General features: G+C 46.5%; 6 protein-coding genes and 1 long non-coding RNA gene across 25 annotated transcripts in view; 2 read left to right on the top strand and 5 right to left on the bottom strand.

Annotated features, from left to right (window-relative positions):
* Window positions 1-14,977, bottom strand: part of PRUNE1 (prune exopolyphosphatase 1) — a 31,032-nt gene extending 16,055 nt beyond the window's left edge. For 2 of the 5 annotated variants that reach the window (XM_025391333.1, XM_025391343.1), the window contains exons 1-3: window positions 14,109-14,977; window positions 4,138-4,230; window positions 3,382-3,584 (exon numbers count right to left, since the gene is read on the bottom strand). In XM_025391333.1, the coding sequence (XP_025247118.1) occupies window positions 3,382-3,584; window positions 4,138-4,230; window positions 14,109-14,147 (335 nt within the window). In that variant the 5' untranslated portion in view covers window positions 14,148-14,977. The remainder of the gene's footprint in view (window positions 1-3,381; window positions 3,585-4,137; window positions 4,231-14,108) is intronic. The other 3 variants (XM_025391370.1, XM_025391360.1, XM_025391352.1) reach the window with 3 other exon arrangements.
* MINDY1 (MINDY lysine 48 deubiquitinase 1) lies at window positions 14,402-26,237 on the top strand. Of its 6 annotated transcripts, XM_025391285.1 has the most exons (11): window positions 14,402-14,532; window positions 15,993-16,479; window positions 19,798-20,581; window positions 21,280-21,337; window positions 21,729-21,793; window positions 22,415-22,573; window positions 23,063-23,165; window positions 23,511-23,653; window positions 24,724-24,915; window positions 25,218-25,367; window positions 25,624-26,149. In XM_025391285.1, exons 3-11 carry the CDS (start codon window positions 20,138-20,140, stop codon window positions 25,702-25,704), a joined length of 1,395 nt encoding a protein of 464 aa, XP_025247070.1. In that variant the 5' UTR covers window positions 14,402-14,532; window positions 15,993-16,479; window positions 19,798-20,137; the 3' UTR covers window positions 25,705-26,149. The 6 variants fall into 6 exon arrangements, with proteins under 6 accessions (XP_025247070.1, XP_025247103.1, XP_025247092.1 ...); XM_025391318.1 differs by lacking the exon at window positions 14,402-14,532 and having other exon boundaries at window positions 15,799-16,479; window positions 20,435-20,581; window positions 25,624-26,237; XM_025391307.1 differs by lacking the exon at window positions 14,402-14,532 and having other exon boundaries at window positions 15,799-16,479; window positions 20,423-20,581; window positions 25,624-26,237.
* Window positions 26,238-27,356: 1,119 nt separating this feature from the next.
* Window positions 27,357-42,132, bottom strand: ANXA9 (annexin A9). Its single transcript, XM_025391394.1, has 14 exons — window positions 41,776-42,132; window positions 41,562-41,667; window positions 40,955-41,048; window positions 40,701-40,797; window positions 40,085-40,179; window positions 39,760-39,873; window positions 39,480-39,570; window positions 37,706-37,785; window positions 37,460-37,519; window positions 35,579-35,663; window positions 35,348-35,443; window positions 35,193-35,251; window positions 28,301-28,423; window positions 27,357-27,734 (listed from the first exon to the last, which is right to left on the bottom strand). The coding sequence occupies exons 3-14, from the start codon at window positions 41,027-41,029 to the stop codon at window positions 27,672-27,674; spliced, it is 1,038 nt and encodes a 345-aa protein (XP_025247179.1). The 5' UTR covers window positions 41,030-41,048; window positions 41,562-41,667; window positions 41,776-42,132; the 3' UTR covers window positions 27,357-27,671.
* Window positions 42,133-49,208: 7,076 nt separating this feature from the next.
* On the top strand, window positions 49,209-59,023 carry CERS2 (ceramide synthase 2). 4 transcript variants are annotated; one of them, XM_025378761.1, is made up of 12 exons: window positions 49,209-49,588; window positions 55,121-55,294; window positions 55,700-55,817; window positions 56,011-56,129; window positions 56,334-56,391; window positions 56,495-56,545; window positions 56,725-56,817; window positions 57,002-57,130; window positions 57,341-57,447; window positions 57,579-57,732; window positions 57,921-58,078; window positions 58,445-59,021. In XM_025378761.1, exons 2-11 carry the CDS (start codon window positions 55,122-55,124, stop codon window positions 58,059-58,061), a joined length of 1,143 nt encoding a protein of 380 aa, XP_025234546.1. In that variant the 5' UTR covers window positions 49,209-49,588; window position 55,121; the 3' UTR covers window positions 58,062-58,078; window positions 58,445-59,021. The 4 variants fall into 4 exon arrangements, with proteins under 4 accessions (XP_025234546.1, XP_025234538.1, XP_025234554.1 ...); XM_025378753.1 differs by having other exon boundaries at window positions 57,921-59,023; XM_025378769.1 differs by having other exon boundaries at window positions 55,081-55,294; window positions 57,921-59,023.
* A 445-nt stretch (window positions 59,024-59,468) lies between these two features.
* Window positions 59,469-100,365, bottom strand: SETDB1 (SET domain bifurcated 1). 7 transcript variants are annotated; one of them, XM_025378640.1, is made up of 22 exons: window positions 100,266-100,365; window positions 98,637-98,907; window positions 96,463-96,614; window positions 85,157-85,191; window positions 83,683-83,782; window positions 82,739-82,864; window positions 82,374-82,575; window positions 81,432-81,505; window positions 80,317-80,507; window positions 78,084-78,210; window positions 75,461-75,617; window positions 75,213-75,371; window positions 73,647-74,279; window positions 73,253-73,369; window positions 65,425-65,594; window positions 63,296-63,924; window positions 62,009-62,037; window positions 61,445-61,577; window positions 61,029-61,194; window positions 60,462-60,673; window positions 60,124-60,212; window positions 59,469-59,959 (listed from the first exon to the last, which is right to left on the bottom strand). In XM_025378640.1, exons 2-22 carry the CDS (start codon window positions 98,894-98,896, stop codon window positions 59,842-59,844), a joined length of 3,879 nt encoding a protein of 1,292 aa, XP_025234425.1. In that variant the 5' UTR covers window positions 98,897-98,907; window positions 100,266-100,365; the 3' UTR covers window positions 59,469-59,841. The 7 variants fall into 7 exon arrangements, with proteins under 7 accessions (XP_025234425.1, XP_025234433.1, XP_025234443.1 ...); XM_025378648.1 differs by having other exon boundaries at window positions 75,213-75,368; window positions 100,097-100,275; XM_025378658.1 differs by having other exon boundaries at window positions 59,469-59,956; window positions 75,213-75,368; window positions 100,097-100,275.
* A 9,357-nt stretch (window positions 100,366-109,722) lies between these two features.
* LOC112620390 lies at window positions 109,723-139,479 on the bottom strand. The gene is made up of 2 exons (XR_003118523.1): window positions 139,419-139,479; window positions 109,723-110,001 (listed from the first exon to the last, which is right to left on the bottom strand). It is a non-coding gene; the product is annotated as an uncharacterized LOC112620390 (long non-coding RNA).
* On the bottom strand, window positions 117,428-118,053 carry LOC112620387 (cytochrome c, somatic). Its single transcript, XM_025378888.1, has 2 exons — window positions 117,895-118,053; window positions 117,428-117,586 (listed from the first exon to the last, which is right to left on the bottom strand). The coding sequence occupies exons 1-2, from the start codon at window positions 118,051-118,053 to the stop codon at window positions 117,428-117,430; spliced, it is 318 nt and encodes a 105-aa protein (XP_025234673.1).
* Window positions 139,480-140,023: the final 544 nt, after the last annotated feature.

Genomic DNA, 140,023 nt, shown 5'->3' with positions numbered 1-140,023 from the left:
GGTTGCAGTGAGCCGAGATCGTGCCGTTGCTCTCCAGTCTAGGCAACAGCAAAACTCCGTCTCAAAAAAAAAAGAAAAAAAAGGAAAGTTTATTACTGAATGAATCCATAGATGGATAATGCTCTCTCAGGCTGCCTTCTGTCAGTATCCTGCTATAACCACAATGTGCTCAAGAAAAGAATATTAGCAGGAGCCAAACAGACTTAGGAAAGTCACATACTCGTGTTGCTTTTTTGGTCGTTTTTTTCCAGTAGTAAATTAGGGATGGAATTATTATAAATGTGTACATTTGTTAAATAGACATTATTATTTATAGAATTTAAAAAAAAATTTTTTTTGAGATGGAGTTTCGGCCGGGCGCGGTGGCTCAAGCCTGTAATCCCAGCACTTTGGGAGGCCGAGACGGGCGGATCACAAGGTCAGGAGATCGAGACCATCCTGGCTAACCCGGTGAAACCCCGTCTCTACTAAAAAATACAAAAAACTAGCCGGGCGAGGTGGCGGGCGCCTGTAGTCCCAGCTACTCGGGAGGCTGAGGCAGGAGAATGGCGTGAACCCGGGAGGCGGAGCTTGCAGTGAGCTGAGATCCGGCCACTGCACTCCAGCCTGGGCGGCAGAGCTAGACTCTGTCTCAAAAAAAAAAAAAAAAAAAAAAAAAAAAGAGATGGAGTTTCGTTCTTGCTGCACAGGCTGGAGTGCAATGGCATGATCTTGGCTCACTGCAACCTCTGGCTTCCGGGTTCAAGCAATTCTCCTGCCTTAGCCTCCTGAGTAGCTGGGGCTACAGGCACGCGCCACCACGTCCGGCTAATTTTGAATTTTTAGTACAGACGGGGTTTCTCTATGTTGGTCAGGCTGGTCTTGAACTCCTGACCTCAGGTGATTCTGCCCGCCTCAGGCTCCCAAAGTGCTGGGATTACAGGTGTGAGCCACCACGCCCGGCCTGGCTAATTTTTTTTTTTTTTTTTTGAGACAGAACATTGCTCTGTCGCTCAGGCTGGAGTGCAGTGGTGCGATCTTGGCTCACTGCAACCTCCGCCTCCCAGGTTCAAGCGATTCTCCTGCCTCAGCCTCCCGAGTAGCTGGGACTACAGGCACGAGCCACCAAGCCCAGCTATTTTTTTTTTTAAAGACGGAGTCTCACGTCTCACTCTGTCGCCCAGGCTGGAGTGCAGTGGCACGATCTCGGCTCACTGCAAGCTCCGCCTCCCGTATTCACGCCATTTTCCTGCCTTAGCCTCCGGAGTATTTGGGACTATGGGCGCCCACCACCATGCCTGGCTAATTTTTTGTATTTTTTGTATTTTTTAGTGGAGACGGGACGGGGTTTCACCATGTTAGCCAGATGGTCTTGATCTCCTGACCTCGTGATCCACCCGCCTCAGCCTTCCAAAGTGCTGCGATTACAGGCGTGAGCCACCATGCCTGGCCTGAGATATTTATATATTCTAATAATACATTATTCTAAAATCATGAGTTTATGCAGAAAAACTTTTGCTAACTTTTTGTGTGCTTTTTATTTTTTTTTTAATTTTTTTGTAGAGATAGGATCTCACCATCTTGCCCAAGTTGGTCTTGAACTCCTGGGCTCAAGCAACCCTCCTACTTCATCCTCCCAAAGTGCTGGGTTTACAGGTGTAAGCCACCACACCTGGCCCTTTTGATAACTTAAAAAAAATTTTTTTGGAGACAAAGTCTTGCCCTGTCACTCAGGCTGGAGTACAGTGATGTGATCATAGCTTACTGCAGCCTTGATTCCTGGGCTCAAGTGATCCTACCACCTCCGCCTCCTAAGTAGCTGGGACTATAGGCATGCACTATTGCACCTGGCAAATTTTTTTATTTTTAGTAGAGACAAGGTCACACTATGTTTATGGATTTTTGAATTTATTATTTTTTTTTAGAGAACAGGGTCTCGCTATGTTGGTCAGACAGGTCTCCCTAAATGCTGGGATTGCAGGCGTGAGCCAACATACCAGGCCACTTTTTAAAAATTAAAAATAGGCCAGGCATTGTGGCTCACACCTGTAATCCCGCCACTTTGGGAGGCCAAAGCAGGCGGATCATCTGAGGTCAGGAGTTCCAGGCCAGCCTGGCCAACAGCACAAAACCCCATCTCTAGTAAAAAATACAAAAATTAGCTGGGCATGGTGGCATGCACCTGTAATCCCAGCTACTTCGGAGGCTGAAGCAGGGAGAATAGCTTGAACCCAGGAGGCAGAGGTTGCAGTGAGCCAAGATCACATCACTGCACTTCAGCCTGGGTGACAGAGCGAGACTCCATCTCAAAAAAATAAATTAATTAAAATTAAAATTAAAAATAGAGTTGCAGGCCAGGTGTGGGGGCTCACACCTATAATCCAGCACTTAGGGAGGCAGAGGCAGGAAGATAGCGTGAGCCTAGGAATTTAAGAGCCGCCTGGGCAATATAGCAAAACCCTGTTCTCTAAAAAATTTTAGTAAGTACAAAAACAAATAATAAGTAAAAAAAAAGAAAAAAAATTGCAAACATGTTTCAAAGGTTTCTATTACAATAAATCTGTTCAGAATCTTTTTTTTTTTTTTTTTTTTTGGAGACAGGGTCTCTCTCTGTCTCCCAGGCTGGAGTGGAGTGGTGTGATCTTGGCTCACTGCAGGTTCGACCTCCTGGGCTCAAGTGATTCTCCCACCTCAACCTCTCGAGTAGCCTCCCAAGTAGCTGGGACCATAGGCATGCACCGCCTAATTTTTAAATTTTTTTTGTAAAGACATGCTTTTGCCATGTTGCTCAGGCTGGTCTTGAACTCCTGGAGCTTAATGGATCTGGTTGCCTTGGCCTCCCAAAGTGCTGGGATTACAGGTGTGAGCCATCGCACCCAGCACACAAAATCTTAAATAAAAGATTTAAATGATTTTTGAGTTATCCTTTAGTTTGAACTCAACATGTTCTATTTCTTTTTATTACAGGGTATGTCTTTATGCCATAGACAAACATATAATTGCAGAACTGACAATATTTTGTGTTGTTTTTCTATATCTAATATGACCTATCAATTATGATTAGCCTGTGAGATCCCTGAAAGCAAAAACTCTTTTTTTTTGAGATGCAGTCTTGCTCTGTCGCCCAGGCTGGAGTGCAGTGGCACAATCTTGGCTCACTGCAACCACCACGCCCAGCTAATTGTATTTTTAGTAGAGATGGGGTTTTGCCATGTTGGCCAGGCTGGTCTCCAACTCCTGACCTCAGGTGATCCACCCACCTCGGCCTCCCAAAGTGTTGGGATTACAGGCGTGAGCCACCGCGCCCAGCCAGCAAAAACTCTTTCTTCCTCTCTTTATATCTCACTCATCAGAGCCCAGCATGGTACACGATAGGTAGCAATTTAATTTCCTTGTGCTTACTTGGGTAAGATATGATGGTCGACAAGGATGAGGGTGAGTTGGCCAGCCTGGTGTAATGCATGGAGGTCAATCTCATCCCGAAAAATCAAGATACTCTCTGGAATATGAACCTTCTGAAGAAAGAAGACAATGTCACCTCGCAGAGGTAGCTCAGAACGTTTTATATTTAAAACTGGCACAAAGACTTCCTCGGCCTCAGTTGTCTAGATAGGAAAGTGAAAAGAAGGCATCATCATTTACAATGACAGGAAAAAGTAACAAGACTATTGGGACCAAAAGAGACAGACTTAGGTAAGTTACCACCTTTCTCAAAGCCACAAGTACCCAGTCTATAAAAATGAAAGGATGACTTTTGCCCTCCCTCCTTAGTGATAACATGAAGGTCAACAAGGTAACTCATGGTAAAGACCTAGTTCTAGATGCAATGCTGCAGAGAGGGAATAGTCCTCAAGAACTAACCTGGGCAGAGGAATACACACTAGATCACTGATACCTATAAGGAACTCAGTAATAAACTGTTTGAATATCGCTTTATGGTTTACAAATCCCCCAAAATACATTTACTCACTTTTTTTCTCACAGCAACACTGCAAAATATCATTTTAGATTTTATAGATGGTGGCATGAGACTCAGCAAACTTAAGGGATTTAAATTTACCCAATGCTAAATGCTGGTAAGTGGCAGAGCTGGGTCTTGAATCCAGATCTTTTCATTCTAAGGGACTCAGATTCTAGGTACTACTTTGTTTTACCCACCTTTGCTAGGTAAAAAGCCAGGGCGAGAGCAGACACCACAGAGTCCAAATCACAGGCTTCATTTCCCAGCACAACATGTAGAGGTCGGGACTCCTGGAGAAGAAGGAAAATGGGAAACTAACAAAAGTATCTCTATCCATTTCCACTTACCTTTTTTTTTTTTTTTAACATCTATATATATTTTTGAGACAGGTCTCACTCTGTCGCCCAGGCTAGAATGCAGTAGCGTGATCACAGCTCACTGCAGCCTCAACCTCCTGCTAGACTCAATCGATCCTCCTGCATAGCTGGAACTACAGGAAAGCACCACCATGTCCGGCTAATTTTTTGTATTTTTTGTAGAGATGGGATTTTGCCATGTTGCACAGACTGGTCTCAAATTCCTGGGCTCAAGAGATCCACCCGCCTCAGCCTCCCAAAGTTCTGGGATAACAGGTATGAGCCACTGTGCCTGGCCTCTCCATTTACCTTATACTCATATAGGGCTTCACACACTTCCTCTCATTGATCTTCACAGAGGAGGTAGGTCCTCATTCCATAGATGGCATAAGTGTTTCAGCTAAGCTTATAGCATTCTACATATATCCAGTTTGTAGAAAAGTGTTCTTTCCTCCTATCTCCTTGAATGTTAACTTACAAAGCAGTAAATAAACTTCTGATTTCTTATCTTCTTTGGGCACTCAAATAGTCAAAAAAGGGGATTTGGGGTAGCTGATATATTCAAGGCATGCTCTTGGGCATATCAACCCTGGTTGACTATTTCTTCCCACTTTCATAATAGGGAAAAGAATGCTTACACTTCTTCTTTTTTTTTTTTTTTTTTTTTTTTTTTTTTTTTTTGAGACGGAGTCTCGCGCTGTGTCACCCAGGCTGGAGTGCAGTGGCGCGATCTCGGCTCACTGCAAGCTCCGCCTCCCAGGTTCAGGCCATTCTCCTGCCTCAGCCTCCAAGTAGCTGGGACTATAGGCGCCCGCCACCACGCCCGGCTAGTTTTTTGTATTTTTAGTAGAGACGGGGTTTCACCATGTTAGCCAGGATGGTCTCGATCTCCTGACCTCGTGATCCGCCCGCCTCGGCCTCCCAAAGTGCTGGGATTACAGGCTTGAGCCACCGCGCCCGGCCGAATGCTTACACTTCTTTTTTGAGACAGAGTTTTGCTCATTGCCCAGGCTGAAGCGCAATGGTGCGATCTCGGCTCACTGCAACCTCTGCCTCCCAGGTTCTCCTGCCTCAGCCTCACGAGTAGCTGGGATTACAGGAATGCGCTACCACACCCAGCTAATTTTGTATTTTTAGTAGAGACGGGATTTCTCCATGTTGGTCAGGCTGGTCTCCAACTCCTGACCTCAGGTGATCTGCCCGCCTCAGCCTCCCAAAGTGTTGGGATTACAGGTGTGAGCCAGCGCGCCCGGCCAGATGCTTACACTATTAAATCATGAGAACAGGTGAAGAGGCTTTGAGAATAAAGGTTAAAAGTAAGATTTAGTCCAAGGCCGGGCATGGTGGCTGGCGCCTGTAATCCCAGCACTTTGAGAGGCCGAGGAGGGCGGATCATCTGAGGTTAGGAGTTTGAGACCCGCCTGCCCAATATGATGAAACCCCATCTCTACTAAAAATACAAAAATTAGCCAGGGGTGGTGGTATGCGCCTGTAATCCTAGCTACTCAGGAGAATTGCTTCAACCCGGGAGACGGAGGTTGCAGTGAGCCAAGATCGTGCCTTTTGTACTCCAGCCTGGGCAACAAGAGCGAAACTCCGTCTCAAATAAATAAATAAAATAAAACATACTAAAACTAGAGTGCCCAAAATCAGGGTGACAGGGTCTTGGGTTTTGTTTTGTTTTTAAGCATTTATTGAATGTGCCAGGCATTATTCTCATATTTTTTCATGCATTAATCAATCATTTAATCCTTAACCTGATGAGGCAGGTACTTATGTCATTTCATTCCAGGTATAAGCTTTCTGCTGGGTGGAATGAGACCAGAAAGCCTATGGCCCAGCATAGGGCACAATACTTCTCTCTTACCAGCTTACTTTTTTTTTTTGAGACAGGGTCTTACTTTGTTGCCCAGGCTGGAGGGCAGTGGTGCTATCTTGGCTCACGGCAACCTCTACCTCCTGGGTTCAAGTGATTCTCCTGCACCAGCCTCCTGAGTAGCTGGGACTATAGGCATGCGCCATGATGCCCGGCTTATTTTTGTATTTTTGGTAGAGATGGGGTTTTGCCATGTTGGCCAGGCTGGTCTTGAACTCCTGACCTTCAGTGATCCGCCCACCTTGGCCTCCCAAAGTGTTGGTGTGAGCCACCGTGCCCAGCCCATCAGTTTACTTTTGAACTTCTATCTCAGCCTGGTTTTGAGAGAAGATGGGATGAAACAGACAAAATGAGACACACTAAATATAGCAGGGTTTCTCAACTTCAGCATGACTGGTATTTTGGACTAGATACTTCTTTTTCATTTTTGTAACTTTTACTTTTCGAGGCAGGGTCTCACTCTGTAACCCAGGCTGGAGTGCATGGCACAACCATGGCTCACTGCAGACTCCACCTCCCAGACTCAGGTGATCCTCCCACCTCAGCCTCCTGAGTAGCTGGGACTACAGGCACCTGCCACCACGCCCGACTAATTTTTTTTTTTTTTTTTGAGACAGAGTCTCATTCTGTCGCCCAGACTGTAGTACAGTGGCGTGATCTTGGCTCACTGTAACCTCCACCTCCTGGGTTCAAGAGATTCTCCTGCCTCAGCCTCCTGAGTAGCTGGGATTATAGGCACGTGCTACCATGCTTGGCTAATTTTTGTATTTTTAGTAGAGACGGGGTTTCACCATGTTGGTCAGGCTGGTCTTGAACTCCTGACCTCGTGATCCACCGGCCTCAGACTCCCAAAGTGTTGGGATTACAGGTGTGAGCCACCCACCCAGCCCTTTTTTTTTTTCTTTGAGATGGAGTCTCACTCTGTCGCCCAGGCTGGAGTGCAGTGGCGCAATCTGGGCTCACTGCAACCTCTGCCTCCTGGGTTCAAGTGATTCTCCCCCTTCAGCCTCCCGAGTAGCTGTAGTAGACTACAGGCGTGCGCCACCACATCCAGTTAATTTTTGTATTTTTTTTTTATTTTTTTTTATTATTTTTTATTTTTTATTTTTTTTTGAGACGGAGTCTGTCTCTGCCGCCCAGGCTGGAGTGCAGTGGCCGGATCTCAGCTCACTGCAAGCTCCGCCTCCCGGGTTTACGCCATTCTCCTGCCTCAGCCTCCTGAGTAGCTGGGACTACAGGCACCCGCCACGTCGCCCGGCTAATTTTTTGTATTTTTTTAGTAGAGACGGGGTTTCACCGTGTCAGCCAGGATGATCTCGATCTCCTGACCTTGTGATCCGCCCGTCTCGGCCTCCCAAAGTGCTGGGATTACAGGCTTGAGCCACCACGCCCGGCCTAATTTTTGTATTTTTTAGTAGAGACAGGGTTTCACCATGTTGGCCAGGCTGGTCTTGAACTCAGGTGATCCGCCCACCTCAGCTTCCCCAAGTGTTGGGATTACAAGCGTGAGCCACTGTGCCCAGCCAAATTTTTGCATTTTTTGTAGAGATGGGGTTTTACCATGTTGCCCATGCTGGTCTCGAACTCCTGGGCTCAAGTGACACAGCCACCTCGACCTCCCAAAATGACTGGATTACAGGCATGAGCCACCACGCCCAGCCGGATAATTCTTTTTTTTGTGGAGGCTGTCCTGTGCGTTATAGGATATTTGGCAGGATCCCTAGCCTCTACCCACATGGATGCCAGTAGCACCCTAAGTCGTGACAAACAAAAATGTCTCCAGACTTGCTGAATGTTCCCTGGGGAGCAAAACTGCCCCCAGTTGAGAACTACTGGGTTACAAGAAAGTGAAAATCCATATACTCTGACTTCGTCGGTCAGGGAAGATTTGCTAGACACAAGAGTTTAGCAAAGTGGGAAGGTTCAGAGGAGTAACACATAGCAAAGAACAGTTATCAACTAATGTAACTTTAGGAAAAAAAGGGAATCTAGGGAAACCTAGAATCATCTTCCCTATACAGGCTATCACTCCTTCTCTTCCCCCACTGGAAAGCCACAGCTCAGAAAGGGCAAATTGAGAAGACTTCTGGTGGTATCAATTGCCCCCTCCAGTTACAAGATAGGTTTTTGTTTTTAAACCACCCTCTTCCCCATCTCCTACTCCCATCCCTGGAGAGAAATACAGAAGACAGAGGTTATCTGTCCGGGTTCGGCCCAAAGGGCCCCTAAGGAAGTTTCCCCTGAGGTCCTCCCCATGCCTGTTTCTCTAAGTCTACTTCAAGAGTGTGGAAGCAAAGGCCCATTCACACTGAACAGCACTGGGGTAGGGGCTTTACTTTTTTCCAAAGCAATAAGAGAATTCTACCCAATACCCCAGGTCCCATAGTAACTTCTCTGACTTGTAATTCCTCCTCCTGATACCAGAGACCTCTGTTTCCTGGAGACCAAGAACTGCCCAGATGGCTATGGACCAAAGTGACAGGAAAGCACTTGAGATAAGAGTCTGCAGAAATAACTTGCTCACTGAAGCAGTTAGGGGGAGCGAGTGTTCTCTAGAGAGAAACTATATAAACATGAGGCATATGGCTGTGACTCTGGAGGAAAAATGTAAGAGCAGCGGAGAAAAGGCAGAGCAAGCAGGAGAGATCTACTGCTGGGTCCAAAGAGACGCTGGAGAACCTTTCCACACTCATTTACATCAGTGTTGCTTCACTGCAAGCAGCGGCTGAATCAGGCTTATTTAGATCCTCACCATGAAGAGAACGCTAAGCAGAAAAGCACAAAGTAGGGACCAAATACAACGGCATGGCTCTGAAGTCAGGAGAAACTATCTCCAGAGGAAGGTGAACAATGAACCCCTTGCACTCAGCCAAACCCAGACAGCAACCAGAAGGAATGAATACAAAAGGAATACTTTGGGACTTGCAGCAAATCTTGGAACTGGGGTGACCAAGGGAGGCAGCAGCATTCCTCTCCCCTGTCAACACCCACTGTCACCCCGGCCTGACTGGATTATTCACCACCCGCAAACCATGATGTGCACATTCCCAGCTCTGCCCTTTGCACTATTCGTTCTCTGTTTGAATGCAGAACTACTAATTGAAAAGATCACAGACTTTGGGGTTGAATCCCAGCTCTGCTTTCTTACTTGTTGCAGGACTTTGGACCCTCGAAGCCTCATTTTCCTCATATAAAAATGAGAATAGGCCAGGTGTTGTGGTTCACACCTATAATCCCAGCACTTTGGGAGGTCAAGGTGGGCGGATCACCTCAGGTCAGGGGTTCGAGACCAGCCTGGCAAACATGGTGAAACTAAAACACACAAAAATTAGCCGGACGTGGTGGCAGGTGCCTGTAATCTCAGCTACTCCAGAGGCTGAGGCAGGGAGAATTGCTTGAACCCGGGAAGTGGAGGCTGCAGTGAGCTGAGATCACACCATTGCACTCTAGACTGGGTAACAGTGTGAGACTCCATCTCAAAAAAACAAACAAAAAATGAGAATAATATCGTAACCAATTTCATGACGTTGTTAGGAGGATTAAATGAGATACTACCATAAGTGCCTATGCTATAAATAGTAAAATGTGATCCTTCCCATCTTCTTTCTTTACTTCTCCCCATTGTTCAAGTCTACCTAATGTCTTTCTCTGTGAAGCCTTCCTGAACACCCAGTCCAGAGCAATCCTCTTCCTCTAAACCTCCAGCTTCTAGCACTTGTGGCTCTGAGACAGACCTTAACTTCTATCTTAAGGAGCTCCCTATCTTTTCATGGTCATGTATCCCTGATCCTTAACATGGCTTATGTGATGGGTGACTATATACTTTATTGTTCAAACTGGTACACTTATGAGAATGAAAAGGGGTGCTATTAATGATTACACAGGGGAAAACCAAGACTGCCCTGGGCAAACCGGGTGTGGGGCTGCCCAACTTATAAGACATCATTCTCTTCTTTATTTAGGAAAAAACATGTGTAACCCTTAATTCCAAGCCCATCCTCCACCAGCTGAAAGCACAAGCCAAACAACCTGTTTTCTGACCATCAGAGAAAGAGTCAGGGAAAATACAGCTATACTTAGCAGCATGAGGAAATCTAAGCTGCCAATGGAAGAAATACCATCTGAGGGCCAGAAGTAAATAAATACAAACTTTCTTTTCTTTTCTTTTTTTTTTTTTAAAGACCTACTAGTTGGCCAGGCGCGGTGGCTCACGCCTGTAATCCCAGCACTTTGGGAGGATGAGGCAGGCAGACCATGAAGTCAAGAGATTGAGACCGTCCTGGCCAACATGGTGAAACCCCGTTTCTACTAAAAATACAAAAATTAGCTGGGCATGGTGGCACATGCCTGTAGTCCCAGCTACTCGGGAGGCTGAGGCAGGAAAATCACTTGAACCTGGGAGGCGGAGGTTGCAGAGAGCTTCATGCAACTGCACTCCAGCCTGGCGACAGAGTGAGACTTCGTCTCAAAAAAAAAAAAAATTAAATGAAAATAAATAAATGAATAAACACTCACTAGTTGAAAAGACTCTCTTATCCTGAAATGTTCTTTGTGGCCTCAAGAGGAGGGGGCAGGGAGGGGGTTCTAGGCCTGGCAAAGTAAACCACTTCCCTTCTAAAGCTGAATATGGTATGATAACTACTCTTCAGAATAGTTAATGGGGGAGAAAAATAAACGAGACAGAAAGCCAGAGAGAGACAAACCCTCTCAGCAGAGAAAATAGGAACAATACTGATGCCAGGACTACAAATTTCTTTTTTTTTTTTTGAGACGGAGTCTCGCTCTGTCACCCAGGCTGGAGTGCAGTGGCCGGATCTCGGCTCACTGTAAGCTCCACCTCCGGGGTTCACGCCATTCTCCTGCCTCAGCCTCCCGAGTAGCTGGGACTACAGACGCCCGCCACCTCACCCAGCTGGTTTTTTTTTTTTATTATTCTTTAGTAGAGACGAGGTTTCACCGTGTTAGCCAGGACGGTCTCGAGCTCCTGACCTCGTGATCCGCCCGTCTCGGCCTCCCAAAGTGCTGGGATTACAGGCTTGAGCCACCGCGCCCGGCCACGACTACAAATTTCTAAGGAGAGCCAGCTCCTGATTCCTGCCTCATGCCTGAGAACTGCACACAGTACATTGTCCAAAGGCTCCAGGATGAACACCTAAAATGCAATGCAGCCCCAGCCTGAAGCAAAGATTTCTCCCCCCTAGAAGTGAAAGATGAGTCACCATAAATAGGACATTTGGTTAAATAAGATTTTTTTTTAATGGAACATCCTATTGTCTCTGTGGCAGAGGCTGTAGAAAATTTCTCTGGTATCAAATACTAAAAATACAGTAGCAACGGGAGACTTGGCTGGATTACCAGCTGTCTTTATTCTGTGCAAAGAAGAGCATTCATGATTTTCTGAAAGTTATAATTAAACTGTAGTTTAACAGGAACATTCAAACTTAAGAATGTATCTGTCTAAATCATCTCTCTCTCTTTACACAAGAAACTTAACAGGGTGTCCTCTGGAGAACTGGATGGAGAGGAGAGAAGAAAAACGATCTTTATCTTTTTCATTCCATATCCCTTTGGTATTTAAATTTGTTCATGAAGTACACATTTACTACTTCTATAATTTAAAGCAATCTAGGCTGGATGTGGTGGCTCATGCCTGTAATCCCAGCACTTTGGGAGACCAAGGCAGGCAGATCACTTGAGGTCAGGAGTTCGAGACCAGCCTGGCCAACATGGTGAAACCCTGTCTCTACTAAAAATACAAAAATTATCCAGGCATGGTAGCGCAAGCTTGTAATCCCAGCTACTCAGGAGGCTGAGGCAGAAGAATCGCTTGAATTCAGGAAGTGGAGGTTGCAGTGAGCCGAGATTGCACCACTGTACTCCAGCCTGGGCGACAGTGAGAGTTCATCTCAAAAAAAAAAAAAAAAAATTAAAGCAATCTAAATTGTTGGCATCTACCAGTATGTCTTGCCATCAGTTCACCTGTTAATCTTCCTAGAGTCTAATTTTCTCATTTCTCCAGGCCCTGGAGAGGCTATGTGATGATGAAAGCTCTAAGACACAATCTCAACTTTCACAAGTTCACAAGTTTGAAAGGAAGAGCTAGATCTTGCTCCTTGGGGATGAATGCAGGTAGAGAAAGGTCAGGATTCCAGCAATATTGGAAAAATCAAGTATTTTTCCAGCTTCATATTGCTGTAGAGAATATACTATTAGGGCTGGGTACAGTGGCTCACACCTATAATTCCAGCACTTTGGGAAGCCAAGCCAGAGGGATTGTTTGAGTCCAGGAGTTCGAGACCAGATTGGGCAGCATGGCGAGACCCTGTCTCTACAAAAATACAAAAAATTAGCCCTGCATGGTGGCACTGCCTATAGTCGCAGCTTTTTCGGGAGGCTGAGGTGGGAGGATCACTTGAGCCGGGGGGAGGATCACTTGAGCCGGGGAGGTGATCACACCATTGCACTCCAGCCAGGGCAACAGAGTGAGACCCTGGCTCAAAATAAATAAACAAATACAAAATAAAAATAGAGAACATACTGCTAACCTGGGGGTGGGGGGAGGCTCTGGAGGATATATGTTGGAGAATAGATGCATGCAAAGAAATATTATTTAGTGAGGTTTCAGGTCCAAGGGCACTTTACCACATGGTGGAAGAGACCAGTCATTTGGGTTACTGGGAGGGGGGGGGAATCCAACTGTTTAGCACTTAGAATGGTGCCCCCAAAACTCTACATTAGTCCTGTGGTGGAATCAGACGTAACAAAAAGGGATTGGTTCCAAATGGCCTTATGCATTGAAATAACTCCCCAAATTTGTTTTTCACAAGGAAAATGTCTATGTAATTGGTGTTAAAATGGACCTTCTCCCCAATTCAATATGAAGACAATTCATTTATTCCAGCAGCTGAGTCTGCAGCAGGAATTAAGTGACTTTCAGGATTTGGTAAAGAACAGAATCTATCCCCCAGGGGAATTTGTTGAGTTTCAGATATCTAAAAAGGAAAGCTCAGCAAGCCATCTGTCTAGGTTTCTTCAGGGCAATATAACTCAAAGTAGAGGGGCCGGGTGACCTCCTGGAGTCTGTCTCTGGTTAGCTTTTTGCTGCTAACTGGGGATAACAGCCTAATGCCTCATGACGGCTCAGCATGGCTGGGTGAGTCCAACTGGCTCAGAGAGCACCAAAAATAAGCCACAAAGCATTCAGTAGTCATATTTATGGTTTTGATTCTAAACACACTTTGTGCTTATCCCTTCCAAGTGGAGAGTTTTTATGTAATGTGTGTGCGTTAAGGCCAAAGGAGAAACCTGGAGGCAAAGGAATGCTGGTTGTGGGTCAACAAATATGCCTGATGGATTATGTATGTTTGGTTTAAAAACACTGACTTAAAGTAAAATACCGTGACTACTTCTAACTTAGAAATGAGTTCAGCCCGCCAGACAGAAACCGCCATTCAGAGGAAATAAAGCCGTGAGCACCGGTTCCCTCCACACCCGCGAGGTTCACCTGGAGGCCAGTGGGCCAAGCGAGGCCTTGGGAGCGGAGAACTCAAAGAGGGGCGGGGAGAAAAGAATAAACACACCTCGCGGGGCTCGGCTGGCGGTCGCACAGTCCTGGTCCTTTTGACGGAACTGACCGAGATGACAGCAAGCAGAGGCTCAAATGCAGGATTCAGACCCAAGACTTCTCCCAGCTCTCGGGCGGACCCCAAAGGCGGGGAGCCAAAAACCGGGAGACTAAGCAAGCAGCATTCTCACGCTCCTAAGCTCGCTTCTCGCTCCTCGCTCCTCATGCCCCAAACCTGATCAGGCCCCAACCCCCCTCCCCACAACTCAGTGTTCCCTCCACACGGACCGTCGAGGCTCCCCAGATCCCACGTCTTCGTCCTTCCTGGACCCCGTGCTCCATTCCTTACAGTCACATACAGGGATCGGTTACCTGTAGAGCAGCTCGACAATCCTGCAGGTAGTCCTCCATGATGAAGCCCAAAGTACGCCGTCGCCCCTGGTCGAGGAGAGGTGCCCGTGGTCGAGGAGAGGTTTCCCCGGCGAATGCACCCCGCCCGGGACTCAGGGGCTAGAGGCCAGAGTCAGGAGGCGGGACTCGAACCCGCCACACGGCGAATCGGCCTCCGACCCCGGGAGGAAGTGCGTAACCGGGTGCTCCCGAGCTTGGCGTCGCCCCTCCCCCAGCGGCGGAGGCGGGGCTCTACGCCCAGAGGCTCCTGGGACGTCTTTCCGGAGAGGCCAAGGGGGTGTGGCGTGGGGCGACGTGGGAAACGTAGTCCTGCGGCTCCGCAATGTCCCTAGCTACCGAGGGAAGGAGCGTTTTCTGAGGGATCCGTTGTTTGGTAAACAAATGTGTATGTGTCACAGTAACCCATTATTGTGGCATCTGAACTTTCCCTCTCAGATCAGGCTAAGTATAACATCTTTCCATATATCACACCGAGCATCCGGTTGACATTTTAAATGACACTTGGCAAAACAGATCTTCTTTCCCGAAATTCTGCCTTTTACCAAACTGATTCAATCGCCACCAGTTTTGTGGTTGTTCATGTTAGGAGAACATTAGAATAATCTTTGACCCCTCTTGTTTACCTAACACCTACAGTCTCCTGCCAACTCCTGCTGCTTCTCCCTTTGCAACTCTGTAGCCTGTTTTTTTCCTACAGCCTCCGCAAATATCTTCTCCTTCCTTTCTTGGACGGTTGTAACCTTGACTTTTTGCTCTCTGCCACCCTAATTGTTCCAACTGCTCTTTCAGCCTTTAGAGTTGCTTGAAGTTTCATCCTATGGCGGCCCTGTACATAGAGTTTTAGGGAACCCTTCAGAATGTAGAGTTAGGTTCCAGCCTCCCTTAACTGCCACTTTGCAGCCGCAGGATAGTGCAAGTACTGTAAATAAATGGACACTCATCATCAAAAATTCCCTCATTTATTTATCTATCGCTTTATTTCCTACCATCAGCCTCACACTAGCTTTTCCTGCTTCCCCAGCTGTAAATCGAGAGGAGGTGACTGATGAGAGGCCTGTGGTGGAACCAAGATCCAGAGCACAGGGGTGTTGGATCGCCTGCCTGCTCTGCCAGTTCTTTTTTCTTCTTCCTCTTCTTCTTCAAACGGAGTCTTGCTCTGTCATCAGGCTGGAGTGCAGTGGCAGGATGTTGGCTCACTGCAACCTCTGCCTCCCGGGTTCAAGTGATTCTCTTGCCTCAGCCTCCCGAGTAGCTGGGGCTACAGGTGCGTGCCACCACGCCCTGCTAATTTTTGTATTTTTAGTAGAGATGGGGTTTCACTATGTTGGCCAGGTTGGTCTTAATCTCTTGACCTCGTGATTTGCCCGCCTCAGCTTCCCAAAGTGCTGGGATTACAGGTGTCAGCCATCGCGCCCAGAGCCTGGGGCTTCTTCCACACCCTCTGCACTCTACCAGGTGCACAACCCAACCAGTTTCATTTCTAGACTTAAAAATGATACAGCAAGGACTTGGAAAGGACCTCTATGGAGGGCTCCAGAGGGAAAAGAGCTGGGTTTGTTTGTTTGTTTTTAACATTAACTGAGTAATATATGCAAATATCGTGCCCTTTGGTCCTGCCTCTATGGATCGAGAGCAAAGGACTGCCATACCCAGAGAGACAGCCCAGATCCAACAAGCTGCTTCTGTCCAGCCCTGCTCCTCCCCACTCAGCAAGGGCACTTGCTCTTCCCTATTCTCACCAGAGAGGCACAAGCGCTCCGTCCCTTCCAGAGGCAGGCGGAGGGAAGAGAAAGGGTCTGTTGTTTTTCTCTCCTGTTTCTTGCTCCCTCTCTGCTGATCACAAAGCTGCTGACCAGGTCAGAAAGCCCTGATGGAAATCCACCAGCGCTGGGCAGGCCCCTCCTCCTCCAGGGAGCTTGTCCTTGCCTAATTTTTCTTCGTCCCGATGAGAACAAAAAAGAGAGAGAGAGAAGAAAAGAAAAACCACAAACTTCCTTTGAAAACCAGCTTGTAGTCAGGGCCTGGAGCGCATGCCCTAGACTCGGCGACTCAGGAATCCTGAAGACTCTCTGAGTGACCTGGAGCACCTGGGCTCCGCCCCTGCCTGCCTTCACCCTCTCCAGTGCCCCCAGTACTGGGCGTGAGTCCGGAAGTGGCCACAACCAAGCCTGTACCGTCGCTCGCAAAGCTGTGTAAACCTGTATAAGCTCAGGCGTTGACAGCTGGAAGGCAGCTGGCACTGGCAGACTCCCTCATTGCACCTATCTTCCCCATTGCATTGCCACAGCTGAACCCTTCTTCTCAATCTTGGAACAGCACCCACTTCTTTAAGGTAAAAACTTTATTTTAATCATCCTCTTCACTTCTTCTCCCACCCTTCTCCATTTCCTCTCCAGCTCTGGGGAGCTGACACCTGCTGTCCTTCCACCTTTGGTCTACAAGTCTGGATTGCTTAGAGGAGCTAAGTCAGGAGAGATATGTAAAGGGGATGCTGCTTGGTCCTCCTCCTTTTAATGAAAGCACAAAACCCTCCCCCTCTCCTTATGAGCAAGTAGACAGGGCACTGTGGCCATGGTTGACATATTCTGAGATGAAAATCTAAACTATTGATTGCATGAAGACGTAGGTCAGACTGAGAAAGAGATTGGTGTGGGACAGTAAGGGAATTGTTCCTACGGAGAGGAAGAGTGTCTTCTTGAAGTTACATACCTGTTTTACATGCTTCTTCCAACTTTTGACTCTGTACTGCTATTGATTAGGGAGGAGCCAGGGTTATTTTAATTCCCTCACCCACCACCATAATTCCAGCTGGAGAAGAAGTGTAGGACTTGAGGAGCTGAGAAAGAGGAGGAGGAGAATGAAACTTTGATTTGTCTGACTATCCTCTCTCTCATTCTTTCCTACTCTGAGATACTCCATGCCCTCCCCAGCAGGATTGGACCTCGTAGAGTAGAAACCTTCCATTACATTTCCTGCCCCTGCCTCTTAAGACTTAGCCCATTTAGCTCTGCCCAGTTCCTCTGAGACCCCACTCCCTCAGGTGTTCCTGGGTTCCTTTGGCTCACCTCTCCAGCCAGCTAGCTGCCCAACCCCACTTCATCATTGATCATTTCTGGCACTGGACAGAAAATAAAAAAACTGAGGCCTGCTTTTCTTTTTTCTTTTTTTTTTTTTTTCCTGAGACAGAGTCTAACTCTTGTCACGCAGGCTGGAGTGCAGTGGCACAATCTTGGCTTACTGCCATCTCCACCTCCGGGGTTCAAGCAATTCTCCTGTCTCAGCCTCCTGAGTAGCTGGGAATACAGGCACCCGCCACCACGCCTGGCTAATTTTTGTAGTTTTAGTGGAGACGGGGTTTCACCATGTTAGCCAGGCTGGTCTTGAACTCCTGACCTCAGGTGATCCACCCGCCTTGGCCTCCCAAAGTGCTGGGATACAGGTGTGAGCCACTGTGCCCAGCCGAGGCCTGCTTTTCTTCAAGCTTTTTTACTTTTCCAGGCTCTGGCATCTGCTTTGAGGTTCACCCTAAGTGTCATTTAAGGGGAGAAGAAAAGGAGAGAGAGAAAGAGAGAGAAAACAAGTGTAAGGCCTGCAGGCAGTTTTTGCTACTCTGATTCTAAATTAACAACAAGTAAATGATATGCAGCTAGCATAAACATACGTGAATCAAGAGGATAATCAATTCGAGTGACTAGGCTTATTCTATTTCAGTAACTTTAATGTTCCTCAACCTCATCTCCCAGGCCTTCCCCTAGCCCCAAATTCATGTAGGTTTACAAGAAGGAAGCAGTCTCAGGTTGGGAGGAGGACGGGGAAAAGACAAGATTTCTAACTAGTATAATTTATTTTATTTTGTTTTATTTTATTTTTGAGATGGAGTTTCGCTCTGTCGTCCAGGCTGTAGTGCAGTGTCACAATCTCAGCTCACTGCAACCTCCGCCTCCTGGGTTCAAGCAATTCTCCCACCTAAGCCTCCTGAGCAGCTGGGACACAGGCACGCGCCAACACACCTGGCTAATTTTTGTATTTTCAATACAGAGAGGGTTTCGCCATGTTGGCCAGGATGGTCTCGATCTCCTGATCTCAAGTAATTTGCCCGCCTCAGCCTCCCAAAATGCTGGGATTACAGGTGTGAGCCACCACGCCTGGTCCCTAACTAGTTTAATTTCTCCCTGTTTCTCTCCTTGATAAAGAGTGGGAGGGGAGCAAGGAGATTAAAGGGAGATGTTTTCCAAAGGGCAGGATTTGTGGTTTTTTATTATTTATACCCACAGCATTAGTTAAATGTCTATCTGTACTTGCCTCAGTGTGCCTCTAGTGCTGATAGAGAGCAGGTTAAACAGGTCCAGTGTTCACATCTAAAATGACCTGGATAGGATTGGGTGCGGTGGCTCATGCCTGTAATCCCAGCACTTTGGGAGGCCGAGGTGGGAGGATCACCTGAGGTCGGAAGTTTGAGACCAGCCTGACGAACATGGAGAAAACCCGTCTCTACTAAAAAATACAAAATTAGCCGGACATGGTGGTGCATGCCTGTAATCCCAGCTACTCGGGAGGCTGAGGCAGGAGAATCACTTGCACCCAGGAGGCAGAGGTTGCGGTGAGCTGAGATTGCGCCACTGCACTCCAGCCTGGGCAACAAGAGCAAAACTCCGTCTCAAAAAAATAAAGATAAATAAATAAAACCACTTGGATGGGAATAGACATAAAACTTCAGGTAGGTGAATGTAGAGGGAGTATTGTTAAGTAAATTAATAATCAGCATTTTCATATTTCATAGAAATAGCAGGCAAGAGAGTATCTCTGGGTTTAGGCAGTTTCTGGAAGAAAAAAAAAATGAACTGAGGAAAAGTTGCTGTCTCAACTCTAGCTGTCAAGAGATGCTTACTGGGTCCAGGCACCGTGGCTCATGCCTATAATCCCAGTCCTTTGACAGGCTGAGGAGGGCGGATTACTTGGGGCCCCAGGAGTTGAGACCAGCCTGGGCAACAAAGCAAGACCCTGTCTCAATTTAATTAAAATAAATTTGAATATCTTTATTAATTTTTTTTTTTTTTAAAGAGAAGCTTACTGGAAGAACTTGTGGGGAGTGCTTTTTGTGCCCCTAATCTGAAGTCACTTATTAAAACCAGTCTCTGATTCCAGTCACCCCTTACCTACATTTCCCCTCCCAGCTTACAGGAAACCCCTCCCAAGGCCTTTATACTGTGGTCTCGTATTGCGTATGGTTCGGAAGAGCCCTTTGAGGAGGAAGACTTCCCCTTCCTCACCAGCATTTCGCCTTTAGGGGCATGACGCTGACTCTGTGCCTCCTCCATTCTTCACCCCAAGCACTATGTGACTGTTAATCTTTTTATCCTTGGGTGAGGCAGAGAGAAGGTATCCCTAAAAATACAAGCGGCCTGTGTATGCTTAGTATGTTGTGTGAAGGGGCAGGGTGTGGGGTAGGGCAGAGGAATTATCCCTGTGAGGGAATATGGCTATGAGGCAGTTACTGATGTGATGCCTATTAGAGTAAGCTAAAGATCATCATATTAATAACCATTAGCGTAGATTTAACATTTCTTTCTCCACCTCTTTTCCTTCTTTCTCCTTTGTGCTCTCCCTTTCTCTCTGTCTTTTCTTCCTTCCCTGTCACGATCTGTTTCAGGGAAGCTGACTCCACCCATGTCTTCAATCCCACCAGTCTTCCCTCCGCCCCGTGCCCTCTTGGTCTCATCTGGTCACAGCAAGTTAGAGGTGGAAAGAGCTTAGCACAGGACCCTTCTGTTTACACATATACTGCCCCTAGCCAGGAGTGACTGCACAAACACTAACCAGCCTTCTACACTACATTCCTTTTCCAAGACTTATCTGGGTTAGTTTGCTTTCCAGCCCACTGATTTTCTTCTTATTGAACAGGTCCCTCTTTTGCATCCCAAGCCTGGCTTAGGCAAGTCCCTGAGGTCAGTAAACACCTTCAGTGCCCCTCAGCTGAGTCCCTTTTGACTATGGAACACCATCAGCCTGAGGATCCGACCCCTGGTAAGGCCGGGACTGCAGAAGCAGTCATCCCTGAAAACCATGAGCTTCTGGCAGGCCCACATGAGCACCCTCAGAACGCAGATGCAAGAGATGCTGATGGGGAGGCTGGAGAACGGGGCCAAGCTTTGCTGCGTGGCCAGTGTGGGGACAACCTTGAGTCCCCTCTGCCTGAAGCTAGCTCAGCTCCACTGGGGCCAACCCTTGGGACACTGCCTGAAGTAGAGACAATGAGGGCATGCTCCATGCCCCAGGAGCTTCCTCAGTCCCCCAGGACCCGACAGCCTGAGCCAGATTTCTACTGTGTCAAGTGGATCCCTTGGAAAGGAGAACGGACACCTATCATCACCCAGAGCAGTAATGGCCCTTGCCCTCTCCTTGCCATCATGAATATCCTCTTTCTTCAGTGGAAGGTAAGAGAACACCCAGTTAGGGGTGCAAAAAATATCAGGGAGTACTCTTCCCTGACCTACTTCCTTGATCATCCTGATATTCTCAAACCAGTCAAAACTTTTCAGATTATTCTCCATATTTCTCCAACTTGAGCAAATGAGATAAGATGTTCCTAAAAACAAAGAAAAAGGCCGGGCGCGGTGGCTCAAGCCTGTAATCCCAGCACTTTGGGAGGCCGAGACGGGCGGATCACGAGGTCAGGAGATCAAGACCATCCTGGCTAACACGGTGAAACCCCGTCTCTACTAAAAAATACAAAATCTAGCCGGGCGAGGTGGCGGGAGCCTGTAGTCCCAGCTACTCGGGAGGCTGAGGCAGGAGAATGGCGTAAACCCGGGAGGTGGAGCTTGCAGTGAGCTGAGATCCGGCCACTGCACTCCAGCCTGGGCGACAGAGCGAGACTCTGTCTCAAAAAAAAAAAAAAAAAAAAAAAACAAAGAAAAAAAGAAAAAGAGGAAGATCTGTCCTACCCCTGTATCTCCTACTCCCTAGCAAATGCACATGCCTTGCAAGATTTCACATTCATTCCCTTGTGCCAGTTGCAAGCCTTTTTTCCTACCCCACCCTACTACTGGAGCTCCCCCTTGCCTTTCCATGGGTTCTTCCTTTAGTGCTCTTTGGGGGAAAGCACACACGTGATCACCCCTTCTGCCTCCAGGTGAAGCTCCCCCTGCAGAAGGAAGTGATCACATCGGATGAGCTCATGGCCCATCTTGGTGAGTGACTGGGCCTTAAAGAGGAATTACCCAAAGGGTTCCAGAGCTATCCACTCAGCCAGAAATCCAGACTATTCAGGGATCTCCATTTGGGGGTTCTGGTATGGCAGGGAGGGTAAGGGTCTATGGGGCTTCTCTGCAAGGCTGGATAATGAAAAGCAAAGGTGTCAGGAGTCCTGGGTGGTAACACCAATTCTGCCCTTAGCTTTGTTATCTGACCCTGGGTGGGCCCTTCACCTTTATGAGCCTGTTGCTTCCTTTGAGAAATGAAGAGTCCAGATTAGACTCTAAGTCTTTTCCAGCTCTGAAAATCTGTGTTCTGTGACATTACCCGAGGAAACTTAGCTTTTGAGGCAATTGGTGGGGTAAGCTAAGAGGCCCTGTCTTGTAGGAAACTGCCTCCTGTCCATCAAGCCCCAGGAGAAGTCAGAGGGACTTCGGCTTAATTTCCAGCAGGTAAGGCAGAAGGTCTGCGGGCATAGGGGTCTGCAGGTTTGTAAGGGGACATCTTGAAATACTAAGAGAAGCTTTTGTTGTTCTTCAGAGGTTTCCTTGAACCATGATTTTATTCTGCAGGAGTCAAAGGAGAGTTTATCTTTGTCCTAGAAAATATGTTCATTGGCCGAGTGCTCACACCTGTAATCCCAGCACTTTGAGAGGCCAAAGCGTGAGGATCACTTGAGGCCAGGAGTTCAAGGCCAGCCTGGGCAACATAATAATACCCCTGTCTCTACAAAAAAAAAAAAATATTTTCAAGAATTAGCCAGGTATGGCGGTGCGTGCCTGTAGTCCCAGCTACTCAGGAGGCTGAGGTGGGAGGGTCACTTGAAACCAAGAGTTTGAGGCTGTAGTGAGCTAGGATCACACCACTGCACTCCAGCCTGGATGAAAGAATGAGACTTAAACTCTAAAAGAAAAACAGTGTTCATAGAGAAGGGTTGAGGCAAGGGAGAAATGGAGTGGCTTGTAAGAGAATCGCGAAAGAAAAGCAACAAGGTTAATTTTTAATTTCTGGAGGTGGAAGTGGAGTGGTGGGAGAAAAGGCCAGAATGTCCATCATCTTTTTTCTACCCCCAGAATGTGGATGATGCAATAACAGTGCTGCCTAAACTGGCCACAGGTCTGGATGTCAATGTGCGATTCACAGGCGTCTCTGATTTTGAGTATACACCTGAATGCAGTGTCTTTGACCTACTAGGCATACCTCTGTACCATGGCTGGCTTGTTGATCCACAGGTGAGGGTGGGAGGGCCCACTGGGACCTTATCCAGCTTAAGCTGACATGAGAGAGGCAAATTTTTGTGGGGTAGAGGTTAGGGAGTTAGGGGTTAGAATGGCTTGGGAGGGAAATAGGGTTTGGAGACTGGACCCAGTACAGAAGTCCTTGAATTTTAACCAATTTTGGGGATAACATGCAAATACAAGCAAACTACATGCAAATAGGTCAGTTCTTTAGACATCAAAAATTCAGGAACCAGATGGGTTTGGTGGCACATGCCTGTATTCCCAGCTACTTGGGAGGAGTTCGGGGCCAGTCTGAGCAACATAGCAATCCTATGATGAATGGTTCCTGAAATTTTTTTTTTTTTTTGAGAGACGAAAAAAAAACAGTGTTTAGGAACCATTCATCATAGGGTTGTAGACCTTGTGAGCTTTGTTCATTTCCTTCCTTAAAAAAAAAAATCCCAATTATTTTGGTATCCTACCATCCCACTACTCAAGCAGAGTCCTGAGGCTGTGCGTGCAGTTGGGAAACTGAGTTACAACCAGCTGGTGGAGAAGATCATCACCTGCAAACACTCCAGTGACACCAACCTCGTGACAGAAGGTGACATTCCTCCCCTTCTCATGAATAGTATGTGGAGGGAATGATGGCTACTTAGGCTTATTTTTTATTGTGTGTCATCTCCCACCACATCCCACTAGGTATAAGCTTAACAAGAAGGAGCTTGGGGAATTTCTGTTTAGTTCATTGGGGTATCCCCAGTGCCTGGCATGAGGTAGCTGCTCTATAAGTATTTGTTAAGTGAATGAATACAGCCAGGTTTCAAGAAAGGGACGTCAGAAGGTGGGACTGACCCCCGGGGCTTTTGACAGGGGCTCTCTGGATGGTCCTTCCTGTTGTGGACCTTGAATTCAAGCCAAGTTTCCCTCAACTTGTCCCCTCTGGCAGGCCTGATTGCAGAGCAGTTCCTGGAGACCACCGCGGCCCAGCTGACCTACCACGGACTGTGTGAGCTGACAGCAGCTGCTAAGGAGGATGAACTTAGCGTCTTTTTCCGAAACAACCACTTTAGCACCATGACTAAGCATAAGGTAATGCGGGTTTGAGGGCGGCGGGCTGCGGTGCTGTCATTTCCTGGTGCCTTTTTCTCATGGGTCCAGCTGGGATCAGCTAGATTAAGCCGTGGTAGCAAGTGACCCGTCAAATCCCTGTGGTTTACCACAACAAAGGTTCATTTCCCGCTCCTGGTGCATGTCCACTGTGAACTGGCTATGGTTCTGTCCTATACCATTTTCACTCTGGGACCCAGCTGACAAAAGATCCTTTATCTGGAATATATGCGGGAACACAGAGAGGGGGGCACTGTGCATTCATGCTTAGAGCTTCTGTTTGGAAATGACACATGTCATTTCTGCTCACATCTTCTGGCCAGAGCAAGCCATGAGGGATAAGCCTGCCGTCGATGGTACAGGAAAGTCCGATCCTCCCCTAGGAGGGGGCAGTGGAATTTTTGAACAATGCTGGTCTTCAAAAGTTAGAAACTGCCAAAGTTCTCTAGGATTTGAGCAGCAGAGGGAGGGGTCTCTGGTTCTCAAAGGATTTATCCTAAGAGCCATCAGGCAAGCCCAGAGAACAACGGGAAATGGGGGGAGCAGGGTCTTGTGTGGCATCTCAGCCCCAACGACTGCATGCCATGCTTGGCCAGAATGACCACCGTGCTCACACCCAACTGGACATACACTCAGACATCCCTTTCTTCCCCCCAAGGCCACACATATTTATAAAAGGTCCACATGCTGAGGGGCTGGGTGCGGTGGCTCATGCCTGTAATCCCAGCACTTTGGGAGGCCGAGGAGGGCGGATCACGAGGTCAGGAGGTCGAGACCATCCTCCCTAACATGGTAAAACCCCATCTCTACTAAAAAAATACAAAAAATTAGCCAGGCATGGTAGTGGGTGCCTGTAGTCCCAGCTACTCGGGAGGCTGAGACAGGAGAATGGCGTGAACCCGGGAGGCGGAGCTTGCAGTGAGCAGAGATCACACCACTGCACTCCAGCCTGGGTGATAGAGCGAGACTCTGTCTCCAAAAAAAAAAAAAAAAAAAAAAAACTGCCTCTGTATCACCTGTCCCCGCAGTGAGCTCTGTTCTTTTCTTTGTAGAGTCACTTATACCTACTGGTCACTGACCAGGGCTTTCTACACGAGGAGCAAGTCGTATGGGAGAGCCTGCACAATGTGGATGGAGACAGCTGCTTTTGTGACTCCGACTTTCACCTGAGTCATTCCCTGGGCAAGGGGCCTGGAGCAGAAGGTGGGAGTGGCTCCCCAGAAAAGCAGCTGCAGGTAGACCAGGTGTGTAGGGCACTTAGGAAAAGTGCAGAGAGCACATGTGCTTCAGGGAGCTGTTTGCCATATACATTTTAACCGCTAGAGGCCATGTGAATCCATGCCTCTTTCTCTGGGTTACCTCAGATCGTCTCCTCACTTGGTGTGTATTCTCTGGCACCACAGATAATGCATTTGGCTGTGTGTGCTGCTCCGTAGGGAGAAAGAGCTAGAGAATTTGAGGGATGCGGAAAAACTGATTTGGAAACCTCGCCTGAATAGCCACAGCTCTGGGCCTCAGCCCATTGTACAACTCTTGTTCTCCCCAGGACTACCTGGTTGCTCTGTCCCTGCAGCAGCAGCAGCCACAAGGTGCGCTCACCGACTTGGAGCTGGCCCAGCAGCTTCAGCAAGAGGAGTATCAACAGCAGCAGGCAGTGCAGCCAGTGTGGACGCGGACATGGGCCCTGTCACCGCAGGTGGGCTGCTGCCCGGGCGCCCACACTCCCGGTTTCTACCTCATGCTTTGCCGGGTCCAGAACACCTATTATTCCTGCACTGGTCTCTTCAAGGTTTCTTCTCTCAGGGCCCTTCCCCTGCCTGTCCCTCTCCCCTGGAGTCCCTTCCTATCTTCCTCTCCCTACTCCCTGTCCCAATCCTGACACCCCTCCTTCTAGAATCTCTTCTTGTGCGCTTCCAAGGAAGTTCAGTGACCGATTGTTAAATTCGATACAGGGGAGAGGAGCCACATCTGGACGCCCAGCTGGGGAGCGTCGGCAGAGGCCGAAGCACGAGTCAGACTGCATTCTGCTGTAGCTCTGCCCCAGTGCCAGGCTGGCCTGCCCCTTCCAGAGGCTATGGCTAGTTGGCTTGCTCCCCGGCCTCCATCCCTGAGATGCGCTGGATAACTTATTTATGGACTGTTGGGGATCAGAACAGGCGACAAATGCCAGGGTCAGACTTGGTAATGTCCTTGACCTCACGTGCTGCTGCCTTCTCTGCCTCCCACCCAGGTGGGTTTCTGGTTCTCAACTTCCAGCCCCTGAATAGTCACACGTATATACAGACTAAAGCTCTGGGGTGAGGTCTTTATCTGGAATGCATCTCTCCTGCTTCCCATCCCTGCTGCCTGGATGCTCCTGATCACCTAGGCAGGCCTGTCTCCAGTTGTTTCAGAGCTTAATTTGGGTTTCTATCTCTGTTATTTGTAATGCCTTCATGGGGTTTGGAAATAAAACTTCTGGCCTGGCACGGTGGCTCACGCCTGTAATCTCAACAGTTTGAGAGACTGAGGCGGGCGGATCACCTGAGGTTAGGAGTTTGAGACCAGCCTGCCCAAAAAGGTGAAACCCCATCTCTACTAAAAATACAAAAAATTAGCTCAGCGTGGTGGTGGGTGCCTGTAATCCCAGCTACTTGGGAGGCTGAGGCAGGAGAATCACTTGAACCCGGGAGGCGAAAGTTGTGGTGAGCCAAGATCGCACCACTGCACTCCAGCCTGGGCGACGAGCAAAACTCTGTCTAAAAAAAAAAAAAGAAAAAGGAAAAGAAAAAAACCTTCTTTCCTGAGATCTGTTGCTTGCCTTAGCCTGAAGCAATGGGGTTAAGTATTTGACCCAATTGAAGAATGCAAAAAGCGGGAGGTGGGTCAGAGGCAGGAAGGTGGTTACCTGTCTTGTCTTTTCCCCTCCCCTCCCCTCCCCTCCCCTTCTTTTGAGATGGAGTCTCTGTTGCCCAGGCTGGAGTGCAGTGGTGCAATCTCAGCTCACTGCAACCTCCACTTCCCGGATTCAAGCAATTCTCCTGCCTCAGCCTCCTGAGCAGCTGGGACTACAGGCATGCCCCACTGTGCCCGGCTAATTTTTGTATTTTTAGTAGAGACAGGGTTTTGCTGTGTTGGTCAGGCTGGTCTTGAATTCCTGACCTCAGGTGATCCGCCTGCCTTGGCCTCCCAAAGTGCTGGGATTACATGCGTGAGCCACTGCGCCCAGCTACCTGTCATTTCTAATATAGCCGGCAGGGGGAACCAAAGCCTGACTGGTTTTGTTTCTGTTTTTGTTTTTGTTTTCTATGGGAAATAGTGCTCTCATGGGAGATGGGTTTCCAAATCTCTGGTTGGACACATGCATTTGAGGGTTGTACTCTCCACTAACCCAAGAATTCCCAGCTGGGAAGGGTAGTTTGACCCTCCGCTTGCTTCCCAGTTCATACAGATGGTCCTTTGCTCCCCCTGACCATTTCTCACCTTGTTCTGGTGCCTGTGTCTCAATTATTTTGCCTGAAGTTTCCTGGAGAATGAGGGTGAGGGGAGACATAGAGAGGGTGGGAGTTGATTACTGTAGCTCTAAGGCAAAACAGGATTCCTGCTGAATAGCCAAGTGCACATCAAAGGCACCTCCAACTCCAACGCCTCTTCCAGGTCCATGTCCTGCTCCACCCAAACTTCAATCAGGGAACACAAACAACAGTGAAGTTTGCCAAAAGAATTCAAGTATCAGTGAGATGTTCTGGCCAGGGTACAGGAGGGATGAGTGAGGCAGAAACTATCAAAGAAAACTCATTTCCCTACACCCAAGAAGGAGCTGGATGACCCAGGTACAGATATAATTTTGAGATGAGGAAAATTAAAGGATTTTAAAGAAATAGTTTCAACCTCAAGAAGCTACAGCATGTGGTGCTCAGTGAGGGGTTATCCTACTTGGAGGCCCAGCTGGTCTCCCACGTTCGGCCAAACACGGAAATCTCAGATCCTCGGATGTCATGTGGGGTGGGGCAGGGAAGTCTCACATGTCTTCAGCCCTGCACAAGGCCAGGAGGGCTGACTGGCAATCCCCTTTCACTGCATCCTGCAGACAAGGGAATTCAATGTTAGAAAGATCCACCACTACTATGGCCTAAGTACTCTCTCCCGTCCTTTGGGTTGGTCCATCATAGTTCATCTGGAAGGGAAGGGTCCTTCCTGGAGCTCAGAGTCCTGCGCTGCATTTCTTTTCTTTTCTGGGTTTTCTTTTCTTTTCTTTTCTTTTTAAGACAGAGTCTCGCCCTGTCGCCCAGGGTGGAGTGCAGTGGCACGATCTCGGCTCACCGCAACCTCCACCTTTTGGGTTCAAGTGACTCTCCTGCCTCAGCCTCCTGAGTAGCTGGGATTACAGGTGTGCAGCACTATGCCTGGCTAATTTTTGTATTTTTAGTAGAGACTGGGTTTCACCGTGTTGGTCAGGCTGGTCTCGAACTCATGACCTCGTGATCCGTCCGCCTCAGCCTCCCAAAGTGCTGGGATTACAGGTGTGAGCCACGGCTGACTACTGGGTTTTCTATGGGGCAAGAATATACTCATCTCTGTGCAGGGAGTGAGGGTGGAGGTGAGGAGTGAAGGCCTGGGGCTCCAGGCTAAGAAGTAGCCAAGTTTCACCTGGAGAGAAGAGTAGAGGGACTTCCCAAATTTCTTCTTGAACTCAGCTCTGATACTCAGAAGGTCGGTCTCACATCGAGAGATAAGGATGCGAATCAGGACTTGGTAATTGGGCTCAGTTTCCTAGTAGGGGAAGAAACAGATGGGGGGTGGTTAGTGAGAGTCTCACTGAGAGTAGGGGTTGAATGGCGTGGAGGGTTATTGCAGAAAGTGGAGCCAAGGTGGGAGTCAAGGGATAAGAGTATACATTATACATTATCTTGGGACAAAAGTTATCTTTGTCCATCCTCATGGAAGATGACACAGCAGGAAAGATCAGTCTCTATGGGGGGCAGTTTGAGTATTTATTTCCTTCTACATGTCTTTCCTGCCCCTACCATTAGCTTAGAGCTGTGTACCTCCAGAATTTGATGGTGAGCAGCTCCAAAGATAGGTATCTCAGGGAGGCTAGAAAAGATTTGGTGCATGTAAAGACTGCCAGCATGAAAACCAGGAAAACTGCTTTTAACTTTCAAGTTAGTGAATATCCAAGGAGGATATACTTGCCCTACCCCCAAACTGAGCTGATGGGGCTGTGATAGGGAACAAGGTTGTGTGACTTCTGGTTCTGATTCCAACCCAATAGGGCCATCTCACAGCCCCATCTCTGCATATTAGTGTCTCCAGTTGGACCCTTAGGGTGCAACGTTGCTATCTTCCTCCTGTACATGCAGCAGGCCTGTTTTTTGGCTAAAGAAAGTAATGAAAGGTTCAGTTTGGAAATAACAGGCCAGGCACAGTGGCTTACGCCTGTAATCCCAGCACTTTGGGAGGCCGAGGCGCGTGGATCATCTGAGGTCAGGAGTTCGAGACAAGCCTGACCAAGATGGTGAAACCCCGTCTCTACTAAAAATACAAAAATAAGCAGGAGCTGGGTATGGTGGTGGGCGTCTGTAATCCCAGCTACTTGGGAGGCTGAGGCAGGAGAATTGCTTGAACCCACAAGGCGGAGGTTGCAGTGAGCCAAGATCGCGCCATTGCACTCCAGCCTGGGCAAGAAGAACAAAACTCTGTCTCAAAAAAACAAAAACAAAAACAAAAAAAACCAAAAAAAAAGAAAGAAAAGAGAAATAACAGGCCAGGTATGGTGGCTCATGCCTGTGATCCCAGAACTTTGGGAAGTCAAGGCAAGTAGATCATTTATGGTCAGGAGTTCGAGGCCAGCCTGACCAACATGGTCTCTACTAAAACTACAAAAATTAGCTGGGTGTGGTGGCACCTATAATCCCAGCTACTCAGGAGGGTGAGGTAGGAGAATCGCTTGAACCTGGGAGGCAGAGGTTGTAGTAGAGTAACCACCACTGCACTCCAGCCTGGGACAGACCGAGACTCCGTCTCAAAACCAAAAAAAAAGAAATAACACAGGTACAAGTCACCAAAATCCTGAATTATAATTGATTATACTAAGTAATGTGTTCTTATGAGAGATTTCTAAATAAAAACTTTTAATTGTAAAATTCCTGTTTTTTTTCTGTGCACCAGTGTTGTCATCAATTCCTAATATCCTCATTTTCAGAGTTTCCTGAGTCACTTTACTCACAAGACTCTTCCCAGAACTGCCTACAACACATACTTTGGGCATCCCCACAGATCATAAACTCCTTTGACAAAACAAAAAAAAAATGAAGTAAAACAGGATGCTCCAATTCATTTAGACTCATTACCTAATTGTCAGTGGACCTAATGTCTACTTCATTTTAACTTTCATGCATCATTAGTTTTGTATTGTCGTAAAGATTGCCAATTGCTCCCCAGTATCCATTCTTCTCTCCTTCCAACGCTTGTTACTCTAAAGTTACAGAACTGGGCAAGAGTCACTCATTAGCTGAATACTCTCATTGTTGTACAAGTATTCTTTTTTCTCGCTCTGTCGCCCAGAGTGGAATGCAGTGGCGTGATTTCAGCTCACTGCAACCTCCCCCTCCCGGGTTCAAGCGAGTCTCCTGCCTCAGCCTCCCGAGTAGCTGGGACTACAGCGTGTGCCAAACACCCAGCTAATTTTTTTATTTTTAGTACAGATGGGGTTTCACCAAGTTGGCCAGGCTGATCTCAAACTCCTGACCTCAAGTGATCTGCCCACTTCAGCCTCCGAAAGTGCTGGGATTACAGGTGTGAGCCACCGCACCTGGACTTAAATATAATTTTTTTTTTTAGATGGAGTCTCACTCTGTCACCCAGGCTGGGGTGCAGTGGTACAATCTCAGGTCACTGAAACCTCTGCCTCCCAGGTTCAAGCAATTCTCCTGTCTCAGCCTCCCAAGTAGCTGGGAATGCAGGTGCATGCCACCACACCTAGCTAATTTTTGTATATTTAGTAGAGACGGGGTTTTACCATGTTGGTCAGGCTGGTCTCGAACTCCTGACCTCAGGTGATTCACCTGCCTCGGCCTCCCAAAGTGCTGGGATTACAGGCATGAGCCACCTTGCCTGGCCTAATTATATACCTGGCATTGCATATGGCCCCAGGATCTTCACTGGGAACATTAATTTTTACTACAGATTGGTCGAAATTTGTCCTGAATCAGTTGCTGATTTTCTGAAGGTCGTTTTTCTGATTATTCTTCACAATCTGTGTTTTCATATATCTACATATCTCTCATAAAAGAAAAATACAGTCTGGGCGCGGTGGCTCACGCCTGTAATCCCAGCACTTTGGAATACTGAGGCTGGTGGATCACCTGAGGTCAGGAGTTTGAGACCAGCCTGGCCAACATGGTGAAACCCCGTCTCTACTAAAAATACAAAAATTAGCCAGGTGTGGTGGTGGGCGCCTGTAATCTCAGCTACTCGGCAGGCTGAGGCAGGAGAATTGCTGGAACCCAGGAGGCAGAGGTGGCAGTGAGCCGAGATCATGCCTTGCACTCCAGCCTGGGTGACTGAGCAAGGCTCCCTCTCAAAAAAGAAGAAAAAGAAAAAAAGTTCGCTACCAGCCTGGCTAACATGGTGAAACCCTGTTTCTACTAAAAATAAAAAAATCAGATGGATGTGGTGGCGGGCGACTATAGTCCCAGCTACTTGGGAGGCTGAGGCAGGAGGAGAATTGCTTGAACCCAGGAGGTGAAGATTGCAGTGAGCCGAGATCACCCCACTGCACTCCAGCCTGGTGACAGAGTGAGACTCCATCTCAAAGGAAAAAAAAAAAAAAGAAAAAGAAGAAGTCCGGGCGAAGTGGCTTCACGCCTGTAATCCCAGCACTTTGGGAGGCTGAGGCGTGAGGATCACGAAGTGAGGAGTTAAGGACCATCCTGACCAAGATGGTGAAACCCCGTCTCTACTAAAAACACAAAAATTAGCCAGGCGTGGTGGTGGGCACCTGTGGTCCCAGCTACTCGGGAGGCCGAGGCAGAAGAATCTCTTGAACTTGGGAGGCAGAGGTTGCGGTGACCCGAGATTGCACCACTGCACTCCAGCCTGGGTAACAGAGTGAGACTCGGTCTAAAAAAAAAAAAAAAAAAAAAAGAATAATACAGATGTATCATGATTTTTTCCTTTTTTATTTATTTTTTATTTGTTTATTTATTTATTTATTTGAGATGGAGTCTCGCTCTGTTGCCCAGGCTGGAGTGCAATGGCGCTATCTGGGCTCACTGCAAGCTCTGCCCCCCGGGCTCAGGCCATTCTCCTGCCTCAGCCTCCGGAGTTGCTGGGACTACAGGCACCGGCCACCACGCCCGGCTAATTTTTTTGTATTTTTTAGTAGAGACGGGGTTTCACCTTGTTAGCCAGGATGGTCTCCATCTCCTGACCTCATGATCCACTTGCCTCGGCCTCCCAAAGTGCTCGGATTACAGGTGTGAGCCACTGTGCCCGGCCTGTTTATTTTTTGGAGGCAGGTCTCACTTTTTTACCCAGACTGGAGAGCAGTGGGGTCATCTCGGCTCATGCCAACCTCTGCCTCCCAGGCTCAAGTGATTCTCTTGCCTCAGCCTCCCAAGCAGCTGAGATTACAGGCGCTCACCACTACCACCTGGCTAATTTTTGTATTTTTAGTAGAGATGGGGTTTCACCACGTTGGCCAGGCTGGTCTTGAACTCCTGGCCTCAAATAATCCACCCGCCTCAGCCTACCAAAGTCCTGGGATTACAGGCATGCGCCACAGCGCCTGGCCCGGGTTTTTCCTTTTTAAAAACAAGTCAGAATTAGCCAGATGTGGTGGCACATGCCTGTAATCCCAGCTACTTAGGACACAGAGGCCGGAGAATCACTTGAACCCAGAAGGTGAAGGTTGCCTTGAGCCGAGATCACGCCACTGCACTCCAGCCTAGGCGACAGAGCCAGACTGTCTCCAAAAAAAAAGAAAAAAAAATCAGAAAAATGGGCCTATGTTATTTTCTGACTACTACTTCTTTTTTTTTTTTTTGAGACAGGATCTTGCTCTGTCACCCAGGCTGAAGTGTGGTGGAATAATCACAGCTCACTGTAACTTCTAATTCCTGGGCTCAAGCAATCCTCCCACCACATCCTCCTGAGTAGTTGGGACTAGAGGCAGATGCCACTATGCCTGGCTAATTTTATTTTTGTAGAGACTAGGTCTTGCTATGTCGCTAAGTTGGTCTTGAACTCCCAACCTCAAGCGATCCTCCCACCTTAGCCTCCCAAAGTGCTAGGATTAAAAGCGTGAGCCACCATGCTTGGCCCCGCCAACTACTACTTCTGAGATAAATCTTTCACCTACACTCAAGAGTGTGGGTCTTGTAATCCAAATACACTACAAAACCATCTACTGCTGGGATAGTTTGTATTTATGACAGGAATTTGGACAGATAACTACAACTCTTCAAATGAATCTTATAGGCTTTATTGGGCAAGTATAATAATCTACTGTCAAGATAGAAATCTCTGGATGATAGAACAATTGCTTATATTTACTAACTTTTGGGCAATCATCAACATGGCATGATGGCTTCTCAACCAGTCTACAGAAAGCTATTCCATCTGCCAAAATGATAACTACTTTTTTAGTCTCACTGTGTCACCCAGGCTGGAGTGTAGTGGCATGATCTCAGTTCACTGCAACTTCTGCCTCCCAGGTTCAAGCAATTCTCTTGCCTCAGTCTCCCAAGTAGCTGGGATTACAGGTGCCCGCCACCACGCCTGGCTAATTTTTGTATTTTTAGTAGAGACAGGGTTTCACCATGTTGGCCAGGCTGATCTCGAACTCTTGACCTTGTGATCCACCTGCCTTTGCCTCCCAAAGTGCTGGGATTACAGGTGTGAGCCACCGCACCTGGCAATGATAACTACTTTTATCTCTTCAATTTTTTTTTTTTTTTTTTTTTTGAGACGGAGTCTTGCTCTGTCACCCAGGCAGGAGTGCAGTGGCATGATCTCAGCTCACTGCAAGCTCCGCCTCCCGGATTCACGCCATTCTTCTGCCTCAGCCTCCCGAGTAGCTGGGACTACAGGCGCCCACCACCATGCCCGGCTTATTTTTTTTATTTTTAATAGAGATGGGGTTTCACCGTGTTAGCCAGGATGGTCTCAACCTCCTGACCTCGTGATCCGCCCACCTCGGCCTCCCAAAATGCTGGGATTACAGGCATGAGCCACCGCGCCCAGCCTATCTCTTTGAATTTTATGTTTTCTCTAAGTGAACGTTTTAATTAATTAATTAATTAATTAATATATTTATTTTAAGATGGAGTTTTGCTCTTGTTGCCCAGGCTGGAGTGCAGTGTCGTAATCTCGGCTTACTGTAACCTCTGCTTCCTGGGTTCAAGTGATTCTCCTGCCTCAGCCTCCTGAGTAGCTGGGATTACAGGCACACACTACCACGCCCAGGTAATTTTTGTATTTTTAGTAGAGACAAGGTTTCACCATGTTGGCCAGGCTGGTCTCAAACTGCTGACCTCAAGTGATCCGTCCACTTTGGCCTCCCAAAGTGTTGGGATTATAGGCGTAAGCCACTGCGCCCTTCCTGAACTTTTTATTTATAGATTTTGGAGGACACTTCTACTAATAAGAGACCTAATTCAATCAACAGAATGACTGGATTCTATTGGTGGAACCACTCAAGGCACGGTCAGCAGTTTAAGTATGGATAACATGGGCCAGGCACAGTGGCTCACGCTTGTAATCCTAGCACTTTGGGAGGCCGAGAAGGGTTGATGACCTGAGGTCATGAGTTCGAGACCAGCCTGGCCAACATGGTGAAACCCTGTCTCTACTGAAAATACAAAAATTAGCCAGGCGTGGTGGTGGGCACCTGTAATCCCAGTTACTTGGGAGGCTGAGTTTTTCCTTTTTAAAAACAATTCAGAATTAGCCAGATGTGGTGGCGCACGCCTGTAATCCCAGCTACTTAGGACACAGAGGCCGGAGATGTCTTACATCGTGAAGTATTGTGTAGGGAGACTATATGACTTACTAGCTATGTGACCTTGAGCAAGGTACTTAACTTCTCTGGGCTTCAGTTTTTTCATCTATAAGATATGGATGGATATGGTTGTGAGGATTAATCGAAATGTGTGTGCCCTGCTCAGGATAGGCCGTGGCACACAAACAGCACCCGCAAAATGCCAGCCCTTGTCATTTTTCTTGCTAGTGTTATCACCATCACTCTGGCGACAACTATGCCTGGACAAGGCACTACCTTACAGAGCAGATTCATATCTCTATTTGGCCACCTAGACATTAACAAGGCCAAAATGTTAGTTTCAGGGCCTCAATTAAGTTAGTTCTCACCGCAGCTCATTCTTCCACCCCTGTGTAAGCCCTGGTGCGTAAGCCCTGGGAAGGAGCGCAGCTTGAGGTTTAGATGGTGCATATAGGATGGTTACATTAGCTGCAAGCTGAGACTTCCTCTCTCCTCCCTGGTTTCTGTTCTGGGGAGGGAAAGGAGTGCCCCTCTCACCTGGAGGGCTTGGTGAAGTTTGTCAGCAAAGTACAGCGGTGTGTTCTTGATCACTGAAGCTGGAAACAAAGATGGAAGGATGGAGGTTCACAACTAGGGCCACAATCTCCCATCCCAAGAGAGACTTACTTCACAAATCCTGAGCAGGCCCCTACCTAGGCCGAGCAGAGCCGCCTGGGCATCTCCATGGAAACGGTTCTGGACAGCCTCCTCCAGCTCTTGCCCAGTGCTCCGCTGGTACTGATCAAACACTTGTGTGTGTGGGAGGCAGTTAGAAAGATGGATGGGGGATTAATTATCACTGGAAAGGATGGGCCCTCCCCACACCTTCCACAACCCAAACTCATCATTAGAGCAAGCCAGGGGACAAGAAGGCTTGTGTGTACCTCGGATGAGGTGTTCAGGATTTCGCTGGGTGAGGAGTGGGACCCATGTCTCCTCTGTGCTAGGTCCTTCTGCCCACTGTAGTGCCTGAGAGGGAGGAATGAGTCAGGGAGGAGTGAATCGGGATCATTGGTGGGGCCTAGGGAGCCATGGGTATTATGTTCCAGAATCTATCATCATCATCATGGAAATGGGATTGAGGGTGGAAAAGGATTTTTTTTTGAGATGGAGTCTCATTCTGTCACCCAGGCTGGAGTGCAATGGTATGATCCCAGCTCACCGCAACCTCTGTCTCCCAGGTTCAAGCGATTCTCCAGCCTCAGCCTCCCGAGTAGCTGGAATTATAGGCGCCCACCGTCATTCCTGGCTAATTTTTGTATTTTTAGTAGAGATGGGGTATTGCCATGTTGGCTAGGCTGGTTTCAAACTCCTGACCTCAAGTGATCCTCCTGTCTCGGCCTCCCAAATTGTTGGGATTATAGGCGTGAGCCACCACAACCGGCCAGAAAAAGTTATTTTAGGCCAGGCGCGGTGGCTCAAGCCTGTAATCCCAGCACTTTGGGAGGCCGAGATGGGTGGATCACGAGGTCAGGAGATCAAGACCATCCTGACTAACACGGTGAAACCCCATCTCTACTAAAAAATACAAAAGGCCGGGCGTGGTGGCTCAAGCCTGTAATCCCAGCACTTTGGGAGGCCGAGACGGGCGGATCATGAGGTCAGGAGATCGAGACCATCCTGGCTAACACAGTGAAACCCCGTCTCTACAAAAAAATACAAAAAACTAGCCAGGTGAGGTGGCGGGCGCCTGTAGTCCCAGCTACTCGGGAGGCTGAGGCAGGAGAATGGCGTAAACCCGGGAGGCGGAGCTTGCAGTGAGCTGAGATCCGGCTACTGCACTCCAGCCTGGGCGACAGCACGAGACTCCGTCTCAAAAAAAAAAAAACAAAAAAAAAACAAAAAAAAAAACTAGCCGGGCGAGGTGGTGGGCACCTGTAGTCCCAGCTACTCGGGAGGCTGAGGCAGGAGAATGGCATAAACCCGGGAGGCGGAGCTTGCAGTGAGCTGAGATCCGGCCACTGCACCCCAGCCTGGGCGACAGAGCAAGACTCCGTCTCAAAAAAAAAAAAAAAAAAAAAAATTTATTTTAACCCGTAAACTAGGGGTGTGTGTGTGTGTGTGTGAGAGAGAGAGAGAGACACAGAGAGAGATGGGGTCTCTCTCTGTCACCCAAGGTGGAGTGCAGTGGCATGACCAGGGCTCACCTCAGCCTCAACTTCCCAGGCTCAAGCGATCCTCCCACCTCAGCCTCCTAGCTAGCTGGAACTACAGGTGCAGCTAATTTTTTAAAATATCTTGTGGAGACAGAGTCTCACTATGTTGCCTAGGCTGGTCTTGGACTCCTGGGCTCAAATGATCCTCCTGTTCAGGCTCCCAAAGTGCTGGGATTACAGGTATAAGCCACCATGCTTGGCCTACTAGTTGTTTTTATTTATTTTATGTTTTTTAAGAAAGAAATAGGGCTAAGAGAGGGCTCTGCCCTTATAGCCTCATAGCTCTGTTCACTGATTTGGAAAAATCCTGGTACCCAAGGATTAAATAATCCCCAAAAGGTCTGAGGAGGCTTTGTGTCCCCAAATGCTCATGAGAGAAGAATCTGTCGGTTGATGAGTTCAGGAGTCAGAGGCTAGATGAGTGAAAAGGCTTCAGCTATGACGCTACCTGACACCTCCTGCCCCTACCACATAACTGAGAACTCCCTCTCCAAGGCAAGGATGGGTTTTCAGGACAAATGGACACGTAGGTCATCGGCTCTAAGATATGGTGGAAGAAGGCATCTTACGTGCAAGGCGGCTGTGTACACTCCTAAACCCCTTGCTCACCCGGACATCTTGTTCTGCCAGATTATAGTCAATGATTCCAGAGTAGCTGTCACGGCCCCCCTAGGAGGAGAAACTGTTCTTAGAGGGCTCTTCGAAGGGTACCTTTTTATCTCCAGACCAACAAGCAAAGCCTGGTCTCCCCTAAAGTCCTCTCTTGTCCATTATAGGACAGCAATGCTCCCTGCTCCAGCGTGTCACCTTGCCTGGTGAATGTGACTCCCTTCCTTGCAGGTCAGTCCTCCTCACCTTGACCAGGGCCAGGAGCAGGTCCTGCAAGATGCCATTGGTCTCAGACGTGATGTCATCCACAGCCTCCACCTGGAAATCTGGGGTGGGGTGAGGAGCTCTCTGAATCTTCCTGAGTTTCCCTAGTGTAGGTATCCCCAGGACCTGCCAAATGCCTGACCCGCTATGCCCTGCTAGCTCTGCTAGCCCTGCTAGCCCCTGCTTGGAGTAGCTTGATGGCTGCTAGCTCCCAGGATGTAAGGCACAAGTACCATCATGGCCACTCTAAAAACATCTCTAAGTTGTAAGGCGTGCGGTGGCTTCATCACCAAGCACCAACCTGCTGGGTAGGACGCAATCATTATCAGAGTTGGGGCCAGGCAGTGAAGAAGAGCTAGGGAAATCTGTATTATAACACAAGATGGCTAGGACCTGGCACCCTTGTTGGAGGTAAGGAAAAATGATATGAGAGATGGGCTATGAGGAAGGAAAAGAGCAGGAAAGGGAGAAATGGAAGGAGACGAGAGAAACGGATGCAAGAAGGAAGGAAGGTAGGAGAGGGATTAAGAACATAGGCCACAGCCGGGGCGGTGGCTCATGCCTGTAATCCCAGCACTTTCAGAGGCTGAGGCAGGAGATGGCTTAAGCCCAGAAGTTCGAGACCAGCCTCGACAACACAACGAAACCCCATCTATACAAAAAATACAAAAATTAGCTGGGCATGGTGGTGGCACACCTGTAGTCCCAGCTACTTAGGAGGCTGAGGTGGAAGGATTGATTGAGCCCAGGAAGGTCAAGGCTGCAGTGAGCCATGATCACATCACTGTACAGCCTAGGCTATAGGGCAAGACCTTGTCTCAAAAGAAGAACAAAGGCTGAGATTAGACATCAAAGGAAAATTGGGGAAAGCAAGAAAAAGCGGTGGGAGTAGGGGAAGGGGTGGTAAGATGAGGATGGGAAAAAGCCACAAATTAGTGGGTGAGACATTTGTAGCCAAGCAAGGCCAGCCATCAGGGGCATGAAAGGTGATACCCATGACTCAGAGGGCAGGTTCCCACCTTTCCCTCAGGCTGCAGCACGGCTGGGTTCAGCTTGGAATGTGGTGTGATGGCAGGGACCGGCAAGGGGCTGGGAAGGTGACTCGAGTACCTTTGGGACTGTCACTTTGGAATCTGCCTTGGAGCTCCAGATTAAGATGGTTAATCATTGCTTCTCTCTCTTTGTGTGTGTGTGTGTGTGTGTGTGTGTGTGTGTGAGAGAGAGAGAGAGAGAGAGAAAGAGAGAGAGAGACAGAGAGAGAGAGATGCTCTCACTCCTGTCACCCAGGCTGGCGTGCAGTGCCAGTAGCATGATCTCAGCTCACTGCAGCCTCAAGTTTCCAAGCTCGGGTGATCCTCCCACCTCAACCTCCTGAGTAGCTGGGACCACAGGTGTGCACCACCGTGACCAGCTAGTTTTTTTTGAATTTTTAGCATGGATGGGGTTTTCCTATGTTGCCTGTGACTGGTCTTGAACTCCTGGGCTCAAGCGACAAACCCACCTCCGCTGCCCAAAGTGTTGGGAGGATAGGCATGAATCACCACGCCTGGCCTGCTTCTCTTTTTTTAATGATCACATCTGGCTCTCTCCCCTGCGGAGACTGAGGCACTGGTGGGGGAAAGAGGAAAGACCCCAAGGGAATAGAACTTAGGCAGCCAGGTTGCCAGATAGCTCACCTATGGGGAGTACAGGAGAGGAGCGGACTGTCCTACAGCCCCTTCTCCGGCACCTGGGACCCCTCCCTCCATATTCTTACCGTGTTTGTAGACTGCCAGGCACTCCTGCAGCCGGGGTGGGGTTCGAGTGGCAAGAATTTCAATGGCCACATCCACCGCAGAATCTGAGGCCTACAAGAAATTGGGAGTCTACTCTCAGACTGGCCATGTCATTAGGATGGCAGACAGTGGCAGACATCGGCTGCTTCTCCTTCTAAGGAACAATATGGGACGACGAGAGGGGGACTCTCATCTTGCAAAAGCAAGGCTGACAGCCTTCTCCCTTCCCCAGAGACCCCAGCAAGTCTGCCCTCCTGCTACCTTCAGAGCTGTCCTCAATTCCTGGGCGTCAAACTGGGCTGCGGGCTGCAGCAGAGCCATCACGATCCTCTCCAGGTTGCCGGAAAGGGCTGCCCGTAGGGACTTCAGCAGGTCCTACAAGAAATGGTCCCCACAGCAGAGGCACGGGGGTGAGGGGAAGGGCTCCAGAAGCATGGGGAGGTTTGGGAAGATTTGGCTGGTTTTCATCTCAGGCCCTGTTTAGCCAGGAAGCAGGGGCTGGCCTCAGTGGCTGTTGCTGTCTCTCGAGTCCTCCAGGGGGCTTCTCACCCCAGTCCACTGCTGTGGGAGGTCAGCATGGCCTTACCTGTTGGGTGCGCTCCTGGAAGGCACGTGAGATGAGCTGCCTTTGCTCTCTGCTCCGGTTGGTCAGCACATCCACAATGGCACTGCGGTCCACGCCTGAACCGAGATGAGGGCTGTGCTGTGAGCAGGGTCTTTACATAGTGGGATGCCCCTACTCCAGGAGAGGGCTAGGAAGGAAAGGAGCAGGGGCTGTATCACCCCCACTTCCATTTTATCTCAAAAGAAGTTGCAAATAAATTGTCAAAACAGCATGCAAATCCGACCCAGACCAAGGCAAAGGTGGCCTGGTGTGGTGGTAAAAAAAAATAGGATTTGCAGGGATCGGCTGACCTAGATGAGAATACCACCTCTGTCATTATGAGCTGAGTGACTTTGGGCAAGCCTCTTAATCTCCCTGAGCCCCAGTTTCCTCATCTGGAAAATGGAAATAATAAGCCTTGCCTCACAGGGGTGTTGTGAGAACGGGTTTGACACACCTACTGTGGTGCCTGACATACAAGAATGAAGGCGTTCCACAAACGTTTCTTCAACATCACTAGTTCCTCCTTCCTGGCTCCTCCTTGGTCTACAGATTGGCTCTAAAAGGCAGCCTCAAGTGCGGGGGGAAAGGGGCTCACCTTGGCCAGTAATGGCCCTCAGTAGCCTCTGCACATCCTTGTCCACGCTGAAGTTCAGGAAGGTCCTGAGGGTGCCCAGGGTCCCCCACGCTGCAGTCTGTGGGAGCACGAGGTGGTCGGCAAGGGCCACGGCCAGGCTGCCTACCCCACCTCAGCATAACCTCAGGGCCTGTCCTCCACTTTCCTGCCTCCCATCCTCTCACAGCCCGAGCTGAGATATTAAAAGTGATCTCTGAAATCCCAACAGCCCCTACCTTGCTGGCCAGGCCCAGGTGGCTGAGGATCTCCTGGGTGAGGGACGGTCCCATCTTCCCACCACTCGCAGACATGGTGCTACTGCTGGCTGCCCTGGGGAAGGAAACAGGAGCCCACAGAGCTGAATTTCCTGGCCCTCCAGGGACTCCTTATGACCCCCCAAGACCCTGGAGCCTGGGTTCCAGTCGCCTATTCCTATCCTTGCTGCAGAAAAAAAGATCAACCTGCTTAGGGTTGGAGCCAGAACTGGAGCTGAAATGGTGAGGTAAGAGGGGAGCCCCCACCTTCCCCACCTCTCCCCACTCCTTTAGGAAGTGGGGATTGATGCGGGATGCTCCTGGACCAGGCGCCAACCCTCCCTGATGCCAGGGTCAGCCCCGAGGCTCCTCAGGCCTTGGTCCGGGGTAGATGCCCCCCTTCTGAGGTCTATGGCCCTCCTTCCGGGGCCTGGCTGGGGTCTCCTGGGGCAGTGCAGGGGAGCTGAGGTGAGGTGGCAGGATTAAGCACGCAGAGTGGGAGACAACTCCAAACAGCATCTCCCCCACCTGCAGCCCCAACTGACAAGCAACCCTCAATCCCTCAATTCCCGCCTATACAGCTGCCTACCTGCTCGGCTGCCTCTCACCCTAGGAGCCACAGGTGGGAATCTCTAGGTCAGCAGGTGCAATCTCTTAGCTGATGTGAGCAAGGGTTCTCGCAAGTACATGGATGCCTGGACAGGAGAGGAGGCACTCTCATGTTGGAAAAGGAAAACTCATTTCTCCCTCCCCCAAGCAATCAACAAGTTCTCCCGGCATGGGGCCGAAGGCCCAGTACTTACTCAGAGGTGCAGAGGCGGGGTGGGTGTCGTCCTTGTGGCCTGGTAGCTCGCCTGTGTGAGCACCGGCTCTGGTGTGGCCTGGTAGAGGAAAGGGGGCGGGGATGCAGCCTAGGCTGAACAGCCAGTCAGATGACCTCTCTTAGGGACCAACCCAGCAGTTGTCTGACTCTGGCCCCTCCCAGACTTGGGAGAGGACCGGGCTGTACAGAGTCCCACATGCAGACACCTTCCTGCCCAGCATCTCTTCTCCCAGGAACTGGGCCTCAACCCATGTGAGTGAACTCCACTCAGCCTCTCAGCGGCCCAGCCTCAAACACAGGAGGCTTTATGCACTGCCTCCCCTGTGGGTCCAGGTGGGACCACAGAGGCCTAGTCTCAAAGTCCAGCTTCTGACCTGGCTCTGCCTCTGGCTCCAGCTCCCTGGGGGGCAGGTCAGACAGGCTGCAGGCTGATTTCAAGGCTGATAGGGAAAAACCTGTTGGGGCACATACCAGCAGGGCACCCCAGCCTGCACCCCAGAGGGGGTCCCAGCCCAGAAACTCCCTTGACTGCTGCTTTATTAGAGCCAGCTGGCCTAGGTGGAGAGTGCCCAGGGACTGTTTATATCTGTGGAGAAGGAAGGGCACAAGTATTTGGGGGTGGAAGCTGATGAAGAGTCAAGAGAGAAAAATGCAAAGGGTGTTACCTTCAGAGGGAAGCTCTATGCTCCCAAAAGGCAACAGAGAGATCAGGGAGGCTCCCTCGCCTGGTTTCTTAGACTCCTTCTGTTGCCTTTTGGCAGCCTGGGCCCCGTGGCTGTTTTAGCTGCAGGTGATGCAACCCAGCAGCTGGGCTTGAGGCTGTCCCTGCACAGAGCAGCAGGTGAGCAGCCCTGCGGAGCCCCCGCCCCGCCCCACCATGCAGCAGCTGCTCCAGCCTCACAGCTGGGTCCCTCGAGTCTAAATACAGCCTCTTTCCTGCCTCCCCGGAGAGCCTGGGTAGGGGCAGGGCACTGAAGCTAGAGCCCTGCCTCCACTCCTCTGCCTCTCTCCCAACCCAGGAAGGCCTTCACTGGGATTCCTACATCCCCGAAGGAGGGACCTGCAGTGGCTCCACCACCCTGACGAGATCAGGCCGGAGGACACAGCATGAAGGGATATTTCTGTGGTGGTAATCACTGCTCCTCACTTTTCTCTCCTGTTAAAGTGGAAAACATGCACCTGTGTCAGAACTGGAGAATGAGGGTTCAATACCCGGCTCTGCCACCTATGTTCTGTGAGCTTCGCTAGTCCTTTCAGCTCTCTAAATGGGAGGATTGCCAGAGACGGAGGCTGTGGGACATGCTGGGGCCTCCGAGAACAGCTTTCCTGGGATAATTACATGACGTAATGTGTCCACTAAAGAACTTAAACATGTAACCAAACACCACCTCGTCCCCAAAAACTATTGAACTAATAAAAGTAAATAAATAAATAAATAATGTAATGTGGCCGGGCAATGGTGGCTCACGCCTGTAATCCCAGCACTTTGGGAGGCCGAGGCAGGTGGATCACGAGGTCAGGAGATTGAGACCAGCCTGGCTAACAAAGTGAAACCCCCTCTCTACTAAAAATACAAAAAATTAGCCAGGCATGGTGGCGCGAACCTGTAATCCCAGCTACTCGGGAGGCTGAGGCAGGAGAATCGCTTGAACCTGTGAGGTGGAGTTTGCAGTGAGCTGAGATGGCACCACTGCATTCCAGCCTGGGCGACAGAGCGAGACTCCATCTAAAAAAAAAAAAAGTAGGCCGGGCGCGGTGGCTCACGCCTGTAATCCCAGCACTTTGGGAGGCCGAGGCGGGTGGATCACAAGGTCAGGAGATCGAGACCATGGTGAAACCCCGTCTCTACTAAAAATAGAAAAAATTAGCCGGGCACAGCGGCGGGCGCCTGTAGTCCCAGCTACTCGGGAGGCTGAGGCAGGAGAATGGCATGAACCCGGGAGGCGGAGCTTGCAGTGAGCCGAGATTGCGCCACTGCACTCCAGCCTGGGCAACAGAGCAAGACTCCGTCTCAAAAAAAAAAAAAAAAAAAAAAAAGTAATCTGTGTAATTGCATGTGGCAGAGAAAAGTGCCCTTGTATAGTAGGGGTGTTAGATTAAATAAATAAAAATACAGGACATGCAGCTTAATTAGAATTTCACATAAATGAGGAATCATTTGTCGGTACAAGTATGACCCAAATATTTCATTAAATATACTAACATTTTGGTTTTTTGAGGCACAGTCTCTCTCTGTTGCCCAGGCTGGAGTGCAGTGGCATGATCTTGGCTCACTACAACGTCTGCCTCTCGGGTTCAAGCAATTCTCCTGCCTCCACCTCCTGAGTAGCTGGGATTATAGGCGCCTGCCATCATGCCTGGCTAATTTTTTGTATTTTTAGTAGAGATAGGGTTTCACCATGTTGGCCAGGTTGGTCTCGAACTCCTGACCTCGTGATCCGCCCGCTTTGGCCTCCCCAAGTGCTGGGATTACAGGCGTGAGCCACAGCCTGTAATTATTATTTTTTGTTTATCTGAAATTATAGTTTTAACAGTGTGTCCTGTATTTCACCTGACAACCCCAAAATGGAACTCAGTCTCAGCATGGTGGCTAAAAGCAAAGCTTCTGGAGCCAGACTTCTTAGAGTTGGGATTCTGGTCTTCTGTGTGACCTTGGGCAACTATTCTGTGCTCAGTTTCCTAATCATCAACAAACACATAACAGTGTTTATGTTATAGGTTGTTGTGAGAATTAAATAAATACAGTGCATACAAAGTACTTAGAAGAGTTCTGGGCACAGCGCTGTTAAGTAGACATGTCACAATGTTATCTAATATATAACAATATGTATTGTTATATGGTAACTGTTACTGTTATTATTACTTACCTCCCCAAGAATTCCCATCTTGGCTCGCTTCCGAAACTTTTCTTGCCAATCCCCAAAATGGCCACAAGAGGGCGCCAGCAGCCACTGAGCGTCTCGAGTCCCCTAGTGGCCCCTTGAAGTCTCTGGCTCCAGCCTAACATATCAAGGGGCTGTCTTAGCCCACTTGGGAAGTGCAGCCTCCGGAGGACGCCAGGTTCCTGGGTGGACTTGGTATGCAGGTACCATCAGGGGAAGAGCCTCAGGTAGATACCTACTCAGGGGTGCCGCCGAGGCTGACCTCGGACACATGCAGGAGACTGGGTGACCGCAGTTAGGCAGGGTAAACATGGTACTGCAGCTCCGCAGCTGGGGTCCCCCTGGCCATCGGCTTTCTGTACACTTCAGAGTTTCTTCTGGCTACCTGCCCAGCAGACTTTAGAGGGAACTGAAGGAATCGTGAGGCCTCCTGTTTCCTCACGCCAAACCTCTCCAAGGGACTCCTGGCCAGCCTGCCAGGTTGAACTCTGAATATGAAAGCCAACAGAGGCTCAGTCACATGGCAGAAGCGAAGTCCTTGCCTGTGAGGAGTGTGTGTGTGATGCGTTCACAATCACTGCGCTGAAACCTGCTGCAATCTCATTCCTCTCCCTAGGTTTTGTTTTGTTCAACTTCAGGGCCGGACTGCAGTTGTTTACAGATGTACTGATCACCTTCCATCCCCATGTTGTACATTTTAGAATTGCACAGTTGGAGAAAATCTTAGAGAGGATCTTATCTACCACCTTTTCTTTTCTTTTCTTTTTTTTTTTTTGAGGCGGAGTCTCACTCTGTGGCCCAGGCTGGAGTGTAGTGGTGTGATCTCGGCTCATTGCAACCCCCAACTCCCTGGTTCAAGCAATTCTCCTGCCTCAGCCTCCCGAGTAGCTGGGATTACAGGCATGCACCACCATGCCCAGATAATTTTTGTATTTTTAATAGAGATGGGGTTTCACTATGTTGGCCAGGCTGGTCCCAAATTCCTGACCTCAGGTGATCCACCCACCTTGGCCTCCCAAAGCGCTGGGATTATAGGCATGAGCCCTGTACCCAGCCTTTTATTTATTTATTTTTGAGATGGAGTCGTGCTCTGCTACTCAGGCTGGAGGGCAGTGGCATGATCTCGGCTCACTGCAACAAACCTCCCCCTCCTAGGTTCAAGCAATTCTCCTGCCTCAGCTTCCCAAGTAGCTGGGACTACAGACAGGCATGTGCCACCATGCCTAGCTAAATTTTGCATTTTTAGTAGAGATGAGGTTTCACCATGTTGGGCAGGCTGGTCTTGAACTCCTGACTGCAGGTGATCCACCCACCTCGGCCTCCCAAAGTGTTGGGATTACAGGCGTGAGCCACCGGGCCTGGTCCCTACATTGCTTTTCTGCAAATACTTTCCATTGCCTGATTTCAGAATACATAGAAACTCCTCTTGGCTATTTTACCTCTTGTTAGGAAATGTTTCCTCCCCGAAACTACTGGCCCCTGAATCTCCATTAGGTACTAGCTAGGGTCTGCTTCTTACTCAAATAGGCTTCAGTGTTTACAGTTCCACCTGACCTGAGAAAACCCACCTTCCACATTTGGGATCCATGTATGCTTGCCTATCCACAAAGCCAGGCCAGATATCTCAACTATGGGCTGAAGGCCTGGAGATGGCCTGTCCTCTCCTTGGGACACCTCAGCAGCCCATACAGAGGAAGTGAGTCACTGCAAGGCAGGCGGCACTTGGGGCACTGTGGGCGTGGCCATGCCAGCCTGCGTGCTGGGGGATGGGTTGGAAGGGTGGTGATCACAGTCTCCGGTCCAGCCAAGGCAAGCGTTGTGTGTGCTCCTCAGGCATGTTGACAGAGCTGGTCGCATCATCCCAGTGCTGGCTGAGGCCCAGTTTCCCCTTCTCCATCCACCTTCTCCTTTGTCTCCTGGGGGAGGAATATACCCTCTTATCTTTATTTCTCAGGCCCTGGTTATCCAACTTCGGCCCCAGAACTTCCCCTCCCCACTGCTATCTTAAAAAAAAAAAAAAAAAAAAAGTTAACCAGTCTTCAGTTCTCCTGAGGAAGCATTTAAAAAGTCTGGTGGGGACTACAGGAAAGCTTGGCACTTAGGAAAACCACAAGAGAGGGATTCAGAACTAAAAGAAGGAAGATGAGTAGGACGGAGGTGTGGAGAGTGTTAGAGAGAGACCAGAAGGTGAGCTGCGGCCCAAAGAGCCCTGGAACTGTGCTGGAAAAAAGGTGTGTAGGTAGCAGATAAGGATTCTGGGGAGAGCACTGAAGAAAGGAAGAGGGAACTTTGGAATTAGAAGAATGAAAGGAGGAGAGTTCCAATGGGGTAGAAAGAGACAATTGGGATGCAAGGTGGCTCATGCCTGTAATCCCAGCACTTTGAAAGGCCAAGGAGGGTGGATGGCTTGAGCTCAGGAGTTCACGACTAGCGTGAGTGACATGGTGAAATCTCGTGTCTCTACCAAAAATACAAAAACTAGCCGGGCGTGGTGGTGCCACCTGTGGTCCCTGCTACTTGGGAGGCTGAGGTGGAGGACAGCTTGAGCCTGGAAGGTCGAGGCTGCAGTGACAGAGTGAGACCTCATCTCCAAAGGAAAAAAAAAGAAAGAAAGGAAAGAAAGATACAATGGAAGATATGCTAATAAGGGAGGGAGGAGAAAACGTGGCTGGAGGGGTTGCTGGAAACTGGGAAATCAGGCAGGCCTGGGGCTTAGAAAAGCCTGGAGAAGGCCGGGCGCGGTGGCTCACGCCAGTAATCCCAGCACTTTGGGAGGCCGAGGCGGGCAGATCACAAGGTCAGGAGAACGAGACCACGGTGAAACCCCGTCTCTACTAAAAATACAAAAAATTAGCCGGGCGCGGTGGCCGGCGCCTGTAGTCCCAGCTACTCAGGAGGCTGAGGCAGGAGAATGGCGTGAACCCGGAAGGCGGAGCTTGAAGTGAGCCGAGATCGCGCCACTGCACTCCAACCTGGCGACGGAGCGAGACGCCGTCTCAAAAAAAAAAAAAAAAAAAAAAAGCCTGGAGAAGCCCTCGGAGCTGGTTAGGGACCACCACTCCCATCTTTCCCATGGTGTGCCTGGGCTGCGCATCCCCGTGAAAAGAGAGGCAGAACAAGCGGGTCGGACAGCCTCCTTACCCTACAGAAAGGGCCTGAGATGAGGGATGGGCCCTCCAACAGGATTAGTGGGGGTTGCACTCCTTCCTACCAGGACTTGACCAGATAAACGGGAAACAAGCTAGTGTCAGAGGCTCTGATGGCGACAGCGTAAAAAAGGCAACACTTCATCTAGGTTAGAAATTTGACAAAAGTACCTCTCCATGGAGTAAGCTGCAGCTCTCCCTGTATAGGAGCCCTCAAATACATCTTAGTCATCATTCGTTCCCGTTAGGAGTTAAGACCAGCTTTCTAGGAAAAACATGTTGCATCTTCCAACAGTAATTACTTCCGAAACAATAATTTTACCACACAACTCTAGGGGAAAACTTTTTTTTTTTTTTTAATTTATAAAGGAGATGGGGGGGTCTCACTATATTAATCAGGCTGGTCTTGAACTCCTGACCTCAAGTGATCTGCCTGCTTCGGCCTCCCCAGGTGCTGGGATTACAGGCATGAGCCACCGCGCCAGGCCAAGGGGAGAACACATTTTTTTTTTTTTTTTTTTTCCTGAGACGGAGTCTCGCTCTGTCGCCCAGGCTGGAGTGCAGCAGCGAGATCTCGGCGCACTACAAACTCCACCTCCAGGGTTCAAGCGATTCTCATGCCTCAGCCTCCCGAGTAACTGGGATTACAAGAGCATGCCACCGTGCCCAGCTAAGTTTTGTATTTTTAGTAGAGACGGGGTTTCACCATGTTGGCCAGGCTGGTCTCAAACGCCTGACCTCAGACGATCTGCCCGCCTCAGCCCCCCAAAGTGCTGGGATCACAGGCGTGAGCCACCACGCCCGTCCGGGAAACACTTTTTAACACGAAATCGAATACGGATAAAGGTAGTGTCATTTGAAAACTCAAATACATTTTACAAAACAAAAGTTGGGGTGGCTCTTTGAGACAGGGCCCTCGGGTGTGCGCACATTCGGGTTTGCTCTTCCTTGCCAGCGGGGTGGGTCCCGTAGCACCTGGGTGGAAAGTCCGCAGCTTTTACGGCGGGGTAGGCGAGGGTCGCCCGAGAGGTCGCAGGCTCTGACTGGGTCTGGAGGCTCGGCTGCTTGGGTCTGCCCTGGAGAGGTTTTCAGCTTCGGCGCGAGGCACTTGGGCAGGACCCCCAGGCTGCGCCCTCCTCCGCCCGCGCCCCGTGGGGCTGGAAGTGGGAATGTGCCCACTCCGGCGGGGACCCGGGGCCGCACAGCAGTTGGGGGTGGGTGGGGGTGGGTAGCAGTGAGGGGGCAGGGACGCCGCCGCTCGGAGCCCGGGACCCCGCGGCATCCAGTGCGTCTGTGTCGGTCCCGGTGGGAGACCTCCCACCCCGAAAACAGACCGAAGCGGCCGGAGGAGCCCGCACCCGCCTCCCCACGTCGGGGGCTTCTCTAGCGCACGGTGACGGGCGTGGGCGTGGCTGGAGGCCCGGGAGCGGAGGGCTGGGGTCCCGGCTCCCGCGCCGGGGCGGAGGGGCAGCCGCAGCGCAACGGCCCGCCCCGCCCTCGCCTCGCGTCCACGCCCAGCCTCCCGGCCCCTGGGCTGCTCGCGGCCTTTCTTTCCCGGCTGGGCTCGGGCTCAGCTCGACTGGGCTCGGCGGGCGGCGGCGGCGGCGGCGGGCGGAGGAGGGAGGGCGAGGGCGGGCGCGGGCCGGCGGGCGGGCGGAAGAGGGAGGAGAGGCGCGGGGAGCCAGGCCTCGGGGCCTCGGAGCAGCCACCCGAGCAGACGGATCACACGGAGCAGCGGCCCCGGCCCCGCCGGATCTGCAGCCGAGTGAGTCGGGGCCCCCGCCCGGCGCCCGATCCCCGCGCGGGGGTGGGAAGGGGCTGCGGAAAAATTGGGAGCCCCGGAGGCCGCTTTGTCGCAGGGCGGCGGAGGGGCCGGGCTGGGGAGGCCGCGGGGCCGGGGCGGGGGGCGGCGCTGGCGGGGTCGCTGCGGGCGCTCATGGCGGCGGCCGGGGAGGGCGGGCGCAGCGCCTCAAGGGAGCGGCCGGGGCCGGCGGGCCTGGCGCCGCGGAGTCCGCGGTAGCGCCGCCCCGAGCCGGAGGAGCCCTCCTGGGCAACAGGTAGGGCGGGAGGTGGGGACGCGGGGGCTGCGGGCGACGGGGCCGAGCCGCGGGCGCCCCTTTGTTGGAAGTGGAGGAGCCTGGTGACCATTGGCGCGAGAGCCTCCACCCTGGCAGCGGTCCGCGGGGTTGCCCCGGCCTGGACGCGCCCTGTGGCTCGGGTGGGAGGAGAGGGGAGGGCCCTGCCCCGTTTTCTTCCTACCGGCCCACGGTGCCCACCTCGCAGGCGAGGTCAGAGCTTCCATGTGCTTAACGGGAAACAGGAAGGAGCGGCCCAGAGCGCCTGCCCCGGCCCGGCAGGGCTAAGGCATACCGTTATGAGGTGTGGATGGCTGGCAAGGGAGCTCCTGGTGGAACTGGCTTTCTGGGCCGTAGCTTGTTAATCACCAGAGGCCCGTGGCAAGTGGGTTGACTGCAGGTGTAGAGCATTCATCTTTAGCCTGCAGTTGGAGTTTCTCCCTCCCTAAGCCTGGCTCCTGGCATCAAAACCTGGTTTCAGTCACCTGAGTTGCCAGGCCCAGGTTCAGGGGGTTCTGAGGATCGTGACGAATGCAGTGCTCCCCTGTTCCTGGAGAACTGAGTCCCAGCAGGCCTCCAGCAGGCAGTCACCCCCATATCTGTGCTGGGGCAGGGGTGGGTGGGGGTTGCTGCCCCATACCGGAGTCGGGGTGACTGCACCTGGGTGTGAGTGGCTGCACATGTAAAGGGGCTCCTAAGGGTAAGGACTTGTCTGCAGCCCTGTCCCTGAGGACCTGGCCCTGAGCATACCATGATCTGCACAGTCTGTGTTCCAGAGAGAGATCATTTTCTCCCCTGGTCCCCTACTCCCCTCACTGGGGCCTCTGGCCAGATTTTCCCCTGGGAGGAAGGGCCTCCTTTTCCCCCTGTCACTGTCCACAGGCTGGCTGATCCTTCACTGTGTCCTTCAGCACCGCCCCAGCTGTCTCTTAAACCCACCGGCCTCTCCCTGCCCCTGGGGCCATAGTCTCCTGCAGTGTTTGGGTCTGTGGAGGCCTTTGGTGGGACTTTCCAGACAAGCTGTAGGCCAGATGGGGCTGAGGACTGCTGTTCTGACCGCCTTTCACCCACCTCTTCTTACAATCTGGCTTATTTTGAGGCCCATCCTGCAGCCTGGAGGGATAACACACCATGGCCTGTCAACTTCTAGTTCATGACCTGCTGCTGTTGCCTGAAAAAAGTTTTCAACAAGGAAGAGACTATTCAGGACTTCTTCAGTGGAAGCAGGGAGCCCGTGGGACCTTTGTCACTCCTCCCTTGTCAACAACCCCTTTCTATTTTCCTCAGTTATTCCTCCAAACTGTGAGAGCCAGTCAGACTGACCACATGGAGTCGGGGAGAATTCCTTCCTCTCAGGCCCAAACAGCTGCCCTCTCAGCCCTTTGGATCTACAAACTCCCGTGGGGACCCTCTGCACCTTTCATCCACCTAGAGGGGTCTTGTGGGGATGTCAGTCAGAGTTGGGGCAAAGGTTGGGGCTGGGCAGAGTCCTGCTCAAGTTCCTGTTAATCCAATGCCAGTTAAATCCCTGCTCTTCTGGCCCCTCTCCAGGCTGTGCCTCAGAAAGTGGCATCTGTGCCTCTAAGGCAGGTGTGTGTGAGAGAGCGTAGACAGATACCATGTCTCTTCATGTGTATGGGGGAAGTCTGGGTGGAAAAGTGTTTGTAGATGTGATTTTCTCCACAAGAAGTCAAGTAACTGCCCTGAAGGCCCAGCGGGCCTGGAAAAACATTGTTGTCTCCTTACCCTGTGTAAACTTCACCTTTTCTTGCCCCAGCCTTTTGTTTATGGGGTCTTGCTCGGATCCGTATGCTGGTGCTAAGAGGCCTCCCCAGCACCGCCACAGGGACCCAACTCTTTGGTTCTGTGGGGATGTGTAAGTGAGGCCGGCCAGGCCCCTGCTGCCCTCCCCTCCCCTCATGTTGAGTCAGAGGTCCTGACCCTGCTGAATCTGGGGCCTCCCTGCTGGGGAGATGGGGGTAGTGCCTCTCTGCTAATGGAGGTACAGGACCACCAGGGAGGGCTGTGGTCATGGGAAGCCTGCAACCTCGGTGTAAAAGCCTCCATTAATCTGCATTTCCCAAGTCTTCCACTTTCCCTGCTTGGAGTGGAAGAGGACAGGTGCTATCTCATCTTGGGGATGAGGAAGTTGCACTGCCCAGGTGTCTGCCCTTGACCATGCTCTAGTGCCTACTTTGTCTGCCCCCCTACCCCGGCCCCCCACCCCCACCCCCTGCTTTGCAGGCATGAGACATTCCTGGGCCCCAGGAGTCCAGCAGGGGCTCCACCCTCCCTCTGTGACTCCAGCCTGCCGCCTGACTAGAGAAACATCCCTGCCAGTTTTCACTGACCTGGCTAGGGATGGGATCCAAAGTCTAGGACTGCCGGGGCAACACGGTACCTTTGGCTTTACATTTCCCTGGAGAAGCTGGGCTCCAAGAGACAGCAGTCAGGTGACTGGGTCAGGCTGCTTTCTCGCTTCCAATCAGGCTGAGCAAAAAGTGGAAAGAGGGGGTCACGTGCACACATCAAGGTGTTCCACATTGTCCCGTCTCTGTGCAGTTTCTACTCTTGTCCCTTCTCTATTCAATTTTCTACAACTTTTCTCTAGGAAAAAAGTGTGTGTGTGTTTGTGTGGGGAAAGTTCCGCTGTGGATAATTACATTTAATTTTGTTCAGTTCAGAAGGCTTCCATCTGTTTAATTAAATATTTATTCTGGCTGAGGTGGAGGGGGCAGGGGCAGTGCCTGGAATGTGTGTGTGTGATTTGGGGGAGGAGGAGGGGAGAAGGTGGAGCTGAAGCTCCTTTACTGGCAGTGCTGACTTCTGATTTCATCCGAGAGAGCAGTGACCAGGAGTGGGGACAAGGGGGTAAAAGTCCTTGAGCTGGAATACTGATCCATGACAGGCTGAGGGATTTCGCAAGGGCTTCTGTGGTGGGTGGGGGTGGAGCGGGAGCTGTCAGAGCAGCAGCAGGACCAGCCCAGCCCAGCTGTGGTCTCAGGCTCTTTCTTCAGTCAGTGGCACCAACTAGTCTCTAGGTCACGGTGGATAACAATCTCACCACTCTCTTTTCTTCCTGTCTCTGCTTTCACTTTCTGGGCCAGCCTAAATCCCACTGCCTCACTTCCTTCCCAGGAGGGGAACAAGGGGTGGGGAGCCTGGAAAAGACTGTCCTCGTCATCCTGCTGCAGCTTCTTGCTGAGTCCTAGGATTGCCAGGTGTTGTGCTGGACCCAGCATCCCTGGCTCTTCTGGACCATCTTGCCGCTCCTCTCAGCTCCAAGCAGCTGCTCTTCCCTCGTGAGCCACACACAGACCGTTCCTTCCCTCCTCTGGGTATCCAAGTGGTCACTCCCACCATGTTGTTCCTCTTTCAGTTGGGGGAGAAGGTTTACATAGCGGCTCTTTCCTAGACTGAGGGGGTATGGGTGTTCCCCTGCAGACTAGGATTTTATTTTCTGGATGAGCATTTATACGAAATAGCTCTGACCAGGCACAGTGGCTCATGCCTGTAATCCTAGCACTTTGGGAGGCCAAGGCCGGCAGGTTGCTTGAGCCCAGGAGTTCAAGACCAGCCTGGGCAACATGGCAAAACCGTTTCTACCAAAAAAAAAAATTCAAAAATTAGCCAGATGTGGTGCTTGCTACTCGGTAGTGCGTGCTACTTATAGCCCCAGCCACTCGGGAGACTGAAGCGGGAGGGGAGGATGGCTTGAACCTGGGAGGTGGAGGTTGCAGTGAGCCATTATTGTACCACTGCACTCCAGCTTGGGTGACAGAGGAAGACCCTGTCTCAAAAGAAAATAAAAGAATAGCTCTTAATTCCACCAGATGTATTGGTCTGCTCTCTTGGTTCCCTGCCCTATAATCCCTGACTCTTTGCAGCCCTACCTTCACTTTTCTTTCTGAAGAGTTATACATAGGGTCCTTCTGCCTTATGTGTAGGGACTAGATGGCTTGGCATGGAGTGTCAACCTTGTGTGCAGTTCGATGTCCAGTGATTGTGGAGCTCAGCATCATTTGGGGACATAATTTTGCTTTATCCTGGCTTTATTTATTTATTTATTTTTAAAGACATAGTCTCTGTTACCCAGGCTGGAGTGCAGTGGCGAGATCACGGCTCACTGCAACCTTCACCTCCCAGGCTCAAGTGATCCTCCCACCTCAGCCTCCCAAGTAGCTGGGATTACAGGCATGTGCCACCACACTCAGCTAATTTTTGTACTTCTTGTAGAGATGGGGTTGCACCGTGTTGCCCAGGCTGGTCTCAAACTCCTGAGCTCAAGTGATCAGACTGCCTCGGCCTCCCAAAGTGCTGGGATTACAGGCATGAGCCACTGCCTAGCCTACCCTGTCTCTTCAATTTTTCTTTAGGGACCTGCTACTCAGATGGGTTGTAGGTTGTAGGGAAGAGGAAGAAGGATTTGCCTCAGCCCTGCAGTGTTTTGGGGCACCCCCTGGAAGCTTTCAGCTAAGTTGGCTTGGAGGCTTGAGGAAATGGCCAGAGCATGGGGGGATAAGGGAGGGACTTTACTCAGATTGTTGGCTATAGTTTCTAGGGCCAGGTCCTGCCTGTCTTCCTGGTTGAGATAGAAAAATGACAAGACCCCCAAGGTTCTCCCCCCCTCCCGAAATCAGAGGTTGTAAGGACCTCAAGTTTCTTAATTCCAGGGAATCACATCTGCAGGTTGCTGTAGACGATAAATGTTTTTTGTTGGTTTGTTTTTTTTTTTTTTTTTGAGATGGAGTCTTGCTCTATCACCCAGGCTGGAGTGCAATGGCATGATTTCGGCTCACTGCAACCTCCACCTCCTGGGTTCAAGTGATTCTCCTGCCTCACCCATTCGAGTAGCTGGGACTATAGGCGCCCGCCACCATACCCAGCTAATTTTTTGTATTTTTAGTAGAGATGAGGTTTCGCCATGTTGGCCAGGCTGGTCTGGATCTCCTGACCTCGTAATCTGCCAGTCTCGGCCTCCCAAAGTGCTGGGACCACAGGTGTGAGCCACCACGCCCAGCCTGACAGTAAATGTTAAAACTGGAAAGCCACCATATTACAGATGAGGAAACTGATTTGCCCAAGGCTGCATAGCCAGGATAGGAATCTAGAGTTCGACTCTGCCCCCTTCTCCTTTTGATACACTCTGAAAACTTTCATTCATCTATCTCTTCCCCCATAGCTACTTCCTCTTGATGCCCTCCCCTTTGCCTCTCACTCAGGATGCTCCAGACTTTGTATGATTACTTCTGGTGGGAACGCCTGTGGCTGCCTGTGAACTTGACCTGGGCCGATCTAGAAGACCGAGATGGACGTGTCTATGCCAAAGCCTCAGATCTCTATATCACGCTGCCCCTGGCCTTGCTCTTCCTCATCGTTCGATACTTCTTTGAGCTGTAAGCATGCCAGCGTACCCTCATGCCTTCCCCAGTTGCCAGTTGTAGTTTCTTGGACTTCAAGTTTGTTCCTTGCTATTTAATTAGCCCTAGACCCTGATGTTCTGGCTACTCAGGTTCCTGCCCACTGTGCACCCCCTCCCCTGAAGGCACCATTGTCTTCCTGAAGGCTCAGCACCCCCAGGCCCTTTCCATCAATGGTTATTTGTTCTCACCCTCCACCCGCCACCCGCCTGGCCACTAGTGAACACACAGGCAGCTTTGTCAGCTGTGGGCAGCCCTGGAGGCTAGAGAAAAGGGGGTTGCCAGGAAGCTGGGGAAACTGAGGCCAGGGTAAAGTTGCCTTAGCTTGCAGCCCTTTCCCTTCCCAGCAAGCTAGATACCTTACTTATATCCCTTTCCCAGGTACGTGGCTACACCACTGGCTGCTCTCTTGAACATAAAGGAGAAAACCCGACTGCGGGCACCTCCCAATGCCACCTTGGAACATTTCTACCTGACCAGTGGCAAGCAGCCCAAGCAGGTATGAGCTGCATGCTGCCCTGACTCTGGGAATCACTGGGTTTGGTGGGGAGGGGAGAGGGTTTGAATGTTCGCCCCAGCAGGTGAAGAGATGGGGAAGCAGTGGTGCTGACTGAGCTTGTTACTGGGAGAGGCTGGGGGTGCTGCTGAGTTCCGAAGGTAAACATAACAATGGGCTTCTTCACTATGCCCAGGTGGAGGTAGAGCTTTTGTCCCGGCAGAGCGGGCTCTCTGGCCGCCAGGTAGAGCGTTGGTTCCGCCGCCGCCGCAATCAGGACCGGCCCAGTCTCCTCAAGAAGTTCCGAGAAGCCAGGTGGGGGAGGCTGGGGCAGGAAAAGCTGGGTGGCAAGCAAGATCCTGATGTGTCTTGCTGGGAGGGATAGGTGGTGGCTATATGCAGGGAGATGTGAGGAGGTGAATTCAGTTATTAATGGTATTGAGGATATCTGCAGGTATTTGGGGGCTGCTGGGGGACTGTGCTGTCCTCTGACCTAGCCATTTCCGCTTCCTTTGCCAGCTGGAGATTCACGTTTTACCTGATTGCCTTCATTGCCGGCATGGCCGTCATTGTGGATGTGAGTGGGGATTACTGGGAGGTGGGAGTAGGTTCTCTGGCAAGGTCAGGTGAGGCCATGGAATTTGGGTTCCTCTTCTTTTAACCTCTCACCATCTCTGCAGAAACCCTGGTTCTATGACATGAAGAAAGTTTGGGAGGGATATCCCATACAGGTATGAGTCTTGCTTCCTCATATGTGGGTGGACTAAGACACACCCCAGTGAAGAGACAGTTTGTGGAATCCATAGCAGAGGGATTAGAGTGATGGGATGAAGAACCTCAGGGACTAGAGGGTTTGTGGAGTGGGGACACCCTTGGGGCTGGTTGCTCTTACCTCTCTCTCCTCTCCCAGAGCACTATCCCTTCCCAGTATTGGTACTACATGATTGAACTTTCCTTCTACTGGTCCCTGCTCTTCAGCATTGCCTCTGATGTCAAGCGAAAGGTGGGTGAAGGGGTTGTGCAATTAAGCCTAAGAGCCAAAATGAGGCCCTGGGATGAACACCCTCTCCTTTGACTTCTGGGTACTCTGAATGGAGCTGTTCGTATAGGGGGAACTAAAGGCAAGGGGGAAGGCATAGTGAGAGCTGGGGAAGAAAAAGTCCCTGGGGCCTGCATCATCTCTGCAGGATTTCAAGGAACAGATCATCCACCATGTGGCCACCATCATCCTCATCAGCTTTTCCTGGTTTGCCAATTACATCCGAGCTGGGACTCTCATCATGGCTCTGCATGACTCTTCCGATTACCTGCTGGAGGTTAGGCTTCCTCAAACCTACAGACCCTGGTGCAGGTTCTTCTGTCCCTTTATTTTCTTTGGGAGGGAGGTGCGGGGTGGGAATTTGGAGGGTGACATTCCTGGGACCAAGGAGGAGGGCACAGAGTCAGTGCTCCTAACTGGAGTGTACATATGAATGTACTTGAGGGAGTCAGGAGCCCATGATGATGGATGGGGGCTCTCTATGCAGTCAGCCAAGATGTTTAACTACGCGGGATGGAAGAACACCTGCAACAACATCTTCATCATCTTCGCCATTGTTTTCATCATCACCCGACTGGTCATCCTGCCCTTCTGGTGAGTAGCCAGCCAGGCTACACTCCTGTTCTGAAGAAATCAGAAGCCTTGCCTTTCTCCTGCTCCTGTATCTCCCTGGTGTCTTACCTGCTCTTGTCCTTGTTTACAATTCTCTCTCCTTGAATCCTCAGGATCCTGCATTGCACCCTAGTGTACCCACTGGAGCTCTATCCTGCCTTCTTTGGCTACTACTTCTTCAATTCCATGATGGGAGTTCTACAGCTGCTGCATATCTTCTGGGCCTACCTCATTTTGCGCATGGCCCACAAGTTCATAACTGGAAAGGTAAAGGCTCTGTCCCCATTGTGTAGGCCTTACTACTCTCTACGACTTCCTGAACTCCCATCTTGCCAGCAATCCTCTAAAAAACTAGTGTGGGGCCTTGGGTATAACAGGAGCAAGCCCTCAGAGAGAAGCAGTCGTTAGGGGTTTGAGGATCTCATGTAATAACCGTTCTTGTCCCTTTTCCACAGGTGGTAGAAGATGAACGCAGTGACCGGGAAGAAACAGAGAGCTCAGAGGGGGAGGAGGCTGCAGCTGGGGGAGGAGCAAAGAGCCGGCCTCTAGCCAATGGCCACCCCATCCTCAATAACCACCATCGTAAAAATGACTGAACCATTATTCCAGTTGCCTCCCAGATTAATGCATAAAGCCAAGGAACTACCCCCCTCCCCGCGCTATAGGGTCACTTTAAGCTCTGGGGAAAAAGGAGAAAGTGAGAGGAGAATTCTCTGCATCCTCCCTCCTTGCTTTTCACCCAGTTGCCTTTAAACCAAATTCTAACCAGCTTATCCCCAGGTAGGGGGACATTGGTTATATTCTGTTAGAGGGGGATGGTTGTATTTTCCTCCCTATCCTCCAAGTTATCCTTTCTACTGCTTTTGAGGCCCTCCCTCAGCTCTCTGTGGGTAGGGGTTACAACTCACATTCCTTATTCTGAGAATTTGGCCCTAGCTGTTTGCCTTTGACTCCCTGACCTCCAGAGTCAGGGTTGTGCCTTATTGTCCCATCTGTGGGCCTCATTCTGCCAAAGCTGGACCAGGGCTCACCTTTCTAAGCTCCCTAAAACTTGGGCCAGAAACCAAAGCTGAGCTGACTTTTAACTTTTTCCCTCTATGACACAAATGAATTGAGGGTAGGAGGGTGCACATAACCCTTACCCTACTTCTGCCAAAAAGTGGGGGCTGTACTGGGGACTGCTCGGATGATCTTTCTTTGTGCTACTTCTTTCAGCTGTCCCTGTAGCCACAGGTCTAAGATCTGACTGCCTCCTCCTTTCTCTGGCCTCTTCCCCTTCCCTCTTCAGCTAGGCTAGCTGGTTTGGAGTAGAATGGCAACTAATTCTAATTTTTATTTATTAAATATTTGGGGTTTTGGTTTTAAAGCCAGAATTACGGCTAGCACCTAGCATTTCAGCAGAGGGACCATTTTAGACCAAAATGTACTGTTAATGGTTTTTTTTTTAAAAATTAAAAGATTAAATAAAAAATATTAAATAAAACATGGCAACAAGTGTCAGACTATTAGGAATTGAGAAGGGAGATCAACTAAATAAACGAAGAGAGTCTTTCTTATGCCTTCCTTGCAGTTATGTAACATTTTCTTTTTTAAATTTCACATGCATGTAATTCCAGCACTTTGGGGGGCCAAGGAGGGTGGATCACTAGAGGTCAGGCGTTTGAGACCAGCCTGGCCAACATGGCGAAACCCCATCTCTACTAAAAATACACACATTTAGCTGGGCGTGATGGCAGGCGCCTGTAATCCCAGCTACTTGGGAGGCTGAGGCAGGAGAATCACTTGAACCTGGGAGGCAGAGGCTGCAGTGAGTCGACATAGCGCACTGCACTCTAGCCTGGGTGACAGAGCGAGAACTCCATCTAAAATAATTCACGTGCAAGAAGCAAAGGTAGACAAGATAGAATATTAATGACAGCAGCCCACGGGGGAGGATTGGGATAGTATCTCACTGAAAGATCCAGATTTGGGAGTATCGGGCTGAAAGAAACGAAATCACAACCTTAGTTTTATCATATTGTTAAAAGACTTTCAAGAAATAATACAAACTGGAGATAGTAGATACACAGGCTCCATTCTAAGAACAAAGTCTGTTAGAAGCAGGAACACTTGGACAAATGTGGGATGGGAGGGATGTCAGGCCTAGGTTAGAGTGGTGATCTCTCCCCACCCTTTAGGGCCTTTGGAGGTGGAGAAGGGATCCTGCCTGCTAGCACCACATTGGAAAGGATCATCTGGTCCAGAACCCCTATTTCTATCTACTAGGAGCTGGGGGGAGTAGCTAGACCAGAGACTTCGAGTCAGGGTTCAACAATCAGGAAGACCCAGTTCCTGAGGAAACGACAGTTCAAGAAGGGTTGGGAAGAAGGCTGTCCTCTAAAGAAGACGTCCTCTGCATTCAATGGCCCCACAGCAACAGAGCAGCTCCTTGCCTTCCACACTGCCCACCTCGTAGTTGTAGTCCCAAGTAAGTTCTGTCCCAGCCCGGATTCTTCTGAAGAGGAAGAAAAAGGATGGTGTGTGGCGAAGACAGCAGATAACCCAGGCCCTTGGGGTTACTGAATATGTAGGTGAAGTTGCATCATGAATGGAGGAGGGGCCCTTGGAACTTCAGTGGTCCTTGCCCCTCCCCAGTCATCCCCTTTCCTGACTCCTTACTTGCTGGCAAAGAAGGCCACCCAGGGGAAGCGAAGATCATGGGTATCCACGAAGACATTCTGGACAAACAGGTTGGGGCTGCAACTGTGCTGTTGGTTTAAGGACAGGATCAAATAAGAGCCAGGGAAACTGAATCTGGCTTTGCAGGGAGAGTGAGAGAAGAAAAATGCTGTCTGACCCTCCCCATTATAACAGATGCTTTTAAAGAAAGCTACCTCTTTAAGATCCTTTGAGATCAAGAGTTTATAACAAGAAAAGGTGGGCTTATAGAGTATGTTAAAAGAAATTTGAGGACTATGGGATAATCCAGCATCTAGAGGTGGGGAGAGGGGTCTCACGTTGAGGTAGCGGCCCAGGTTGCCTTCAAGCTTGGCATCGATGATGTAGCAAGACTCCTCGCCATCGTAGAATTGGCGTGTATTCTTACGAACAGGTGCACTCTCCCCCTTGTCCACAGAGGCCATGTTGGTTGATTTAATTGCAATCCCATGGGTTGATTTAAGGGCAAAGCCTCGGGTTGACTTTACTGCCACTTGACGCTTCATTGGACCTGGACAGGAGGGAGAATGGGGTCAGGACCCATCCCAACTCACGAATGGACATTCTACCCCCGTTTCTCTCCCAACATTGCAGCTGAGAAACACCAATAAGCTGGAACTCAAAGATCCTAAGTGGCAGTTTTTTCCCAAGCATAATTAGATCTGAGGGGAAAAGAGTAGCAAACCGGAAATGAGAGAGGATGTGTCAAAGAATAGTTTAGCTCGGAGTCAGAAAGCCCTCCCAGAGATGCTCCAATTCTTAGGATCTGAATTTTTACCCGCTACTTCTTTAGCTTCCTTAAAAAATGCTCTATCCCAAGTTTCTTACTATTTCTTCCCACCACTCCCAACATTTTTCCAGGCTACCAGTCATGTTCTTCTTGTCCTCAAAGTCATCCCCTTCAGAGCCAGAGGAGATGGTCTGGATATCATCACTGTCAACCGCTGTAGCCGAAGTCTGACCAGCAGTGGGCTTTCGGCTGGTCCCACTTTCCCCCTCACTTTCTGTGCTGCTGGACAGTGTCAGGACATCCTGGGGAATCAGAGGGTAAGAAGGAAGAGAAGTAAATGGGAAGGGCTCCTTAAAGTCCTTGCTGTTACCCATGGTCTAGCAGGAAGGGGCAATGGCAAGAGGAGGCTTAGATGCTGGATGAAAGAAAATAAGGCAGGAAGTCAAGGCTAAAGAAGTAGAAGGCCTAACAGTAATTATAGTGAAGGACTTGATGAGGTGACAATGGCCCGTGTTCCTTTATTAGACTCAGAAGCTTGAGAAGGTCACTTACATCAGGGTTGGACTGAGCAGAAGCCATGAGTCGTCGGCTTTGATGCATACTAGTCTTACTAGGTGGGCGGCGAAGTCCTTCAGGCTTCACGGGAGAAGGATTGTAACCGTAGTTTCGAGAGCTTTCAGTAACTCTGATGGGAGGGGAAGGAATGAGGCCAACAGGTTACTGGCTGTTTCTTAGGCTTCTAGCCTAGATTTGAGAGAAGGCAGATTTGGAAACAGGTCAAAAAGGCACTGGGCCGGATGCGGCAGCTAATGCCTGTAATCCCAGCAATTTGGGAGGCTGAGGATCCCCTTTGGGAGCATCGCTTGAGCCCAGGAGTTCAAGACCAGTTTGGGAAACATGGTGAAACCCCGTGTCTACAAAAAATAGAAAAACTAGCCACATGTGGTGGTGCACGCCTGTAGTCCCAGCTACTAGGGAGGCTGAGGTAGCAGAATCTCTTGAGCCTAGGAGGGGGAAGTTGCAATGAGCTGAGATTACGCCAATGCACTCAGCCTGGGTGACAAAGCAAGACTCTGTCTTAAAACAAAACAAAACAAATGAACAAAAGGCACTTACACTGACATCTTGTTTCGGTCGTCAGGGTCCTGGAAAAGAACAAGTGAAGGGTTAAATGCTTTCACAGCCTAAAGTTAACAAGTCCAATAATCAGACTTCAAATGACCTCCAAAGATAACATCAGCCAGTGACAGGTACACATTCTAAAGTGGGGTGGGTAAACCACTCTGCAACTTGACAGCAATCTTCACTACATTCTCTGGCTGGAGCCTTTAAGCCTTCTCAGTGATGGGGCTTAATGCTCATGGAAAATACCACGAGCAGGCTTACAACAACCAGGGACAGTTTTACCATCTGTAATGTGGAAAGCATCAACATCATCAAAGAGATACTTAAAATCAATTATTGTTTCTCTACTTTAGTACAAGTAAACAATGATGTGAATAACTTGAAACAGCATTTAACATTAAATCTTATGAATCTTTCATTTTGGAATTAATCAGATACTTGTCCACCCTCTACCACCAGGCATGTGGATTTTATTTATTTATTTTTTTTAATTTTTTTTTGAGATGGAGTCTCGCTCTGTCGCCCGGGCTGGAGTGCAGTGGCCGGATCTCAGCTCACTGCAAGCTCCGCCTCCTGGGTTTATGCCATTCTCCCGCCTCAGCCTCCCGAGTAGCTGGGATTACAGGCGCCTGTCACCTCGCCCGGCTAGATTTTTGTATTTTTTAGTAGAGATGGGGTTTCACCGTGTTAGCCAGGATGGCCTCGATCTCCTGACCTCGTGATCCGCCCGTCTCGGCCTCCCAAAGTGCTGGGATTACAGGCTTGAGCCACCGCGCCCGGCCGCATGTGGATTTTAAAATAATTTTTTTTTTGAGACAGTCTCGTTCTGTTACCCAGGCTGGAGTGCAGTGGTGCGATCTCGTCTCACTGCACCTCTGCCACCCGGGTTCAAGTGATTCTCCTGCCTCAGCCTCCCAAGTAGCTGGAAATACAGGCATGCGCCACCATGCCTGGCTAATTTTTGTATTTTTTAGTAGAGACAGAGTTTCACCATGTTGGCCAGGATGGTCTCCAACTCCTGACCTTCAAGTTATCCACCTGCCTCGGCCTCCCAAAGTGTTGGGATTACAGGTGTGAGCCACCATGCCCGGCCAATAATTTGGTTCTTTAAACAAACACTAGGTATGTGCTAATTAGGGGGAGAGATAACAAGGTGGCCACAGAAATATCCATCAAGTAGAATAATCTACATGCAAAGACTCATGGTGAGACTGCATTAAGTTTGTTACTGCACCAAAGTTAAAGCCATAGCTCTCAGAGTTTTCTGCCACTACTTACCTCTTTCTTGGCCTGCTTGATGTCTCCCTCATCCTTGATGCCTAGTCCTGAGGTGGAGGCCTTTTCAGCCTCCATTCGGCTTCCCCCAGCCCGGCCCTCCCCACCTTCATTAGTCTTAAAGGATGAATGGCTATCAGAGTCAGCAAAACCACCTTCACTGACACTATTGCAGCTCAACCATGAGGCCACCTTGTTCTTGGGTGTCTCTTCAGAGGAAGGTGGATTGCAGCCACCTACAGGGATTGGGGGAGGAACAGGAATATGTAGGGGTCCAAGATCTGGGGGGTGGGAGTCCTTGGAAGTTGTCTCAGAGAGTCCGTTCTCTTTCTGGCCCCGGGTCTGTCTCCGGGTAGCATAGCTCCGCCACACTGAACTGGTGCTGAAGTCCTCATCCTTACAGAAGTTATCATCTGAGCTATCATCATTGGACTCTTCAGGGTCCTCTGTACCGCTGTTGCCATCTTCCTGGTCCTTCAAGTCTACACCACTGCTGTCAGAGGAACAGGGGGCATCACTCTCATATCCTTCTTTGAAGTTCTCCACGCTCTCGATATGGTCCAGATTTGCAAAGTACTCATCACCCATTTCCAGACCCTCCTTGTCTGCAAAGTCATCTGTCAGGATTTTGCCTGAGAATGAAGAGAATTAAAGGCCTTCTAGGGTTATGGGGACCTATTAGTTTTTTTGTTTTTTTTTTTTTTCAGATGAAGTCTTGCTCTGTCACCTAGGCTGGAGTGCAGTGGTGCGATCTCGGCTCACTGCAACCTCTGCCTCCCAGGTTCGAGCAATTCTCCTGCCTTAGCCTCCTGATGGGACTACAGGTGCACACCACCACACCTGGCTAATTTTTTTTTGTATTTTTAGTAGAGACAGGGTTTCACCATGTTGGCCAGGTTGGTCTTGAACTCCTGACCTCAGGTGATCTGCCCGCCTCAGCCTCCCAGTGTTGGGATTACAGGTGTTAGCCACCGCACCCGGCCACGGGGACCTATTAGAAAGAATAAGGGTCATTCCATCAATACCCGCTCTACCAGCATATAGAGTCAAAAAGCCTCCATTCTGGTCTCTCATTTCTGTTTTTTTCTGTTTTTGAGTTAGAGTTTCACTTTTGTCACCCAGGCTGGAGGGCAGTGGTATGATCTCGGCTCACTGCAACCTCTGCCTCAAGGGTTCAAGTGATTCTCCTGCCTCAGCCTCCCAAGTAGCTGGGATTACAGGCGTCCACCACCACACCTGGCTAATTTTTGTATTTTTAGTAGACATGGGGTTTCAACCATGTTGGCCAGGCTGGTCTCCAACTCCTGACCTCAGGTGATCCATCCACTTCGGCCTCCCAAAGTTTTGGGATTATAGGCGTGAGCCACCATGCCTGGCCCAGTGTTTCTTTGGTAATACCTCCCTTTGTATCTTAACTATGATAAAGTATGGAGAACTTACTGTCATTTTAAATCTTGCCCTTTCTGTCTTTCCATTTCTTCTACTTTATCAAAAGAGTACTGGGCTATGCTAAAAGATCTCTGAGTGGAGTGACATGGAAGAAAATGATACACTGGACTCTATAATCATGTCTGTCCTCTGAAATATCACCATGTCCAAAATTTCATCCCTTTTCATTCTCTTCTTTGTGAAACACTTGTGTCCCTCTCTGGTCTAGCTAGACAGGTACATCACTCATCACGTTCTTTGTAGAAGTCCCTGGCCGCCTCTTACTCCAGTTCACATATCAAGCACTTTCTTCTTTTTTTTTTTTTTTTTTTTTGAGACGGAGTCTCGCTCTGTTGCCCAGGCTGGAGTGCGGTGGCGCGATCTCGGCTCACTGCAAGCTCCACCTCCCGGGTTCACGCCATTCTCCCGCCTCAGCCTCCGAGTAGCTGGGACTACAGGCGCCCGCCACCACGCCCGGCTAGTTTTTTGTATTTTTAGTAGAGACGGGGTTTCACCATGTTAGCCAGGATGGTCTCGATCTCCTGACCTCGTGATCCACCCGCCTCGGCCTCCCAAAGTGCTGGGATTACAGGCTTGAGCCACCGCGCCCGGCCAGCACTTTCTTCTTATGTTCAATTTGTCTCTGGTTCAATTCCCTACCATGTCCCAATCTCAGGAAACAACCCTTATATTTTATCACCAACCTGCATAAATACAGACAAAAGAGCCTTTGGCAATGTCATCCAAGCAGCGGATACCCCAGCCCTTGTTCTGTGTCTTGAACAGCTGTAGCCGAACTTGTAGTCCATGTTGTACCAACCGGTTTGTGCACATGTTTGGGTCACATTTGCAGCGTTTGTTACACTCATATACCCTGGGAGGAGGTTAGGATAAAATCAATCACGATATGATCACTAGAGCACAATAAATCCATAAAACTGTTGTAATTCTTAAGCTATTATCATTTATAATGTGTTGTAGATAAAGATTAAAAATTAGGTAATGATCTAAGCGAATGGATCTATTGAACTATCTATGCTCTTTGATTCATTTGGAAATATAGCCCAAGGAAAAAATTTAGAGGGTGGAGAAAGATTTAAAGATGTCTATAGCAATACAGCTCATAAAAGTGAATGCTAGAGTGCCTAACACCTGGAGAAAAGCTAAGCAAACTATACTGGGAATACAGATTACAGAGCCATTAAAATAAGCACTATATAGACTGTCAATTTATAGAAGTAGATAAAGACATGTGAGAATAAAGACAAAATAAAGATATGTGAGAAATTCCAGGTGAGGTTTCTTACTAATAACAGCAATAATAATAATAATAGTAATAATAAAAATAAATAAATGTGAGAAAAACAGAGGCCAACATAACACATACGAAAGGGAATAAAGAGATAGGAGGAATTGTGACTAATGTTCATGGTAAAGTTGATTTTCATTCTTTTATTCAGTAAACGTTTATTAAACACCAAGAGCTCTACCAAACACTGGAAACATAACAATGAAAAAGGTCATGGGCGTGGTGGCTCATGCCTGTAATCCCAACACTTTGGGAGGCCAATGTGGGCGGATCACGAGGTCAGGAGATTGAGACCATCCTGGCTAACACGGTAAAACCCTGTCTCTAATAAAAATAAAAAAATTAGCTGGGTGTGGTGGCATGCGTCTGTAGTCCCAGCTACTTGGGAGGCTGAGGCAGAATTCCTTGAACGCGGGAGGCGGAGGTTGCAGTGAGCAGAAATCGCGCCACTACACTCCAACCCGGGAGACGGGGTGTGACTGTCTCAAAAAAAAAAGAAAAAGAAAAAGGGTCATAATTTCTACCCTCGGGCAGCTCATATTCTTTTTTTTTTTTTTGAGACAGAGTTTCGCTCTTGTTGCTCAGGCTGGAGTGCAATGGCGCAATCTCAGCTCACCACAACCTCTGCCTCCCGTGTTCAAGTCATTCTCCTGAATCAGCCTCCCAAGTAGCTGGGATTATTACAGGCATGCGCCACCATGCCTGGCTAATTTTGTATTTTTAGTAGAGTTAGGGTTTCTCCATGTTGATCAGGCTATTCTCGAATTCCCGACCTCACGTCATCTGCCTCCCTTGGCCAACCAAAGTGCTGGGATTACAGGCTTGAGCCACTGCGCCCGGCCCAGGGGAGCTCATATTCTATTTAATTTAAGAATTGGGGCCAGGCGCAGTGGCTCATGCCTGTAATCCCAGCTATTTAGGAGGCTGAGGTGAGAAGATCACTTGAGCCCAGGAGTTCGAGGTTGCAGTGAGCTATGATCACACCACTGCGCTCCAGCCTGAATGACAAAGCAAGTCCATCCCATCTCTGAAAAAGAAAAAAAATTTTAATTATTTTTAAACAACATTAAAGGTAATCAGAGGGATCTAGCACATACCAACATTAAAGGAAGATAACACAGTTATACTAAGAAAACTAATTGTTTCAGGTAACAACGTTTTTGCTCTATATGATTTGCCCAGTGTTAGAATTTTACTTATTTTCTTGGTATGCAAAATTGATGGGAGAAATTTACTTTTGGAAATGATTCAACAGCTCAGTTATTTCATGATTTTAGTCACATCCCTCCAGATAAAGATGGTAAGAGCAGCTTCTACTTAATAAGCATACGATTTGTGTTTGGCACTGTGTGAAAGCCTTATATATACATTTTCACATTCTCTCCTTAAAGCTATGCTAATACAGATGGTCTTTTTTCTTTTTGAGACACAGTCTCGCTTTGTCGCCCAACCTCTGCCTCCTGGGTTCAAGTGATTCTCCTGCCTCAGCCTCCCGAGTGGCTGGGATTATAGGTGCATGCCACCATATCCAGCTAATTTTTGTAATGGAGACAGGGTTTTACCATGTTGGCCAGGCTGGTCTTGAACTCCTGACCTCAAGTGATCCACCTGTTTTGGCCTCCAATTTTTTTTTTTTGAGACATGGTCTTGCTCTGTCACTGAGACTATAGTTCAGTGGCACAACCACAGCTCACTGCAGCCTTGACCTCCTGGGCTCAAGTAATCCTCCTGCCTCAGTCTCCTAAGTAGCTGGGACCACAGCTGCGTGCCACCTTGCCCAGTTAATTCTTAAATTTTTTTTGTACAGACGAGGTCTCATCACGTTGCCCAAGCAAATCTGGAACTATTGGACTCAAGCCATCCTCCCACCATGGCCTCCCAAAGTGGTGGGATTACAGGTGTGAGCCATCATGTCTAGCTTTTTTTTTTTTTCTAACTTTAAAAAAGATTATTTCCCATGTCGGTAATCCTAGCACTTTGGGAGCGAGACTCCATAGCAAAAAAAAAAAAAAAAGGTTATTTCCTTGGTGGTCTAGTGGGTAGAGGGGAAAAAAAGATTATTGAAACGTAATATACACAGAGGAGAATACACATAAGTCTATAGATCAATGAATTTTACAAACTCAGCATACCATGTAACCTGCACCAGATCAAGAAACAACTTTGTTAGATCCTTTAAAACCCCACTGGGGACATGGCTTCCTTCATTATTTTGGGACTTAATTGGCCCTTTCAATTCAGAAACACAGACCCTTCAATTATGGGACACTTTCTGAATTATTTCACTGATGCTTTTCTCCTCCCTGTTCTGTTAATTATGTATCTTGATCACTAGGTTTAATAGTTCACGTGTTTATATATACCAATTAACCATGCTATACTCCACTCTTTTGTTGTCCTCCTCCTCTTTTAGAGATGAGTCAAGCTCTGTCACCCCAGGCTAGTGTTTATGTTAATATCCTGTGTTTACAGTTGATCAAAAAAGATCAGCTCAGTAGGGGCAGGGCTGGAATTTGGACTCAGGTGTAATCATTACCACATGAAACCCTTACAGTAGCTATACTGAGTATCATTCCTTCATTCCCCAAAATTTAAGTGGTTACTATTTTTTTTTTTTTTTTTTTTTTTGTGGCAGAGTCTCTGTTGCCCAGGCCAGAGTGCAGTGGTGGGATCTTGGCTCACTGCAACCTCCACCTCGTGAGTTCAAGTGATTCTCCTGCCTCAGCCTCTGGAGTAGCTGGGATTACAGGCGCCCGCCACCATGCATGGCTAATTTTTGTATTTTTAGTACCAGGGGGGCGGTTTCAACATTTTGGTCAGGCTGGTCTCAAACTCCTGACCTCGTAATCCACCTGCCTGGGCCTCCCAAAGTGCTGGGATTACAGGTGTGAGCCACTGCGTCTGGCCAATTGTTTTTTTTTTTTAAAGACGAAGTCTCCTTCTGTCACCCAGGCTGAGTGCAATGATGCAATCTTGGCTCACTGCAACCTCCGCCTCCCAGGTTCAACTGATTCTCCTCAGCCTTCTGAGTAGCTGGCACTATAGGTGCGCGCCACCATGCCTGGCTAATTTTTTGTACTTTATTAGTAGAGACAGGGTTTCACCATGTTGGCTAGGCTGGTCTTGAACTCCTGACCTCAAATGATCTGCCCACCTTCGCCTCCCAAAGTGTTGGGATTACAGGCATCAGCCACCGCACCTGGCCTAAGTGCTTACTATGTGCCAGGCATTGGGTAAACTGGTGATACAATGGTTAGCAAGACAGACAAAGAGACACATAAGACCCTTGCCTTCATGAAGGAGCTTATATTATAACGGAAAAGAAGAAAAACACGTCAACAAAAGTTGTCATAAATGCTATAAAGAACACAAACATGGTGCTCAATGAGAGAATTAAGGGAGTAAAATGACCTAGTTTTAAAGTGGTCAGGGAAGGTCTCTCTGAGGAGGTGACTTTACAGCTGAAAGCTCAAGGTTAAAGAAGATAGCCACACAAAGAAAAGTGGAAGGATGCCAAGAAGAGGGCACAGCATGTGCAAGTCTCCAGAGGCAGGCTGGAAAACACTGGTGGAACTGGATCCAGAAACTGAAAAATATCAGTGTGGTTGGAACGACTTTGGAGGGAGATAGGAAAGGGCCAGATATATAACCTAAGGTTAAGAGTCAGAATAAAATCCAAACAGCAGTGGGACTACATTATAGAGTTTTAAGCAGGGGAGTGACATATTAGTTGTGATTATTTGAAAATATTTTTATGAAACATTTCAAACATGTAAAAAAGATATCAGGAACACTCATGTACCACCCAGCATTATCAAATCTAAACACTACTGTTAGATTCAAAATTTTGTTATTAAAACACACATGATACAGCAATGCAACTAAAGTTAACAACCGTCTATTCCTTTGTTTAGTTTGTAATCAGCAAAATTCATCCTGTGATCTCCCCAGTAGTCTCGATCTCCTCTGAATGTATTCAGGCACCTCAGGTTTTCTATTAAACCGATTTTCCTGAAGTAGTTCCTGCAGCATCTGACCTGCTCTTGCAGTGTCTCTTCTCTACCCCTAGTACACAGCTGTTAGCCTGGAAGCCATTTTCACTGCACTGCCACCTGTCTTCCACTTTCCTGGCTTTCCCTCTCATTTTTGCAAATATTTCCAGAAACTTTCTGAGAAGGGGAATGATGAAAAACTTTGAGGTACTGCATGTCTAAAAAAATGTCTTTAGCCTACCGTAACACCAAATTGATAGTTTGCCCGAGTTAAAAATTCCAGGTTGGAAATAATTTTCCCTTAGAATTCTGAACAGATTCGTCAATTGCTATCTAGCTTCTAGTGTTACTTTCAGGGAAGGCTGAAGTCATTTCAAGTCTATTTTTTAATGTGTTCTGTGTCTCTTCTCTGGAAGCTTTTAGGATTTTTTTTCCCCTCAGTGTTCTGACATTTTATGATAATGTCTCTAAATGAGAATCTACCTTTATCCTTCATTATTTTGGGACCTAATTGGCCCTTTCAATTCAGAAACACAGACCCTTCAATTATGGGACACTTTCTGAATTATTTCACTGATGCTTTTCTCCTCGCTGTTTTGTTAATTATGTATCTTGATCACTAGGTTTAATAGTTCACGTGTTTATATATACCAATTTACCATGCTATACTCCACTCTTTTGTTGTCCTCCTCTTTTAGAGATGAGTCACGCTCTGTCACCCCAGGCTAGAGTGTAGTGGCGTGATCATAGCTCATTGCAGCCTTGAACTACTGGGCTCAAGTGATTTTTCTGCCTCTGCCTCTCAAGTAGCTGGGACTACAGGCATGCACCCACTATGCCCGGCTAATTTTTAAAAAATTTAGGCCAGGCACAGTGGCTCACGCCTGTAATCCCAGCACTTTGAGAGGCTGGGGCGGGCGGATCATGAGGGCAGGAGATCGAGACCATCCTGGCTAACACAGTGAAACCTTGTCTCTACTAAAAATACAAAAAATTAGCCAGGCATGGTGGCGGGTGCCTGTAGTCCCAGCTACTTACTCGGGAGGCTGAAGCAGGAGAATGGCGTGAACCCGGGAGGTGGAGCTTGCAGTGAGCTGAGATCATGCCACTGCACTCCAGCCTGGGTGACAGAGCAAGACTCCATATAAAAAAAAAAAAAAAAAAAAAAAATTTATTTTTAAATTATTTATTTGAGACAGAGTCTTGCTGTGTTGCCCAGGATGGAGTGCAGTGGTGCAATCTCAGCTTACTGTAACCTCTGCCTTCCAGGTCCAAGCGATTCTCCTGCCTCAGCCTCCCAGATAGCTGAGATTACAGGCGTGCGTGATCATGCCTGGCTAATTTTTGTATTTTTAGTACAGATGGGGTTTCACCAAGTTGACCAGGCTGGTCTTGAACTCCTGACCTCAGGTGATGCACCCACCTTGGCCTCCCAAAGTGTTGGGATTACAGGCGTGAGTCACTGTGCCTGGCCAACCATTTTTTTTTTGAGATGTAATTTCACTCTTCTTGCCCAGGCTGGAGTGCAATGGTGCGGTCTTGGCTCACTGCAACCTCCTCCTCCTGGGTTCAAGTGATTCTCCTGTGTCAGCCTCCCAAGTAGCTGGGCTTATAGGTGCTCGCCACCATCCCCGGCTAGTTTTTGTATTTTTAGTAGAGATGGGGTTTCACCATATTGACCAGGCTGGTCTTGAACTCCTGACATCAAGCAATCTGCCTGCCTCGGCCTCGCAAAGTGCTGGGATTACAGGCGTGAGCCACCACTCCTGGCCCCAACAATTTTTTTTTTTTAGACACAGGGTCTTACTATGTTGCCCAGTCTGGTCTCAAACTCCAGGCCTCAAGCAATCTTTCGGCCTTGCCCTCCTCCGTAGCTGTCCTCAAACTCATGCCGGTTCTACCTCCTCTGCTCAACCTTTAAATGTTGGCGGACCCAGGGCTTACTCCTGAGCCACCTTCTCTATTATCAACGTTGTGTCTAGGTGAACTCATCCAGGCTTTGAATATCATTCCTGTGCTGATGATTCCTAAATTTTTATATCCAACTCTTACACTTCTCTCCAGAAATCCCAGTGCCTTCTTGACGTTTCTACTTGGATTGCCTGACAGGCATTTCGGACTTAATATGGCCAAAACAAAAACTGAATTTCACTCAAACCTATTACTCCTTTGGTCTTCCATCTCAGTAAAAAGCACCAAAAACCACTTAGATGCTCAAGTCAAAAATTAGGAATTGTCTTTGCTTCTACTTTTTCCCCCGACTCCACAATCTATCCAATTCTGTAGATCTACCTATTAATGCATCCCAAATCTATCCTTCTTACCTCTACTGTCACCTCCATTCTATTGCAAGCCATAGCTACAACCATGTCTTTCTCTGCTATACTCCTATAATGATCTCCTAATTGGTCTTCCAAGATCTACTTTCACCATCCTAAGACCTATGATCTACAAAGAAGCCAGAGTAATCTGAAAAAGGTAGGTCATATCACTTGGCTGCTTAAAATTCTCTAAGAGCACCATGAATTTGATTCTAACTTTTCTTTTTTCTTTCTTTCTTTTTTTTTTTTTAAGGCAGAGTCTCGCTCTTGTCACCCAGACTGGAGTGCACTGGCACGATCTCGGCTCACTGCAACCTCTGCCTCCTGGGTTCAAGCGATTCTCCTGCCTCACTCTCCCTAGTAGCTGGGACTACAGGCGCCCGCCACCACACCTGGCTAATTTTTGTATTTTTAGTAGAGACAGGCTTTCACCATGTTGGCCAGGCTGGTCTCAAACTCCTGACCTCAGGTGATCCACCTACCTCGGCAACCGAAAGTGCTGGGATTACAGGTGTGAGCCACTGTATCAGCCTGATTCTAACTTTTTTCATTCTGGTTTATAAAGCCCTATGTAATCAAGTCCCTGCCTACTTCTCTCTGAACACGTCACTTACAAGAGTAAATCATAATCTGTTAAGACATTCATTTAGCTATGAAATTAAGATAATCTTTTTTTGCAACAGAAAATTGCTAGACACTATTCAATCATCCTATGTCTTCATTTCAAGGAAAGCCCAAGAAAAAAAGTGTTTGAGAAGTCAGGAAATAAGATCTAATTAATAAAATGCCTCTTCTGGTATTCTATTTTTGGTTCCAATTTTTAGATTTCTGATGATTTCTATAAGCAGAGAAAAACAAGAACATGCTCCTCAGTCTCTCTGAGGTATTGTGCTATTCCTTGACCACTTACCCTGTGGGTAGACACTCTTCTAGTCTCTTGTACTGGTAGCCAGAGTTAGGGTTGATTTGGCCTCCTGGGGTACAGGCTGTAGCCTGGATAGTTAGTTGATGGCAGGCACACTTGGACCTATATGACAGAGAGAAATAAAGGAAAGGAGCGGGGGGATCAGAGAACAAAATAACACAATACACATGTACCCAGGGTTGCTCAGTGTGGCCATGTCAGACTCCAGTCTCCCTACCTCATAGCTTTCATGGAGGCCTTATAGCAGGAGTTCCAGGTGAGGGAGGAGGTAAAGGAAGATGGGGAAAGCAGTACAGATACAAGGGAAAGGAAGAGGTGAAAAGGAAGACAACCATAACAAAGTTGGAAGCAGGGGCAGCAATTCTCCCCACCAACTCACTTGTCCCGACACCCATCCTTGCAGTCACAGCCAACCAGAAATTCAGGGCCTGTGTTAATGAAAACACCCTTGCCCGGGATACGTTCCTTGCTGTAGGCCACCTGGGGTGGAGGCGTTGTGTCAATCTCATTGACACAGGATAGGGGAACATCTTCCTTCCCATATGTGATGTCCAAAATATAGTAAAAAGGCTTATAGGGCTGAAACTTTCGGTCCACAAGAACATATGGATCCAAACAGAACATCTCCAGGAAGAGGAAGTCACAGCCAGTCTCGAAAAGGTAGCGTTCAATCTCCCGCATTGTCCGAAGGCAAAGACCACAAGGTGTCTTATAGATAACATGAAAGCCCATCTTGCGGTTAACTCGACGCCGGGCTGTCATCCGCCGGAAGTCATACAGTAATGGAACCAGCAGAGGGTTCTTGCCCCGGTACTGCTCATTCCTCATAGGTCTGACTCGAGACAGACAGGTATAGCTGCAGACATGAGGTAAGTAGAAAAGCTTCTCCATGGGAGCACGGTAGGAGGGCTCTGCTGGGGCCCGCTCCAGCATGCCATGGAAGGCTGGGGGTGCTGGAGGGGCTGGGGGTGCTGAGGGTGCTGGGGCAGAGGCTGTGGAGCCTAAAGGTGATCTGCAAATGAGATACAAGTGATCAGATCAGAAGGCAACAGGACCTCTGTTGTATAATTAACCCTCCAGGTAGCTAAGCCCTTTCTCTCATCTTTCAAGCAGCTGTGCTCCTGAAGCTAAAGATGATTCAAGAAAGATCTTCCCTTGCCCTATCAAAGCTGGACAACGAAAATCCCTGGTTACTCTTCACTGACTGATAACATCTCTATTTCTTTTTTTTTTTTGAGATGGAGGTTTGCTCTTTTTGCCCAGGCTGGAGTACAATGGCATGATCTCGGCTCACCGCAACCTCTGCCTCCCGGGTTCAAGCAATTCTCCTGCTTCAGCCTCCCAAGTAGCTGGGATTACAGGCATGCGCCACCACGCCCGGCTAATTTTGTACTTTTTAGTAGAGACAGGGTTTCTCCATGTTGACCAGGCTGGTCTCCTGACCTCAGGTGATCCGCCCGCCTCGGCCTCCCAAAGTGCTGGGATTACAGGCATGAGCTACTACTGCGCCTGGCCTAACATCTCTATTTCAACAGTATACCTTTTCCTAAAATGTATTTGCCTGTGAATTACGGAAGTAGAGTCCAGTCTTCTACCAATATATTTTTTGTCTGCTGTGTGTTCCAGAAATGTCCTTACTAACTCCCAGGATTCAAGGAAAGAGGCTGTGGTGTTTCCTTTCTATTTTAGCAATGATGGAACCATGTTCAACAAGAAGTTTTAACAAATGGCTTTCTGATGATACCACATTTCCAAGCACCCAGCTTCCGATTCAATTATTCTTACTTTCTATTTCTTAGAAACTTCTATGGGTAAAGCTTCCTTTTCAAGTCCAAACTCCTCACCATCATAAACTTAAACTAAGCCCTTCAGAGCCAAGGAACCTTCCCCTACACAGTGACCACTCATTGCTATCCTGCCTACAGAGAGCCTCAGATTTTCTCACCTATACGTCTGGTTGATCCCAGGTTTCCCACCAGAGACATTTTCACTGAGTGCAGGAGACGTAGGGGAGGAATGACCAGAGCCCACAGATCCTGGTCGGAAGGATGTGCTCTTTTTGGCTACCTGCTTCCGTGACTGGGCAAGCTGGCTTTCCAAGCTTCTAGGAGATCAGAGAAGAGGGCGTATAGTAAGGGATGTGGAAAATATAATATGAAAGAAACTGAAGAAAAAAGAAAGAATAACACTTACTCACTGTCACCTGCTTGGGGAGATAGAGGTGGAACAGGTGGGAAAGGTGGGGCAGGTGGAGCTGTAGGCTGTGGGGGTTCCACTGGCTTGAACTGGGTTCCAGTACCGGTCAGATCCTGTGTGTACTGGACAACAGGGCCTTTGCTCCTCACAGCACCTATAGGAAAAAGGAATTGATCACTGAGAAGATGATAGCTATGATGCTTGTATTCAGTCACACATCTGATCCTTAACTTATACAACATAAAAAGGCAGCAATGGCTGGGCGCGGTGGCTCATGCCTGTAATCCCAGCAGTTTGGGAGGTCGAGGCAGGAGGGTTGCTTGAGGTCATGAGTTTGATACCAGCCTGGCCAACATGGTGAAACCCTGTCTCTACTAAAAATACAAAAATTAGATGGGCATAGTGGTGCACATCTGTAATTCCAGCTGCTCAGGAGGTGCATGACAATCACTTGAAACCAGGAGGTGGAAGTTGCAGTGAGGCGAGATCACGTCACTGCACTCCAGCCTGGGCAACAAAACAAGAATTTGTCTCAAAAAAAAAAAAAAACAAAAAAAAACCAAAAAAGCAATGGACACATTCTGAGTAAGTGCTTAGACTCTCAGTTCCTATTATTGACTGGCATGGATGCTGGCATATGTTGTTTTGACTTAGATAATACTTTTTTTATTAACGTGAAAGCAAGTTTATTAAGAAAGTAAAGGAATAAAAGAAGAGCGGTCGGGCGCAGTGGCTCACGCCTTTAGTCCCAGCACTTTGGGAGGCTGAGGCGGGCGGATCACCTGAGGTCAGGAGTTCAAGACCAGCCTGGCCAACATGGAGAAATCCTGTCTCTACTAAAAATACAAAACTTAGCCGGGCATGGTGGCAGGTGCTTGTAACCCTAGTTACTTGGGAGGCTGAGGCAGGAGAATTGCTGGAACCCGGGAGGCGGAGGTTGCAGTGAGCTAAGATGGTGCCAGTGCACTCCAGCCTGGGTGAAAGAACCAGATTCCATCTCAAAAAAAAAAAAAAAAATTGCTACTCCATCGGCAGAGTAGCCTCTTTTTTTTCTTTTTATAGACAATGTTCCACTTTGTTACTCAGGCTGGAGTGCAGTGGTCTGACCTTAGCTCATTGTAACCTCGAAATCCTGGGCTTCAAGTAATCCTCCTGCCTCAGCCTCCAGAGTAGTTAACACTACAGGTGCACAACACCACACTCAAGCTTTTTTCTTTTTCTTTTTTTCTTAGAGATAGAGTCTTTCTATGTTGCCCAGACTGATCTCCAACTCCTGGCCTCAAGTGATCCTCTCACCTCAGCCTCCCAAAGTGCTGAGACTACAGACATGAGCCACCATGCTGGGCCTTAGATAAGACTTTATATCTTCCTATCTCAGATGATTTACCTGATTAATTATGACATACTTTGGGGGAATATTTTCAGAAATATATTCTTTAACCGGCCAGGCGCGGTGGCTCAAGCCTGTAATCCCAGCACTTTGGGAGGCCGAGACGGGCGGATCACGAGGTCAGGAGATCGAGACCATCCTGGCTAACACGGTGAAACCCCGTCTCTACTAAAAACTACAAAAATCTAGCCGGGCGAGGTGGTGGGCGCCTGTAGTCCCAGCTACTCGGGAGGCTGAGGCAGGAGAATGGCGTGAACCCAGGAGGCGGAGCTTGCAGTGAGCTGAGATCCGGCCACTGCACTCCAGCCTGGGCAACAGAGCAAGACTCTGTCTCAAAAAAAAAAAAAAAAAAAAAAAAAGAAATATATTCTTTAACCAATTAATTTTGGCAGGAAAAATCAACCAGAAAGTATGACAGTAATATTAAAAAAGAAAACCAAATCTGCTTTTTGTTTCTGAGACAGAGTCTCATGCTGTCACCTAGGCTGGAGTGCGGTGGCACGATCTAGCTCACTGCAACCTTGACCTCCTGGCTTCAATTGATCCTCCCACCTCAACTTCTTGAGTAGCTTGGACTACAGCTTAATGTCACTGTACCCAGCTAATTTTTGTGTTTTTTGAAGAAACAGGGTTTCACCATGTTGCCCAGGCTGGTCTTGAATTCCTGAGCTCAAGCTAACCGCCTACCTGTCTCAGCCTCCTAAAGTGTCGGGATTATAGCTGTGAGCCACTGTGCCTGGCCAGGTCTGGGTTTTAAAGAAAACTGACTATATGCTGGATGTGGTAGCTCATGCTTGTAATCCTAGCACTTTGGCCAGCCAAAGCAGGTAGACAGCTTGAGCCCAGGAGTTCAAGACCAGCCTGGGCAACATATCAAGCCCCTGAGTCTTTTAAAAAAAAAAAAAAAAAAAGAAGAAGAAAAAGAAAACTAACCATAGATAACACACAAAACTGACAATCTCATGTGGATAACAGAGGGTAACTACTATCACCCTAACTTAAAGCCAACTGTTTCAGATATTTTTGTGGTTGTTTAGAACAAATTAGAGCCACAGCATGTGGACGCAGCAGCACAAATTGATCACCACGATTGGAAACAACTCAGGGCACATATCCTGTTTCCAATGAGTAAGCAGTGTAACCGTGGTAAACAAAGGATAGCCATTCTATATAATCTCCTTTGCTGATTGGCCTGTTTCTTCCTTCCTCCAGGTATCTTTCAGGACATACCCATATTTGGACGTGTCCTGAGCTGTCCTTGCTTCTTCTCCAGTGCAGAGGCTGAGGATGTTTTCATGCTGAACATGGGCTCCAGCCGTGTAGAGCCTCGATAGATCCACTCACATCTTTTGTCATCCTGGGGAATTGAGAGAATAGAAGAATAAAGGGAAATAGCTTAAAGCCTAGAATCTATCCTGTCCTGTGTAGAGGATATATACCATGTGTCACCTCTCGGAAACCTCCCTGATGAGCCTTAAATTCCTTATCTAGGCTGAGCACAGTGGCTCATGCCTGTAGCTTGTAATCCCAGCACTTTGGGAGGCTGAGGCAGGCGGATCACCTGAGGTCAGGAGTTCAAGACCAGCCTGACCAACATGGAGAAACCCTGTCTCTACTCAAAATACAAAATTAGCCGAGTGTGGTGGCACATGCCTGTAATCACAGCTACTTGGGAGGCTGAGGCAGAATTGCTTGAACCAGGGAGGTGGAGGCTGTGGTGAGCTGAGATTGCACCATTGTACTCCAGCCTGGGCAACAAGAGTGAAACTCCATCGACCCACCCCCCCCAAAAATTCTTTATCTACTTAATAAAGTACGTGCCAGGTTCCATGGTGGGTATCAGGTACACAACAATGAAAAATATATACTCCTTGTTTAAGGAATTACAGGAGCAACAGGTATCTATACTGAGTATAAGAGGTGTGACAGCTGGGCACAATAGCTCACACCTATAATCCTGGTACGTTGGGAGGATGAGGCAGACAGACTGCTTGAGCTCAGGAGTTCGAGACCAGTCTGGGCAACATGGCGAAACCCGTCTCTACTAAAAATACAAAAATCAGCCAGGTGTGGTGGCATGCACTTGTAGTCACAGCTACTTGGGAGGCTGATGTGAGAGGGCCACTTGAACCCTGAAGGTTGAGGCTGCAGTGAGCTGTGACTGCACCACTGCACTCCAGCCTGGGTGGCAGAGTGAGACTCTATCTCAAAACAAAACAAAACAAAACAAAAAACAGGCCAGGTCAGGTGTGATGGCTCATGCCTGTAATCCCAGCACTTTGGGAGGACGAGGCAGGTGGATCACTTGAGGTCAGGAGTTCGGGACCAGCCTGCCAACATGGTGAAACCCTGTCTCTACTAAAAATACAAAAAATTAGCCAATCCCAGCTACTCTAGAGGCTGAGGCAGGAGAATCACTTTAACCCAGGAGGCGGAAGGATGCAGTGAGCCGAGATCGTGCCACTGCACTCCAGCCTAGGCAACAAGAGTGAAACTCCATCTAAAAAATAAAAACAAAACAAAACAAAACAAAACACCAAACAAAAAGCATGATAAGGATCATAACGCCTTAGGAGTAACGGGCTGAGGTAACACCAAGAAGAAATATAATTTCTAATTTTTTCTGGCTACTCTGGGCACACAGTCTATTGGGTAGCCCTGTTCTGCAAGGCAAGTAGCAGTATTAAAAAATGTTTTTAAGGGCCAGGCACGGTGGCTCATGCCTGTAATCCCAGCATTTTGGGAGGCTGAGGCGGGCAGATCACGAGGTCAGGAGATCGAGACCATCCTGGCTAACACAGTGAAACCTCGTCTCTACTGAAAATACAAAAAATTAGCCGGGCATGGTGGCAGGTGCCTGTAGTCCCAGCTACTCAGGAGGCTGAGGCAGGAGAATGGCATGAACCCGGTAGGCAGAGCTTGCAGTGAGCCGAGATCGTGCCACTGCACTCCAGCCTGGGCGAAAGTGCGAGACCCCGTCTCCAAAAAAAAAAAAAAAAAAGTTTTTAAAACTTTTAAAAATAAGAAATACGATTCTAAGATGGGAGAGAGAAGGGAGAAAAGGATGAGTACAAAATATTTAAGAGTTAAAATGAACTTTGAAAGATAATCAGGACTCCTTGATACCTCTTCTTCATCCCACTATCCTACTAAAACCTTAACCCTGGAAAAATGGAAATTGCTGCCTTCTCTGTACCTACACACAATGTGAATACTCCTAAAGAAAAAAATAAATAAATCAAAACCATGCAGATTAGTATCATAATTCCGGTAATTTATTTTCAACAATGACCCACAGAGGAACAACAAAAAGGGCAAAGTAAAATTTGACCAAAAACAGTGAGAACACATAGAAGGATAAGAAAGAGGAAGGCTATGGAATAGCTATAAAACCATTCTCATTACTGCTTCTTAAGTCCCCCCGACCAACTTCTGCCTCCAAAATTCTAGGGAAAAACAGTACCAGGAAGAGGATCCTGACTAGGCTGCCATCCACCTCCTCAACTCGGGACTTCCACCATGTGCCTTCCCACTCAGTCTTGATAAGCTGGCCACTCTTGAGCAGTACCATGGGGCGGTTGGGGTAGGCAGTTACATACTCCTCTATGAAGTCACGGCAGGAGATGTCTTCTATGTCCTCCCAAGTCTTTTTCACTGTTTCAAGGAAGAAGTAGAACTGAGAGGGCAGGTAGGACATGTCTTGATAGGGAAAAGGGTTGGCCAGGAGACATTTTATACTTTTTAAGTTGAAAAGGAAAGAAAAAGTAAAATCAGAACCTCGAGGGACGCAAAGCCAAGACCACCTAAGTAATAAACCTAATGTACAAATTGCACATACTTACAAATCAAGTAAATACTAAATAAGTCATGTACAATATAGGTGATTCACTTATTTTATACAAATGGATGCTTCTCCTTTGGAAAATTCAAGTGGAAATTCTTGCTCACTTGTTGATAAGTCTAATGGTAAATTTAAAAAGATCAGGTGGCACCATGAAATGAAAAAATTAGTCCTTCCTTCTCATTCTCTATCAGGTTTTTAAGAGACTCAGAATATGTTTACTGTCATGTTATGTGTAAACAGAAGTGTTAGTTGATTCTTCTGCAGTTAAAAATGATTATTTCCATAGAAGTCTGCTCCCAAGCCAGGGTAACAAATATAGAGGACACTATGATGTTCCATCTAACACAGCTTCTGTGGAAAGCATTATGCAGACTACATTTATACAAATGTTAGGTGCAGCATGACACTAGGAAAGAAGTAACACCTTTTTCAACCTAACTCACTTAGAAATGAAACTGAAGCACATCTATAACATGAGCAGTCTACTCAAGGTCATTCATGATCTTCTAGTGACTCACTCTTTGGCTACAAAGACCCAGTCCTAGAGATGAACAATACAACTGTATCTCTTTTGGGCGCAAACTGTCCTTTGGGAGCAAAGGACATCAACCAAATTTATGCTCTTTGAGACTGAAGTACCAAAAACACCTAGGGCTTTTCAACTGGACGTCCTAAGAAGACATATCAGGTAGAGGAGGAAAAACTGAGCTAAGGAATAAGGGAGAAACACTCACGTGGCCGGCAAATGGGATACAGTTCAGACTGTGTGACATAGGAAGCATAGCCATCATCAAAGAAAATGAGAAACCTGTAAAAGAAGAGTGACAGTAGAAAGATCTGGGGGTTATGATATTTAACATGATCCGCAGAAATTATTTATCATAGCTTCTACTTCTCTGGATCACAACAGGATGCACTCCAGGGAAGACATTCCAGTCTACTACTTTCTTCCTGTTTTTCTTTCTTCCCAACTTGAGAGTTAGGAGTTCTCCCTTAATTTAACCAATGCCTCCCTCCTTTTTCAAAAAACACATATACATTTAAGTATTTTTAAGACGGAGTCTCCTTCTGTTGCCCAGGCTGGGGTGCAGTGGTGCAATCTTGGCTCATGGCAACCACTGCCTCCCAGGTTCATGCAATTCTCCTGCCTCAGCCTCCCAAGTAGCTGGGATTACAGCCATGCGCCACCACACCCAGCTAATTTTTGTATTTTTAGTAGAGACAGGGTTTCACCAGTTGGGCAAGCTGGTCTCGAACTCCTGACCTCAAGTGATTCACTTGCCTTGGCCTCCCAAAGGGCTAGGATTACAGGCATGAGACATTGGGCCCAGCCAAAAAACATATATTCTTTTTCCTCTCTCAGATTCCTATGCTGCTAATAACCATTTAGTCTCCATCTCTTTCTTCTGTGTGAATCCCCTATTCCCCTTATCATTAATCCTCGTTATTCTCTTCCTAGTTTTCTCTTTGAGGAAAGAAAAGGAAAAAAACAAAAAAGAAGGAGAAAGAGGAAGAAAGAATCACCCACATGACTCCTGTGGTAAAGAAAGAGTAAGGGTTTCAGTCCACTAAGGACTAAGAAGACAAAAGCTAATTGTGAGATCTGGTCTATGGCACGAACAGGGCAGGTGCTGTGCTCCCAGCCTCTACCCCTTTACAGTCCTCTGTCCAGGTACCTGAGCTTGTTTTTGACGTTTGGTGTCTCAGCTACAATGCCAGCATAGAGCCAGACCTGATTCCCATCTTTGTATTTGGCGACCACCCGACTGCCCACAAACAGCTTGTCAGCAGGAGGGTGGTAATCATAGGCAATATGGTTCCCCGACAGTAGACTCTTTCCTTTGTTGTCAAATTTCACCTTGTATTTCTTCCCCGGCCCTGAGTAAAAGGGAAAGATAAATTTTTTCAAAAACTGCCAGTTTCTGTATAAATCCAGGCTGCTACGTGAGAGACAAATGGGAAGGTTATGGAGAAAAGAAACAATCAGCAGTGGAGGGTGCAGGTTGCCTTTCAGGAGTGGTTCCTCCAAGTCTGCACATACCAACTGTCTGGATGGCAATAAGGGTGCCTTTGTGCCATGTCTTAGTTCTTTTCTTGCCCAGAATTCGCATGCTGACTATCAGGTCACCATCTTTGCTTAGTTCTCCAGACATCTGACTCAAGGTTCCTATAGAAGAAGCAAAGTTATTCTAAAGAGTTATGACATAGATTGGGTAGAGAACAGGAAGGTAAAGAGGGTAGTATGGTAATTAGGGAAAGTGGGGTAATTTTTTTTTTTTTGAGAAGGAGTCTCGCTCTGTCCCCAGGCGGGAGTGCAGTGGTGCGATCTTGGCTCATTGGAACCTCTGCCTCCCAGATTCCAGCGATTCTCCTGCCTTAGCCTCCCGAGGAGCTGGGACTACAGGCACGCACCAGCATGTCCAGCTAATTTCTGTATTTTTAGTAGAGATGGGGTTTCACCATGTTAGCCAGAATGGTCTCTATCTTTTGACCTCATGATCCGCCTGCCTTGGTCTCCCAAAGTGCTCGGATTACAGGCATGAGCCCACTGTGCCTGGCCCATCTGGAGAATTTTTAAACATTTTTTTTTTACAGATGGGGTTTCACTATGATGCCGAGGCTGGTCTTTAATGCTGGGCCTCAAGTGATCCTCCTGCCTCAGCCTCACAAAGCTGCTGGAATTATAGATGTGAGCCACCACACCTGGCCTCAAACCTTTTTTTAACAAGAGTCTGAGTGATTCTCTTCTCCCTAATCTCCATCTGGAAGTAGTCATGAGGATGGAAACGGTCTAAATGTAGGACGCTAAAGAGGTATTGAGATAAAACCATCACAGACTGGAAAATCACCATCCATGTAATTGGGATTTCATAACTACTAAGGATAATGAGTCTGGCATGTCACAATTAGCAGACATGAGACTTAAGATGAAATCTCTGTAAGAATTCACCTCCCATCTGTACCCAGGTATTTCTTGACCCTAACCTTTATGCAGATCCTGGGAACTGCTCTTCTTGTTGACAGCATCCATGAACTTCTGAACATCTTGAGCTGACTTTCTTAAGGCAGCCATAGCTTCACGGAGCTACAGAAAAGGGGATGAGGAAAACAAGTTTTGAAACAGTAGCAAGGGTTACAAATAACTTCAGAATAAGAAACACCTTGTATTTCACAGAACAAAATGGAGTGAGTTGAATGAGTTATGTTTAGAAGCTTATGGTTACTTTATCGGGCAAAGCTGCCCTTTCTTTTTTTTTTTTTGAGATGGAGTTTAGCTCTTGTTGCTCAGGCTGGAGTGCAATGGCACGATCTTGGCTCACCATAACCTCCACTTCCCGGGTTCAAGTGATTCTCCTGCCTCAGCCTTCCAAGTAGCTGGAATTACAGGTATGCGCCACCATGTCCAGCTAGTATTTTGTATTATTATTTTTTTTGAGATGGAGTCTGGCTCTGTTGCCCAACCTGGAGTGCAGTGGCACAGTCTCGGCTCACTGCAACCTCTGCCTTTCGGGTTCAAGTGACTCACCTGCCTCAACCTCCAAAGTAGCTGGGATTACAGGCACGTGCCACCATGCCCAACTAATTTTAGTGCTTTTAGTAGAGACAGGGTTTCACTATGTTAGCCAGGCTGGTCTCGAACTCCTGACCTCGTGTTCTACCTGCCTCAACCTCCCAAAGTCCTGGGATGACAGGTGTGAGCCACTGTGCCCGGCCTAATTTTGTATTTTAAGTAGAGACGGGGTTTCTCCATGGTTAGGCTGCTCTCGAACTGCCAACCTAAGGTGATCCACCTGCCTCGGCCTCCCAAAGTGCTGGGATTACAGGCGTGAGCCACCATGCCTGGCCTCTTTTTTTTTTTTTTTCCTGAGACAGAGTCTTGCTCTGTCACCCAGGCTGGAGTGCAGTGGTACGATCACAGCTTATTGCAACCTCTGCCTCCTGGGTTCCACTGATTCTCCTGTCTCAGCCTCACAAGTAGCTGGGATTACAGGCATGCACCACCACACTCAGCTAATTTTTGTATTTTTTTAGTAGAGACAGGGTTTCGCCATGTTGGCCAGGCTGGTCTCAAACTCCTGACCTCAGGTGATCCGCCCACCTGGGTCTCCCAAAGTGCTGGGATTACAGGCGTGAGCCAACGCGCCCAGCCCAAAGCTGCCCTTGCTTAGAAACCCAGTTCAAAAATCAACGTTTCAATGTTAGGAAGCTTTTCTTGATTAATTTACCTAGCAAACACTGCTAAATCCTACTTTCATACAACACTCCTTTCTAGTGAAAACATTTCCTGCTAACCTCTTTTTGAATTCTTACAACACCAATTAGAGGACTGCAACGCAAAGGGCTGATCACAGGGTGAATGATTAGATATTGACAGCTAAAGTGATTGAATGGTTAGGCCAGAAAATTCTCCTATTTTCATATTCTTATCTCTCACCGTTCCCTTACCATCCTAACTTACCTTCTGGTCTTTTGGAGTTCGGCTCCCAGCATCACCTATGGACGAGAAGAATTCTAATGAGTGTAAGAGGCTTACAGGAACTTCTGGGAAATTAAGAACTAACTTACTCAAAAGCATTATTATGGGAGCATTATCGATAATAACTGAAAATAATCTTTTTTTTTTTTTTTTTTTTTTGAGACGGAGTCTCGCTCTGTCCCCCAGGCTGGAGTGCAGTGGCTGGATCTCAGCTCACTGCAAGCTCCGCCTCCTGGGTTTACGCCATTCTCCTGCCTCAGCCTCCCAAGTAGCTGGGACTACAGGCGCCGCCACCTCGCCTGGCTAGTTTTTTTTTTGTATTTTTTAGTAGAGACGGGGTTTCACCGTGTTAGCCAGGATGGTCTCGATCTCCTGACCTCGTGATCCGCCCGTCTCGGCCTCCCAAAGTGCTGGGATTACAGGCTTGAGGCACCACACCCGGCCTGAAAATAATCTTGATACAGGTATACACACAAATATAAAGTACTCAAAAGGGTCTGGAAAGACACAAAGTAAATGGCCAGGTATGGTGGTTCACACCTGTAATCCCAGCTACTTGGAAGGTTTAGGTGGGAGGACCCCCTGAGGCCAGTTCAAGACTAGCCTGGGCAACATAACAAGAGCCTGCCTCTTAAAAAAAATTAGGCCAGGTGCGGTGACTCATGCCTGTAATCCCAGCACTTTGCAAGGCCAAAGTGGACAGATCACCTGAGGTCAGGAGTTTGAGATCAGCCTGGTCAATGTGGTGAAACCCTGTTTCTACTAAAAATACAAAAAGTAGACAGCATGGTGGCGCATGCCTATAATCCCAGCTCTTCGGGAAGCTGAGGCAGAATTATTGGAATCTGGGAGGCAGAGGCTGCAATGAGCCAAGACTGCGTCACTGCACTCCAGGCTGGTTGACAGAGCAAGACTCTGGTTCAAAAAAATAATAATAATACATAAAAATGTATAGTTCAAGCTTGAGCAACATAGAAAAACCCTTTTCACCAAAAAAAAAAAAAAAAAAAGAAAAAAAAAAGGCTGGGTGTGGTGGCTCACACCTGTACTTCCAGCACTTTGGGAGGCCAAGGTGGGCGGATCACCTAATGTCAGGAGTTCCAGACCAGCCTGGCCAACATGGTGAAACCAAACCCCTTCTCTATTAAAAACACAAAAATTAGCCGGGCGTGATGGCAGGCACCTGTAACCCCAGCTACATGGCTACATGAGAGGCTGAGGCAGGAAAATCACTTGAACCCAGGAGGTGGAGGTTGCAGTGAGCCAAGACTGCATCCAGACCAGCCTGGCCAACATGGTAAAATCCCATCTCTACCAAAAACACAAAAATTAGCTGGGCATGGTGGCAAGTGCCTGTTATCCCAGCTATTCGGGAGGCTGAGGCACAAGAATCACTTGAATCGGGACCCGGGAGGTGGAGGTTGCAGTGAGCTGAGATCGCACCACTGCACTCCAGCCTGGGCTACAGAGCGAGACTCCATCCAAAAAAAAAAAAAAAAAAAACAGTGTAATTCAGTGGTTTTTGGTAATTAAACTATCATCACTGTTGAATTCTGGAGTGATGAAAAATGTCGTCACTCCAAAAATTTCCTCATACTACAGCAGTCATTTCCCATTCCTCCTTCCCCCAAACTCTAGCAATCACAAATTTACTTTCTGTCTCTGCGGATTTGCCTATTCTGAATATCTCATATAAAGAGAATCATGTAATATGTGGTTCCTCATACAAGGTTCATCTATGTTGTACCATGTATCAGTACTTCACTTTCTTATTTTTTTTTTTTTTTGAGACGGAATCGTGCTCTGTTGCCAGGTTGGAGTGCGGCAGTGCAATCTCAACTCACTGCTATCTCCACCTCCTGAGTTCAAGTGATTCTTCTGGCTCAGCCGCCTGAGTAGCTTGGATTATAGGCGCATGCCACCACACCCAGCTAAATTTTGTATTTTTAGTAGAGACGGCCATATTGGCCAGGCTGGTCTCAAACTCCTGACTTCGTGATCCACCTACCTTGGTCTCCCAAAGTGCTAGGATTACAGACATGAGCCACCGTGCCCGGCCCCTTGTCTCCTTTTTATGGCTGAATAATATTTTCTTTTCTTTTTTTTTTTTTTTTTTGAGACGGAGTCTCGCTCTGTCACCCAGGCTGGAGTGCAGTGGCCGGATCTCAGCTCACTGCAAGCTCCGCCTCCCAGGTTTATGCCATTCTCCTGCCTCAGTCTCCCGAGTAGCTGGGACTACAGGCGCCCACCACCTCGCCTGGCCAGTTTTTTGTATTTTTTTTGTAGAGACGGGGTTTCACCGTGTTAACCAGGATAGTCTCGATCTCCTGACCTCGTGAGCCACCCGTCTCGGCCTCCCAAAGTGCTGGGATTACAGGCTTGAGCCACCGTGCCCGGCCCTGAATAATATTTTATAGCAGCCAATACATGGGTACATGTGTATACCACATTTGGTTTATCCATTCATCAGCTGATGAACATTTGGGCTGTTTCTACTTCTGCCTATTATGAATAATGCTGATATGAATATTCATTTATTTATCAGTTTTTACATCAACATATGTTCTAATTTCTCTTGGGTATATAGCCAGGAGTGGGTGGGTTATGGTAATTCTATATTTAACCTTTTGAGGAACCAAAAGACTATTTTCCAAAGTGGCTATAGCATTTTACATTTCCGTAAGCAATTTATGAGGTTTTCAATTGCTCCATATCCTTGTCAACATTTGTTATTGTCTTTTTAAAGAGACAGGTTCTCGTTAACATTGCCCAGGCTGGCCTTGAACTCCTGGGTTTAAATGACCCACCTACCTCAACCTCCTGAGTAGCCAGGACCATAAGCAAAAGCCAGCACCTGACTCTAATCATTTTTAAGTGTACAATTCAGTGGTATTAAGTATATTTATATTGTGCAACCATAACTACCATCCATTTCCAGAACTCTTTTCATCTTGCAAAACTGAAACTCTGTACCTATTAAACACTCCCCATCAGCCCCTCCCTCCAGCCTCTGGAGGCCACCATTGAATGCTAGATATCTCATCTAAGTGAAATCATTTGTCTTTTTGTGACTGGTTTATTTCACTTAGCATAATGTCCTCAACATTCCCCTATGTTTGTCTTTTTTTTTTTTTTTTTTAAGTGGCTGCATAATAATCCCTTCGGTGGTAATACTATATATATAATATATACACACACATATATATTATATATACATACATGTCATGTATATTTACACACACACATATTTTATATATATATATATATTTTTTTTTTTTTGAGATAGATTCTTACTCTGACATCCAGGCTGGAGTGCAGTGGCCCAATCTCGGCTCACAGCAACCTCTGCCTCCCGGGTCCAAGCAATTCTCATGCCTCTGCCTCCCCAGTAGCTGGGATTACAGGCACCCACCACCATACCTGGCTAATTTTTGTATTTTTGGTAGAGATGGGATTTCGCCATACTGGCCAGGCTGGTTTCAGACTCCTGACCTCAGGTGATCCACCCGCCTTGGCCTCCCAAAGTGCTGAGATTACATGCGTGAGCCACTGTGAGCAACCCACAAATTTTTTTTAAAAAATCAGGCAGGCACGGTGGCACATGCCTGTAGTCTCAGCTACTTGGGAGGCTGAAGTCGCAGTAAGCTATGATAGCACTACTGTGCTCCAGCCTGGGTTACAGAGTGAGATACTATCTAAAAAATATATCAAATAAGGTTGAGGTTTCTATGTCCTAAGAACTAGTGACTCTCTTACAGTACATACACTAAAAAGACTCCTGCACATGTGCATTGGGAGACATGTACAAGATTATTTGCAGTAGTGTTATCTGTAATCTCAAAACATGTAAATCAATGTCCACAATCAGGAAAATTGATAAACTGTGTCATATGCATACAATGGAATACCATGCTGCAGAAAGTAAATAAGCTAATCATCATGCATCAACACAATGTTGAAGAAGTCAAAGCCAAGGGAGACGTCAGAACTAAATGTAACTCTGAATGCATTCACCTCACTAGCTAAACTATTCCAAAAAATAAAAAACTCAATACTTAGGAGCCAAGCTAAAAAATTAAAAGTTAAAATAAAAAAACTGAACAGAGGCCGGGCAGGGTGGCTCACGACTGTAATCCCAGCACTTTGGGAGGCCGAGGTGGGTGGATTACGAGGTCAGGAGATGGAGACCATCCTGGCTAACACGGTGAAACACTGTCTCTACTAAAACATAGAAAAAATTAGCCAGGCATGTTGGCAGGCACCTGTAGTCCTAGCTACTCAGGAGGCTGAGGCAGAAGAATGGTGTGAACCCAGGAGGTGGAGCTTGCAGCGAGCCGAGATCATGCCACTGCACTCCAGCTTGGGTGACAGAGCGAGACTCCGTCTCAAAAAATAAAAATACAAAAAATACAAAAAATAAAAAAAAATTAGCCGGGCGTGGTGGTGGGTGCCTGTAGTCCCAGCTACTCGGGAGGCTGAGGCAGAACAGTCTGAACCCAGGAGGTGGAGCTTGCAGTGAGTCAAGATCACGCCACTGCACTCCAGCCTAGGCGACAGCGAGACTCCGTCTCAAAAAAAAATTAAAAATAAAAAAACTGAACAGAGATGTCAGCAGGTGTATGCTGCAGGGAAGACAGACTTGGCAATTTCAGTCCCAGATTCAACTAAATTGAATCTATTTTCAATTTCAACTAATTGAAAAAGAAAAGAAAAACTAGGATATGGAACTCTCAGGAAAATAAATTAAAATTCAGAGTTGCTAGATTATCTAAAATAGTCAATATTCAACAAAAAGATGAGACATTCAAAGAAACATGAAAGTGTGACCTACACTCAAGACAAAAAACCCTGTCAATAAAACTGACTCTGAGTGATCCCAGATACTGGATTTACAAATATGTTCAAAGAACTATAGGAAATTAAGTTAAACGGTTAAATGAAAATACACTAATACTTAACAACAGAATCTCAAGAGAAACTGAAACTATAAAATAAGGAATCAAATGGAAATTCAAGAGTTGAAAATGCAAAAGCTGAAATGAAATACACATTAGAGAATCTAAGTGGCAGATTCAGAACAGGAGTCAACGAACCAGAATATATAGATACCTATATAGAGAAATTATCCAACCTAAAGTACAGAGAGAAAATTGAAGAAAAATGAACAAAGTTTCAGAGACTTGTGAAACAATGAAGGTCAGGTATTCCACCATATATGTAATGGAAATCCCAGAAACAGGGAGAGACAGAAGGGAATAGAAAAAAAAAATGAAGAAATAATAGATGAAATATTCCAAATTTAGTAAAGACTTGAATCTACATATCCAAGAAGTTAAATGAACCTCAAGTAGGATTAAGAGAGAACTTGGATATATCCCAGTCAAACTAACATCAGAGGAAAAAAAGAAAATCTTAAAAGCAGCAAGACAAAACTGACTCATATACATGGTACAAAAATAATTTCATCTGATTTTCCATCAAAAATAACAGAGGCCAGAGGACACAGGGATGGCATATTCAAAGTGCTGAAAGAAAACTCTGTCAATCAAGAATTCTATATCCCAGGTAGGGCTGGGCACAGTGGCTCACGCCTGTAATCCCAGTACTTTGGGAGGCCAAGGCGGGTGGATCACCTGAGGCCAGGAGTTTGAGACCAGCCTGAACAACATGATGAAACCCTGTCTCTACTAAAAATACAAAATTAGCCAGGTGTGGTGGTGCATGCCTGTAGTCCCAACTACTCGGGAGGTTGCAGGAGAATCACTTGAACCTGGGAGGCAGAGGTTGCAGTGAGCCAAGATCTCACCACCGCACTCCAGCCTGGGCAACAAGAGTAAAGCTCCAACTCAAAAAAAAAAAAAAAAAAAAAAAAAAAAATTCTATATCCCAGGTAAACAAAGACTGAGAAAATCCACTGTCAGCAGAACTGTACTGCAAGAAATATTAAAGGAAACCATCTGCCTGGAAAAACATGACATTGGATGATAGATCCACAGGAAGGAATGAAGAGCAACAGAAATGACAAACATCTGGGTAAATACATATTTTTCTTTTCTTCCCTTACCTTCTTTAAACATGAGACTGCTTAAAGCAGTAATTTTAACACTAAATTATTGGTTTTAAATGTGTAGCTATAATATATTTGACAATAGTATCACATAGAAAGAGAGTGAAAGTAGAAGTACGCTGGTGCCAAGTGGCTGTATTTTTACCAGAATTAAGTCAGTATTAATTTGTAATAGATTATGATTAGGTACAGACACAACCCCTCTTAAGAAAGCTAAAAAAAAGAAAAACCAGGGGCCAGGTGTGGTGGCTCACTCCTGTAATCCCAGCACTTTGGGAAGCCGAAGCAGATGGATCACCTGAGGTCAGGAGCTTGAGACCAATCTGACCAATATGGAGAAACCCTGTCTCTACTGAAAATACAAAATTAGCTGGGCATGGTGGTGCATGCCTGTAATCCCAGCTACTTGGGAGGCTGAGACAGGAGAACTGCTTGAACCCGGGAGGCGGAGGCTGCGGTGAGCCAAGATCCTGCCATTGCACTCCAGCCTAGGCAACAACAGTGAAAACTCCACCTCAAAAAAAAAAAGAAAGAAAAAGAAAAATCAGAAGAATGACAGGGGTTTTCTGAAATCTTTGTTTGACTAAAAAGAAGGCAATAAAGAAGAAACAGGGCTAGGCACGGTGACTCACGCCTGTAATTCCAGCACTTTGGGAGGCTTAGGTAGACAGATCACCTGAGGTCAGATGTTTGAGACAAGACTGACCAACATAAAGAAACTCTGCCCCTACTAAAAATACAAAAATTAGCCAGGCATGGTGGCCTGTGCCTGTGGTCCCAGCTACTCGGGAAGTTGAGGCAGGAGAACTGCTTGAACCCGGGAGGCAAAGGTTGCAGTGAGCACAAGTTGCAGTAAGATCATGCCACTGTACTCCAGCCCGGGCAATAGAGTGAGACTCTGTCTCAAAACAACACAACAACAACAACAACAAAAATAACAAAACAGGCCAGGCATGGTGGCTCAGGTCTATAATCCCAGCGCCTTGGGAGGCCAAGGCAGGAGGACTGCCTGAGCTCAGGAGTTCGAGACCAGCCTGGGCAACATAGTGAGACCTTATTTCTACTACAAAAAAAAAAGTTAGCTGGGCGTGGTGGCATGCACTTGTACTTCCAGCTACTCAGGACGTGGGAGGATCACTTGAGCCCATGAGGTTGAGGCTGCAGTGAGCTATGACCATGCCATCACACTCCAGTCTGGGCAACAGAGTGAGAACTTGTCAATCAATCAATTCATTCATTCATTCAAAAAGACTAAAATTATACAAAGTTTATTCTCTGAACACAATAACATTAATTAAAAATTAACAACAGAAAGAAATTTAAAAAAACCCCAAATATTTAGAATCAAACAACCACAAGGAGAATTAAAAATGTCAAGGTGAAAGAAGCTGAAAACACAACATAAAAAAATGTATGATATCCTGAGAGTGACACTCCACAGAAAAAAATTTATGAGACGCAGCAAAGCAATGCTTATGGGAAAATAAATAGCTTTAGAGCTTATATTAGAAAGGAAGAAAGGTCTAAAACCAATAATGCGAGCTTCCACTTTGAGAGGCTAGAAAAAGAGGAACAAATCAAACCCTGTAAATAAAAGGAAGAAAATAAACATCACACTGGAACACATTTAGTGTGATATCCTGGATTAGATCATAGAACAGAAAAAGTCCAGAAGCTGAATAAAGCCTGGAGTTTATATAAAAGTAATATACCAATGTTTGCTTTTGACATATATACTAGATGAGGGATATATAGGAACTCCATTATTTTCAATTTTTCTATAAATCTAAAATTATTCCAAAATAAAAGATTTTAAAAATCCACAAAGAAAAGTCCAGGCCAAAATGGCCTCAGTACTGAATTTATCAAACTCTTTAGAAAGAAATATCATTCCATACAAACTCAGAGGAGGGAACACTTCTCAACTCATTTATAAGGCCTAGATTACCCTGCTACCAAAATGGCCTCAGTACTGAATTTATCAAACTCAGGCCGGGTGTGGTGGCTCAAGCCTGTAATCCCAGCACTTTGGGAGGCCGAGACGGGCGGATCACGAGGTCAGGAGATCGAGACCATCCTGGCTAACACGGTGAAACCCCGTCTCTACTAAAAAAAATACAAAAAACTAGCCGGGCGAGGTGGCGGGCGCCTGTAGTCCCAGCTACTCGGGAGGCTGAGGCAGGAGAATGGCGTAAACCCGGGAGGCGGAGCTTGCAGTGAGTTGAGATCCGGCCACTGCACTCCAGCCTGGGCGACAGAGCGAGACTCCGTCTAAAAAAAAAAAAAAAAAAAGAAAGAAATATCATTCCATACAAACTCAGAGGAGGGAACACTTCTCAACTCATTTATAAGGCCTAGATTACCCTGCTACCAAAGCCAAACAAGGACACTACAACAGAACTATAAACCAACAGCCCNAAAAAAAAAAAAAAAAAAAAGAAAGAAATATCATTCCATACAAACTCAGAGGAGGGAACACTTCTCAACTCATTTATAAGGCCTAGATTACCCTGCTACCAAAGCCAAACAAGGACACTACAACAGAACTATAAACCAACAGCCCTCATGAAATAGATGTAAAAAAATTTTTTCTTTTTTTTTTTAAAATTAGAGAAGGGGTTTCACCATGTTGCCCAGGCTGGTCTTGAACTCCTGGGCTCAAGCAATCTGCCCAACTCAGCCTTCCAAGATTCTGGGATTACAGGCATGAGTCACAGCATCCGGCCAAGATCTTTTTTTTTTTTTTCTTTAAATCAGCAAATCCAATCCAGCAACATGTAAAAAGAATTATACCCCAAGACCAAGGCTGGTTTCCTCCAGGAATGCAAGGTTGGTTTAACATCCAAAAAAACAACTACTGTAATACATTCTTAATATGATAAAAGACAAAAGAAACATAGGAGAATGATATAGAAAAAGCTGACAAAATCCAAAATCCAATTCGGCTACGATAAAATCTCTCAAACTAGGATTAGAAGGGGATTCCTTTAATTTAATCAATGGCATCTATAGAAAACCTACTGCTGACATAATTAATGGTTAACAACCAAATGCTTTCATATTAACATCAGGAAGAAGAAAAGGATGTCCTTTTTTTTTTTGAGACGGAGTCTCGCTCTGTTGCCCAGGCTGGAGTGCAGTGGTGTGATTTTCTGCTCACTGCAAGCTCTGCCTCCTGGGTTCACACCATTCTCCTGCCTCAGCCTCCCAAGTAGCTGGGACTACAGGTGCCCACCACCATGCCTGGCTAATTTTTTTTTTTTTTGGTATTTTTACTAGAGATGGGGTTTCACCATGTTAGCCAGATGGTCTCAAACTCCTGACCCTGTGATCCGCCGGCCTCAGCCTCCCAAAGTGCTGGGATTACAGGTGTGAGCCACTGCACCCGGCCTTTTCTTTTTTTTTTTTGAGACACAGTCTCGCTGTCGCCCAGGCGGGAGTGCAATGGCACAATCTCAGCTCACCGCAAGCTCTGCCTCCCAGGTTACACCATTCTCCTGCCTCAGCCTCCTGAGTAGCTGGGACTACAGGTGCCTGCCACCATGCCTGGCTAATTTTTTGTATTTTTAGTAGGGACGGGATTTCACTGTGTTAGCCAGAATGGTCTCAATCTCCTGACCTCGTGATCCGCCTGTCTCAGCCTCCCAAAGTGCCGGGATTACAGGCATGAGCCACCGCACCTGGCCAGGATGTCTGTTCTTAAAACCTTTTTTTTTTTTGGAAGACAAGAGTTTCCCTTAGTCACCCAGGCTAGAGTACAGTGCCACAATCACAGCCCACTGCAGCCTCAACTTCCTGTACTTAGATCCTTCCACCTCAGCCTCCCAAGTAGCTGGGATTACTGGGGTGCACCACCATGCCTGGCTACTTTTTTTATTTCTAGTAGAGATGAGGTCTTGCTATGTTGGCCATTCCTGGGATCAGGGGATCCTCCCACCTCAACCTCCCAAAGTGCTGGGATTACAGGTATGAGCCACTGTGCCAGGCCTGCTCTTAAAACGTATTCGACACTGTACTGAAGGTTTTAGTGAGTACAATAAGAAAAGAAAAAGAAAAGATATCCAGGGTAGAAAAGAAGAAGTAAAACAGACTTTATTTGCATGAATTAGTTTTAGAAAATCCTAAGGAATTGGCTGGGTGCAGTGGCTCATGCCTGTAATCCTAGCACTTTGGGAGGCCAAGGTGGGTGGATCACAAGGTCAGGAGTTCAAGACTAGCCTGGCCAAGATGATGAAACCCTGACTCTACTAAAAACACAAAAATTAGCTGGGTGTGGTGGTGGGGCGGGGCGGGGGGCACCTGTAATCCCAGCTAGTTAGGAGGTCAAGGCAGAGAACATATTGAATCCGGGAGACGGAGGTTGCAGTGAGCTGAGATTGCACCACTGCATGCACTCCAGCCTGGGTGACAGAGTGAGACTCTGTCTCAAAAAAAAAAAAAAGAAAAAAAAAGAAAAAAAAAAAAAAAAAAAAAAAAAAAAAAAAAAAAAAAAAAAAAAAGAAACAGAAAAGAAAACAAAAGAAAAAGAAAAAAGAAAATCCTAAGGAATCAACAAAAAGCTTCTATAACTATGTGAGTTTAATGAGGTTGTGGGCTACAAGATCAATACACAAAAACCAACCGTAAGTCCTGGTAATTCCACTCTTTGATGGAATACCCCAAAATAGCGGTTACACAGAATGAGGAAAGCAAAGTAATGCAATCAGGCTGTAGCACATAGGGAACATCCATGATACTAACAATGCTGCATTTTTTTCTTTAATAGCCAGCTCAGGCAGTTTGAAATATGGAGTTAGTGACAATGGTTTCTCCTCTCTTCTATTATCTTCCATTTGCTCATCTTCCAGTGTTTTAATTTCTTTTTTTTTTTCTTTTTTTCTTTTTTTTGAGACGGAGTCTCGCTCTGTCGCCCAGGCTGGAGTGCAGTGGCCGGATCTCAGCTCACTGCAAGCTCCGCCTCCCAGGTTTACGCCATTCTCCTGCCTCAGCCTCTTGAGTAGCTGGGACTACAGGCGCCCGCCACCGCGCCCAGCTAATTTTTTGTATTTTTTATTAGAGACGGGGTTTCACCGTGTTAGCCAGGATGGTCTCGATCTCCTGACCTCATGATCTGCCCGTCTTGGCCTCCCAAAGTGCTGGGATTACAGGCTTGAGCCACCGTGCCCGGCCCGGTGTTTTAATTTCAATCCTGAGACTTTCCTATCCAAAGCTCATCCCTTACCTGAATCAATACTGAGGACATCATCATCTTCATCAGGAATCTCAATTATTTCTGTAGGCCGGGAAGATTCGTCCTCGGAGCTACTGTCCCGGTATTGTAGTCCCAGCTTGGAGTAGAAGTCCTTCACCAAAGACTCACAATTAGTCACTGCCCTAATATTGGAACACACGCAGAAAAGTCAAAGCCAGAAGAGGAATTAGAGATATAGAATCCATTACAATTTATATATATTTAAGTATATACGGTCCTCAATTTAAATGGGCCACATTCCAAAGTGTCTCTGTTTAGAATTTAAAATGGTTTTTCTATAGAAAAATGTTTTAAATAGTGGTTTAGTTTCAAGACTAGTTCCTCAAAAATCCAAAGTAAGCCCAAAGTACAGTACTTTCAAACTTACCTCATTATTTACCTTGCTGTTATCTGAAAATCTATCCTGGCCGGGTGTGGTGGCTCGCGCCTGTAATCCCAGCAATTTGGGAGGCTGAGGCAGGTGGATCACTTGAGGTCAGGAATTTGACCTCCCCAGCCCGGCTGACATGGTGAAACCCCATCTCTACTAAAAATACAAAAATTAGTCGGGTGTGGTGGTGCACACCTGTAGTCTCAGCTACTCGGGAGGCTGAGACAGGAGAGCTGCTTGAACTCAGGAGGTGGAGGCTGCAGTGAGCCAAGATCACGCCACAGCACTCCAGCCTGGGCGAGACAGAGCAAGTCTCTGTCTGAAAAAAAAACAACAACAACAAACAAACAAAAAAGGCACATGAAAAAATGCTCATCATCACTGGCCATCAGAGAAATGCAAATCAAAACCACAATGAGATACCATCTCACACCAGTTAGAATGGCAATCATTAAAAAGTCAGGAAACAACAGGTGCTGGAGAGGATGTAGAGAAACAGGAACAGTTTTACACTGTTGGTGGGACTGCAAATTAGTTCAACCATTGTGGAAGACAGTGTGGCAATTCTTCAAGGATCTAGAACTAGAAATACCATTTGACCCAGTTATCCCATTACTGGGTATATACCCAAAGGATTATAAATCATGCTGCTATAAAGACAAATGTACACGTATGTTTATTGCGGCACTATTCACAATAGCAAAGAGTTGGAACCAAACCAAAGGTCCATCAATGATAGACTGGATTAAGAAAAGGTGGCACATATACACCATGGAATACTATGTAGCCATAAAAAAGGATAAGTTCATGTCCTTTGTAGGGACATGGATGAAGCTGGAAACCATCATTCTGAGCAAACTATCGCAAGGACAGAAAACCAAACACCGCATATTCTCACTCATAGGTGGGAATTGAACAATGAGAACACTTGGACACAGGATGGGGAACATCACATACCAGAGCCTGTTGTGGGGTTGGGGGAGGGGGAAGGGATAGCATTAGGAGATATACCTAATGTCAATGATGAGTTAATGGGTGCAGCACACCAACATGGCACATGTATACATATGTAACAAACCTGCAGGTTGTGCACATGTACCCTAGAACTTAAAGTATAATAATAAATTTTTAAAAATGTATTCTAAGTGACAACTAGAGCACTAGAAACAAATCTTTTGGGGGGTATAGGAACTGATTAATGGTTCGGAGTTACGTAAGACAGAAATTCTGTACAATCCTCACTCCCTGGATGATCTTACTAGGGAAATGAAGCAATTGTTCTAAGACAGAGCACAGGAGGAAGAAGGGGAAAGGACTTAAGACTTGGACTCCCTTACTGCTGATCATATGTTAGCTGCTGACAGATGAAAATTATATTTATGGCTGACTGTAAGGTCAGATTTTTTACCATAAACTTCGAGGAAGAGTAAGGTTCTAAATATGTGTACTTCATAAAGTATAAAATTCTTGGTACACAGCCCGGCCAACATGGTGAAACCCTGTCTCTACTAAACATATAAAAAATTAGCTGGGCATGGTAGCGGATGCCTGTAATCCCAGCTACTTGGGAGGGTGAGGCGGGAGAATCACTTGAACCTGAGAGGTTGAGGTTGTAGTGAGCCGGGACCACTCCACTGCACTCCAGCCTGGGTGACAGAGCGAGACTCCGTCTCAAAAAATAAAATAAAATGCTTGGTACAAGGTCATGAACAATTATTCTCTAAAAATATCTCCCAATGGAGAGATTTCCTTCTATTTTCCATGGAGTTCTCACCTGGATGCATCATCAAATAGCTGGTCAACGTGAGCCACCTCAGATTCTTTCTGTATTACCCATGTCTCTAACTCTGCTAGCTGCTTCTTGCGCTGCTGTACACAATCCATCTTCTCCAGTTCCTCATCGATGAAATGCCGAAGTTCCTCCATAGAGATACCCAGTTCCTCAACCACTGCCTGTTGCAGCTCTGCTATCTCTTCAGACTCCACCGTAGCTGTTGCTGCATCCAAACCAATGCACCCAGGAAGGGAAGACATGCTTTTGTCCTCTGCATGGAACAGAAAACAAATTAAACTGGAGTCCTTATAACTATAATCAATAGAGAATTTCAGTTCCCTAATAAAACTAATTCCTGTTCTGCTGCCTGTTATTCCATTCAAATAGTCCATGTTCTTCTTCCCCATTCTCCAGAATCTGATGCTGAGATTTTTAAGAGTTCTTATCTTCTACTACACACTAACAGGCCTGAAAAAGCTTTGAAAGTTTGAGAGGGCATGGAGAACATTCATTAAGCAGTAGGGAGCTACTGAAAATAATGTTTTGGGCTAGCACAGTGGCTTACATCTGTAATCTCAGCACTTTTAGAGGCCGAGACAGGAAGGTCGCTTGAGGGCAGGAGTTCAAGACCAGCCTGGGCAACATGGCAAGACTCGTCTTTACAAAAAAAATACAAAAATTAGCCAGGTGTGGTGGTGCATGCCTTTAGTCCCAGCTACTCAGGAGGCTGAGGTGGGAGGATCGCTTGAGCCCAGGAGAGGCTGCTGTAGTGAGCTATGTTTGCCCTATGCATTCCAGCTTGGGTGACAAAGCGAGACCCTGTCTCAAAACAAACCAAACTTTAAAAATAATGCTTTGGGATACCGAAGAGAACCAATCCAGGAGAAGATATTTTTGTGGTTTATACGTGTTCCTTAACTTAAAGATTATGTGATAAATCTTTGTATGCTATGCCTAATTTGAACAAAACCTCTACCTGGGGATGGAGTTGGTTTGTAACTCACTAATTCAGTGTTTTCTCTTTCATCACTTCTTCCCCTTACATTACTTTGCTTCCATGTGGAAATTTACTTTTTAAAAAGTCTATGATATTCAAAGCTCGCAGCAAAAAGGTTTCCCCCAAAGTACAGAGAAGTAAAGCAAGCTGGGAATAAAACGTGGCTACCTAACATCCACAACCAAAATACTTCACACATTCGTGTGAACTGCTTTTTCAATCAAACGATTAAAGCAAACCTGATTTTCAACGCCTCCATTTTCCTTTGCCCACACACCAGCCCACCCCCGTGCTACCTATTCTAGGGGTGCGTCCTACCCATTCGCAAACCCAGTTCAGCCCCGCCCCCGTTCGCCTCTGGGGAAGACTTCCTTCCCACCCTCGCCCGACCCCCTCCCACAAACAAAACATCCCAGATAAGCCTTCGGTCACCAAATAACTCAATTAACAGTATTCCCCACACCTCCCGTCTTCCAGCTTTAAGGGCTCTTTTTCACCAACCAGACCCCAGACTCACAACTCATGGGTCAGCCTCGACGGAAAAGAGCGAAAGCGAAGGGATAAGGGAGGAGGGGGAGGGGAGAAAGCATGAAGGAGGGAAGGGGAAGCAAAAGAAACGCCCGGAAGCAAACCTTTAGTGCCGTTCCGGTCACCGCGACGGTAGCCTGACGGGGTCAAATCCAAAGTCGCGGGGCGCCCCTCAGAGGCGACGAAAACTAAGGTAACTACGCATGCGTTAAGGCAGAGCCTTCCAGGGACACACGTGAGAAGCGACTGGCAGGGCAGAGTGGGCGTGGCCAGGAGTATATTACCGAGTCTCCGCCTGTCCTACCACCCTCGACTAGTGGCCACATTACTACATTCATAGTGTAAAGACTGAGGGAAGCACTCATAGGTTCAGAGCTTTATTCTCTCAGTTTTACTTGAGTTTGTTTTGTTACATAAGTGATACAAATTGTAAAGGCTATCAAAATGTAATAAGAAAAACGTGATAAAATTCTCTCTTGCCCCATCACTTACCACCCCGCTCCTTTCAGGTAATACAGATTAATTTTCTTTTTCTTTCTTTTTCTTTTTTTTTTTTTTTTTTTTGAGACGGAGTCTCGCTGTGCTCCCAGGCTGGAGTGCAGTGGCGTGATCTCGGCTCACTGCAAGCTCAGCCTCCCGGGTTCACGCCATTCTCCCGCCTCAGCCTCCCAAGTAGCTGAGACTACAGGCGCCCGCCACCACGCCCGGCTAGTTTTTTGTATTTTTAGTAGAGACGGGGTTTCACCATGTTAGCCAGGATAGTCTCGATCTCCTGACCTCGTGATCCACCCGCCTCGGCCTTCCAAAGTGCTGGGATTACAGGCTTGAGCCACCGCACCCGGCCAATACAGCTTAATTTTCTAGTCTTGTGTGCACACGTTCCTGTATATAGATTTTTGTTTTCATTTAACATGTGGACATTACCTGAAGCCAATAAAAAAGGTAAAATTTGTATTTTTGGCCGGGCGCGGTGGCTCACACCTGTCATCCCAGCACTTTGGGAGGCCGAGGCGGCGGATCACGAGGTCAGGAGATCAAGACCATCCTGGCTAACACGTTGAAACCCCGTCTCTACTAAAAATACACACACACACAAAATTAGCCGGGTGGTGGGCGCCTGTAGTCCCAGGTACTCGGGAGGCTGAGGCAGGAGAATGGCGTGAACCCGGGAGGCAGAGCTTTCGGTGAGCGGAGATCGCGCCACTGCACTCCAGCCTGGGCCATAGAACGAGACTCCATCTCAAAAACAAACAAACAAAAAACAACAACAACGGCCGGGCGCGGTGGCTCAAGCCTGTAATCCCAGCACTTTGGGAGGCCGAGACGGGTGGATCACGAGGTCAGAAGATCGAGACCATCCTGGCTAACACGGTGAAACCCCGTCTCTACTAAAAAATACAAAAAACTAGCCGGGCGAGATGGCGGGCGCCTGTAGTCCCAGTTACTTGGGAGGCTGAGGCAGGAGAATGGCGTAAACCCGGGAGGCGGAGCTTGCAGTGAGCTGAGATCCGCCACTGCACTCCAGCCCGGGCGACAGAGCGAGACTCCGTCTCAAAAAAAAAAAAAAAAAAAAAAAAAAACAACAACAATAACTTGTATTTTTGACACCTGAATAATAAGGTTAAACCATATTTATTTAGATTGTTTTCCGTTCTCAGCCCCGACAAATAGCGCAACAATAAAAATAAACATCCTTTTGAAGTAGTACTTTTATTTCTGTAGAAAAGATTCCCCAGGCCGGGCGCTGTAGCTCACGCCTGTAATCCCAACATTTTGAGAGGCCGAGGCGGGAGGATTGCTAGAGCCCAGGAGTTCCAAACCGGCCTGGGCAATACGGTGAAACGCCATCTCAACTAAAAATACGAGATAAAAAAAGTCAGGCGTGGTAGTTCGCGCCTGTGGTCCCAGCAACTCCGGAGCTGAGGCGGGAGGATCGCTGAGCCCTGCTGGCAGAGGCTTCAGTGAAAGGAGATCGCGCCACTGCACTCCAGCCTGAGTGACCGAGCAAGACTCCGTTTTGAGAGTCCGTCTCAAACACACACACACACACAAATTTTTCATTTAAAAAGTACAAACCAGAACCTTGTGTGTGAGGCTGGAAACAGAGCCCAAGCAGCTAGAACTCCCAAGTCCTTGAAATTCTCTCCTGTTGATCACATTTACACCTGTGCTCACTTCACCTGCTCACCAGTTTCCTGGGACTACCCTAAGTGCCTATTTCCAATTAAGACAGCAGAAATTGAGGTGTGGAGAAGTGAAGGGTTCCTCCAGATAATTGAAATTCATCATGTTATAAACTCATTTCATCATGGTATCACCTTCTAACCTGAGCTAGAAATTTTAGACATACTACTCCCTAAACACACACACACACACACACACACACACACACACACTCTATTTATTGAATACTTGCTACATAGCAGGAACTGTTCTAAGCACTTGCCAGTTATTAATTCATTTAAACTTCACAATTAGGCCGGGCGCGGTGGCTCAAGCCTGTAATCCCAGCACTTTGGGAGGCCGAGACGGGCGGATCACGAGGTCAGGAGATCAAGACCATCCTGGCTAACACAGTGAAACCCCGTCTCTACTAAAAAATACAAAAAACTAGCCGGGCGAGGTGGCGGGCGCCTGTAGTCCCAGCTACTCTGGAGGCTGAGGCAGGAGAATGGTGTGAACCCGGGAGGCGGAGCTTGCAGTGAGCTGAGATCCGGCCACTGCACTCCAGCCTGGGTGACAGAGCGAGACTCCGTCTCAAAAAAAAAAAACCTTCACAATTATCCTATGAGGTAAGAACTAATGTTATTGTCCCTTTTTTATGGATGAGAAAACGGAGGCACAGAAATTTCCCAAAGCCACACAGCTAAAAAGTGACAGACCCAGGCAGTTTGGCCATATACTTGGTGGTCTTGAACCATTATTCAGTGTAACTTGTTTCCTCTTCTTTCTTTTCCTATTCTTTTTTTTTTTTTTTTTTTTTTTTGAGATGAAGTCTTACTCTGCCACCCCAGACTGGAGTGCAGTGGTGCGATCTCGGCCCACTGCAACCTCAGCCTCCCAGGTTCAAGCAATTCTCCTGCCACAGCCTCTCGAGTAGCTGGGACTATAGGTGCCCACCACCACGCCCAGCTAATTTTTATATTTTTAGTAGAGATGGGGTTTCATCATGTTGGCCAGGCTGGTCTCGAATTCCTGACCTCAGGTGATCAACCTGCCCTGGACTCCCAAAGTGCTGGGATTATAGCTGTGAGCCACTGCACCCGGCCTCTTTTCCTATTCTATTGGCTTTGTTTAGCTCTTATTTCTTTTCTTTTTCTTTCTTTCTCTTTTTTTTCTTTTTTTGAGATACAGTCTCGCTCTGTCTCCCAGGCTGGAATGCAGTGGCGGGATCGCTGCTCACTGTAACCTTTGCTTCCCGGGTTCAAGCATTTCTCCTGCCTCAGCCTCCCCAGTCACCAGCCACCTGATGTGGCCACGGCAGGCAATTTTTTTTTTTTTAATTTTAGTAGAAACGGGTTTTCACCATGTTGGTCAGGCTGGTCTTAAACTCCTCACCTCAGGTGATCCACCTGCCTCAGCCTCCCAAAGTGCTAGGATTACAGGCATGAGCTACGGCACCCAGCCAGCCCTGCAATATTCTTTAAATCAACAATTCAACTTCCAGGACTTTAAGTGACATATTTTTGTTCGTTTGTTTGTTTGTTTTGAGATGGAGTCTCACTGTGTTGCGCAGGCTGGAGTGCAGTGGTGCGAGTGGAGTGCAGTAGAGCCACTGTGCCTGGCTGCTATATACTTTTGAATTTGCATACTTTTGAAATGACTCAAGTGCTAAATTATTTTCTGCAGCATAATTGTTTGAAATAGCAAAAGATTTGAAAATAATGTAAATTTCTATTGGCAGGCGTTGGTTAAATTATGGCACACTCAAACAATATAATGCTCTTTAACTGTGTTAAAAAAAAAAAAAAAAGCTAGGCTGGGCTCACGCCTGTAATCCCAACACTTCAGGAGGCCAAGGAGGGTGGATCACGAGGTCAGGGGATTGAGACCATCCTGGCTAACACAGTGAAACCTGGTCTCTATTAAAAATACGAAAAATTAGCCGGGCATGGTGGTGGGCGCCTATAGTACCAGCTACTCGGGAGGCTGGGGCAGGAGAATGGCATGAACCTGGGAGGCAGAGCTTGCAGTGAGCCGAGATCGTGCCACTGCACTTCAGCCTGGGTGACAGAGCGAGACTCTGTCTCAAAAAAAAAAAAAAAAAAGCTAAGGAGGCTGTGCGTGTATTGATGTGGAATAATGTTCAAGATACAATATTAAATAAAAACTGGTGCAGAACATGGTATATAGTGCGGCATCATTTGTGTAACTAATGGTAATAATATATGTTTTTTTCTCACATGTACATAAAATACCACTGGAAGGATACGCAAGAAATTTTTAATGTTGGGCCAGGTGCAGTGGTTCACACCTGTAGTCCCAGAACTTTGGGAGGCTGAGATGGGTGGATTATTTGAGGTCAGGAGTTCGAGACCAACCTGGCCAATATGGTGAAACCCTGTCTCTACTAAAAATACAAAAATTAGCTGGGCATGGTGGTGGGCGCTTGTAGTCCCAGCTACTCGGGAGGCTGAGGCAGGAAAATTGCTTGAACTTTGGAGGCTGAGGTTGCAGTGAACTGAGATCATACCACTACGCTCCAGCCTGGGTGAGAGAGTGAGACCCTGTCTCAAAAAAAAAAAAAAAAAAAAAGACAGAAATTGTTAACATTGGTTGTTTGTGAAGAGAGAACAGAAGGTTAAAGAGGAGTAAGAATTTTCACAGTACACCATTTTGTACCTTTTGAAATTTGACCCAGCACTTTGGGAGGCCTAGGCAGGTGGATCACCTGAGGACAGGAGTTCCAGACCAGCGTGGCCAACATGGTAAAACCCCATTTCTACTAAAAATACAAAAAATGAGCTGGGCATGGTGGCGGGTGCCTGTAATCCCAGCTACTAGGGAGGCTGAGGCAGGAGAATCACTTGAACCCCGGGAGGTAGTGGTTGCAGTGAGCCGAGGTCACGCCATTATACTCCAGCTTGGGCGGCAGAGCGAGACTCCATCTCAAAAAAAAAAAAGAAAAGAAAAAAGAAATTTGAAACTTGAAAATGGATAGCCTATTCAAAAAGGTTAGATTAAAAATAAAAAGGAAAGGAAAATATTTGGAAAGTATGTATATATGTGTATATATATATGCACAAATGGACTTTATAGCAATTACCTTTGGAAAGAAGGAATGGGAAACAAGGCAGTAATCTAATAAGTTTTTGCCGCCTTTTTTTTTTTTTTTTTTTGGACAGAGTCTCGTTCTGTCACCCCGGCTGGAGTGCAGTGGGGTGATCTCGGCTCTCTGCAAGCTCCACCTCCGGGTTCACGCCATTCTCCTGCCTTATCCGCCTGCCCCCCAGTAGCTGGGACTACAGGCGTCTGCCACCACGCCTGGCTAATTTTTTGTATTTTTAGTAGAGATGAGGTTTCACTGTGTTAGCCAGGATGATCTCGATCTCCTGACCTCGGGATCCACCCGCCTCGGCGTCCCAAAGTGCTGGGATTACAGGCGTGGCCTTTTTATGTATGTATTTATTTATTTTGAGACAGAGTCTTACTCTGTCGCCCAGGCTGGAGTGCCATGGCATGATCTTGGCTCACTGCAACCTCCGCCTTCCAGGTTCAAGCGATTCTCCTGCCTCAGCCTCCCGAGTAGCTGGGACTATAGGTGCCTGCCACCATGCCTGGCTAATTTTTGTAGTTTTAGTAGAGACGGGGTTTCATCGTGTTAGCCAGGATGGTCTTGATCTCCTGACCTTGTGATCCACCTGCTTCGGCCTCCCAAAGTGCTGGGATTACAGGCATGAGCCACCATGCCCGGACCTACTTTTTGCCTTTTTATCCTTAGGTAATGTTTGAAAAAATTGTTTTACAATATGCATGTATTACCTTTATAATAATAATTTTTTAAATGTTGATTCAAAACACAAATGTAGAACCCCAACACCTACCAGACACACCCACATTAGTGGTGGGAGAGTCCTGGCCCAATATAACTTCTCTGTAGACCAATTGGACCTATAAATTGTCAGTTTGAGGTGGGTGGAAGGAGTGATTAAGAACATCAGGTTAGCAGAGATCATGTGATCAATAAGACCAAACAAACCGAAGGTCCATGGGCTGCAACTCCCTGAATCTCCATACCAAGGACTATCTGGCCACCCAGGCTGGAGTGCAGTTGCACGAGCATAGCTCACTGCAACCTCCATCTTCTGGGCCTTAGCAATCCTCCCACCTCAGTCTCCCAAGCAGCTAGGATTACAGGCACGTGTCACCATGCCCAGCTACTTTTTTATTTTTTAGTAGAGACGAGATCTTACTATGTTGCCCAGGCTGGTCTCAAACTCCTGGGCTCAAGTGATCCTCCCACCTCAGCCTCCCAAACTCCTGAGATTATAGGCGTGGGCCACCACATCCAGTCTCCCCTCTCTCGAACAGCATTCATACTGGCTTCTCGTGGATTTACTTTAGGTTGCTTATCTTTTTCTGCTTCCACAGATAATCCACTTCTTCCAACTGATGCATCTTTTCTTAGATTACTGGAGAAAGTCAGATAATTGTCAAACCTGTGATTCTCTTGTGACTGCATATTGATGGTCTCATTAATCGTGTGTTTATCGTGCAACTTATGTTAAGAAGATGTTAACTCAGAGGTTAATCTCTGAGTTCCTGGAGGGAACACACTGCAGTCCTCAAGTGCTGACATCAACCCTTTATTTATTTATTTATTTATTTATTTGAGATGGAGTCTTGCTCTCTTGCCCAGGCCGGAGTGCAGTGTCGTGATCTCGGATCACTGCAACCTCTGCCCCCGAGTTCAAGCGATTCTCCTGCCTCAGCCTCCCAAGTAGCTGGGATTACAGCCACGTGCCACCAAGCCCAGCTAATTTTTGTATTTTTAGTAGATACGGGGTTTCAACATGTTGGGCCAGGCTGGTCTCGAACTCCTGACCTCAGGTGATCCACCCACCTCGGCCTCCCAAAGTGCTGGGATTACAGGTATGAGCCACTGCGCCCAACCTTTATTTTTATTTTACTTTTCCACACAACACCAACATAACTGACATCAATCCTAATCTGCTTTTCACCTGATCTGCACCTTGCCCTGAGTTTCTTTGCATCAAATCAAATCATATATCTCTCTTGTCCCCCTCCCCACATCCTCCCTTTACTTCCCTGGCAGCCTAACCAGTACAATTGAGTATCTTGTTCTGGTGCAGGCAAAGTCTAGTATTTTCCATGGAAGACTTTGATTCCTCTGTCTGCATTTTCCTTGGAGGCTTACTCAAGCTAAGGAAGGGAGCAGTCCCACATCCAGGAGTCAGAAACAGAGACCAATTATCAGGTCTCTGCTAACAGTGCATGACTAGAGTTGTGTCTCTATACCATGTGGTATTGCTGTTAAAACCCAGTCCAGCGTGGTCCCATGGATACATGTCTCCACTGAAGTGGCTGCTTGCTGGTCCAAGTCACTGCATAAGCCCAAGTGATGCCCTCCCAGTTAGATTCCAAGGTTATGGCTCTCAATTCATACTCATATGCTAGGTTACTGTTGACTAGAATATTAGGCCATCGTGGCTGGATATGAGGGCTTTGATTCTCCATCATCTGCTGTACTAAAACCAATCCTCTTCAGCCAAACCCACAATGAGTCTTGCTCAGCAATTTAGGTACTCCCTTTCTTTCTAGTGACTTCTCTTAAAAGCTTCCCTGCCAATTGGCTCATACACCACTCTATCAAAGTTCCCTAACTTCAGACTTTGGAGAGTAGGTGCTATGATTTTCTTCCCTCTGCTCTTAAGCGATCCCTTGGGGCTGGGCGCAGTGGCTCATGCCTATAATCCCAGCACTGTGGGAGGCTGAGGTGGGTGGATCACTTGAGGTCAGGAGTTCGAGACCAGTTTGGTCAACATGGTGAAACCCTGTCTCTACTAAAAATACAAAAATTAGCCAGGCATGTGGCGGATGCCTGTAATTCCAGCTACTCTGGAGGCTGAGGAAGGAGAATTGCTTGAACCCGGGAGGCAAAGGTTTCAGTGAGCCGGAATCACACCACTGCCCTCCAGCCTGGGTGACAGAATGAAACTCTGTCTCAAAAAGAAAGAAAAGATTGCTGGGATGAGGCCGGGCGCAGTGGCTCAAGCCTCTAATCCCAGCACTTTGGGAGGCCGAGACGGGTGGATCACGAGGTCAGGAGATCGAGACCATCCTGGCTAACACGGTGAAACCCCGTCTCTACTAAGAAATACAAAAAACTAGCCGGGCGAGGTGGCGGGCGCCTGTAGTCCCAGCTACTCGGGAGGCTGAGGCCGGAGAATGGCGTGAACCCGGGAGGCGGAACTTGCAGTGAGCTGAGATCTGGCCACTGCACTCCAGCCCAGGCGACAGAGCGAGACTCCGTCTCAAAAAAAAAAAAAAAAAAAAAAAAGATTGCTGGGATGATGATCAGAATCATGACTACCATCTGCATCATCATATATTATGTATTAATTTCCTATGACTGACATAACAAGTTACCACACCGGGTGCCTTAAAACAACAGAAATTTATTTTCTCACAGTTCTGAAGGCCGAAGTCCAAAATCAAGGTGTTGGTAAGACCATACCGGTACCAGAATCTCTAGGGGAGAAAGAATCCTTTCTTCACTCTTCTAGTTTCTGGTGGTTCCAGGCAAGGGTTCCTTGGCTTGTGGCTGTGTGATTCCAATCTCTGTCTCTGTGTTCACATGGTCTTTTTCTCTGTCTCCCTGTGTCTTCTCCTCTTTTTTTTTTTTTTTTTAAGAACAATTGTCATTGGATTTAAGACTTACCTAGATAATTTAGGATGAATTTATCTTGAGATTCTTAATTATATTTGCAAAGACCATTTTTCCAAATAAGGTCACATTCCAGGGCTTAGGACACAGATATATCTTTTCTGGGGCCCTCCTACAAACCTCTACATAGTATTTTATAGATGAGGAAATTTGGGACGAGAGAGATTAAGGAATTCACCCACAGCAAATTAGTCCCCTTCTACCACAGAGTTCTGCCCACTTAAGAACAGCAGATTTTACAAAACTTCACACACTAAAACAATCTGGTTACACTCTTCTTATAGGACATTTGATTTCTGCTGAGCCTACATTTGCATAACTAAAGGGATCATTCAAGTCTGCCACCTCTAGGTGAGCTTCTAGTTTCAGGTGGACCTTACCAAGCATGATGACATTATGTTACATTACATCATAAAATTATGGCCCACTGTCCCATCCTAAGAACCTTAGGCATTGAAGAATTAAAATCCATGGACTTATTCTAGCCAATAAATTCAACCTCTAACTTACTTTAGTAGCCATTTCCCTGAACAGGAACAATACAGACTGGCTTGTGTTTCATCTCATTGTAGAATGCAAGAGTGAGAAGGCTGAGAAACAGGGAGGTGAAATAATATAAAGTGTGTATAACAGATTTCAAATCTCTTGTGAAAGGGAGTCTACCAGGTTTTATTATACTTCAGATTATACTTCAGCTCAGAGATGGTTCTGTGGTTGTGGAGCTGGCCTTGTAGGGATTCTTCACCAACTTGGCACACCGAAAAATCATCACTATTAGGAACAGAAACAGAAGAACAACAAAGGCAATGGCAAAGCCTTTGTCCACATCAACACTGTTGGACAGGCTTGAATCTTCCATGGGGACTTGCACCTCGTTACTGTTGTCCAGCTCCAGCTACTTCCTCAGGTATAGCTTCAGATTTGTCATATTCCTAGACAAAGGAGGATAAAACAGGCTTATTGGTTTGTGTGTGTATGTGTTTTCTTAATAACACTGTGAAAAACCAAAAAGGGACCAAGGGTTGAAAAAATATCGGCAAGATTTACTTAAGAAGCAGTTACAACTTTGGGAGGCTGAGACGGGCGGATCACGAGGTCAGGAGATCGAGACCATCCTGGCTAACCCGGTGAAACTCCGTCTCTACTAAAAAAACAAAAAACTAGCTGGGCGAGGTGGCAGCGCCTGTAGTCCCAGCTGCTCGGGAGGCTGAGGCAGGAGAATGGCGTGAACCCGGGAGGCGGAGCTTGCAGTGAGCTGAGATCCGGCCACTGCACTCCAGCCCGGGCGACAGAGCGAGACTCCGTCTCAAAAAAAAAAAAAAAAGAAGCAGTTACAAAACTGATAAAGTTGATATAGATGACCGACAAGATACACACATACAAGTATCTGTGTGTAAAATATCTGGAGAATTACTCCGAGACAGAACGTGAGCAATGTATATAACCTAGAAATCAGGCGGGCCTTCCTTGTCCCCTAAGATCCAGGTAAAACTGTCTTCAACATCTGAATTATGTGTTAAGTCAAAATCCTCCTCTAAGATTACTTCAAATTCCAAGAGTACTTATTGTACCTAGTTTGTTGTATAGTCTTAACTCACTGGCTATGAACATGAAATTGTTTTATTTTTTCTGATCACTACATTTAATTGTACTGTCATTCTCATATCTTCATGAAAAATCAGGTATATCCCAGAAGTGATCAATTTCAATTATTAAAACTTACAGGCTGGGCGCAGTGGCTCACACCTGTAATCCCAGCACTTTGTGAGACCAAGGCGGGTGGATCATCTGAGGTCAGGAGTTTGAGACCAGTCTGGACGACATGATGAAACCCCGTCTCTACTAAAAATACAAAAATTAGCCGGGTGTGGTGGCGGGCACCTGTAATCCCAACTACTCAGGAGGTTGAGGCGGAATTGCTTGAATCCGGGAAGCAGGTTGCAGTAAGCTGAGACTAAGTCATTGGACTTCAGCCTGGGCCACAGAGCGAGACTCCGTCTCAAAACAAAACAAAACAAAAATTAGCCAGGCGTGGTGATGCATGCCTGTAGCCCCAGCTACTTGGGAGGCTGAGGCCGGACAATCACTTGAAACTGGGAGGCAAAAGTTGCAATGAGCCGAGATCATGGCACTGCACTAGAGCCTGGACGACAGAGTGAGACTCTGTCTCAAAAAAAAAAAAAAAAAATGAGAGTCCAGAAATAAACCTATATATCTATGACCAAGTAATTTTTAACTAGGGTACCAAGAACATTCAGTGAGGAAAGAAAACAAATGGTGCTGGGACAGCTGGATCACCACATGCAAAAGAATTAAGTTAGACCCTTATTTTGAAATGAACCAAATAGTCTCATAGTTTTTTTTGTATCAACAGAAATTGACCCTTCTTGCTGGGTGTGGCGGCTCATGCCTATAATACCAGCATTTTCAGAGGCCGAGGAGGGCAGATCACCTGAAGTCAGGAGTTCCAGACCAGCCTGGCCAACATGGCGAAACCCCATGTCTACTAAAAATATAAAAATTAGCTGGGTATGGTGGCACACACCTGTAATCCCAGCTACTCAGGAGGCTAAGGCAGGAAAATTGCTTGAACCCGGGAGGCAGAGGTTGCAGTGAGTTGAGATCAAGCCACTGCATTCCAGCCTGGGCGACAGAGGGAGACCTCGTCTCAAAAAAACAAACAAACAAGCAAACAAAAGCAAAAACAAACAAGCAAACAAAAAAAACCAGAAAAAAGAAAAAGAAATTGACCTTCTGGTCTTAAAGCTTAAAACTTACATTTGTTTTATTTTGAGTTCCTTCTTCAGGAAAGGACCACCAGGCCTCTCAAAAAAAGTATCAAGGAACTGAAACTCAACCAGATCATCCCATCCTGACAATGAAGTACAAGACCCCTCATTGGTCACGAGTGCTTTCTTGGCCTCCTGAGTTCCTATTTTCCTATACATCGTTACATTTCTTCTTTACTATATAAACCTCTAATTTTAGTTGGTCAGGGAAATGGATTTGTGACTGAGCTGCAGCACCTGAGTAAACCTTCTTCCTTGGCAATACCTGTCGTCTCAGTGGCAGGTACTGCTCATCTTTCTGTGTGGTGAGCAACAGGACATAAACTGAACTCCTGGTGTTTTGGTAACAATTTCACACCACATAGAAAGATAAACTTAAAGTGAATCAAAGACCTAAATGTAAAGATTCTTAGATATGACACCAAAATCATGAGCAACAAAAAAGGGATAAACTGGACTTCATCAAAATTTAAAACTTTTTTTTTTTGAGACAGGGTCTCACTCTGTCACCCAGGCTGGAGTGCTGTGGTGCCATCTGGGGTCACTGAAGCCTCTACTTCCCAGGCTAAATTGATCCTCCCATCTCAACCTCCCAAGTAGCTGGGACTATAGGTGCACATCATCATGCCTGGCTAATTGTTTTTTGTTTGTTTGTTTGTTTTGGTAGAGATGGAGTTTCACCATGTTGCCCAGGCTGGTCTCAAACTCCTGGGCTCAAGAGATCTGTCCTCTTTAGCCTCCGAAAGTATTAGGATTGTAGGCATGAGCTACTGTGCTTGGACAAAACTTGTGTACTTTTTTTTTTTTTTTTTGAGACGTAGTCTTGCTCTGTCGCCCAGGCTGGAGTGCAATGGCGTCATCTCGGCTCACTGCAACCTCCGCCTCCCAGGTTCAAGCGATTCTTCTGCCTCAGCCTCCCAAATAGCTGGGATTATAGGCGCCCCCCAGCATGCCCAGCTAATTTTTGTATTTTTAGTAGAGTCGGGGTTTCACCATGTTGCCCAGGTTGGTCTTGAACTCCTGGGCTAAAGTGATCCTCCACCCACCTTGGCCTCCCAAGGTGCTGGGATTACAGGCGTGACCCACCACGCCTGGCCAACTTTTGTACTTTAAGCAGAAGATTATTATCAAGAAAATGGGCTGGACACAGTGGCTTACGCCTGGCCAGTACTTTGGGAGGATGAGGTGGGAGGATCACTTGAGGTCAGGAGTTTGAGACCAGCCTGGGTAGTATGGAGATACCTTTTTTCTTAATTTTTTTTTTAATTAGCTAGGTGTGTGGCATGTGTGTGTGGTCCTAGCTACTGGAGAGGTGGAGGCAGAAGGATCCTTTGAGCCCAGGAGTTCAGGGTTATAGTGAGCTATGATCACACCACTGTACTCCAGCCTGGGTGACAGAGAGAGACCTGGTAACCAAAGTTACAACGGAACAATGAAAAGACAAACAACTCAATTAAAAATTAGGCAAAGGATCTGAATAGAAATATCTTTTTCTGCATAAGGAATATATGCAAATGGCCAATAAAGACATTTTTAAAATGGTCAACATAATTAGTCATCAGGGAAATGGAAATAAAACTTCAAGATACCACTTCACACCTACTGGGATGACTAGAATCAAGTCAGATTAAGTGTTGGCAAGGGTATAAAGTAATTGAAACCCTCATTGACTGTTGGTGGGAATGTAAAGTAGTGAAGCTACTTTGGAAAACAGTCTGGAAGTTCCTTGAATTATTAAACATAAGAGTTACTGGCCAGGTACGGTGGCTCACGCCTACTATCCCAGCACTTTGGGCAGCGAAGGTGGGTGGAGGATCACTTTAGCCCAGGAGTTCAAGACCAACCTGGGCAACATGGCAAACCTTCCTCTCTACAGAAAATACAAAAATTAGCTGGATGTGGTGGCACGCACCTGTAATCCCAGCTACTCAGGAGGCGGAGGTGGGAGGATCACCTGAGCCTGGGAGGCTGGGAGGCTGCAGTGAGCTTTGATCACACCACTACACTCCAGCCTGAGTGACAGAGTGAGACACTGTCTGAAAAAAAAAAAAAAAAAGCCACCATGTGACCCAACAATTCCACTCCTATGGCTGTCCCCAGGAGAACTGAAAACATGTGACCACACAAAAACTTACACAGGAATGTTTGTAGCAGCATTATTCATCATAGCCAAAAGGTAGAAACAACCCAAAAGTCCATCAACTTACAAATGGATAAGCAAAATATGGTATGTCTACACAATAGACGTATTGGCCATAAAAAGGAAGTATTGATACATGCTACTTGGATGAAACTTTTTTTTTTTTTGATGAACCCCAGAAGCATTAAGCTGAGTGAAAGAAACAAGTCACAAACTCCCCCAGCATATTGTATAATTCTATTCATATGTAAGTCTAGAATAGAGAAATCTATAGAGACAGATTAGTGGTTGCTTAGAGCTGGAGGTGGGGGATGAGGGGTGAAAGTTAAATGGTACAGGGTTTCTTTTGGAGGTGATAAGAATGTTCTAAAATTGTGGTAGTGGTTAAACATTTCTGTGAATGTGCTAAAAACCATTCAATTGTACGTTTGAAATGTTTGAATTGTATATGATTATATCTCAATAGAGCTGATTTTTGTAAAGCCTTAGTTCAGTTTTAAATTCCTAATGTTATAGAGGATTCAGAGTTCAATAGCTCTTCTCCCTTTTCAGGCTGCTGCTTCTGCTTTGTATAGGATCAGGAAGAAAGAAAGGGGAAAATGTGAAGTGTTTCTCTATTTAATGAATAATTGTGGCCAACTGTGAGTAGGTAACCTTGTCTTACTCTGGTTAGATCTGGTGGTTTCAGAGTGAAGGATGTTTGTAGTTTTTTGAGTAGCGTTTATCTTCATTCTGGACTTTTCTGTCATTGAAGACCCCTTCGAATGGTGCTGCTTATCGTCTATTCTCCAAACCTAAACTCAGGTTGGCTATCCCATGACTTGGTACAGTGGTCTCCTGGCACCTCCCACTGCTCCTGCTCCTTCGGAGACACCTGAAGTCCTTTAGGGGGAGTTGCTAGACTGTGATGGGTTGGTGGGATTGGCCACATTTTCTTCCTAGGCATACTTCACCAAGGTACCTATAAACCCTGCCAGCACAGATTATTCCAGTGGGCCTTCCACTTTCAGAACTCTCTAGTTCTGAAACTGACATGATTTTTAATGTTTGCACAGGTTAAAAACTCACACCATGCTTTATTCCAACCTGACCAGAGTGGGTTGGCAGGTTCTACAGTTTAAAGCATCTGTCTAGGGAATGAAATGTTGTTAGTCTCTCCTTGCTGGTGTCACCAATTGTACCAATGTCTCTCTTGGCATGCCCTCATCTTTGGCTTTGGGAGGAAGGGGAAGTACTTTTATCTTTTTTGCTTAGCATCACAAATACTGTACATCCCATAATGCCAATAATGAGAATTCCCAGTTGTCCTCCCAATTCATTCTTTTTGCTGTTGTTGTTTTTGAGACAGGGTCTCACTCTGCTACCCAGGCTGGAGTGCAGTGGCATGGTCATAGCTCACTGCAGCCTCAGCCTCTTGGGCTCAAGTGATCCTCCTGCCTGAGCCTCCTGGATAGCTGTGACTACAGGTGCCCACCACCATGCTTGGCTAATTTTTAAATTTTTTGTAGAGATGAGGTCTTACTATGATGCCCAGGCTGGTTTCAAACTCCTGGGCTCAAGCAACACTCTGCCCACCTCAGCCTCCCAAAGTGCTGGGATTACAAGCATGAGCCACTGTACCCAGCCCCAGTTCATTCTTTTTTTTTTTTTTTTTTTTGAGATGGAATCTCGCTCTGTCCCCAGGCTGGAGTGCAGTGGCACGATCCCGGTTCACTGCAAGCTCCACCTCCTGGGTTCATGCCATTCTCCTGCCTCAGCCTCCCTAGTAGCTGGGACTATAGGCACCCGCCACCACTCCCGGCTAATTTTTTGTATTTTTAGTAGAGACAGGGTTTCACTGTGTTAACCAGGATGGTCTCGATCTCCTGACCTCGTGATCCACCTGCCTCGTCCTCCCAAAGTGCTGGGATTACAGGCATGAGCCACCGCGTCCGGCCTCATTCTTTATATATACTGTGGTGGGACAAGGAGTGGGAGTTGGTGGAGATATGATTGACTAAGCCAACTTCTCATGAGATTTGGAAGAGGTTCTGGCTCCAATTGTTAAAGCTTTCTTTAGATTATAAGTAGTATTGTGCCTTCAATAAGACTTGACCACAATTCTGGGGCAACAGGGTAAGTTGCACTCATATCTTTTACACTGGATTTTCATGCCACCTCCTGGACTCCACCCACATATGCAGATGGTATGGGCGGATAAAACCGGGTGCCATGGCTCACACCTATAATCCCAGCACTTTGGGAGGCCGAGGTGGGGTGGGATCACCTGAGGTCAGGAGTTGGAGACCAGCCTAGCCAACATGATGAAACCCCATCTCTACTAAAAATACAAAAACTAGCTGGGCATGGTGGCATGTGCCTGTAATCTCAGCTATTTGGGAGGCTGAGGCAGGAGAATCACTTGAATCCGGGAGGTGAAAGTTGCAGTGAGCCAAAATTGTACCACTGCACTCCAGCCTGGGTGACAGAATGAGACTCGGCCTCAAAAAAAAAAAAATGGAAAAAGAATGGGCAGATTTTGCAAGTTCCTCATGAAGGGTGATGTGTGTGTGTGTGTGTGTGTGTGTGGTTTTCTTTTTAATTATCATAAGTCTTATGATCACACATAATTTTATAATTTGTGTATATCTCCTCTACTTTAATCCTTTGAAGTTGGCAAAAGAATCATTCCCAATCACAAATACATAGCAGTTCTACAGTGTTATGTTTCTGAATGGCTGTTTAAAGACAATCCTAAATTATAACTTAGTTTGACTTAGATTGTAAAGCATTCAAGAGTAAAGCTTAACTTGCTACTATTTTAAAAGCATGTGACCTTATAGATCATCTATAAAATGTGAGAAGTGTTAAATAATGTTTGATATTACACACAAAACACACTAAAATGCCTTTCAATAAGTAAAAGGAACCATTTTAAATACAGGGAATTCTAATTAGATTGGCATAGTTAAGGCCAAAAATATAAAGTAGACATGGCTACCTTATTTATCTTCAACCCTTGCCTTTATGAACACAAAACACAGGTGAATCTTGCTTGGTTCTGAGACAGTGAAGGAATTTCTCCAGTATTTAAATACATTCACATAACCAGTTATATAAATCTAAATATAAAACCAATCTCCAGTAAGTTTTAAGATGGCACTCACCATCTTTGTGAAAAGTTTAACATTACTAATGAAGTCTAATCATATCTTTAGAAGGGGTAAACAGTGATAGCATTTACTGAATTGGAATTACTATTAAAATTCAAACACTGAACATATTCATTTAACCACAAGCCAATCTTAGTTTTGAATCAGGACTGCCCAACAAAATATTCTGTCAGTCATTCATGATTTGAATTCTGTTGTATGAGCTCTATTAAAGTATGATACACATAAACAATTCATGAGACATTTGTTTTGCAATAAATAAGGCAGTGGCCAATTATTACTCATTAGTAGCTTTTTTGAGATAAGCTGTCAAGTCGGCCTTTTCTACCTTCTTTTTAATGCCGGCAAAGATCATTTTTGTTCCAGGGATGTACTTCTTGGGATTCTCCAAATACTCCATCAGTGTATCCTCTCCCCAGGTGATGCGTTTGTTCTTTTTTTTTTTTTTGAGGCAGAGTCTCACTCTCTTGCCCAGGCTGGAGTGCAGTGGCCAGATCTCAGCTCACTGCAAGCTCCGCCTCCCGGGTTTACGCCATTCTCCTGCCTCGGCCTCCCGAGTAGCTGGGACTACAGGCGCCCGCCACCTCGCCCGGCTGGTTTTTTGTATTTTTTTTAGTAGAGACGGGGTTTCACCGTGTTAGCCAGGATGGTCTCGATCTCCTGACCTCGTGATCCACCCGTCTCGGCCTCCCAAAGTGCTGGGATTACAGGCTTGAGCCACCGCGCCCGGCTGCGTTTGTTCTTATTGGCATCTGTGTAAGAGAATCCAGCGGCCTGACCTGTCTTCTGCCCGAAGAGACCATGGAGATTAGGCCCAGTCTTGTGCTTGCCTCCCTTTTCCACGGTGAGACACTGGGCACACTTCTGAACAAAAATCTTCTTGCCTTTCTCAACATCACCCATATTTAATTCTCTTTGTCGTCACTGGCGCAATGAAGGTTCCCACTCTGAAGCCGGACATCCCACTCTCTCCATAAAGGGTGATTTTTTTTTTTTTTTTTTTTTTGAGACGGAGTTTTGTACTGTCGCCCAGGCTGGAGTGCAATGGCGCAATCTCTGCTCACTGCAACCTCTGCCTCCCAGGTTCAGGCGATTCTCCTGCCTCAGCCTCCCGAGTAGCTGGGATTACAGGCGCCCACCACCATTCCAGCAAATTTTTTGTATTTTTAGTAGGGACGGGGTTTAACTATGTTGGCCAGGCTGGTCTTGAACTCCTGACCTCGTGATCCGCCCACCTCAGCCTCCCAAAGTGCTGGGATTACAGGAGTGAGCCACCATGTCTGGCCAGAAGGGTGATTTTTATGTTTTTTATTTATTATTATTATTTTTTTCATGTCATACTGCTGTCTTTTAATTAAAAAAAAAAAAAAAATCAAAGAAAACGTCTGGCCAGGGCTAGGTTAACACAAACAGGAACACTTCAGAATCCAAGGCAGGGAAAGGCTGTTGGCCTCCCTTCAGAGGACTGCAGAGGTGGGAAGAGGGAGGGACAGATCATGCACAAAAGTACTTACAAATTACAAACCCACTCCCCACCCCTCAATAAAAAGAGAAGAAAAAGCCCCATCACTTAACAGAAGGGTGATTTTTTAATAAAATATGTTGTTGTGACAGAATGATCAGATTTTCAAAACAAAACATAGGGATTGGCAGAACAGATGCATCAGGTTATTTTTTTTTTTTTTTTTTTTTTTTTGAGACGGAGTCTCGCTCTGCCGCCCAGGCTGGAGTGTAGTGGCCGGATCTCAGCTCACTGCAAGCTCCGCCTCCCGGGTTTACGCCATTCTCCTGCCTCAGCCTCCCGAGTAGCTGGGACTACAGGCGCCCGCCACCTCGCCCGGCTAAGTTTTTGTATTTTTTAGTAGAGACGGGGTTTCACCGTGTTAGCCAGGATGGTCTCGATCTCCTGACCACATGATCCGCCCGTCTCGGCCTCCCAAAGTGCTGGGATTACAGGCTTGAGCCACCGCGCCCGGCCGCATCAGGTTATTAAAAGGAGACTACTTCTGTTTCAATTACAGCTGTGCCATAAAGGCCAAAATAAAACAATAGATAGCAGGAACCCCATGTTCCAAAGAGGGATCTGATAACCAGGCATTGCATAGCAAGTAGCTAGACAATTTTTGAAATGTTTAGTTAAGTATTCACCTTGAGTGGATAAAAAGTGTTGACAGTAAAGAGGCAATAGGTTTTCTTGGGGAAAGTTGCTGGAATGTTGGTATTTTCCCTCTGTACTCTGTAGGAGAAAGGTGTACAGAGGGAAAATACCAAAGGTGACTGCTTTCCCTTCAAGCTTGATATATGTTCCCCACAGTTTGTGGGACACAGTGGTCTGCTTTTTTGTCATTTTGTCTTGTTTATATTCCATTTTTAGAGTTTTTGCCCCTACTATTATTGCATTTATTTTATTTTTTTGAGTATGTGAAATATTAACATAGTTACCAGAACTATATACAAAAATTACACTCAAAGAGGTATCACCCCTCCCCGACCATTCTTTCCATTCCATTTCACCCACATCTCATCCTTCCCACCCCATTCCTACCTACCTCCTACAGGTGATGAATCTCATTCATTTCTGTCGGTCTGGCTGAGCTGGAGTGCAGTGGCACAATCTCGGCTCACTGCAACTTCTGTCTCCTGCCTCAGCCTCCTGAGTAGCTGGGATTACAGGCGTGTGCCACCACGCCTGGCAAATTTTTTTTTTTTTTTTTTGAGATGGAGTCTCGCTCTGTCGCCCAGGCTGGAGTGCAGTGGAACAATCTTGGCTCACTGCAAGCTCTGCCTCCTGGGTTCATGCTATTCTCCTGCCTCAGCCTCCCGAGTAGCTGTGACTACAGGCACCCACCACCACACCCAGCTAATTTTTTTTTTTTAGATATTTTTAGTAGAGATGGGGTTTCACTGTGTTAGCCAGGATGGTCTCGATCTCCTGACCTCGTGATCTGCCTACTTTGGCCTTCCAAAGTGTTGGGATTACAGGTGTGAGCCATCGCACCCGGTCAAATTTTTGTATTTTTAGTAGAGTCAGAGTTTCACCATGTTGGCCAGGCTGGTCTCGTGCTCCTGATCTCAGGTAATCCACCAGCCTCAGCCTCCCAAAGTGCTGGGATTACAAGTGTGAGCCACCGCGCCCGGCCTTTTTTTTTTTTTTTTTAAACATCTGCAGAATAGCACTCTATTGTGTGGATAACCACTCTTTTCATACAGGCATTTAATTCTTTTCAATATTTGCAATTATAAATAATGTTAGTGTATATTACTTTTTTTTTTTTTTTTTTTAAATTTTTGAGACAGGGTCTCATTCTGTTGCCCAGGCTGGAGTGCAGTGGTGTGATCATGGCCTACTGCAGTCTAGATTTCCTGGGCTCAAGCGATCCTTCCACCTCAGTCTCCCAAGGAGCTGGGACTACAGGCACAGGTCACCACACCTGGCCAAGTTTTGTAGTTTTTGTAGAGACAGGGTTTCATTATGTTGCCCATGCTGGTCTCAAACTTCTGGGCTCAAGTGATCCTCTCACCTTGGCTTCCAAAAGTGCTGAGATTACAGACATGGGCCACTGGCTGCGGCCCAGTGTATCTTCTTGTGTACATGTATTTCTCTATGGAAGTGTATCATCAGGGTAAATTCCTAGAAGTGGGAATTTCTGGTCAAAAGATTAATTAATTTGCAGTTTTAGTAGATATTGCTAAATTCTCCTCCACAATGGTTGTATGATTTTGAATTCTCATCAACAATTAATAAGAATGCCAGTTTCTCCACAGCTTTTCCAACAGAATGTATTGTCTGTCATAATTTATAATCTTCGTCAATCTGATGGATAAGACATTGTATACTGGCGTATGGTTTTTTTTTTTTGTTTGTTTGTTTGTTTTGACATAGTCTCGCTCTGTCGCCCAGGTTGGAGTGGAGTGGTGCAATCTCAGCTCACTGCAACCCCTGCCTCCTGGGTTCAAGCAATTCTCCTGCCTCAGCCTCCTGAGTAGCTGGGATTACAGGCCTGTGCCACCACACCCGGCTAATTTTTGTATTTTTAGTAGAGACGGGGTTTCACCATGTTGGTCAGGCTGGTCTCGAACTCCTGACCTCATGATTCACCCACCTTGGCCTCCCAAAGTGTTGGGATTATAGGCATGAGCCACCGCGCCTGGCCCAAATGGCATAGTTTTAATTTGCATTTCTTGTATTATTATGAGTGATATGGAAGATCTCTTCCTGTATATAAGAGCCACTATTATATCTTTGTTTTTGGTAACAGCTTTATTGAGATATAATTCACATACTATACAATTCACCCCTTGAAAGTGTACAATTTAATGGTTTTTAGTACATTTAGTACAGAAATGTGCAACCATTTCCACAATCAACTTTTTTCTTCACTATCACCCCATGTTACTCCCCCAAGCAACCACTAATCTACTTTCTGTCTCTCTATCTAAATTTCTCATTCTGGATTTTTACAAATGGGATAATTACTTTTACATACACACATACATATATACATATACTTTTTTTTTCTTTTTTTGAGGCAGAGTCTCACTCTGTCACCCAGGTTGGAGTGCAGTGGCACGATCTCAACTCACTGCAACCTCTGCCTCCTGGGCTCAAGCAATTCTCCTGCCTTAGCCTCCCCATTAGCTGGGATTACACCATGCTTGGCTAATTTTTGTATTTTTAGTAGAGATGGGTTTTCACCATGTTGGCCAGGATAGTCTCGATCTCTTGACCTCAGGATCCATCAGCCTTAGCCTCCCAAAGTGCTGGGACTACAAGTGTTAGCCACCATGCCTGGACTTGTATACATATTTAATATATGTATGTGTGTGTGTGTGTGTATGCACACACACACATATACACACACATATGTATTAGTTCTCACACTGCTATAAAGAACTACCTGAGACTGGGTAATTTATGAGGAGAAGAGGTCTAATTGACTCACAGTTGTGCAGGCTGTACAGGAAGCATGACTGGGAGGCCTTAGGAAACTTACAATCACAGTGGAAAGTGAAGGGGAAGCAAGCACGTCTGACCATGGTGGAGCAGGAGAGACAGTGTGAAGGGTGAGGTGCTACACACTTTTAACTGGATCTCATGAGAATTATCATGAGACTAGGAGGATGGTGCTAAACCATGAGACACCACCCCCATGATCCAGTCATCTCCAACACTCGAGATCACAGTTCAACATGAGATTTGCGTGGGAGACAGAGCCAAACCATATCAACATATATATATAGAGAGAGTGACTGGCTTCTTTCACTTAGGATATTTTTACGGTTTATTGTGTTGTAAAATGTATCAGTACTTGTTTTCTTTTTATAGCTCTGTAACATTCCATCCTATGTATATATCACAATTTGTTTATTGACTCATCAGTTTATGTACATTTGGGTTGTTTCCACTTTTTGGCTATTACGAGTAATACTGCTATGAACACGAAGTTTTTGTGTGGATATATGTTTTAATTCATCTTGGGTAATACACCTAAGAGTGAAATTACTAGGTTCCATAGTGACTCTGTGTTTAACCATTTAAAGAACTACAAAACGTTGCTTCACACCCACTATGCTTCACATCTACTACATCGCTTCACACCTATCAGATAAATGTTGATGAGGATGTAGAGAAATCAGAATCCTCATCCACTGCTGGTGGAAACGTAAAATGGTGCAGCCACTTTGGAAAATGGTTTTGTAGTCTCTCAAATGATTACATATAGAGTAACCATTTACATCTCTCTCTTTTTTTTTTTTTGAGACGGAGTCTTGCTCTCTCTCCCAGTCTGGAGAGCAGTGGTGCAATCTCGGCTCACTGCAAGCTCCGCCTCCCGGGTTCACGCCATTCTCCTGTATCAGTCTCCCAAGTAGGTGGGACTACACGCGCTCGCCACCACACCCAGCTAATTTTCTGTATTTTTTAGTAGAGACGGGGTTTCATCGTGTTAGCCAGGATGGTCTTGATCTCCTGACCTCGTGATCCACCCACCTCGGCCTCCCAAAGTGCTGGGATTACAGGCGTGAGCCACCGTGCCCAGCCTTTTTTTTTTTTTTTTTTTAATACAGAGTCTTGCTCTGTCACACAGGCTGGAGTGCAATGGCATGATCATGGTTCACTGCAACCTCAACTTCCCTGGGCTCAAGTGATCCTCCCACCATAGCCTCTGGAGTAACTGGGACTACAGGTGTTCGCTACCACACCTGGCTAATTAAAAAAATTTTTTTGACAGGGTTTCACCATGTTGCCTAGGCTGGTCTTGAACTCCTTCCTCAGTCCCCCAAGGTGCTAAGATTATGAGCCACCAGGTCTGACCCATTTGCATATCTCTTTCTCTGTCTTTTTATTATCTTACAATAATAATAAAAAGACCAACTAACCAAAAGATTTGTAAAAATTTCCTCCCACTCTGTGGGCGGTCTTTTTACTTTCTTGATAGTGTCCTTTGAAGCACAAAAGTATTTGTCTATTTTTCCTTTGGTTGCTTGTGCTTTTCGTGTCACATCTAAGAATCCACTGCCAAATCCAAGGTAATAATGTTTTACCCCTATGTTTTCTTCTAGGAGTTTTGTGTTGAATAGCTTTGTCTCTTAAATTTAGGTCTTCATTCCATTTCAAGTTAATTTTTGTGTATAGTATGAGGTAAGGGTCCAACTTCATTTTTTTTTTTTGTATGTAGATATCCAGCTTTCCTAGCTTTATTTCTTATGTATGTATGTATGTATGTATGTATGTATTTATTGTGATACAGAGTCTCGCTCTGTTGCCCAGGCTGGAGTTCAGTGGTGTGATCTTGACTCACTTCACACTCAGCCTCCCAGATTCATGCCATTCTCCTGCCTCAGCCTCCCGAGTAGCTGGGACTACAGGCACCCACCACCACGCCCAGCTAATTTTTTGTATTTTCAGTAGAGACGGGGTTTCATTGTGTTAGCCAGGATGGTCTCCATCTCCTGACCTCGTGATCCGCCCGCCTCGGCCTCCCAAAGTGCTGGGATTACAGGCGTGAGCCATCGCACTTGGCCTCTAGCATTATTGATTGAAAAGACTATTATTTCCCCATTTAATTTTTTATTTTTATTTTTATTTTAGATGCAGTCTCATTCTGTTGCCCAGGCTGGACTGCAGTGACTCAATCTTGGCTCACTGAAAGCTCCACCTCCCAGGTTCACACCATTCTCGTGCCTCAGCCTCCTAAGTAGCTGGGACTACAGGTGCCCTCCATCATGCCCAGCTAAGTGTTTTTGTATTTTAAGTAGAGACACGGTTTCACCATATTAGCCAGCATGGTCTTGATCTCCTGACCTCATGATCTGCCCACCTTGGCCTCCCGAAGTGCTGGGATTACAGGCATGAGCCACTGCGCCCAGCCCCACTGAATGTTCTTGATACCCTGGTTGAAAATCGCTTGGTCATAGATACATTTCTAAACTCTCAATTCTAGTCTGTTTATCTGTATATCTATCCTTATGCCAACATCATGCTGTCTTGGTTACTGTAGCTTTGTAGTAAGTTTTGAAATCAGGACATCTGAGCACCCCACCTTTCTTCATTTTCAAGAGTGGTTATTCAGGGTCCCCGAGTTTCCGCATGAATTTCAGAATTGGCTTGTCAGTTTTTATAAACAAATCAGATGGGATTCTGATACAGATTGTGTCGAATCTGTAGAGCAATTTGGAGAGTATTAACATCTTAACAATATTAAGTCTTCTGATCTGTGAGCATGGGATCTTTCCATTTGCTTAGGTCTTTTCAATTTTTTTCAACAGTGTTTCGTAACTTTCAGAGAATACATTTTGCGTTGCTTTTGTTAAATGTATTCATATTTTATTCTTTTGTTATCTTAAATGGGATTGTTTTCGTTGTGTGTTTTTCTGAGACAGGGCCTCACTCTGTCACCCAGGCTGGAGTGCAGCGGCATGATCATGGCTCACTGCAGCCTCAACCTCCTGGGCTTGAGGGATCCTCCTGCCTCAGCCTCCCAAGGAGCTGAGACTACAGGTGCATGCCACCATGCCCAGCTAATTTGTTTTTATGTAGAGACAAGAGCTCACTATTTTGCCCAGGCTGGTCTCTAACTCCTGGACTTAAGTGATCCTCCCACCTTGGATTACAGGTGTGAGCCACCATGCCCCACCTGGAATTGTTTTCTTAACAGTTATATATTTTATGTAAATTGTTCATGTATTTTGTCTCTTTTTCTATTGAATTTTTGGTCTGCTCCTCCCCTCAATTTTTAAATACTGTTTACACACTAGGGATATTACTCCTTCATATATAATGCAAATATTTTCTCACAATTCGTCAGGGTTTTTTTTTTTGAGAAAGTCTTGCTGTTGCCCAGGCTGGAATGCAGTGGAGCAATCTCAGCTCACTGTAACCTCCACCTCCCGGGTTCAATTCTCCAGCCACAGCGTCCCAAGTAGCTGGGATTACAGGTGCCTACCATTGTGTCCAGAATTGGTTCCTTCTGGTGTGTTCTTGGTCTCGCTGACTTCAAGACTGAAGCCACAGACCCTCACGGTGAGTGTTACAGTTCTCAAAGATGGTGTGTCTGGAGTTCGTTCCTTCCAATGTTCAGATGAGTCCAGAGTTTCTTCCTTCCAGTGGGCTCACTTGACTTCAGGAGTGAAGCCACAGACCTTCACAGTGAGTGCTACATCTCTTAAACAGGGTGTGTCCGGAGTTGTTTGTTCCTCCCAGTGGGTTCATGGTCTCACTGACTTCAGGATCGAAGCTGCAGACCTTTGCCGTGAGCGTTACAGCTGATAAAGGTAGTGCAGACCCTGAGAGTGAGCAGCAGCAAAACTTAGGGTAAAGAGCAAAAGAAGAATGCTTCCACAGCGTGGAAAGGAACCCGAGTGGATTGCTGCTGCTGGCTCAGGTGGCCAGCTTTTATTGCCTTATTTGTCCTGCCGATTGGTCCATTTTACAGAGTGCTGATTGGTCCGTTTTTACAGAGTGCTGATTGGTGTGTTTTTAAACCTTTAACTAGACACAGAGCGCTGATTGGTCCGTTTTTACAGAGTGCTGATTGGTGCATTTACAAACCTTTAGCTAGACACAGAGCACTGATTGGTGCATTTACAATCCTTTAGCTAGACAGAAAAGTTCTCCAAGTCCCCACTCCACCCAGGAAGTACAGCTGGCTTCACCTCTCACCATCATGCCTGGCTAGTGTTTTGTATTTTCAGTAGAGACAGGTTTCACCATGTTGGTCAGGCTGGTCTCAAACTTCTGACCTCAAGTAATCTGCCCACTCTGGCCTCCCAAAGTGTTGGGATTACATGCGTGAGCCACTGCGTGAGGCCGTGTTTTCTTTTTGTTTGTGGTGCATATTTTTGCCATGCAAAAAATTTTTATTTAACATAATGAAATTTATTTTTTTCTTTTATTACCTTTGAATTTGGAGTTGTTATTAGAAAAATTTTCTCCATATTCAGTCTATAGAATGCACCCATGTACTTTTTTTCTTATTTGTATGGTTTCATTATTTTCCATTTAGATCCCTGACCTATTTGGAATTTTTTAATTAAAAAAAATTTTTTAATAGAGATAGAGTCTCGCTGTGTTACCCAGGCTGGAGTGTAGTAATGCTATTATGCCTCACTGCAGCCTTGAACTCCTGGGCGCAAGTGATCCTCTTGCTTCGGCTTCCCAAGTAGCTAGGACTACAGTCACATGCCAATATGCCTGGCTAAAATTTTTTTAAAAATGTGTAGAGATGGGGGTCTTGCTATGTTACCCAGACTGAAGCTCTGGCCTCAAGTGAGCCTCTCACCCAGCCCTCCCAAAGCACTGGGATTACAGGCATGAGTCACCATGCTTAGACTTTTTGGAGTTTATTATTATTTATTTATTTATTTTTTTTTTTTGAGATGGAGTTTTGCTCTGTCACCCAGGCTGGAGTGCAGTGGCGTGATCTTGGCTCACTGCAAGTTCCACCTCCCGGGTTCATGCCATTCTGCCTCAGTCTCCCAAGTAGCTGGGACTACAGGTGTCTGCCACCACACCTGGCTAATTTTTTGTAGTTTTAGTAGAGACAGGGTTTTACCGTGTTAGCCCGGATGGTCTCGATCTCCTGACCTTGTGATCCGCCCACGTCAGCCTCCCAAAGTGCTGGAATTACAGGCGTGAGCCACCACGCCCGGCTTCCCCCTCCTCTTTTTATTTTTTGAGACGGAGTCTTGCTCTGTGGCCAGGCTGAAGTGCAGTGGCACGATCTCGGCTCACTACAACCTTTGCCTCTTGGGTTCAAGCAATTCTTCTGCCTCAGTCTCCTGAGTAGCTGGGACTACAGGTAGGCACCACCACACCTAGCTAATTTTTGTATTTTTAGTAGAGATGGGGTTTTGTCATGTTGGCTAGGATGGTCTTGATCTCTTGACCTCGTGATCCGCCTGCCTTGACCTCCCAAAGTGCTGGGATTACAAGTGTGAGCCACCATGCCCGGCCAACAAGGGGGATTTTTTATATCTTGAGGGCCAGATATGGACTCCACAGATAGGGTCCAGACTGGGGTCATATAAAAAAAGATTCCACCCAAGAGGGCTTCCTGCTAGGATGAAGTTACTTTAACAGAATGTGGCTAGAGGTAAATATATTAGACTCAGCATTGTAAAGACCAATCAGAAGAAGGACATTGACTCTGAGTTATCTGCAGATAGATAACTTTAATGGGGGAATTTCTGAGAAACCTATGAAAAGCATATCATGAGAGAAAGTGCCCTGAACATCATCCTAGAAAGAGAGAGAGAGAGAAAAAAAAAACCCACATCTACAGTGCCAGCTACTTGGGAGGATTGCTTGAGCCCAGGAATTTGAGGTTAGCCTGGGCAACAAAGCAAGACCCCATCTTGTAAATAGAAAAAAGCCAATAGATTTGTTTTGAAAAGTGGTTTAATGGCTGTTTTGGTTACACACAAGCAAAGCTAAAATCTTGTTTGGTAAAAAGTTAATTGGGACGATGCAGAGCTAAACTGCTCTGTGAAACAATATCACGAGTTGTGGTTATTATGGTACGGAGTTGTACCTTGCCAGAGAATTGCAAGGAAGTGGTCCTAAGACCTAGGATGAGAGAAAAGTGGTCCAGAGTTCCTCCCAATGGCTAAAAAGTATGGAAATATTGGTAAATATTTGTACCACCCTTTGGGTATATGTATATTATTTATAGATATATCACATTGTTTATGTATCTTGTCCTTTCTACAGTGCTCTTTCAGAACAAGGTCCTATGCATTTTTGCATTCAAAATTGCAGCAATTTCTCACTCCCTGTATCTATTAATATCCTTTTGGAGGCTGGCCTGTGATGGCTCATGCCTGTAATCCCAGCACTTGGGAGGCCAAGGCAGGTGGATCGCTTGAGGTTAGGAGTTCAAGACCAGCTTAGGCAACATGGAGAAAGCCCATTTCTACAAAACATACAAAAGTTAGCTGGTGTGGTGGCTCATGCCTAAAGACGCAGCTACTTGGGAGACTGAGGCTGGAGAATCACTTGAGCCTGGGAAGCAGAGGTTGCAGTGAGCCAATATTGTGCCACTGCACTCCAGCCTGGGCGACAGTGAGACCCTGTCTCAAAAAAAAAAAAAAAAATTCTTTTGGGCTTATTTCCAAAATATTTCTCACGTAAATTTTCTTCTCTGTTTCTTTCCAGCCACCTCGGTACTCCAGGCCATCAAATGCCAGACTCCTGTAAATACACTCTGATTTCCTGAAAACGCTCTTATTCCCCTCCAAACCACAAAGTGATCTTTAATAACTGCAAATTAATCAGTGATCTCATCAAAATCCTTTTTCAGCTTCCCACTGTCTTAATGGGGGCTCTTGACAATTTATTCTAACCTTATTTCTTACCTCTCTATGCCTTGTACTTTCTGACTTGGCAATGGTGGGCTTCTCATAGTTCCATGAATTTTGCATGCCCTTCCCTTCCCCTTTGCCTTCAAGCCTTTTCCCTTAACATTCTCTTTGTGTTATTCTCTTCCCTCTATATTCAACTTCTAGGCTTTGCTTAAATATTAATTTTCTAGGGAGATCTTTCAGTAATAATCACTATAATTTATTATATTACTTTAGTCTGTACTGGCTGATAAAATTGTAATCCTTTATGAGAGTAGGGATCATATAGAATTTGTTTATCCTAAAAGTCTGGGATATATTAGATGTTCAATAAATATTTGTTCAATGAATGAATGTAGCACTATATGTTTCTAAAGTGGGTATGTAAAACTGTTTGTTGAATGAATGAATGACTTTGAGATATGGTGTTGGCATTGAATTAAGACAGAAGACTACTGGTGATCTAAAAGGAAATAGTGTCAGCAGAGTAGTGAAAAATGAATCCAGATTTTAGTGGATAAAGCAGCAAAGGACAGTGAGGAAATGAAGACACTAAGATTTTAAATCATTTATGAGAAGTTCAACTAGGAAAGAAAGAAGATAAGTAGAATAGCAGCTGAAAGCCTATTGCAGAATTAAGTGAGGGATTCCTTTTCACAGGCAGAACAGAAAGGTATCAGGTAGGATACTTTTGGTTGCAAGTGACAGAAAAACCCACTCACATGAGATTTAAAAATAAAATAGAATTTATTGACTCATATGACCAAAAAGTCTAGAGTGAGGCTACCTTTAGCTATGACTGAATCCAGAGATTCAAAGTATCAGGGTTCTGCCTTTATGTGTCTATGACTTTTCTTAACCCTGCCTTTCTTCTATGTTGATTTAATCCCCAGTTTGGCTTCCTTTACGGTATCAAGAATGGCTTCAGCAAATTCAAACCTCACATATTCCCCCTACCTATCATCTCTCCTACACCTTTCCGGAGGAAAAAAGAACACTTTTATATCAGTTGAGGATTCTTGTTTGCAAGCAACAGGAATGGATTCTCCCTTAAATAGAAAATATATTTATTGTAAAGAGGTCAGATAGCTCTCAGAAAGAGAACTAGTCTTATAAACAGGCAGAAATCAAGAGAAGCCAGCCATCAGGAACCATAGCCAGGGAGAGCACAGGAAAAGTCTGATTAGGGCAACGCTGGCGTTAGATATTGCCACCACTGGACACTGCTGTTGCTGAGCACTGCTGCTACTGTCATTGGAAACTGCTGCCTCTGGCATGGCTGAATTATAAATTGTGTCATCTTTGTGTCGCTCAATATTCCAATCTCTGGCTAGAGCATCTGACTGGTCAAGGCTGAGTCATGCACTAACACCTTGGCTGCCAGAGGGTGGAAGAGGGAATATTTGATTTCTCTAGGCCTCTGCAGCGGGAATTGTTTCTCACAGATTCATATGAAGAAAGATTTCTTCATGGCCGGGTGCAGTGGTTCATGCCTGTAATCCCAACACTTTGGGAGGTCGAGTCAGGTGGATCACTTGAGGTCAGGAGTTCAAGACCAGCCTAGTTAACATAGTGAAAGCCCACGTCTACAAAAAATACGAAAAATTAGCTGGGCGTAGTGGTGCGCACCTGTAATCCCAGACACTTGGGATGTTGAGGTGGGAAGATAACTTGAACCTGAGAGGTGGAAGTTGCAGTGATCTGAGATCGTGTCTCTGCACTCCAGTCTAGGCAACAGAGAGACTTCATCACACAAAAGAAAAAAAAGGAAAAAGAAAAAAAAAAGAAAAATAAATTTCTCCAAACAGGAAGGGTAGTTGAATGTTGGGCAGACAAAAAATGACAAACCTCCATTCTTTGGTCTTGGCCCCAATCTAGCTATAGGCTATTTTTTAAAAATTAACCTAAAATTTAAAGACATGGAAAGGTTGAGAATAAAAGGGATAGAAAAAGGCATATTTGGTAAAGACTAGCTAAAATAAAATTGAGGAGCTATATTAGTATCAGACAAAATAGAACTAAATACAAAAAGCATTGTATATTTATGTCTTTTTTGTGGGGGGACGGAGTCTCACTCTGTTTCCCAGGCTGGGGTGCAGTGGCGTGTTCTCGGCTCACTACAACGTCTTCCTCCTGGGTTCAAGCAATCCTCCTGCCTCAGCCTCCTGAGTAGCTGGGACTACAGGCGTGCGCCACCACACCCACTAATATTTTATTTTTAGTAGAGATGGGATTTCACCATGTTGGCCAGGCTGGTCTCAAACTCCTGATCTCAGGTGATCCACTTGCCTTGGCCTCCCAAAGTGCTGGGATTACAAGCATGAACCACTGTGCCCGGCCACAAAAAGCATTATTAAGGATAGAGAGGATTAGTAAGTAATGATCAAGGGTTCAATTCACTAGGAAGATATAACAGTTCTAAATTATATGTACCTTCTTGGGTACACTGAAAGTCCAGACTTTACCACATTGATATATGCGTGTGAGAAATCTGTACTTGTATCCACTAAATAAAATAAATAAAACAGTCTCAAGATAAATAAGAAAGCAATAGAACTCTAGAGAGAAATAGATATAAACCACCATTATGGTAGACAGAACACATACTCTTCTCAAGTATTAATAGGTTGACTAGGCAAAAATCAGTGAAGATATAGAATATTTGAATAATACAATTAACAAGCTTGATTTATTGAACGTCTATAGAACCTTGTGCCCTATAGTTAGCAAATTCGTATTTTTCCATTGTAGTCTTTAATCCCATTTGAGTTGGGCTTTTTGGTCATGTGTAACTAAGAGTCCTACTTCTGTTTTAAATAACTAGAAAGTTTCTATTCCCTGCAAATAAATCCTGATTGACACAAATACCAAGCTGAGTTTTTTCCAGAAATGCAAGGGTAGTTTACATGTGAAAACCTGTAAGTGACATTTAGTATATAGATTAAATGAAAAAATTACCTCAATGATTACAGAAAAAGCATTTGATAAAACTTAATACTAGCCGGCCGGGTGTGGTGGCTCACACCTGTAATCCCAGCACTTTGGGAGGCCGAGGTGGGCAGATCACGAGGTCAGGAGATCGAGACCATCCTGGCTAACACGGTGAAACTCCATCTCTACTAAAAATACAAAAAATTAGCGGGGTGTGGTGGCCTGTAGTACCAGCTACTTGGGAGGCTGAGGCAGGAGAATGGCGTGAACCCAGGAGGTGGAGCTTGCAGTGAGCCGAGATTGCCCCACTACACTCCAGCCTGGGCGACAGAGTGAGACTCCATCTCAAAAAAAAAAAAAAAAAAATACTAGCCAAGGCAGGAGGATTGCCTGAGTCCAGGAGTTTGAGACCAGCCTGAGCAACATAGTGAGACCCCATCTGTATTTAAAAAAAAAAGAAAAAAAAAGATACTAATATAAAACACCTATGTTAATATTCTTAGCAAAATAGGGATAGAAAGGAGCTCCTTTAACCCATTTATGCCTGAGGGTGCAATTTTTTGAATTTTTGCAATCAGACTTTGATGATAACCTTGAGCAGTAGGACATAAACAACTCCCACATGCTTAGGGTTCCAGTAATGGAACACTAGGCATAAGTGGGGTTATCCATAAAAAAATGTGTAGACTGGGTACGTTGGCTCATACCTGTAATCCCAGCATTTTGGGAGGCTGAGGCAGCAGGATTGCTTGAGGCTAGGAGTTTGAGACCAGCCGGGGCAACATAGTGAGACCCCTCTCTCTAAAAAAATTTTAAAATTAGCCAGGCAAGATGGTGCATGTCTGTACTTCCAGTTTCTCAGGAGGCTGAATTGGGATGATCACTTGAATCCCAGAGATCAAGGCTATAGTAAACCATGATAGCATCACTGTCTTCCAGCCTGGGTGACAGAGTGACACCCGGTCCAAACAACAAAAAAAAGTATAGCAAACCTACTACTTAATGGTCAACAGTTGAAAGATTTTCCTTTTAAAATCAGGAACCAGACAAAAATGTTCACTATATTAACTTTTATGTAACATAATTCTGGAAGTCCCAGCCAATGCAGTAAGATAAGATGAAAAAAAAGAAGAAAACAAAAGTTTGCTATTCACAGACGTCATTGCCCGCAGATGAGTCTAAAGAAAAATATGAGACAATTAGAGCTTAGCAAGGTGGCTGGATAAGATACATAAGTCAATTATACTTCTAAATACCAGCAACACACAAGAAAATGTAATTTTTTTAAAAGCATCATTTACAATGGCATTAAAAATACGTAAGATATTTACAAATAAGTCTAACAAAAGTTGAATAGGACCAGTTTGGAAATAATTACCAAACTTTACTGATAGTCATTAAAGAACGCTTAAGTAAATGAACGGATATACCATGTTTGTGGATTCAGCATAGTAGTTAGTTCTCCCCAGATTGGTCTAAGAATACAATTCAACTCCACCAAAATCCCATCAGGATTTTTTGAGAAAACTGACAAATCAATTTTCTTTCTTTTTTTTTTTTTTTTGAGACGGAGTCTTGCTCTGTCGCCCAGGCTGGAGTGCAGTGGCCGGATCTCAGCTCACTGCAAGCTCCGCCTCCCGGGTTCACGCCATTCTCCTGCCTCAGGCTCCCAAGTAGCTGGGACTACAGGCGCCCGCCACTTCGCCCGGCTAGTTTTTTGTATTTTTTAGTAGAGACGGGGTTTCACCGTGTTAGCCAGGATGGTCTCGATCTCCTGACCTCGTGATCCGCCCGTCTCGGCCTGCCAAAGTGCTGGGATTACAGGCTTGAGCCACCGCGCCCGGCCGACAAATCAATTTTCTTAAACATATGTAGGAACTTAAAGGCTCAAGAATAGAGAAGATAGAAGCTGGGCATGGTGGCTCACGCCTGTAGTCCTAGCACTTTGGGAGGTTGAGGCTGGCAGATCTCCTGAGGTCAGGAGTTCAAGACCATCCTAAGCAACATGTTAAAACCCCATCTGTACAAAAAATACAAAATTTAGCTGGGTCTGGTGGTGGGCACCTGTAGTCCCAGCTACTTGGGAGGCTGAGGTGGGAGGATCTCTTAAGCCAGGGAGGTTGAGGCTGCAGTGAGCCGAGTTCATTTCATACCACTGCAATCCAGGCTGGATGATAAAGTGAGACCCTGTCTCAATTAAAAAAAAAAAAAAAAAAAGACATTCTGAGGAAAAAGAATAGGGTAGAGAGATTTTCCTTATCAGCTATCAAGGTTTATTATAAAGCTATAGGGTTTATGACAACGGGGTAGGCATGTAGGCATAGATACCCCTCGAGAGCCCAGAGACAAATCACACATTTACAGAAACTTGAGTTATAACACAGTGGGTATTGTTGGTCACAGGAAAAGCATGAACTATTCAATAAGTGATACTGGAAAATAGGATATTTATTTTTAAAATTGCATTTAGTTATATGTAAAAGGCAAACTTAAAAACCTTTGGAAGAAAATATGGCATATATTTATAACTTCAGGCACATATTTTCTCATTATTCATCATTACATTCTTCCAAAAAAGACATCTTATTTTACCCTGGCACTTGCAGATCTCACTAGACCTCTTCAGCCTGAATATTTTATTTATTTTTCACCTTTTCTCAATTAGTGCATTTCAAGAGACATCCATCTTTCTTTGATTTCCTTTCATTTATTCTCCTTATCACAAATTTCTAGTATAATTTTATACTAAGTAAACTGTCTGAATCTTATAAAGTTAAAGAGAAAAATAAAAAAATATGTCCTTCCTGAAAGCAAATAATTCCAAAGCAATTTGCTGAGTAAAGTGGGAAAGGAGCCCAAAGGGAAGAATCAAGGGAGGCTTTATTGAAGAGGCCAACACATGAATTGAATTGAGGGCTAAGAATGAGTTTACCTGGCAGCTAAAAGCGGGAAAGGGAAGAAGGAAAGAAGATATTCCAAGTAAAGACACGAAGGTTTAAGGGAGGACAATATAGTATGTTTGAGAAACAGTTATTGTTCAGTAAGCCTTTGAGATATATTTTACTGAATAGATAGGATTGGTAGCCAAGGCAGCTCACAAGGGACCTTGTGTTGCATATTAAACACTCAGGACTCAAATTTGTAATCAGTGGGGAGCCATTGGAAAGCTTGTAAACATGAAAATTACATCATTAGATGTTTGTGTTAGAAATATCAGATAGGGCCGGGTGCAGTGGCTCACGCCTGTAATCCCAGCACTTTGGGAGGCTGAGGCGGGCAGATCACGAGGTCAGGAGATCAAGACCATCCTGGCTAACATGGTGAAACCCCGTCTCTACTAAAAATATAAAAAAATTAGCCAGGCGTGGTGGCGGGCGCCTGTAATCCCAGCGACTTGGGAGGCTGAGGCAGGAGAATGGCATGAACCTGAGAGGCAGAGGTTGCAGTGAGCTGAGATTGTGCCACTGTACTCCAGCCTGGGCAACAGAGTGAGACTGTCTAAAAAAAAAAAAAAAAAAAGAAAGAAAAGAAATATCAGATAGGCAGGAATATGTAGGGTACGTGAGGCAACAATTAACCTAATATTCTTCTATCAGTATGAGTTTCTACAGGGCGAACATTCATTTCCTGTAGGAAATGTTTGTCAATGTGGAAACTCAATGTCAGAAGGAACATGCTGCTTCTCTTGGGTGTAGGGTATGAACAGTACGACCTTCATCGATTAATACACTCAGTTGGGAGTGGTATTAGTTACAGAAGTCTTTGTAGAGGTGATGGCTGAGCTCTACTTGAAACAAGAAAAGAGCACTCCAAATAAAGGAATAATGATGGAGACAGGAAGCACTGAAGCTTTTTGGAAAATGATGTTTAATTTAACATAGCAGAACTCACAATGCATGAAAGTGAAGGATATAAAATTTCACATTGGGCTGGGCGTGGTGGCTCACGCCTGTAATCCCAGCACTTGGTGTGCCAAGGTGGGTGGATCAAGACCCAACTGGGGTCTTGGGACTTCAAGACCAGCCTAACCAACATGGAGAAACCCCATCTCTACTAAAAATACAAAATTAGCCAGGCGTGGTGGCACATGCCTATAATGTCAGCCACTTGGGAGGCTGAGGCAGGATAATTGCTTGAACCCGGGAGGTGGAGGTTGTAGTGAGCCAAGAACGCGTCATTGCACTCCAGCCTGTGCAACAAGAGCGAAATTCCCTCTCAATAAATAAATAAATACATATATACATACATACATACATACATACATACATAAAATCTCACATTGGAAGGAAACTTTAAAGGTCATCTCTTACCACCTTCTAATCATTCCTGTAAAGCCCCTGCTTGAGCTCCTTGTGTGACAGGGGCTGGGCACTGACTATCTCCTGGCAGTCTTTCTATTTCAGAAGGTTCTGGAAGGCAGTAATTTTTTACCTTGAGCCAAATCTGTCTTCTTAGTACAGCTTCACTTTTAACTTAGGACTGTATGAGGCAACTCATATCTTTTCCATACACAAGAGTTTCAGTAACTTAAAAATAGCTATTAAGTACGTTTGATTGGTTTCTCAGAGGATGTGGTCTACCACTCTACCCTTTTTCTACTGAAGATTTTCTAGTGTGTCTATATTCCTTTTAAAATGTGGTGCCTGATACAGAATACAAGATGCATGCAAACTCAAGATTATTCATCTAGGTACTATACTTCTGTTGCTTAAGGCAGGACCATACTGAACCTTGAAAGTTAGGGCAAGGACTTTGAATTTTGTTCTTTCAGGTATTGGGAAGCAATGGAAGGTTTTGAGCAGGTAAACATTTTGGGAGCGGGGGCCATATCTTACTATGTATATCCCATTGATTCTAACTGGAATGTAAGCTCTAGGTATCTGTCCCATTCATAGCATGGCTTCAGTACCTGGGGAGGGCTGGCATATTCTATGTATTTAATACACCTACATGAATGACTTAATACAAATCTCTATCAGTGTCTGGCACATAGTGTGTACAACAATTCATACTTGTTTAATTCAGGCAGGTAAATGATCAAAGCCATACTTCAGGAGGATAACTGGCAAGAGTGCGTAAAAAGTATTGGAGATAACACACACTATAGGGTGAAAACAACAAGAGGAGTTTTAGCAGTCTCAACAAGGGGAAACAAGGGTTAGGATAACATAGTGAGTAACAGAAAAGAAAGAATGGATGTGAGATTGTAAAAGAGAATTTGTGACGACCTAGAAATTAAATGGGACATGTAGAAGGAGGAAGTGATAAAGAAAACTCTTGGGCTTGAATTTGGAAAGCTGAAAGAAAAATGTTGCCATTCATAGAAGTTATTTTAGGAGTTGCAGAGTTTTTTTTTTTTTAATTTTTTAATTATTATTATTATTTTTGAGACAGAGTCTTGCTCTGTCGCCCAGGCTGAAGTGCAGTGGTGCGATCTCAGCTCATTGTAAGCACTGTTTCCCGGGTTCACGCCATTCTCCTGCCTCGGCCTTCTGAGTAGCTGGGACTACAGGCACCTGCTGCCATGCCTGGCTAAGTTTTTGTATTTTTTAGTGGAGATGGGGTTTCACTGTGTTAGCCAGGGTGGTCTCGATCTCCTGACCTTATGATCTACCCGCCTCGGCCTCCCAGAGTGCTGGGATTACAGGCGTAAACCACTGCGCCCGGAGGAGTGGCAGATATTTTAAGGTACTAGGATGAAATCAGTCTGGGGTAGGCTGAATTTAAATGCGCTGACACAATATGCTCAGGAGGCTAAAATGTGGGACTGGAATTCAGAAGTAGAGTGATATCGGCTAGGCACCGTGACTCATTCCTATAATCCCAGCACTTTGAGAGGCTGAGGTGGGTGCTTGAGCCCAGGAATTCGAGACCAGTCTGGGCATCATAGCAAGACCCCATCTCTGCAAAAAAACAAAAACAAAAACAAATTAGCCCGCTGTGGTGGCACGCACCTGTAGTCCCTCCCAGCTACTCAGGCGGGTGATGTGGGAGGATCAGTTGAGCCCAGGAGATCAAGGCTGCAGTGAGCCATGATCGCACCACTGCATTCCAGCCTGGGTGACAAAGCAAACCCCTGTCTCAATAAATAAATAAATAAAATAAAATAAAATAAAAATACATTCTTATTAGAAAGAAAAATGTTGATGTTTTGTTTCTAAGTATGCCATGTATATTTTTTACTCATTTTCATATGCAGTGATCCAGATTTTGCAGGGTCTAAAGTTTATACAACATGGGAGTCTTTCTTTAAGGAAAGAATAAAAGATTTAAAATACAAAATTAGGACCAGGTGCAGTGGCTCACCCCTGTAATCCCAGTACTTTGGGAGGCCGAGGTGGGGGGATCACCTTCGGTCAGGAGTTTGAGACCAGCCTGGCCAACATGGTGAAACCCTGTCTCTACTAAAAAGCACAAAAAATTAGCCAGGTGTGGTGGTGCATGCCTGTAGTCCCTGCTACTCGGGAGGCTGAAGCAGGAGAATTGCTTGAACCTGGGAGGCAGAGGTTGCAGTGAGCCAAGATTGTGCCACTGCACTCCAGCCTAGGCGACAGAGACTCTGTCTCAAAAAATAAAATAAAATAAAATAAATTAGGTAAAATGTTTTCAAAATGGGGGGAAAAGTCACAACAAATTTACTTCTTAGGCAAAATAGCTTTTCTTGAGAAATACACTTTCAAAAATGGTAGAGCTAAAATCTGTTTTTCCAAAGAGAATATCTGTCCTATAATTTTTTTTTAAGTGGCTTTTAAGGTTCTTGTTTTGTTTGAGATGAGAAGCTGCACTTCTCGGGATTAGAGTAGGAGAAAGGAGGTGTGTTGTGAAGCTATTGGTTTATGTTAAATTTGGACCTACTACAGTAAGAATCAGAATAATGGCATTTACAAATCCTTGGCAACATCAATTCCACTTTCAGTTCCAGAAAGATCCATCACCTTTTCCTTTCTCTGTGTTCCTTTTCCACATCACTTCATTCTTCCCACCTGCAATGCCCTGCCATTCTTGAAGAAGACCAAAATACTAAAAAGACTCAGTTTTTCTCTCCTGGCCATAAGTTTAGTGCAAAGAGAGAGATGATGGTGAAGAAACACAATAATGCAGCTTTTTTACTATAATCCTTAAAAATCAAAGACACTCTCTGGCTAATAAGACTAATCAGAGGTCCCCCCAACTTTCCTCAAAAACAGACTATGCCCAAGACATCCCTTCTCGGATAAAAGTTTAACTTTTCCTAAAAGGCTCTAACGGAAAAGGTCTCAGGCTGAGACAGAAGGGTTGCTTGAGCCCAGGAGTTTGAGTTCAGTCTGGGCATCATAGCAAGATCCTCCTGCCTCTAAAAAAAAAAAAAAATAATAATAATAAAAAAACTCTTTACTTCCTTCAGTCATTTCCCCCATGATTTCCCAAGTTCATAGCAAGGTGTTATTACACTCAGAAGAATTGCTGGAATTTATCCCAGTGAAAACTCCACCAGGAAGGCCATGTGGGTAGTTACTTACCTTCTGAGAGCCAATATCCAAGGCTAGATTCACCTGTTGCCAGAGCAGTCTCCTCCTACTCAAGTACATCTCTTGTCAGTCTCTGTTTTTGTCAACCTCTTCTCACAAAAGGAGAGTGGTTGGTAGCTCTCTCTCTTCCCCACTCCCAAGCTGAACTCAGAAGCTTCATGAATAGTTCAACTGAAACAGGATCAAGTTTCAGACACTCCCACACTGAGAAAATGATCCCACTAGATTAAATTGGAGCCTAGATCAGTGGAGGACTATTTCCACAACTCTGCCAGGGCTGGGACAGCCATCATTAAAAGCTCAGGTAAAAATTTCTTTCTTTCTTTCTTTTTTTTTTTTTCTTTTTTTGAGACAGCATCTTGCTCTGTTGCCCAGGCTGGAGTGCAGTGGTGTGATCTTGGCTCACTGCAACCTCTACCTCCCGGGTTCAAGTGATCTTCTGCCTCAGCCTCCCAAGTAGCTGGGACTACAAGTGCATGCCACCATGCCCAGCTAATGTTTGTATTTTTAGTATAGACGGGGTTTCACCATATTGGCCAGGCTGGTCTCAAACTGCTGACCTTGTGTTCCGCCCTTCTTGGCCTCCCAAAGTGCTG

This window comes from Theropithecus gelada, chromosome 1, assembly GCF_003255815.1.
Source record: "Theropithecus gelada isolate Dixy chromosome 1, Tgel_1.0, whole genome shotgun sequence".
NCBI lineage: Eukaryota > Metazoa > Chordata > Mammalia > Primates > Cercopithecidae > Theropithecus > Theropithecus gelada.
Note: the sequence above shows the minus strand (reverse complement) of the source record. Positions and strands in the feature narration are given on the sequence as shown.

Excerpts from the sequence above, each read along its gene's own strand:
- ANXA9 (XM_025391394.1), bottom strand. The coding sequence starts at position 41,029 with ATGTCTGCGAGTGGTGGGAAGATGGGACCGTCCCTCACCCAGGAGATC. Across the intron at positions 40,180-40,700 it reads GAGGGCCATTACTGGCCAAG|GCGTGGACCGCAGTGCCATT; the intron begins GTGAGCCCCTTT and ends ATCTCGGTTCAG. Across the intron at positions 37,786-39,479 it reads CCTGGCAGTCTACAAACACG|ATTTCCAGGTGGAGGCTGTG; the intron begins GTAAGAATATGG and ends ACCCCACCCCAG.
- CERS2 (XM_025378753.1), top strand. The coding sequence starts at position 55,122 with ATGCTCCAGACTTTGTATGATTACTTCTGGTGGGAACGCCTGTGGCTG. Across the intron at positions 55,818-56,010 it reads GTGGCAAGCAGCCCAAGCAG|GTGGAGGTAGAGCTTTTGTC; the intron begins GTATGAGCTGCA and ends CACTATGCCCAG. Across the intron at positions 57,448-57,578 it reads CTGGTCATCCTGCCCTTCTG|GATCCTGCATTGCACCCTAG; the intron begins GTGAGTAGCCAG and ends TTGAATCCTCAG.
- MINDY1 (XM_025391267.1), top strand. The coding sequence starts at position 16,636 with ATGCTGCTTGGTCCTCCTCCTTTTAATGAAAGCACAAAACCCTCCCCC. Across the intron at positions 16,691-20,048 it reads AAAACCCTCCCCCTCTCCTT|GTCCCTCTTTTGCATCCCAA; the intron begins ATGAGCAAGTAG and ends CTTATTGAACAG. Across the intron at positions 23,166-23,510 it reads CACCAACCTCGTGACAGAAG|GCCTGATTGCAGAGCAGTTC; the intron begins GTGACATTCCTC and ends CCCCTCTGGCAG.
- LOC112620387 (XM_025378888.1), bottom strand. The coding sequence starts at position 118,053 with ATGGGTGATGTTGAGAAAGGCAAGAAGATTTTTGTTCAGAAGTGTGCC. Across the intron at positions 117,587-117,894 it reads TCTCTTACACAGATGCCAAT|AAGAACAAACGCATCACCTG; the intron begins AAGAACAAACGC and ends AAAAAAAAAAAA.
- SETDB1 (XM_025378616.1), bottom strand. The coding sequence starts at position 99,043 with ATGGGGAAGAAGAACATGGACTATTTGAATGGAATAACAGGCAGCAGA. Across the intron at positions 73,370-73,646 it reads AAGGATGGGTGTCGGGACAA|GTCCAAGTGTGCCTGCCATC; the intron begins GTGAGTTGGTGG and ends TCTGTCATATAG. Across the intron at positions 60,674-61,028 it reads GGACAAGAAGAACATGACTG|GTCCAATGAAGCGTCAAGTG; the intron begins GTAGCCTGGAAA and ends CCTCCTGTCCAG.